This window comes from Leptodactylus fuscus, chromosome 2 (genome assembly GCF_031893055.1).
Source record: "Leptodactylus fuscus isolate aLepFus1 chromosome 2, aLepFus1.hap2, whole genome shotgun sequence".
Classification (NCBI taxonomy): domain Eukaryota; kingdom Metazoa; phylum Chordata; class Amphibia; order Anura; family Leptodactylidae; genus Leptodactylus; species Leptodactylus fuscus.
This window is the reverse complement of record NC_134266.1, coordinates 45,481,563-45,625,741: the sequence shown is the minus strand read 5'-3', so window position 1 is coordinate 45,625,741 and position 144,179 is coordinate 45,481,563. Positions and strand designations below refer to the sequence as shown.

General features: G+C 42.5%; 1 protein-coding gene across 1 annotated transcript; it reads right to left on the bottom strand.

The window, feature by feature from the left end:
* Positions 1-68,185: 68,185 nt before the first annotated feature.
* Positions 68,186-143,828, bottom strand: MOSPD2 (motile sperm domain containing 2). The gene is made up of 15 exons (XM_075263674.1): positions 143,662-143,828; positions 126,265-126,322; positions 122,000-122,155; positions 114,050-114,136; positions 110,945-111,099; positions 104,030-104,090; positions 100,803-100,841; positions 97,977-98,101; positions 93,442-93,618; positions 82,377-82,489; positions 81,907-82,003; positions 79,834-79,930; positions 79,301-79,430; positions 71,044-71,146; positions 68,186-69,995 (listed from the first exon to the last, which is right to left on the bottom strand). Exons 1-15 carry the CDS (start codon positions 143,668-143,670, stop codon positions 69,849-69,851), a joined length of 1,554 nt encoding a protein of 517 aa, XP_075119775.1. The 5' UTR covers positions 143,671-143,828; the 3' UTR covers positions 68,186-69,848.
* Positions 143,829-144,179: the final 351 nt, after the last annotated feature.

Here is a 144,179-nt window from a genome sequence, read left to right as displayed (position 1 = left end):
TATATATCTCTTATCTCTTTCTCTTATATACTGTATATAAAAATTCTGTCTGTCTGTTCTTTATGCGTGACCAAACGACTGGACCGATTTTTACCAAATTTGGCACACAGGTATATCAGGTGTCCGAGAAGGTTTTAGACCAGGTCTCTAGGATGTACTGTTCCTGAGATACAGTGTTCCCAAAAAATGACCTGCATTAGCCAATAGAAGCCTGCAAATCTTTCACTTGTATTCCAACTGCCATACACATGGTCATATGTCACTTACAACAGCTTTACTCCAGGTTTCCATAACAATGCAGCCATTTGTCTTCACTGCTGTAGGTCAGCTATAAATGGGCAGAGCACTGTGGATGACATTGTTACACAAGGTCACATACACGCTTTACTCTATTTCCATAACAACTGAAGGCAGTTTTTTATCCAAACTGAGATACAGATGATCACATAATGCTTATAGGCAAATGTAAATTCACAGGTTCTTCAGTCTTGACATACACACAGCTTTACACCAGGTTTTACCCATGCAAAGCTGGGTTTTTCTGCTAGTGTGTGTGTGTGTGTATATATATATATATATATATATATATATATATATATATATATGATCTTGGCAGGGAGGTTGTTCCCACCATCTTGGAGAACTAACTTGCCTAAAACTTTTGTACAGTACTAGGCCGATAAACTGCTTAATTTCTGTCAAATTTTCCTGAAAACTGCTCCTGCACCGGGTTCGTTTTATGGCACACAACTGCAAAAATCGCTGTGGGTCTCCCATTACTCACAGCCTTTGCATTTCAAGTTTACCCAAATCACTGACATGGGAAAAACAATTACTAACATCATTGGGTGATAATTGGGCTAATCCTCATCTGGATCTGTTGCACACCTGCAGCATATCCATAGCACAGCTGCTAAACCCTGCTACACCATGAGTCAGGCTGAAGCCCCACATTGCGAAAAATTGCATTTAATTGCATTTTACAGTGCCTTCAAAGAGAATGGGATTTTGGCTATTCCCATCAACACATTACAGAATAAAAATCTGCAGCAGTAAGGGGAAAATATCTAGAAAAACAGAATGCAGCCCTAGCAGGAGAGGATTTGCCTCTAAACCCCTTTTCAGCAACTTTGTATGGAAAATAAAATGCAGATTTTTATGAAAATGGAGCTGCAGTGCAATATAAGAGAGACTTCTTTGGAAAGTGTTGAAGCTGCCCTACAAGATACTGTCAGTTTGACACCCATTTTTCTACTGAGACTCCTTTTAAGTGATATTATGATTTCAACAGCTATAACAAGTACCTATACCTATAAGTAGCTATAACTATGGAGCATCGGGAACTGGTGAGCATAACAAGTGGCAGACAGCAGAGCCCCAGTCACGGGTCAGTATAACAAGTTTAGGAGCGCAACTATGAAAAATTTATGGAATATCATGTGGCTATGACATTGATGTCCTACATGGAAATACCCCATAAAAAGTTGAACTTGATGGAGCCAGAGCGAGACTTCCTTGAACTCAGGCAAAGGTTAGGCTTCCTACTCAAGCCCTATACTTAAGTAATCTTTCCAAGGCTAAATGGTTTATCAGAATTTAGCATACTGGACACACACCTCTGTTGCCCTAACCTGATGTAGATGTGTAACTAGAGTTGCTCTACAGCGTCTATATAATATACTCTATGGAATCTAATGTACTCGTTGGCTATATTGTCTACATTGTCTGTAGTTGATGTTGACTCGGTAACGTCTGAATTCTTCCTGATATCTAGTGGCCATTGTGAGATTTTTTTCCTATACATCTTGCTGCCTCGCATTGTGATATACTGTATCCTCTATGTCTAATCCATAGGTTGCAGTGCAATGTCTTTGTCTGGGGTAAGTTCCTTTGGTTATTACAGGAAATGCCAGTCCTTTGAAGGAGTTGGTGGCATTTACTGAATACCGAGGCTACATAATCAGGCTCTTCATGCCGCATACTGGAGGAGATTGACTGTGAAAGATGATATTTTTGTCTGCAGTATTGTTTCATGGTGCATAATGTTGTTTGGATTAAGTTAAATTGAAAGAAAGTCAAGAAATAGGTGGAAAAATTAATATATCTAGACAGAGAAACCAACACTGCACGCTCTACGAAGAGGCTGCTATGGCAACATTAAATCAACCATATTGTTTGCCGGCCTCACAACACGTATTCCTTTCCTAGGGGCCTGTGCAGAACATTATATATCATTAATGTTAAAGTCATGATGCATTTTTCACAAATAAACTCCATAAAATCCAACTATCTATAGTGAGATATTAATTTCATTGCCCGTTGTGTTGAACACTTTTCTTTAGTAATTGAGGCCAAAGCAGAGATGTTCGGGATTTCTGACCTGTTATGAACCCTTCTCTTACAAAATGTTTCTGCTGGTTTTATTAAGGCATATACAGATTGAGCTACAATTATGCCTCCCGGATAGCGGATAGCGTAATACTAATCTGAATCTGTCCAGTGGATCAGTCACTTTGGATATAGCATAAGATTTGTTCATCTGTATGCAATAGTATTGTACTCATGTGATCCCATTGGTTACTTATGACTTATGTTCCTCTAGGAAAGTTATGGAATTACCTTTAGTTTTCAGTTCACTGCCATTTGATATCTATTGTGCTCCAAATCAGGTCCTTTACTTTATATCTTGTTGGTCGCCCATGGCAATCCAGCAGTGGCCACAATTGGGTAGAACCTGATCAATGAATGTGGCCATGCTCCTGGGCCTCTTGTTTGGAAAGCATGCTCAATACTGTTTGGCCACCCCTCTACGAGCTTCCGAAGGGGAATATAATAACGTGGATAGATGAGTAAATTATTGCCCACTACCGGCGTAATATCACTATGTGGGGTCATATACTGAATCAAAGCAAAAGAGGGGGCTGTATACTATATGGAGTCCAAACAAAGGGGGCATATATTGTGTGGGGGCAATAAAGGGAGTCATATACTGTATTGCAGGGGAGCAATAAAGGAGGACATATACTGTGTGAGGTCTAAAAAGAAAGGGAGGCCATATACTGTGTTGGGGCAAAATAGAGGGGCCATGTACTGTGTGGGGGCTATATTATGTGATGGGGTCTAGAAAGCCATATTACGTGACATCACTTTGTTCTGTCTTTAGCCAGAAGGTCCTTGATGCTGTATAGCTGGGAAATTTTGCTTGACCTTCCAGCTTTATTCCACATTTCCATAATAACCGATTGCAGGTTTTTCACTGATATCTAAACTGAGATCACAGCATGATCACATCATGCTTATGGGCAAATGTAAACTCACAGGTTCTTCAGTCTTGACATACACACAGCTTTACACCAGGTTTTAATATACTCATGTAAAGCCAGGTCCTTCTGCAAGTGTATATGTATATATAGGATCTTGGCAGGAAAGTTGTTCCCACCATCTTGGAGAACTAACTTGCCTAAAACTTTTGTACAGTATTGGGGTGACAAGCTGCTTAATTTCTGTCAAATTTTCCTGAAAACTGCTCCTGCATCGGGTTCATTTTATGGCACACAACTGCAAAAAATCGCTGTGGGTCTCCCATTACTTACAGCCTTTGAATTGCATGTTTACCCAAATCCCTGACATGGAATAAACAATTACTAAGATCATTGAGTGATAATTGGGCTAATCCTCATATGGATCTGCTGCACACCTGCAACATATCCATAGCACAGCTGCTAAACCCTGCTACACCATGAGTCAGACCAGAGAGACTAACAGCACCAAATCGAAACGCAAAAGAGTAGTAACAAGGAAAGCCAAAGATCAGAAGTTTTATATAAGGCCAAGCATTTAGAGAAGGCGTTAATGACTGTGGAGCTTGTTAAAATAAGACTGAGTTTAAAGATGTCTTATCTCCCCCTCCCTTTCATCCCTGCTTAGCTGGGTAGGTCCAAGTGTTAGGGATGTTCCTTGTTAGTAGTTTTGGCATCTTGTAAGAATAAAGAATAGTTCCTACCTAATTACCCTCCTTAGTGGCAACTATGGTACATTCCTTAGAGTTATAAGGAGCTTACCTTCCTCTTACCAACTCTCTCCAGAGTGTTACCCACCCACCCTCCCTTATTGTCAAATCTTTTATTGATGTTGTATTTGTAATGTGATGATGTATGTTTTTGTATTATTTGATGTCACAGCTGGCAGTTTAGGAAGTAATGGCGGGATGATGGCGGATTTGTCCACAGGAAATCCTGCGGCCGACTTAGCGTGTCAACCCTGGCCTTGTGACGTTGCCACTAGAGATGAGTGAACACTGTTCGGAACAGCCGTTCCAAACAGCACGCTCCCATAGAAATGAATGGAAGCGGCTGGCACGCAGGGGGTTAAGATGCTTCCATTCATTTCTATGGGAGCGTGCTGTTCGGATCGGCTGATCCGAACAGTGTTCGCTCATCTCTAGTTGCCACGTAGCTTGTGGTCAGTTGACGTAGTGAGTCGGTTATGTAAAGGTTAAAGTATGATATTTTAAGGTTAAAGTAAATAAATAATAAAGCTGTGGCCGACCTCGTCCACTCGAGTTTTCAAATGTCCTGTCTTTATTCACAAAGGGGGGAGATCACAATGGTAAAGTTACGTTTTAGCCTACACAGTCAGTAAATTCAATACAATAGCAGGAGAAGCTCTTAGCAAGGACAGAGTCTCAATAGCCAGCAAACCTGTGTGAGCTGATGATCTGTTTATAGGAAATCCAGGACCTGTCCCAGACTTGATAGGAAGATAGGCTGTCAATCACACAGGTAAGGCTAAGACTAACTATTAAAGGGGCAGAGGGAAGAGATGGGTGTGGTGGAAAATCAATTACAGAGATGAGGGAATAGGGCAGTGTTCAGACAGAGCAACAAGAACCAAAAGCAAGGGATAATAACTGAACATGCCTCCGGTGTCGCAGGTCGTGATCAGAGGGTGGTGCAGAGACGTTACAGTGATATGCTATATGTGTCTTGATACATTCTGCCATTGTGAATCGGAGTCTGTACAGGACTTTGGTAGCATGTTGCAATATCGTATTGATCTGGTCAAGAAATTGGAGTACCTAAAAGCAATATATCGCAACAAAATGACTATATATATATATATATATATATATATATATATATATACAGTATATATATATGGGAAATATATGAAAATCTGTCTTCCAGGATGTAATTAGGAAAACAGTGCCACTGTTCACTGCCTATTAGGACAGCCCCCTTAACATCATGCATGACTTTTTAAAATAAGCCTAATATTGAAAAAAGTCATACATGATGTTAAGGGGGCTGACCAGTAGATCATAAATGGCTTGTAAGTCTCCATACTCCTGTAAAAGTAGGGAGTGTTATTATCCCCTGACCATATATATATATATATATATATATATATATATATATATATATATATATACTGTGTATATATATATATATATATATATATATATATATATATATATCTCAATATATCAGGGTCTGGGGTTGCTAGGTGGGGTGGGATAGACACAAAAGTCCAGATTCTTTAGTCCAAAAACAAAGGTAGAGTTTATTTTCACTCAAAAAGGTAGTGCAGCAACAAAAGGAAACAATACAAAAATAAATACCTGCCCGGCTAGGCTCTAACTAAACATACACAACAAACATGGTAATAAAGGGAATTAAAACATTATTACATAGTGTAATATTCCCTAGATAAGGTCCAAATAACTGAATGACACTAAAGGTCACACTATAGATACAACAAAAAAAACTAAGAAAATGACTAGGGCACAAAAAATAATAATCAAAATGCAAAAACTTTATTAGACAAATCATAGCAAACAATATTCACATATACAATATACACATATCTTACTGCTTTATATACTTGATATTCTTTCTAGCTGTGTATTATTGTTGTTATACCCAATTTTCCCTTTAGACTTACCTTTGTGTATACTTGTTGTACTTACCTGAGTTGGTCCTTCAGTCTGATGGTATGCTGTCCTCCCTTGAATATAGTTTGTCTAATATTTGTCTATTAACGATTTGTCTAATAAAGTTTTTGCATTATTATTATTTTTTGTGCCCTAGTCATTTTCTTTGTTTTTTTGTTGTTCTAACTAAACATAGAATAGGTTACCTCACCTAGAATAACAGCAATCCAAAAAGCCAGTAGAATCACTTAGGACACAGCTCCAAAAATATCACCTCTCTGTCAGCTCTCCAGCCAAGCTCTGCCAAAGTGTTGCTGAAAAGACCCCAGAGTATAATAATTGTTTATGGGTGTCCACAGTGGAACATAATACTGTGTACAGGGGCCACTGAGGGACATAATACTGTGTGCAGGGGCCACTAAGGGACATAATAGAGCGCTTAGGAATGTGGAGGAGGGGGTAGGTCGAGGTCTTCGGTGTCGGTTGGGGGGGGGGGGGCACCATGTCAAAAGTTCACCACGGGGACCCGCCATTCCTAGTTACGCCACTGTTTAGAAGTCAATAGGGTTTGCTCCAGGGCATTGTTTGCCTATAGGAAACATAAAAACATGATTTAAATAACAGGTTATTTCCTGCGACACACTCCCATTAACCAACCTTGCGTTAAAGGACGGGTGAACACATCTGTATGTTTATGTGTACACTGTGTGAAACCCCCTCCCCTGATATGCTAAACATACATGAAAAATCTATCAGTGGTATGCTCAATATTCATGTGTTTATTTTGATAGGATTTACATATTTATTACGGAAATTAGTAAACAATTCCGTTCTGCAGGTGAATAAATAGCGACATGGCCGCCTCTGTATGGGAATTCTGTGCAATGACAGGTGAACGGCAATTAATTTGCTAGAATACATTCCAAGACAGCGTGAAGTCACCAGCGGATGGGAAACATCACCGAGCAATGATTCTAAACTGCTAAAGTGAACCAAACTGCGAATTACACGGATTCAAGAAGTTCTGCTTAATACTAGAATACAGATTTATAGCAGGAGGAAAATACAGAAGCCGGATCGTACAGTATAATGGTCTATTGACTTATGAGGTTTGCGAAGTGTCTATGGAAATACTCTGAAGGAAATGTGTTTTCATTTTTATAGTTTCTTCATCTAATTTAATCTTTGTTACGTGTCTGAATCCTGTTACCATTGTATTAGGGATTGGCACACTTAAAATGTAAGGCCCGGTTTACATCTGTGTTCGGTATTCCATTTGGGAAGACTGCTTGAGGGCCCCTCTAACGGAAACCTATACACATTAAAAAATGGTTAGTAGGGTTGAGCCAATGCTGACTTTTCAGGATCAATTTTAAAATCCGATTTCCGATCATTTTTCATTCGAACCCGATCTCAATCCCAATTCCGATCCCAATGCAAGTCAATGGGATTTTTTTTATTAATCAGAGATCGGATTTTAAAAGCAATCCTATTCACTATACAGCATGGAATCTAACAATTGTTAGAATCCACGCTGTGTAGTCAATCACTAAGTAGCCAGAGGATTTTTTTTTTTAATCCTCTGGCTACTTAGTCCCCCCTGGTGTCCACTTACCTCCAGAGATGGCTGGTCCGCTGCTCTTCGCTTCGCTGCCGGTCCAGCTGCCGTCTTCTTCTACTTGCTGTCACCTCCCTGCCAGGTTAGGAGAGTGTGGGCGGGTTAGAAGAGTGTGGGTGGGTAAAGGGCGGGGAGACGTGACGTCTCCCTTCCCAGTACCTGCCCACACTCTCCTAACCTGGCAGGGAGGGGGCAGCAAGTAGAAGAAGACGGCAGCTGGACCGGCAGCGAAGCGAAGAGCAGCGGAGCAGCGGACCAGCCATCTCTGGAGGTAGCTTTAGTCTCCCATTACAATGAAAGGAGGCAGCCGGCGCGCAGGGGGTTAAGGCTGTGTGCTGGCTGCTTCCATTCATTCCTATGGAACCGCAGCAGAGCCTTCACACTGAGTATACACTATATACTCAGTGTGAAGGCATTGTGGGAAAAGATCACCGATCTCGATGTTACCTTGGGGTCCGCTGGGTTTCTTTCCCCAATTTCCACCTGAAAAATTTGGAAAAATGCATTTTTTAAGCATGGAAATGAGTTGTTTGCATGTCAAGTAATATGCAGATGAGGGCTGGTGACAATTGATTGTATGGTTTCTATAAATCTTATGTCTATGGCCGGCCTACAGGAGTTTTCTGAGCTGGAAAAAAAATCATAAAATTAAGTATATGTGTCTGAATTCTCACTAGATGATGTCATCATAGTGCCTAAGTAATTATTTTTCATTTTTCCTATTGTGCCCAACATTGTGAGGCACATTTGCTTTGATGTTGCTACATTTTACTGGGGGTGGTGATAGTAATGTGAAGGACCCATGTTTCTTATGCCTCTCTCAGATATGACCTCTATTTACACCTCTCTGCATTTTTATTTTACCATTTCTATAGTGGTGTTGTAGTTATGCTTTGTCTGCTCTGCTAATCTTTTGCTCACTGACTCTGTATTATCTGCTGACCAGCATGTGAAACTCAATCCAAGCAGGGACAAAGATAGAGAGGGGCAAAGTCATTGAGCAACAGAGATAAGAGGCTGTTATGCGATATGTGATACTACAGGGAGGGGGGATTTCCTTATGTTCAGAGTAAAGAACATCACACAAGAAGAAGATAACTCCAGGAGTATAGTCTTGGATTACAGAGACTGAGTTAGTAAGTGACTTATCTTACTGCAAGTAAAATATTTTCAGATCATATTTAAGGAAAAACCCTCGATGCCACATAAACAGATCGTGTTCGGAATTCCGATCGCGATCGTGAAATTTTCTTGATCGCCGATCGGAATCCGATTTTTTCCAAACACGATCGCTCAACCCTAATGGTTAGCTAAGAAACCTCACGGACCCCATAGACTATTATGGGGTCCGTTTGATTTCCGCATGAATTATGCAGAGAGAAAACTCCGGCAAGCAGCACTTGTCTCTCCACATGATTCATGCGGAAACCACACCGACTCCATTATAGTCATGTCCTAATTGTGTATGTTGTGATATCTCAGTGTATGGGGGGATCCGTGGTAACAGGTACCCTTCAGGTGAACGACTACAGTTATAAATGGTCGTTCTTCACAGGTGTTTTTCACCTTGATTGTCTGAAAGGACCCTTAGGCTGAGTTCACACTGAATTATTTTGGTCAGGATTTTGAGGCCGAATTCGCCTCAAAGTCCTGGCCAAAAAGACGGCTCCCATTGAAATCAATGGGAGCTGGTCAAGTCTTTTCTCCGGGAGCCGGAACAAACAAAAAGAACAGACATGCTCATTCTTAAGGCTGATTCGTCTTGCGAATCTGCCTGAATACATTCCCTCCTTCCGGCTAGGCCCATTCATTGGGCCTAATCCAGAGCGGAGTGTGCGACTGGATGCCGGTGCACTGCACCAGCATCCAGTCGCGGCTACCCGTTTTTTATTCCGGAAACTAAGGTGGCCTCTGCCTCAGTTTCCGGACCAAAAAACCCTGTGGGCACTCAGCCTTATGTGTCCTTCTACCTTCCCTTATAGGTTGTAAGCCTATGGGCAGGGTCTTCTTTCCTGCTTGTATTAATTTAAGTAACTCAACTCGGTTTCCTCTGATTGGTTGTTGTATGAAAGCACAAGCCCACCACAAACTGAAATGAAATTTGATAGAATCTGGAACATGCACACGTAGTTTATATATAGAGATGAGCGAACACTAAAATGTCCGAGGTTCGAAATCTGATTCGAACAGCCGCACACTGTTCGACTGTTCGAACGGATTTCGAACCCCATTATAGTCTATGGGGGGGAAATGCTTGTTTCAGGGGTAGGCAACATTCGATAAAATTATACTTACCAAGTCCACGAGTGACGGTCGGGCTGAATCCTCCGTGCAGTCTTCTTCCAGCTGGAATTCACTCTGCCTAGGCATTGGGGCCTAGGCAGAGCCGACTGCGCATGTGTGGTCAGCTCTGCCCAGCCCGACGCCTGAGCAGAGCCGACTGCACATGCGAGGGCATGCCCGCGCATGCGCAGTCGGCTCTGCCTAGGCCGGATGCCTAGGCAGAGTGAATTCCAGCCGGAAGACGCTGCGGGGACGCTGCACGGAGAAGACTTCTAAAGGTAAGAGAAGAACCAGCGTTGATTGGCAATGTATAGCATTCTGCCAATCAACGCTGGTTCTGCATCGAACCTTAAACTTTGAACAGCTAGTAGTGTTCGATCGAGTACGAGTATCTCGAATACCGTAGTATTCGATCAAACACCTACTCGATCGAAAACTACTCCCTCATCTCTATTTATATACTGTATTGTCTGGAGTTATATAGACCTGCATATTAAATGAGATGTTTGTGTATTACGTAACATTTATCCAAACTATACAGTCCTATGATTGTATCTGTCAAAAATCATGACAGTCATCAAACCGCAAAACACGATTTTTCATGTGTGTTTCAAGCAAGATTTCTTGTGAAACCATTTGTCAGAATCTTCTCGTGTTGACCTGCTCATTCTCGACACCCACAGCTGCGCTGTCACCAACAATTAATCTCACTGAATGACCTGACATATTAACCAATTGTTATCAGCGGGGACACAAAGGACTTCTATGGAAACAATAAGAACCACCGGAAGCATATAACGCATACCGCACCCCATAGCGCTGTATGAAGGCAACCTCATGGGTTAAGCCTCACATTTTTACCGATGGCTTTTAATGTTTCTTGTGACGACCACGATGACAAGAATTGTAATATCTATTTAGAAAGCGGTTCCGGGCTGTGAACATTAAAAGGTAATAGAGGTTGATGTTGATGAAAGGAAACCAGGAGCGTACAACAATTTAGCGGTTACTATGCAGAATAAGATAAATATAGCTTGTATCTCCAGGGCTACATATTGTGCAAGTCTCAGAGGAACCAACTTGCAGCATCCATTTAGAGGTCTGACTACAGAATGATCAGAGATTGCACTAATTTACTGGCCAGGGCTCCATAATGAAGTTGTGTGGTTGTGGAGGCTGCGTATACTGTATGTGTATATAAGGAGGATCCAAAATACATCGCTGAACACATACAATATTAGCTAGAATCTTCTATTCATACGTTCATATACATTGGGAATGATTCCTCCTTCCCCCTCTCTTATGTCATACCTTAAAAGGATTTTCCAATGAACAGAAACATATCTAAATTTGTAGATAATTAATGTAATTAATTAAAAATTTTGCAGAGATTTTTCTCTAACCATCTTAGTGGTGACCATGAATGTAGAAATTTTCTATGGTCTTGTGAGAAATCCTCGATGTCCTTATTATCGCCGGGTTATCTTCTCATACCAGTAGTGTCCCTGCTATAACCTGGCTTGGTTCCTGATTAGTCCCAGACCACAGAAAGAAAAAAGCTGCTAAGGTGGTTAACCATTTCCACACTGCCCATTTGGTTTTTACGTTCTGCAAGCAGGGTCGCACCTCTAATGAGGTAAGGTGAGGCAGCCGCCTCAGGTAGCACTTATGGAGGGGGCGGCAGCCAAGGGACTTTTTTTTTCTTTTTTTTTACCTAAACTAGTCCAGGACAGGGCCACTCTGAAAACAAACCAAGCAGCCCTACCCTGCACAGGTTCGGACCTCTGCGCCTGAGTGCAGGCGGTGTCATCATGCTGCCTGCGTTCATATGCAGACATCTTTTGCTGGGTGAAGAGGAGGTGACACAGGAGCAGCAGCGGCAAGGGATCGCAAGGCAGGTAAGTAAATACTTTATTTTATTTTATTTAATAGGCTACTACCTGCTGGAGTATCCCCAGCAGGTAGCGGCCTATTTATCTACCTCCCCGGGCCAAGGCCACTATCCACAACTACCACTATTATTATACTCTGGGGTCTATTCAGATCCTGGAGTATAATAATCATAAATCCAGGGGAGGTGAAGTAACTTAATAAACAGTGTTACTCACCTCACCAGAATCCAGTGTTAATCCTAGCAGGCTTCGAACCTGTATGGTAATGTCATAGACCATGTGACGTCTGGGACATTACCATACAGGCCTGAAGCCTGCTTGGAGTAACACCGGATCACAGCGAGGTGAGTAACACTGTTTTTTATGTTACTTCACCTCCCCTGAGTTTCTGATTATTATACTCTGGGGTCTGAAAAGATAATAGTTCAGGTGTAAATAAAATAATACAGCACTGCATTCACTGTAATGTTACTGCCAGCACCCCCCACCCTCCCCCCGCTACCTGATGCGAACTATCAAAAGAAAAACCATATTGCGAACACCCCCCCCCCCCCTTCCTTCCCGGTCTTCAGTTTGGGAAGGGGGGCGTCTTTTGATCATCCACCTCAGGCAGCAGAGGGGCTAGGTTCACCACTGGAAATAACATACAGTCCTATGAAAAAGTTTGGGCACCCCTATTAATCTTAATCATTTTTAGTTCTAAATATTTTGGTGTTTGCAACAGCCATTTCAGTTTGATATATCTAATAACTGATGGACACAGTAATATTTCAGGACTGAAATGAGGTTTATTGTACTAACAGAAAATGTGCAATATGCATTAAACCAAAATTTGACCGGTGCAAAAGTATGGGCACCTCAACAGAAAAGTGACATTAATATTTAGTAGATCCTCCTTTTGCAAAGATAACAGCCTCTAGTCGCTTCCTGTAGCTTTTAATCAGTTCCTGGATCCTGGATAAAGGTATTTTGGACAAACAATTCAAGTTCAGTTAAGTTAGATGGTCGCCGAGCATGGACAGCCCGCTTCAAATCATCCCACAGATGTTCAATGATATTCAGGTCTGGGGACTGGGATGGCCATTCCAGAACATTGTAATTGTTCCTCTGCATGAATGCCTGAGGATTTGGAGCGGTGTTTTGGATCATTGTCTTGCTGAAATATCCATCCCCGGCGTAACTTCAACTTCGTCACTGATTCTTGAACATTATTCTCAAGAATCTGCTGATACTGAGTGGAATCCATGCGACTCTCAACTTTAACAAGATTCCCGATGCCGGCATTGGCCACACAGCCCCAAAGCATGATGGAACCTCCACCAAATTTTACAGTGGGTAGCATGTGTTTTTCTTGGAATGCTGTTTCTTTTTGGACGCCATGCATAACGCCTTTTTTTTATAACCAAACAACTCAATTTTTGTTTCCAAAATGAAGCTGCCTTGTCCAAATGTGCTTTTTCATACCTCAGGCAACTCTATTTGTGGCGTACGTGCAGAAACGGCTTCTTTCTCATCACTCTCCCATACAGCTTCTCCTTGTGCAAAGTGCGCTGTATAGTTGACCGATGCACAGTGACACCATCTGCAGCAAGATGATGCTGCAGCTCTTTGGAGGTGGTCTGTGGATTGTCCTTGACTGTTCTCACCATTCTTCTTCTCTGCCTTTCTGATATTTTTCTTGGCCTGCCACTTCTGGGCTTAACAAGAACTGTCCCTGTGGTCTTCCATTTCCTTACTATGTTCCTCACAGTGGAAACTGACAGGTTAAATCTCTGAGACAACTTTTTGTATCCTTCCCCTGAACAACTATGTTGAACAATCTTTGTTTTCAGATCATTTGAGAGTTGTTTTGAGTAGCCCATGATGCCACTCTTCAGAGGAGATTCAAATAGGAGATCAACTTGCAATTGGCCACCTTAAATACCTTTTCTTATGATTGGATACATCTGGCTATAAAGTTCAAAGCTCACTGAGGTTACAAAACCAATTTTGTGCTTCAGTAAGTCAGTAAAAAGTAGTTAGGGGAATTCAAATCAATAAAATGATAAGGGTGCCCATACTTTTGCACCGGTCAAATTTTGGTTTAATGCATATTGCACATTTTCTGTTAGTACAATAAACCTCATTTCAATCCTGAAATATTACTGTGTCCATCAGTTATTAGATATATCAAACTGAAATGGCTGTTGCAAACACCAAAATATTTAGAACAAAAAATGATTAAGATTAATAGGGGTGCCCAAACTTTTTCATAGGACTGTATATATACTGATGGAACCTTCTGATTTTTTTGCATAGCATTCAGTGGGGGATTTGTGCCAGGATTCGTTTGTAAAAAGAATTGAATACAATCTACACCCTAATAATAAATCTGACCCACTGAGTGTACCCTGGGCTAAAATGATACTGGCCAAATATTAATCAGCCCCCCTAAATATAATGACTGTTCCTAATAACTTCAATTTGTATATTATATATATAACGCACTAGGAAGGAATAATGGTACAATGGGGATGATATAGTACAAAGTTACAGGTGTTAAGGATTTTCCAGCAACTCAAAACTAAAGCCAATAGAACTATACATGGGGGCATCTTCCCCGATCCTCACTGCTCCATTCTCAGCTGCAGAACATTTCCTGGTATCTATACCAGGAGGTGTGATGGATGTGGGTAGATTCGTAGTGGGATAGGGTCCCAATCCATACTCTATTGCATAAAGGATCCCACTCAGAGCAAATCGATTTTTTCTTTGTAATTGCGTTTATTTACAGAAAAGTGTATAATGCTTGGTGCAAAATAAACGTTTTCGGCCTAACCGGCCTTCATCAGACTCTACAAGATATATGAAAACAAAATAACAAAATGAAGTGAGTGAGTGTCCCACCACAGCATATATGTATATACATTCGTAACAAGTGAACACAAGTTTGACTATGTACAATATACAATAACATCATCACGTCTATATTTATCTCGGAAAGCAGATAAAGTTTCATAACGATACAGGGGTGGAATATTCCTGTGGCGTACATACTGTTCATTATAGGATACAGAAATACTGTTTCGGCGACTCATCGTGTAGGTCCTTGGTCTCTAGTAGTAGTTAGTTAAGAAGTAAAGGTATCTGATACACACAAGAAAAGCTCGGAGATTCTCTCTCAGCCAATCGATGGTTGTGTAGGGTCACAACTGTGGCCAAAGAAGAGAGCATCTGCAAGCCGATTCTGTGTATTGGGAGACACCAGGAAATGGAGCACAGTACACACCCACTCATTGTCTGGACAACCGCAGCAAGGGATTGGGGAGACGTGAGTAACCTTTTGTTATGTTACACTAGGTTCACACTAGCTTTCAGCTTCCCATTCTTCAGGTTTGCTTAGGAACCCAAAAAAACGGAAAGCTATCTAGCTTAAAAAGCAGTTACCCTGGGGTCCGCTGGGTTTCTTTCCCCAATTTCCACCTGAAAATTTGGAAAAATGCATTTTTTAAGCATGGAAATGAGTTGTTTGCATGTCAAGTAATATGCAGATGAGGGCTGGTAACAATTGATTGTATGGTTTCTATAAATCTTATGTCTATGGTCAGCCTACAGGAGTTTTCTGAGCTGGAAAAAAAATCATAAAATTAAGTATATGTGTCTGAATTCTCACTAGATGATGTCATCATAGTGCCTAAGTAATTATTTTTCATTTTTCCTATTGTGCCCAGCATTGTGAGGCACCTTTGCTTTGATGTTGCTATGGCTTGCTGGGGGTGGTGATAGTAATGTGAAGGACACATGTTTCTTATGCCTCTCTCAGATATGACCTCTATTTACACCTCTCTACATTTTACTTTTACCATTTGTATAGTGGTGTTGTAGTTATGCTTTGTCTGCTCTGCTAATCTTTTGCTCACTGACTCTGTATTATCTGCTGACCAGCATGTGAAACTCAATCCAAGCAGGGACAAAGATAGAGAGGGGCAAAGTCATTGAGCAACAGAGATAAGAGGCTGATATGTGATACCAGGAGTATAGTCTTGGATTACAGAGACTGAGTTAGTAAGTGACTTATCTTACTGCAAGTAAAATATTTTCAGATCATATTTAAGGAAAAACCCTTTAACTATCCAATTGCATTATAGGAGCTGAGCTAAGCTGTGAGGTTGTGCTAGCTCGGTCTTTCAACAAGCTTCTCGACTGTTTCTTATGACGACCAATGGTGTTATTGTCATTTGTCACCTTACAGAAAAAGCAGTCGAAAATTTCTTCAACAGATTTCTTTACCATGATATATAAATTATAATAAAAACTGTGTTATGTGAATCCTGACATCTAAAATCCACCATGTCATAAGCTGCCTCTTAACACCAAAGAAGATAACATTGTTCTGATAAGGAGGACAAGACTTGAACTTTTATGTAACCTTTTTACTTGAATAATATGACAGAGTGGAGATGATTGTTCCTGAAGAAGCTGACACGTAGCAGAAGGATGAACAGACCATTGCTCATATATACTCCCTTGTCACAAAAGAATTGTCATTCCCATTTCGTCTTTGACCACAAAGTCAAAATAGATTTATGATGTGAGTAACGTGCTACATCCGATTCCTTATATTATGTCATGGTTTATAAGGGCTCTAAATCCCACTTACCTTTTGCAAAGAAGGTAAAAAGTATTGCACTCAAAACCCACTTAACAGCTAAATTTAGGGACAAAACATTGTGGGGGAATTTATTAAGACCGCCATTCTGTACGGCATTCTTAATCCATTCCCCTGTTGGTGTAAACCACCTAAAGAGGCTTAATAGTTCAGAGGCGCAGGTATAATTCATACCAGTTTCCTGGCATGAGTTACACTGGGTTCACATCTGCATTTGGGTTTACGTTCTTCAGGTCTGCTTGGGGACCCGGAAAACGGAAACCTAATCGCCTTAAAAAACTGTTACCCGCAGACCCCATAGACTGGAGTCCACCGGGTTTCCACCCGAAATATGCGAACTTTTTTCTCCGCTTTTTTCAAGTGGAATGGGGGACGGAATCCCTAAGCGCTCACCAAGCACAGAAGTAGTAAATTTGCCAAGTTGTCACCACCCACCCTGTCTCCAGAGGGAATTCCAGAAGGAATGATGTGGTAGATCTTTGGCACAAGAAAGGGCCATCAGCAAAAGAACCACCACATTTACCCCATTTGCACATTCACACTGTCGCAGAAGGAAAAAGATCCAAGCTAGAAATGCTGTGTGTAAATTGCATAATCTGGGTCTTTAAAGCTCCTTTTTGCTGGTTTTTCTATGAATTCCTGTTACTTGGGGTCACAGTTACGTGGATTCTTTTTCCCTTGTCCAACAAGGGAGTGTGGCTTAGCAATAATTGGTCATAACCAGAGATGTATGAACCAGTTTGTTTACAAATTTTCCAAAAATCTTCAGTTCATCCGAATACTCTATGCCCTCTCCTGGGCGTGTCATGAGTCGATAACTGTGATGTCACAGATGAGGCCTGAAGAAGACCGAAGATTTGGGGGAATGTGCAGTGTATGCTGCGTAACCAAAGAGTGGTGAGGGATAGTAAGTATGTGAGTCTGCTTCTTATATTCCAGGGTCTGAAGAGACCCCAGGGTATAATAGAAGCAGTTTTAGTTTGGACAAACCAAGTTTGACCCAAAATGAAATTGACGGGCAAACCTCTCGAATGTTCACAAAAACAAGTCTTGCAAGGTCTCTTCCATGTCCATCTGCGATGTGTGACAAAACCTTTACACAAAAAGTAAGCTAAGTAGTATATAGTATAGACCTAGACTAGATAGTCCAGCATGAATGCAGATGGTGGTTTGGCCACACGAGGGTCTACGTTGGAATTTTTCAATGTATGATGGCGTCCAGTGCAGGATATTACAGCTTTGTGCCAATAGCGTGAAACAAACGAAGCCGTAATACCTTACACCGCACCGATCTGATGAAGGGTCGTCAATCTTATAATATAGGAAAATCCCTTTAACATTCAGAAACAGCCAGTAAAATGCAAAAATGATAGCAAAATAAAAAAATATCCACAAAGTCTTCACTCTGAAATTTAGACACAGAGAAATGTGTTAACTTTTCAACCACGTGTCAACTTCTCAAGGAAGAATCAGACACAATCCGTCTGAAGAGATCCCAGCAGACATTAAGTGCTGCGAGAGGAAGGTAATAGAATGTATTCTCTTCTCTCTGATGGAGCAAATGACACTCGATGTTACAGGGATGGTCCTTTCAATGAGACTTATTTACCAGGAAATGTCACCGTCTTCGCTTTTATCGGAGGGTTAACTGTACATTGTGCGGCATTATGTAAGCGAAAGTACGCCGAAAATACATCCTACAATCATTGTGGGTTATCAAAGGGACAAGATGGAAGAGAACTGAGTCAGATTCTTATTGTTAAGGATCAGACTGCTCCTTTTATTTTCTATGTGCCATTCTTTTTTGGTTCTCAGCCGCTCTCCGGGTTGTCTTAGAATAATTGTACATTCAGGCGATCCTGTAAGATTTTATACATAGAGACAAATGTAACAATCCCATTGTGATGACAGGATAAAAATCACCAAATGGATGAATGTAATCCAGATAGATAAACTTTGTAATATGGGGATGATGTGTTAAACTTCTTAGCATGTTACATAGAGATGTTATGTTATGCTTTTACACGACTATATGGTCTTATCTAGGTAGGCCCAGCTCTAGAAGATATATGTGATGTGAGGATTTATCACCAAAGGGTTCCTTAAACCTTTAAGAATGTTGGGTAGTTTGGGCATTAAGATTCGCTACTTCTTTAATATTTTCCATGTCTGACGTCCCATAATCCATTTTGGGGTGCACACACACAACTTTTCACTGGTATCATTGTCTGGCATGTGCAACATTTTGGTCATTTTTATTGCATACATAATATGTAGTAATATTACGTAATACCTAATATGCTTATTTTTTTTGTTTTCAATATTTAATGTTGAAATGGGGAAAGTTTTATTCAACTTTTTATTATTCATTTTATTTTTAGATTTTTTAAATATTATTCACACACAGATTGCTTGATCCCCTCTACCATATACTGCAATACTTCTGTAGTCAATGAATTGCAGTATACTGCCAGTTTGCGGTATTGATACAATCAATATTGACATACGGGGTGGTAACCTTAAAAAGCTCCTAGCTCAGTTAAAGTCCAAATGGATTTGGACGCTTGGCTCTTTAGCCCCTGCCGGTCTGAATAAGGCCTTCGGCTTCCGCTCATTTTTGTAGTTCCTGATTCTGCTTGTCTGTGAAACAATTTTTTATTATGCTTTTTGTATCGGGTTTATGTGTTAGGTTGTTTGTCTTGTTTTTTACTTACCTTGTTTGTCTGTATATGCAGGATAAAGTTCTTATGACCTATATACGTGGTTGATGCTGTGTTGGCTGCCAATATGTCTGTATCTGACGTCCACTGATAGACGGTGTCCATCTTTCAATAATCTAGAAGGATCAAAATAGACACAAAGAAATGAGGATCGGAATCATCAAAGAAGCATAGTTATATAAATTTTTAAAAATGTTTTTTTCTCCGCTTTTGCACTATTTGTGGTTTTATCTACCAATCTTTTACACACGTATTTATCACCCTTTGCGCTAATTATTAGCGCCTTATTTATCAATTGGTACACATTATGTTTTTTACATTGTTCATATTTTATGACTTTTAAGCAATTGCGACACAATATATTTTTATATGTTTATAATCAATGTACACTTTCATGGTTGTTTTACGTATCACACTCTTGTCGTTTTTATTTTCACATTCACGTTTCAAGATTTTGTGTTATCTCTAGTTATGACACTTATTTCAGTACATCACACTTTTATGCACATTTTTCTCACATTCACACATACTCATGGTATTCACTATGATCGGTCCTTTTTTCTGCGTGTTTGGGCAACGAGATATGGTTGTGTCCGGAGCGCATGCGCGCTGTTGAGTGCTGCTCACGTGGTAATCTCGATCTCATACTGAGGCTTTGTTTCTGGAACCTTCGGCTCCTCGCCTCCTGATCGCAAGCTCTTACATTGAATAATGTTTAGTACTTGGTCTTACATGCATTGGCTATGTGACAACAATAGATATATATGTTACTTTATTTATGTTTAGTCACGTATCCCATGTATGGTTATTTACTCTATCAATAAGAGATGTAACCACCCACTTTAGTGCTGCCCTCTTGTGGGAACATTCCTGTACTGCTATCTGTCAATCTTTTTACTTGTTTTGTATGTAATTTTATTCCAATAAAATATGTCTATCTATTTTTTTCAATTTGTAGATGTTGAGTGTTTTGTTCACCTCGCATTTTTTCGGTTCTTTATTGTGAGTATACTGCCAAGGCCTAATACAAATCCATTCAGAACAACTAGAAGGCCATTGATTCGCCTCCTGGCTGCCTTGGAAACTTCTCATAACCCCACACTCTTACCACGTCGGGGGCCTCAGAGTGTGACCCAGTCTCCTAACCACCCAAATGCTGTGATTACTATTGATCACAGCATCTGAGGGGTTCATCTGCTGGAATTGGAGCATTTTCTGATTCTAGCAGTTGGTTCCATTCCTGGCTGTATAATACAATCTGAACCCAGAAGCGATGTAGCGGCACAATAATGGCTCAAGATGGGTGAAAAACGTCTCACCTCACTGATCTCTGACACTCTTAGGCTCTATTCAGATAACAATGATGTCTATGTAAATGGATGCCCATCAGTTTGCGTCCTTTTTTTGCATCCTTTATTAATGGGAATGGGAGTGGTGGGGGATTGGTGTTTTTTTATATTTTAACCCATGTTGAACCTGTTGTCAAAAATTACCCTGCAAGGCGATCCCTTTAACATACAAGAGGAAGAAATGTAATGTAATAATGTAAATGTAGTGTCACCAGGGTTTTATTAATGTTTTCTTTTGATGCAGGTTTTTTTCCGTAATTGAGATAGATAACATAATGCAGCTCGACACACGCACAAAAAGAAACGTACAAGCAGGAGGAGTCGCGTAATAACAATGAGGATGGTAGCCGTAGATGACAAGCAGACTGTTCTACGGCTTCCTACATAATTGATTCCTTGATACACTGGCGCGCCTCATTCTCTCCACCCTATAGGTCCAGATGTGGAGCTAGCATAAACATTTATCTCTTTTTACTGTTGCTCCTTATGTGTTCAGACAGTCAATCTGGCTACTGATCAGCAACTTGAACCCGTTCCAATCTAATTTTCTAACATGCTTTAATTTATTCAATAGAAAAAATTCCATATTAAAAGCTTGGATCCCGACCAAATGATCTGTGATCGGATTTTCGGAATAGCAGATGCAACAGCTGTTACAACATAACAAGTAACACGAGGCCTTAGAAGCACAATAGTGTAAGCTATTAAAAAAGTTTTAGAAACGGGATTGTTATGTTGTTGCTTTGTGTATACAAGCCTCAACATAAAACTTGTAGCATTGGAATTATGGAAATCGGAGGATCAATAGACATGATAATGAATGCAAATGATACAAAAAGGAAACAAAATATTCAGAACACCTTGATTTATTCAGTATGAGCTTCATGCACAGAGATACGCACACTTAGACACCTTGGCATGCTATCAATGAGGTTATTAATGGTTGTCAGAGGAATGTTATGCCACCATGAATGCACTCGGGCATGCAAATCATCAAGATTGGTTCCTGGCAGCTTACTTTGGAATTGCCAACCAACAACTTCCCTAATATGCTCAATGGAGAGAAACCCAAAGACACTACAGGCCGTGTAACATGAGCGACATCCAGCCTGGCATTAACCTATTGAAAAATGGCTTCCGGGACACTTTGGAGAAATGGCCGTACCACCAAGATGTTAATATGCCTGAAATGAAGACTAGAGGTCTCTGGCTACCATACCTTATTCTATAATCCAGGGAACAGGACCAGTGTGACATCCACTAGTGAAGGTATTTTCATGGCTCGTGAGTTTTGCCCACCTCTAATGGTTTCCAACTTATTGGAGATCAACTTGACGTTTAGCCTCTTTTTCTCTATAAAACATTTTCTTTTACCCACCTACTACACATGATGTTTATTCCCCTGTATATATAATATATCTGCTGCTGGACTTTCAATACATATAGTTGTGTAGGAATGTTCCGAACATAGGAAGACAATCAGCACGACATGCAGTAATATAAATGCTCTCCCAAGGACGGGGTTTCTATCACTTGTAGGATCTCACATGTTAGCACTTGTTTTTATTGTCTTGAATTTTGTAGAAACAAGTGGTGACTCAATGGAACCAACTATCAGAGGTATTCTGTATTTTATAGGCACTTTTATGTAATAATAATTCATAGCAGTAATATTACTGATACTATTAATCTATAAGGAGTGGTTTTTATGGGGGGTTTTTATAAGAAAGGAAGAAAGAAGACTTTCCGTTCCCCATTCTTTTGATCCTTGATGGCACATGATTAATGTCATGGTCAGTGTTTTTCTTCTATACAGTCATGGCCAAAAGTTTTGAGAATTATACAAATATTAATTTTTACAAAGTCTACTGCTTCAGTTTTTCTAATGGCAATTTGCATATACTCCAGAATGTTATAAAGAGTGATCAGCTTAACAGCAATTACTTGCAAAGTCAATATTTGCCTAGAAAATGAACTTTATCCCCCAAAACACATTTCAACATCATTGTAGCCCTGCCTTAAAAGGACCAGCTAACATCGTTTCAGTGATTGCTCCATTAACACAGGTGTGGGTGTTGATGAGGACAGGGCTGGAGATCAATCTGTCATGATTAAGTAAGAATGACACCACTGGACACTTTAAAAGGAGGCTCGTGCTCGGCCTCATTGTTTCTCTTCTGTTAACCATGGTTATCTCTAAAGAAACACATGCAGTCATCATTGCACTGCACAAAAATGGCCTAACAGGGAAGAGTATCGCAGCTAGAAAGATTGCACCTCAGTCAACAATCTATCACATCATCAAGAACTTCAAGGAGAGAGGTTCCATTGTTGGCAAAAAGGCTCCAGGGCGCCCAAGAAAGACCAGCAAGCGCCAGGACCGTCTCTTAAAAGTGTTTCAGCTGCGGGATCGGGCTACCAGCAGTGCAGAGCTTGCTCAGGAATGGCAGCAGGCATTCATGCACTGCATCTGCATGCACTGTGAGGCGGAGACTCTTGGAGCAAGGCCTGGTCTCAAGGAGGGCAGCAAAGAAGCCACTTCTCTCCAGAAAAAACATCAGTGACAGACTGATATTCTGCAAAAGGTACAGGGAGTGGACTGCTGAGGACTGGGGTAAAGTCATTTTCTCTGATGAATCCCCTTTTCGATTGTTTGGAACATCTAGAAAACAGCTTATTCGGAGAAGACGAGGTGAGCGCTACCACCAGTCTTGTCTCATGCCAACTGTAAAGCATCCTGAAACCATTCATGTGTGGGGTTGCTTCTCAGCCAATAGAATTGGCTCTCTCACAGTCTTGCCTAAAAACAAAGCCATGAATAAAGAATGGTACCAGAATGTCCTCCAAGATCAACTTCTCCCAACCGTCCAAGAGCAGTTTGGCGATCAACAATGCCTTTTCCAGCATGATGGAGCACCTTGCCATAAAGCAAAGGTGATAACTAAATGGCTCAGGGAACAAAACAGAGAGATTTTGGGTCCATGGCCTGGAAACTCCCCAGATCTTAATCCCATTGAGAACTTGTGGTCAATCATCAAGAGACGGGTGGACAAACAAAAACCTACAAATTCTGACAAAATGCAAGCATTGATTGTGCAAGAATGGACTGCTATCAATCAGGATTTGGTCCAGAAGTTGATTGAGAGCATGCCAGGGAGAATTGCAGAGGTCCTGAAGAAGAAGGGTCAACACTGCAAATATTGACTTGCTGCATTAACTCATTCTAACTGTCAATATAAGCTTTTGTTACTCATAATATGATTGCAATTATATTTCTGTATGTGATAAAAACATCTGACAAACACACAGAAAAACCAGAGGGCAGCAGATCATGTGAAAATATAAGATTTGTGTCATTCTCAAAACTTTTGGCCATGACTGTACATTATAATTCATGTAATCCTTGTGTTATGTTACTTTCTTATATTATTTATAATAATATTTAGGATTATAGCGAGCACTTACAATAGCTGGTGTCAGTTGTTACGCTACAGCCCATGTGGTTGTTTGGTGTGCACCATCTCCATACAGGTACAGATTTTCTGTCATTATTTATGTAAATTATGTAAGCACATAAATGAGTATATAGGATTGGCTTGCTGTCACTTTTGCTTGCAGGATTTTTCTTTCCGCATTTTTCAAGTAGAATGGGGGACAGAATCCCTGAACAGTCATCGAATGCAATTGTAAACCCAGCCTTAATCCATTCCTTTGATGGCACTACCTGCTACTGAATTATTAGGGTCCAGTCACACAGAGGAAAATGGTGAGGAATTTGGTGTGGAATTTCAGCACTGAAGAAAAAGCCTCCAATTGAGTTCAATGGGTTCCTTTTTTCTGCTGGACTTTCCTCCGTGTGAATGGACCCTTAAGGGTCTATGGCATCTCAGTGTAAGCCCAGAAGAAGTGTGAAAATATAAAATCATTCCAACTAACCTTCTGTTACTTCTATTAGGTCTCGCGTGTCTATGTGACTACTGGTGGCCCAATCACAGGCTTCAGTGTTGTCCATGGCATGACGCCACCAAGAAGCCGTGAGGAGGCCCAAGAGAGGTAACGGAAGATGAGTATGAATGTTTTTTTATTTTTGTCTCCCCCTGAGCCTCCCCCTATTATCCACTGAGATCTGAAGAGAGCCCAGAGTATAATGTAGTGGCTAGAGATGAGCAAACACTATTTGAATAGCACACTCCCATAGAAATGAATGGAAGCGGCCGGCACGCGGACTTTGCCGGTGGCCGGCCGCTTAACCCCCCGCGTGCTGTCTATGTCCATTCATTTTTATGGGAGAGTGCTATTCGAAATGGCTGTTTCGAATAGTGTTCGCTCATCTCAAGTAGTAGCCATTTAAGTTTGACCTGAGATGAATCTTTGTTTATTCAGTTTTGTAAAAACGAACAATCTAAAATATTTGGGTCAAACCCTGCTCGGTACAAGTCAGCAAGTCAGTTCGCCCATCTCTACTTATTGCATGTTCTTCAGCGACCATTGCAAAATGTAAAAAATTAGGAAAATATTTATTTAAATACTATTTGATTTTCCAGATGATTCATTCTCTTTACCTAGAGTCTTTACAGATGTAGTAGATACAGATTGTTTCCAGCAGTGGGGCCAAGTAGTTTGTGGTTAGTATTGTTCCCTTGCAGCTCTGGGGTCCCGGTGGTAATAAGATTGGGGCTTTATCTGCATGATGTTTTGCCATTCTAGCTATGGTTGTAGAGCCATAGAGCAATAGGTCAAGTGGCCTCCTATGAGACTGCCCTACTGTGTATTTCTATAATAGGGAATGCAGAAAACAGGGAGCAATGTGATATGGATATGTGCTGCAGAATATCAGACATACGTGAAATATTAGAGGTTTAGGGGTTAGGTTGGATATCCCACATCAGATCATGTTCTTTGCCCTTTGCTGCATCAGCCCCGAGAGACAAGACTCTCCACTGCTATGGATGGATGAAAAAAATCTCAGTTGTAAGTATTTAGTCCATAAAAATAACCAAATAAGAACATGAAAAGCTTCATCTTCATCTTGTGATTTTTGCTTTCCTTTAGCGACATCACTGACATCTCTGGAATCTGAGTAAGATCAGGACCCGGTGTAGCTCAGACACGGATGTCATTAGACTTACAGAAATGAGTCAGAGATTTTTGTAGGGTTTCTCCATTATTTAAATGCTGGGGGCAGAGACAACAGCAAATACTCCAGCATTAGAAAGGAAACATAGAAAAGGTTAATTGCTTCATTAAGTCTATGAGACTGTGCGGTGTGGGCAGTATTAAAAATTACCCAAGGACAAAATAACATCAGAGAGGATGGGATCCTGTCAGAACCGCACACATCATTGCAAAGGTCAATACGAGCCACAATCTCATTTAACTTTTGCACATCAATTGAAATCATGAGTAAAGATTGTAGACCGCTCTGTACTGTGTTCTCATATTCATGGCAGACAGGAGCACAAGGGTGCAGTGTAAATATATATGGCCAAATGCTAATACACCTACATCAGCTTTTTTGTGCATCCCTAGTAGTCATTCCGTGTCTATGGACATAATAGAGATGAGCGAGTACTATTCCAAACTCCCGTTTCGAATAGCACGCACCCATAGGAATGAATGGAAGCGGCCGGCACGCAGGGGGTTAAGCGGCCAGCCTCCGGCAAAGTCTGCTTGCCGGCCGCTTCCATTCATTCCTATGGGTGCGTGTTATTCGAAACGGGAGTTTGGAATAGTACTCGCTCATCTCTAAATGTAACCCCTTAATGTATTTCATTTTTGTTTCATATTGATGACCTATCTCTATGACTGGTGGAGACCCAGGACCCCCACTGATCCCAAGGTTAAAGTGTCCTATGTATTGGGGGGAATTATGCTGCCTTTCACTGAATGCCAAGCACAGCGACACTGCGGTATATATCATAGGGGCTGTACTTGGTATTGCAGCACAGCCCCATTCACTTAATTGCACCAAGTGACTGATGAACATGACATCATCGGCACAGGGAAGAGGTCGATCGTAGCAAGCTCTTCAGACAGCTAATTGTCAGGGCTTCAAAAGGAAAGCTCCTCAATATGGGAATCATGGAAAACCAACTTTATTAGATAGAAGTAACAAATGCAAAACTATCATTTTTTTTAAACTTTCATTGTAAAAAAATTCCTTGGGTTGTCTTTATGGAGGCTCCCACTTCCAAACTGTATTTTCTACAGACAATTCAACACTGTGTGTGCTTTATGGCATGAGACGTAATAGTGAATACTAGTCAAGTGGGCTACATGACATACAGCACACAGAGACTTCCTCCCCAGAGAAAACACAGTGTTACCGCCCACTTGGCTATTATCTTAATTTGCATCAACATTTATAAGGGCTTATATATTTGGAATGGTTGAACAGATTTAGATGAGCAAAACCCCAAAATGCCCAGGTGACAGCACTGATGGGATGATGTGTGTCATTGGGCCGTTCAGACCTCACGACAAGTCCTCAAACCTGTTTTGTTAAATATCTTTAGACTGCCAATTCTTTGCTGAATCCAACAATATGATTAGTTTTCAAGTATTGCAGATCTATCAGTAAAGGGGGTGGTGGGCAGTGGGAAACGTCCCCTTGATGGAGTTCTTATATTGTCTTCTACAGCCAATGGGGTGTTCTCCATTGCCCAGCACCTGTCCATTTGATGTTACACTGATAATGGTAGGTGACCGAACATCACAGATATCTCTGCAATTGGAGCAGCAACACATCATTGGATTCAGAGGAGGTTTAAAGATTGTGAGGAAGGTAGCTCGGTAGAAGCAATGGTGAAGACCCAATCTGTCAGAGACCAGGACATAAATCTTTCAGCAAAGCTGTTAATTTAAGAAAAACAGCAAAATAGATAAACATTTACATCAGGCACAAAAATGAGCAAAATAAATTACAGCCTTAACTTCAGGCAAAATAATGTCAATCCAAAATCCTGCTCGTCTGAGTGCTAACTAAACAGAACATACTAACTGTGCATGTGGCTTACTACCAGCCACACAAATCAACCAAAAAATAACACTGTATCGTATCACAAGGGTCTCTGTGTCAGGACAGACCCAGCCATTTCCTCTCCTCCCAGTATCTGCCCTGCAGTGCAGGCTCTGCAGCCTTTTATGGCCCAGTAACAATCCTAAGGACCCGCACCTGGGCTGAAACCTATTGCAGACCCGCACTGGACCACACGTATGTAAAAAACCTGGGGCTGATACAGTAGAACTCCAGCACTCTGCCTGTCACCTTCTCACAAGGTATTTAACATTTAAGGGGTTTAAGAACATGATAACTATTTTATCAAATTACAGAACACAGAATGCCAAGTTGGTTCTGATGACACTATTGGCGAGCCAGAAATAAACTATTGACGTCTATGGCCTGACGTCTATGGTTGGTCCTTTGAGCCAAATGGATGCATAGTTGCATGTTAGGCCCCAAGGTGGTGGAGATCCAATTTGGCAACTTTATAATTCATTCCTATCCACAGTAGATTATTGCAATTCTGTGATCCACAGATGCTAGCAGCAGCAGCAGAGAGTGAGTGTTGGTCTCTGGCCAGATAGCTATGTTATTACACGCAAAGAGAAAGGTTTTCGGAGTGGAATATTGAATAATGAAAAGTAATGGATAGACACAGCCCGTTGGAATGGCACCAATTAGGAGAAAGCCTCAATAGGAGAAAATGTCTAGCGGTATAAATATAATGAATGGACTTACGTTGACTCCAATGTTTGTTCCATTTATGCGGTATTTTATTCATGAGCAGTGAAAGAAAAGCAGCATCGTCCTTCTCATTGTTTATGTCTTACTTATGGCGCCTTGCAGTTCCCCAGACTGTTTACTATTCAGACGTCTTCATTAAAAATGAGAAGGTGATAAAAATACCCAAGAAAATTACATAATGGCTTTCAAAATAAAAATCCACGTGGCAACAAAGAATTGACAGTGGATACTTGCCAGCAGTTCATAATTCATCATTATGGCGGTATGTGGGTTAATGCGCCTGCGGTAAGTCAATTAACACATGAAAGAAATACAACATAACTAAATAATGAGCATCTGAGGAGTTGTACAGAATATAAGGTTTCTTCAAGCAGCCCAAGGAAATTATCGTACACACACGCCGAAACATGACCAAATCCAAGGTCCCCCAAAGTCCAAATACTAGAAGTGAGTAATTGGTACAGTCAATGACCGCGGTTTAGAGTGTATCATAGGGGATGTATAATAATTGTGCTCAATGGCCATAACTATCATCATTGCAGAGGGGTCAGACCTATAACACATTGTTGGGGACTATGGGACTGTATATAATAATGAGAGCACAGTATATAATAAGGTGTACATTGTATATAATGATAAGACATGGCACTGCATATAATGATAAAGAGAACACCGTATATGGTCATGAGGGACAGTGCTGTATATAAGGGTGGGCTCCAGTTTATTCATTTGTGTTATGGGTTGGACTTGATGGACTGATGTCATCATCCAAACTCATCTACTGTGTAACATGTTCCATCAAAATACAGTCATCAAATGATACCACTATGAAAGGAACAAATATTATCACCAAACATGTTACCGTCAGACCTTGAACACATAATACTGTCGCATAGTACTCAATATTGCCATCGTACTTCATAAACCCCACAATACCAAGACCAACATTACAACCATACAATGACCATATAGTGGTAGATACTAGAGATGAGCGAACAGTAAAATGTTCGAGGTTCAATATTCGTTTCGAGTAGCCCCTCAATATTTGACTACTCGAATCGATTATCGAACCCTATTATAGTGTATGGCGGGAAAATGCTCGTTTCAGGGGTAGGAAAAGTTTGATCAAATTATACTTACCGAGTCCAGTCGGCTCTGCCCAGGCCCGATGTCTGGCAGAGTGAATGAAGAGCCGGAAGACGCCGCGGGGAAGCTGCACGGAGAAGACTTCTAAAGGTAGGAGAAGAACCAGCGTTGATTGGCCGACTATATAGCATTCGGCCAATCAATGCTGGTTCTGCATCGAACTTTTACATTCGAATAGCGAGTGGTACTCGATCGAGTACGAGTATTTCGAATACCGTAGTATTCGATCGAATACCTACTCGATCATCTCTAGTAGATACCAGTTTTACACAGACAATCTGCAGATTAAGGCTAGGTTTACATCTGCATAGGAGACTCTACCACTGAATTCCACCTAAAATCAGCGAACATCTGGCGGACCCCATTATAGTTTAAGGGGTCCGCGGGTACCACTTTTTTAACAGATGGTCTCCTTGTTTTTTGGGTCCTCATGCAGATCCGAGCGATGGAGAGCCAAATGTTATTGTGAACCTGGCATAAAAGAATATAGTTATATCTGGTAAGGTCTGATTATAGTCACTCAGTTTCCTCTTCATCCTGTCTGGGCCGGAGTCTCCTACAGAAACTCATGCGCTAATATGAACCTATGGTAAGGAGACAGAGGATGGTCCATCTTGTATTGAGAAGAATCCCAGCCACAGGACTTGTACAGATTTAGAAATACTTTCCTGCCAGGCTTACATGTCGCTGATGTGTTCTCCTGTAGACTATCGCCCCGCTGCGCTCTCTGCCTTGGGTACTATTGTATTTAGAAAGTAATACACACTTTATACTAAAAATAAATTGCTCCGCTCATTAAGTGAATTAAGCCTCATTGTATAAACATTGCAATTGTCTTAGCACAGGCATTCAAGCAGAATAACTTCCCCTGGGAAACCAGCAGAAATATATGAAAATAAGGATACACAAAGAAGGGCTGAAGGTCCAGGTTACATGTGTTATTGGTGGGAATCCATAGGTTGAGGTCCCCACTTATACATAGAAATGGCAAGAGCTTTTCCTCATAAATTTTTCTTGATTTAGAGATGTGTGATGGCAGATTATTATAGCAGTGATTTCAATTGGAGGAAGATGTGTTTTTCCTTACCTTTCTTCTTATCCTATATCGCAAGATGTGTAGGGTGGTGATGACCAGCTGTTCAAAAACATTATTTTGCAATACTCAGTCATTAGATTTCTATCCGGTATTTTTAAGTGTAACCACCTAGTGGTTGTGCTGTGGGTTGCAGTCAGTCCAAATTTCCATAGCGATATATACAGCATATTATTGCATAGTATCTGGTTCATCACAGGGTTCCAAGGGGTTACAGTATTTGGTATCCTGGCTTTCAATAGAGAATGTCACCAGAATCCAGTAAATCAACCAAGTTCAGCAGACAGATAGGTTAGGGTTACCCCCTTTTGAATAGGTGCCTTTTACAGTTTTTGTTACTACGGTATGGACGTTATCTCTTTGTAGTAATGGTAATATCCTTGTTGCTTTAAAGAACTCATTTGCATACAGACAGAAACGGTAATATCTAAGAAACGGAGGCAGCGATTCAATGGGGAAAACACCATTTGATTCGGGTGACCCTAACCTATTTATCTGCGGGGCTGAGTTGATATGTGCAGTTCTTATGATAGGCTCCCTTTAAAGGGGTTATCCTAAGATCCACATGATAGTGATTAGTTTTGACCGCTGTGAGTAGGACCTCTTGGACTTACAATAATCATAAGCATAGTGGTCTTGTGTCCCACATTTTAATAGAGTAGTGGTCATACATGTGCGGTGCCACTCTATTAATTGTATATGGTACCATAGAATATATATGAGCACTGTACTCAGTTATTTCTACATAGAGTGTCAGACACTAAGGGGAGTCAGTTGGTAGCTGATAAGTGTCAGTTTTGGGGCAACTCCTTTAATATCTTTAATCATCAATGTGGAGAAAATAACACTGCAGGTAGAAATGAAAAGAGATGAAAAATTTACAGTAGAAGATCTGGGATCAAATCTTTCTTGTATATTCTGTTCAGTGTGGGATAGCTGCTTCTTACCGCTGGTGACATTTTTTCAATTTTCATTTTTGACTCCCCGCCTTCTAATAATAATAATAATAATAATAATAATAATAATAAATGTTATTTCTATAGAGCCAACATATTCCGCAGCGCTGTACAATTTGTAGGGTTCAAATACAGACAGAAAGATACATTACAAAGAAAGTCATTTCACACAATGGGACTGAGGGTCCGGCTCACAAGAGCTTACAATCTATGAGGTAGAGGGGGTGACACAAGAGGTAGCAGGGGCGGCATTGCTTATACAATGGTCAGGCAATGTTGTAGAGGTGACTGTCATTACACACACATAAAACTTTATGAGCCATCACTAGTGGTGTCCTTTGACATGTGGATGGAGCTTGGACATATAAAGTTAGCATGAGATGACATCATATCATGTGGGGTAATGTGGGAGTGGGAACAGAGGAGGGTTAAATTTTGGGGATTCTAATTATAGTACGGAAGGTTTTACATTAGACATTGTGATAGGCCTGTTTGGAAAGATGTGTCTTTAGTTTGCGTTTGAAGCTGTAGAAATTGGGAGTTAATCTGATTGTCCGGGGTAGAGCATTCCAGAGAAGTGGTGCAGCTCGGGAGAAGTCTTGTATACGAGCGTGGGAGGTTCTGATAATAGAGGATGTAAGTGTTAGGTCATTGAGTGAGTGGAGAGCATGGGTTGGGCGGTAGACAGAGATGAGGGAGGAAATGTAGGGAGGTGCATCTCTTGTGAATCGCTGCCTCCATTGCGATTGTCAATATGCAAACAAGCTCTTTGAAGCAATGAGGGCATACTTACTTACTACTTCAGAGCAATGGCTGAGCTCTTGTTGCTCCAAAGAGTTAATTTGCATATTGACAAAAACAGCAACGTCTTGGGAACAGAGGAACCGACATTGATTCAGGTGAATCCAACCTAACTATCTGCAGGACTGTGCTCTACTGACAAACTCCCTTTAACATAGCTCAGCTCTGCATGTAGTATGTTACACTAACGGTAACCCAAAAACATTTGCCTACATACAGATCCTGCATTGCATACAATATGTAAATCAAATTCACTTCTATGCTCATACAGACAGCCAAGGGCCCAAGGGAAAGGTTCCTTAGCAATGAATTGCTGAGGATATATCCCTGTTACTGTATGCCTGGGAGGGAAGAGAATATTTGACATGATACAAAGATTTATCCGACAGTTTCTTTACATTTGCAGTGAGTTTATTCCTGTTTGAAGAGATTTCTATCGCCACATACTGCACGATAATCCCATAACCCTCCTGAAAACTCACAAAGAAGAGTTTTTGTTGCATTAATATAGAAAGAAACAAAAGTGAGCTGGATTTCCTATTCAGAGAGAATCAGATCTGTCTTCACATTGTATCGGGAGTAATAACCTTTCTGTTGTGGCACTTAACCGTAATATCTGCCGTCATAATATCTGGGTGATTGCCACCGCGCTCTTGTAGCTGTCAATTGAACATTTCAAAGGGAGTTCGAGACTGGAACGCGCGGGGAGCTTTCACAAAAGTGTTAAGTGTGGAGTTAATGGAAATTCAGTTTTTTCATTTAGGTTCACCATTTTATTATCTTCAGTTCAAGTTGAATGATAGACAAGAACAGAGAAACAAGACAGCTTTGTTCATGGCAGTGTAAGGTATAAACTTTACTGACAGCGAGCAGGATGACTGCAAGCCCATAGCCTCATAATATCATTGCCAAGCGCAAAGTGAAGTACGGCAACATTTTTTAGAAGTATATTCACACCTACTGACTGCACTGGCAGGGATAGAGGGGGGTGAAGAAAAACATACTCTGTTATTAGCGAATGGAGAAAGAATAGAGATGAGCGAGTAGTATTCGATCGAATACCTCCCCGCCGTAGGTACCCGTGTCAGCGGCCGAACACCAAGGGGTTAAGCGCATCGAATATTCAATGCATTTAACCCCTTGGTGTTCCACCGCTTACACGGATACCTATGGCGGGGAAGTATTCAATCGAATACTACTCGCTCATCTCTAATAAAGAACACTTTGAGAAAAAGTTTCAACGTAATACAAGTGTTAGGCTAAGGTATCACGTAACGGGATGCAGAAAAAAAAGTGATACGAGAAAAACCTCAGTGGCAACGCATCACGTTTTTTTTTCCAAAGTAGAAACAGGACTTTCTGTTTCCATTATACCTATAGGGAAACCGCCGGGGACATGCAGCGATTTCCAGAACTGTTACAGTTTTGAAAACTGAAGCGTTTCTCCGCATTTTTCAGGCAGAAACACGGCGGACCCCTTTATAGTCTATGGGGGTCTGTGGGATTCTGTGGGTAACTGCTTTTTAAGCGGATTGGCTTTCCATTTTTTGGGTCCTCAAGCGGACCCAAAAAATGGAGGCCCAAACGCAAGTGTGAACGCAGTGTAATAACTTGCTGGCATAGTGGGCATAGCTATGGCACACTGTTTCTCTTTGAAGAGATACTGCAGTGTACGGAGATTTATTGTTCGGACAATGCTCTATTACACAAGTACAACACAAATCTGGTGACACTGCTGCAACTCAGCTCGCCATACTGCATATCAGAGGATCCACATGTGTACGAAAAAGGCCGGAGGATAGGGCAAGTTGCTTACAACAAATGTCTACGTGACTTGGCTATGCGTTTTGTCTAAAAAACCTTAGACAGCCATATTAAAAAAAAGTAACCCTGTTCTGCACTGATGAAGGGCCATCATCCCAATACAGTGTTTTCTATAGATTTCCACCTGGTAGAGACAGCGTTCTTACAGAATTTTCCCCAAATTTTAGGCTGTCAGGAACGGTTTTGCTTTTACCACTAAAGTTGATTATACTCTGAGGTGTCTTCAAGCCACATAAAATAATAATCAGAGACCTGACAGCGCTTGTTGCAACATCCGATCTTCTTCCCTAGGCTTCTTCATGGTCTTCCAGCTATCTTGCTGACACCATAGGCTGGTGAGGCCTGTGATTGGGGTGCAGCAGTTATATGGGGGACACTGATGTCATGATACCTTGACCTACACTTTATTGCCAAAGTGGCATGATGTTGACTCTCAATACATGACTTTTGAAGGCCAATCACAGGTCTCACCAGTGACCTGAGACCAAAGACATTGAGGAGAGACCCTGAAGGAAAAGACTGGACTCTGAGGCGGAGCTCAGGATGGACAAGATACTCCAACCCCCGTGGATTAACCTCCTGGATGCCTTAATTATTAGCAAACACAGCATTCAGGGGGTCAGAGGGCAAGATCGTCCCCCCCACCCCCAAACCCTGTGATAAGATTCTATGCACAGTTCCCATAGGAACTAATGTGCGATTTTCTGCTATATTACAGTACGTATTGCAGTACATTGCATTGGGGATACGAGATGCCAGTTTCATGTGCCCTTATGGGACATGTAAAATAAAAAAAATTAAAAAAAAAAACAAACTTTAAAATGCATAATAATAAACAAACAAACAATAAGACGTTAAAAAAAACACCTTTATGTTTAAAAAATATATAATGTAAAGAAAAATAAATAAACAAGCATGTTAAGTATCCCCATGTATAAGCCCCCATTATCCAAAAATAACGTTATTTATCCTATATGGTGAACACCGTAAAAAAAAATATATATTAACGTATCTTGGTCACTTTGCTTTCCCCAAAAAAATAACAATAAAAAGTTAACAAAACAAGCAAACATTGGTACCAATAAAAAGTTACACCTTGCCCTCAAATAAAGAGTCCTGACATACAGTATCTCTGTGAACAAAACAATAAAAAAGTTAAAAGTGACGTTACATTTGTAAAATTGGTAAAACTTAATAAAAACCAATATAAACATGGTATCGACGTAATCATAATGACCTGCCGGACAAAGCTGCCATGTCATTTTAATGTAGGCTGAATGCTGTAAAAACAAAATGCAAAAAATTATGATAAAACAGTGTGTTATTTCACATGGACCCCCAAAAATGGAAATAAAGGTTGATCAAAACATTGTATGTACCCCAAAAAGGTGGCAAATGAAAGTACAACTCATCACGAAAAGAATAAACCCTCACATAGCCAGGTCAGCAGAAAAATAAAAGATTTGAATTTTGGAAGGTGGGAAGGAAAATATGAAATAAGTCGCCGAGTATTAACATACAAAGTACCCTGCATTGTTAAAGGGAACCTATCAATCAGATGGCATTTCTTGTGCCTAACACGTCAGAATAGCCTTAAGAAAGGCTATTTGTCTCCTACCTTTAGATGTCTTCTCTGCGCCGCCGTTTTGTTTCGTAGAAATACCGGTTTTCACCGGTATGCAAATGAGTTCTCTCACAGCACTAGGGGTGGGCCCTAGCGCTCAAACAGCACTGGGCGCGTCTCCAATAGAGTTGAGCGAACACGGTTTGGATCAGCCGATCTGAACAGCACGCTCCCATAGAAATGAATGGAAGCACCTTTGACGCTGACTTTGCCTGCGGCCGGCCGGCATCACAGGTGCTTCGATTCATTTCTATGGGAGTGTGCTGGTCGGATCGGCTGATCCAAACCGTGTTCGCTCATCTCTAGTCTCCAATGCTGCCAGAGAACTCTCCAGCGCCACCTCCATCTCCTTCAGGAACATCGTCTTCCTGTGTCTTCTTCTGGTGGAGGCAGTGAAACTTGTAGGCCTCGGGAAGAGCCTACTGCGCATGCTCGTGGCCACAAGAAAAATGGCTGCGGCCATGGCCATTTTCTTGTGGCCTGTGGGCATGCGCTACGCCGGAAGAAGACACAGGAAGACGACGTTCCTGAAGGAGATGGAGGCGGCACTGGAGAGTTCTCTGGCAGCATTGGAGACGCCCCCAGTGCAGTTTGAGCGCTGGGGCCGTCCCCAGTACTGCGAGAAAACTCATTTGCATACCGGCGAAAACCGGTATTTCTACGGAACGGCGGCGCGGAGAAGACATCTAAAGGTAGGAGACAAATAGCCTTTCTTAAGGATATTTTGAAGTATTAGACACAAAAAATGCCATCTGATTGATAGGATCCCTTTAAGGTTTAAGAACTGAGAGTCCAAGTCTCAGCTTTGTATCTACTTATACAAGCATTGAATATTGTCAAAGCAAAGTGGTGGTGGACAGATTATATGGTCATAAAACATGGTCATTGATTCCCTCATTACATCCTTAGACACACTGAACCAGCAAATATGGTATTGCTGACAAAAGCCCAAAACCCCCATAAATGAATATTGGGCACTTGGGAGATTCCGGACAATTACTGTAGTTTTAATAAGCCTAATGTTAGTGTGAGACAAAGTTCTGTAAGACTAATGGCTCTCCATACCTCAGCAGGATTCCTTGGCTGGAGATCACCTCTGGGACTAAGAGCTCCACTGAATACACAATTATACAGAGGTTAGATGGGATTCTGTAGCCGTATATCGCAAACTGGGTTATGGTCATTTTATTCTTCAGGCCTACAGACATTTTAGCCTTTATAATCAGGAAATTTCATGTTTTGGAATAAATGTTTATCCTTCAAAGAATATGATTTTGAAATGCTCGGCCTCAAAGCATCTACTATACGTATCTATGAGTGTTAGAGATGGGCGAACCTTCATGAGTCGGACTCAAATATTCCAAGTTGTTCATTTTTTTATGAAACCAAACAAATGGAGATTTGTCTTGGGCAAACTAAACGGCAGCCACATCTCTTCAGATCTCAGAGTATAATATGTGGAGTACCAGGAGGTGAACAAAAAAAATAAAAAAAACATTCATGCTCTTATCTTTTTTGGACCTTCATGCGACTTCTATTGTGCTCTCTCTCAGCCTCCTCGGTGATTTCATGATGTTTGACGTGCCCGTGTGACTGTTAGTAGCCCAATCACAGGCCTCAGCTTATGGTGCTTTCTTGGTGACTTGATGAACTCAGGATCACCACTGAGGCCTGTGATTGGGCTACCAGCGGTCACATGGGCATGCTGAGCATCATGGCATCACTGAGGAGGCTGAGAGAGAGCACGATAGATGCCGCATTATGGTCAAAAAGAGATAAGTAAAGGTGAGTATGATATATTTTTTTATTTTTTATACATCTGCTAGGCCACCACCTATTATACATTGGGTCACTTCACTTTGCCTGTGTTTGAGCTATAAATTGGATAGATAAGTTCCTAGGAGCTAGAGAAGGAGTGTTCTGGCATATGGTACTGCTAGGGAGAGAGTAGTCTGACACCTAGAAGAGATAGAGAGGGAATGCCATGAAACCTAGGAGAGCTAGAAAAGGAGTGGCCAAACACCCAGGAGAGCTAGAGAAGGAGTAGCCTGACACCTGGGCGAGCTAGAGAAGGAGTAGCCTGACACCTGGGCGAGCTAGAGAAGGAGTAGCCTGACACCTGGGCGAGCTAGAGAAGGAGTAGCCTGACACCTGGGCGAGCTAGAGAAGGAGTAGCCTGACACCTGGGAGAGCTAGAGAAAGAGTGGCCTGACACCTGGGAGAGCTAGACAAAGAGTGGCCTTACACCTGGGCGAGCTAGAGAAGGAGTAGCCTGACACCTGGGCGAGCTAGAGAAGGAGTAGCCTGACACCTGGGAGAGCTAGAGAAGGAGTGGCCTGACACCTAGGAGAGCTAGAGAAGGAGTAGCCTGACACCTGGGAGAGCTAGAGAAAGAGTGGCCTGACACCTGGGAGAGCTAGAGAAAGAGTGGCCTGACACCTAGGAGAGCTAGAGAAGGAGTAGCCTGACACCTGGGAGAGCTAGAGAAGGAGTAGCCTGACACCTGGGAGAGCTAGAGAAAGAGTGGCCTGACACCTGGGCAAGCTAGAGAAGGAGTAGCCTGACACCTGGGAGAGCTAGAGAAAGAGTGGCCTGACACCTGGGCAAGCTAGAGAAGGAGTAGCCTGACACCTGGGAGAGCTAGAGAAAGAGTGGCCTGACACCTGGGCAAGCTAGAGAAGGAGTGGCCTGACACCTGGGAGAGATAGATAAGGAGTGGCCTGACACCTGGGAGAGATAGATAAGGAGTGGCCTGACATCTAGGAGAACTAGAGGAGTGACCTGACACCTGGGAGAGATAGAGAAGGAGTGGCCTGACACCTAGGAGAGCTAGAGAAGGAGTGGCCTGACACCTGGGAGAGATAGAGAAGGAGTGGCCTGACACCTAGGAGAGCTAGAGAAGGAGTGGCCTGACACCTGGGAGAGATAGAGAAGGAGTGGCCTGACACCTAGGAGAGCTAGAGAAGGAGTGGCCAAACACCCAGGAGAGCTAAAGAGAAGGAGTGGCCTGACACCTGGGGGAGCTAGAGAAGGCATGGCCTGACACCTAGGAGAGCTAGATAAGGAGTGGCCTGACACCTAGGAGAACTAGAGGAGTGGCCTGACACCTGGGAGAGCTAGAGAAGGAGTGGCCTAACACCCAGGAGAGCTAAAGAGAGTGATTGGCTTGACACCCAGGAGAGCTAGAGAAGGCATGGCCTAACACCTGGGAGAGCTAGAGAAGACATGGCCTGACACCTGGGAGGGCTAGAGAAGGAATGGCCTGACAAACCAGAGAACTGGAGAGGAAGATTTTTGGTATTTGGTACTGCTAGGGAGTGAGAGATCAGTAGTAACTATTATATAACAGGAGGCCGGAGTGTTTTATTGTGTTACTTTCCCATAATAAGGACTATTATTTTCAGTGTTTTACTTGTAACATTTTGTTCTTAATTTTCTTTGGACATTAATCATCTAATATAGAAATTCTTGAGTGTTGTTGCTCCCGTACATCATCCATCTCTGGTTGCCATTGGCCAAAATCATTTCCAGCCATATCTTAATCTGCCATGTGTGAATGATCGCCTGATTACACTTTGTCTAATCTGCTTTTTATTGTCTACAGCGACTGCTTTCCAAATCCACAAAAAGATGATTAAACTACTGTAAGCAACTTTGTTCCAGAGCTTCAGTTTCCATAACAACTCCGTTCGTTCCCTGGTATTGTGTTACATTGGTATTACAGTTTTACTGAAGCTAAGACAGAGGATAACAGCCAATATTCCCAGACCTCGGCTCCGTTACTGGCTGGAAGTCAATAGAGGAGCTCACCATATGTAAAAACCGCACTGTCAGTCAGTCGTAAGTATAAAGTAAATGTTACCATGACACATAGCAATCGGCAATTTAAATATATATTTTTGTATACTGTAAATATCCATTTTTTATTAGTCTATATTGAATAAGGGGTGAGCGTCATCTCTCCTGCCAATAGGGCATTACAATTCCTCTTGACAGTAAGGCTTGTTTCTACATTGTCTGACACCATCCAATCACAAAAAAGGAAATAGTAACATCCAATATGTCGATTATCCATACATTTTCAAGAGGAATAGCAGAGAACCTGCATTGTATTAAACGGGATGTCCAAGATTTGGAAAAAACTCAGTGGCAGCCATGGTGGGTATAAAACAAACAAAAAAATACATACGCACTCCTTTGTCCAGTCCTGGTTCCCTTTCCCTCTCATGCTAGGGTTGGCCATGCAAGAAGCAGAGATGACTTTAGAGGTTACTGGTAATGAAATGGTGACATATATGAGTGATGTCATCAGTGCCATGAATTGGTCTCAGTGATCATGTGAGCCTGTCTGCTTCTGGTGTGGCAAGCCATGGCACTAGAGGGAGAGTGGAATTGTAAAAATGGAGCAACACGGATAAGTAAGGGTCTGTTCACACTGAGCTTTTTGGCAGCAGATTTAGACGTGGAATCCACCTCAAAATCTGTTGCCAAAAACTGCTCCCATTGACTTCAATAGGAGCCGCTCGCTTCTTTTTTCTGCTAGCTATTAGCAGTAATAAAAAAAAAAAATCAAGATGTCCCTTCTTGCCGCGGATTCCGTGGCTGACTCGGCCGCGGCCAGTCCGCAGCACAAGACAGGTCCATTCATTCGGGCCTACACAGGAGCGGGATGCCATGATGGAATGCCGCTGCTGGATCGGCATTCAGTCGCGGCAAGCCCCACAGAATATTCACCTGGCGGAAAAGGTTTCCGCGACCTTTTCCTCCATGTGAACACACCCTTAGGGTGCATTCACACTACGGATACGGTGACTGATTCTGAATGTGAAAACACGTTCAGAATCAGCGCATATAAAGCAGTTCCCATTCATTTCTATGGAAGCCGGCATACGAGCGCTCCCCATTGAAATGAATGGGCTGCTTTTTTCTCTACGAGCGCTCCCATTGAAGTGAATGGGAAGCGCTCGCGTGTACGACTCGGAATGAGCCGAGTGCTGGGCCCCTTCATACGGCGAGCCGTACACGCGAGTGCTTGCCATTCACTTCAATAGGAGCGCTCGTAGAGAAAAAAGCAGCCCATTCATTTCAATGGGGAGCGCTCGTATGCTGGCTCCCATTGAAATGAATGGGAACTGCTTTATACGCGCTGATTCTGAACGTGTTTTCACATTCAGAATCAGTCACCGTATCCGTAGTGTGAATGCACCCTTAGTATGTCTTTTGTTTGTTTTGTTTAACACTCATCTAGGCCACCCCTGAGTTTGCTCCAAATCCTGAACAACCCCTTTAAGTTGCTCCAATATTGTTATTTCATGGAGAATACAAGCATTTTCTAACACAGCTGACAATTCCTCCTTATCCTGTTTTTTTTTAAATGGACAATGGACTTACTAAGTTAAATGCGTCAGAATTCTGTCTTTATTTGCACCAAAAAAAAAAAACTGAGCTACATGCTGTTTTTGAAGCTGGGGCCCACGTTGCGAAAAAAAAAAAAAAAAAAAAAAAAAAACTACTGCATTTTACATTACCTGCAAAGTGGATGGCATTCTGGTTAATCTCATCCACACATTGCAGAAAAGAATCTGCAGCAGAAATGCATATTTTTGTAAATCGCAGCATGTCAATTATTCCTATGGAAACGCTGGCATATTCCATATAGGTATAATAGGGGCTGAAAGCCCACAGACGAAAACTCACTTTGCGCACTCTCTGTGAAAAATTATTTGGAAAAGAAGAGGATGTGTTCCCGCTGTAGTCATTTTGGCAGCGATTTGCTGGGTGGGGCCTTAGCCTTAGACGCTTTTTCTGTCTTACCTGACATGGTTAAAAGGTCTATCTGCAAAATACAAATTATGTCAAAAGGGGCAGGGCTTTGGATGTGCCAAATGTCCTCATGCATATGCAATTTTATATATCACTAGAAAGCCAACAATGCTTTCCTGATATTTGCCGAGGTGGTGGAGATATCAGTGCCATTAGTTTCGGCACTGATATCCCCCCACTGTCAGTAGAGGGTTTCTCATAGCTCAGCGTCATTGCTGAGCTGTGAGGAACACCTCCCCCCAGTCTATGGATGAGTACTGTCAGGAGCGGTGGTGTTCCTCATAGCCTAGTAATGTCGCTTAGCTATGAGGAACGTCCTTCTGACAGTGGGGAGATATTGGTGCCAAAACTAATGGCACCAATGTCTCCTCAATGAGGGAACATATCGGGAAAGCACTGCCGGCTCTATGGTGGCAGCACCAGGCTACTCATTTCTTAAACTTATGGACAACCCCTAATCCTGCTAAACATGTCTTTCCCTAAAAAATATTGCATAGCAATAGCACAAACAGCTGCATCCCAAAGGACTGGAGGACCATCTTAACTGCATCCGGATCAATTCAATGGAGAAAAAGGGTATGGTTAAAGGAAGTTGTAAGACACACCAAACATATTAAACATGTACCATTGTTTGGTCCAAAATATTGGTACAAATGTATTCCATCCATGTGGTAGTATAGTATGAAACATACACGGCAAACTACGCCAGGTTGGTAATCCCTTGTACTCTGATGCATCCTAATCCAAATGTGATAAACCTACTATCTGGTCTAGCTTTATAACTATGGTAAATTATATTTACATTCAGTCTGCTGTATACATTAGACCGTATATAGAGAGAAGTGAAATACAAGAAGCAAGGTCAGAATGCAGCCACCAAAGCCTCTATGATCTCTCTGCGGTGCCCATCTTTAGTCTCAGCTCTCAGTATACGATATTCAGCCTCGACTTAGGAACCTCAGGGTTTTCATCTACTCAGGGTGAGCTCACCATGGCCTTATAAATCTGTAACCATAGTAACAGTCCCTCGTTTCTGACTTGCTCGGCACGCTCTTGCATCACTATGGATAAAACAATGCTTTACATTGTACAACCATCATCTGACATACAATTGTACAGTATAAAAAAACTCTTTACGGCTTGTAATATACCGCTCTGTAGATAATCGCTCCGAACAATTGCAATGAATCTGAAAGGAATCTTGTGTGATGAGGTTTTCACCTACATATAGTGTATGCTGTTATAGGAATGGATTAATCTTAGCAATTTTATAATATAATTCAACTGTGCAAATAGTCTCCTACTGATATGGGTTTACAACTCAGGGCCCACTGGAGGAGGGAGGGCCCACTGGAGGAGGGAGGGCCCACTGGAGAAGGGAGGGCCCACTGGAGAAGGGAGGGCCCACTGGAGGAGGGAGGGCCCACTGGAGGAGGGAGGGCCCACTGTTACGCTCTGGTCGCTATGACAGGCAAAAACACTAACTGAGTCACAGGCTGCACTGTGGTCTATGAAATTATTTTCTATGGCTACAAAATGTATTCTTGTTCTATAGGTGTAATGTGCTGGTATATACAGATGTATAGAAGTAGTAGAAGTTATGCCATTTGAAACACAACATCTAAATATTCTATTATTTAGGTGGATCCTTTAATAAAATTACTTTTATCTTTGTTAAATGAACAAAAAAAAAAAAAACCACACCAGGTTGATTAAGTTTTATGGCCGAGTTCCAGGAGCAAATATCAGCAAATAGCAGGATCTGGCTGATCACAAAGAACAGTAGAACAAGCTAGTTATTGTGCTGCAAGATAGGCCCAAACCACGAAATGCCTTCACCAGCTGCGAGGCCAGATGGACTTTGCTGAATTTGGGGGTCCTAGTTATTGCCAGTAGAAACTGTACAGGAATAAAAGCTCCACTATCTGAACACAAAAGCAGAACCACCATTACTTACAGGGCAGATCTGAACAAAAAGAGAATAAATGTCCAGGCAAATGGTCAATACCAGGAGATATTTGTCAGATGAAGAATTCAAGACAAAACAAATATCTAATATGAAGCAAAGGTTCAATTCAGAGCAGTAACGTCAAAGACAGAAACAGCAAACAAATGAATAACCAAAAACAAGCCGAGGGTCAGAAACACAATGTAATACACACGATCTGGGTGCAGAGCCAAACTACAGTACTAAATTAGCAGGCAACCTGGGTCAGGAGGGAACTTCTGAAACCAGAGAAGCTTCTCAGGTTCACACAGTAACCTTAAAGGAATAACAGATGAATTGAGAATCCTGACATTAAGACATAAGGATAAATTTACATGCTGCAAATTTGTGATACAGACTTGGATCACTGGCTACACGGTGTATGTCTATGAAAGAATTTTCCCTGACATATAATTTAGTAGTATAGTATTTTTCTTCTTCACATGCATAATGTGCTATGTACAGATATAGCACTCATTAAATGACCCATCAATATGCTTTTCTATGGTAGCGTTGGCTCTCTGTGGTTCGGGTCTATCATGGGACCCAAACAATGGAGAGGTGGACTGGTAAAACAGCGGTTATACAAAGTACCCTGAGGACCCCATTAACTATAATGGGGTCCATTGGGCGTCTGTCGTTTTTAAACTAAAAACAGCTGAGAAAAAAGTCCACCATGCAGGACTTTTTCCTCTGCTGATTTTCAGTGGACTCTGCAATGAAGTCTCCAACAGAGACGTGAACGTAGCCTTAATGACAGTCTACTACCACGTATTTAGTAAATTATTAATAATACAATTTAATTACACAATGCATACAATAAATGAGCAGTCCCCAGCCAGTGTCCTCCTTTGTACAGATCCAAGGTGTTTGGGCAGAATAACTTACATTTAGGCATTTTTCCCTATCAGTATGTCTTTGTAGTATGGGAGGAAATCCACACAAACACGGGGAGAACATACAAACTCTTCGCAGATGTTGTCCTTGGCAGGATTCAAACCCATCACTCCAATGCTGTAAGGTTGCAGTGCTAACCACTGAGCCACCATGTTGCCCTTATGGTTTTTTTTTTTACACCTCCCTTGGGCCTCAACCTAATAAGCTCTACAGTCTGAAGAGACCTCAGAGCACAATAATTTAACTTTTGGTCCAATCTGAACTTGTTTCACCCAAAACGACCAACATATCTTGGGAGGTTCGCCCGTCTCTAATCTCCAGGTCTCAATCTAACTGAGCACTTGTGGAATGTGCAAATCCAATCCTGGGAGACCCCATCTTGAAACAGGAATTAATGTCTTGGTACTAGATACAACTGGACACCTTTAGAAGTCTCGTGGAGCCCATATTGTGACGAGTCAGAGCTGTCTCCATGTCAAGAGTGAGAGCTACACAATTACTATTAGGCAAGTATTGGCATATTGCTTTTAATGTTATGGCTGAACAGCATGTACACACACATATATACATATATACATACATATACTGGCAGGAGCAGAACACAGTAAGACTCACGTTAATGTTTTATTTTACTTTAGTTCTATTTAACAGTAGGCACATCTGATATTTCAGGTTTTGTACTTATTTAAGGGTAACCTTTCTAAGGCTATAATTTTGATCATCATTTGTGAATCACCTGGTTTGAAATTCTGTCTAAACTATGTAATTTATGTACATGCCGAAGTGCAGTCGTGAATATGCAGTCGTAGCATGCAGTAATATCTTAAGCAATTTTACAATCCCCAGTAGGTGCCGCCCACTGGTTCCCATCTAATTAAAGAAAGAATCAGCAGTAGCTGTAGACAAGTGCCAGTGCCGAGCCCTGTGCCAGCGCCTGGAAGCCAATAGTATAGAAATCTGCATTATCCACATCGCTCAGTTTTAGAAATTACAAAACTGTGTTTTATATTAACACTAAATACTGTAGACCCTTCATACCCAGTGGTTTTACACATCCATAACTTAAATGTATTCTTATGATTTTGTAGCTAAATATAAGACCTATAAATACACCTATTGCATCTATCTATCTATCTATCTATCTATCTATCTATCTATCTATCTATCTAATCAGCGCTATAAAATATACAGGAGAATACATTACATATACACAACAATTTAGTTCAGTGAGTTAAAAGTGATGTCTTCTTAGTTATTCTCTTTCTTTATATTCAGCCCAGACCGCCATGATGTTTTTAACAGACAACTCATCTCTATAGAAATTCCACATAAGGCTTTAGACTTTTTTATCCTCCTCTCTACCATCTCAAAACACATTTCCAATCCAGGTGCCCTACCATGGTCATCTGGCTGTTACCACTGATACTGTGCTGACCATTGCTGCAGAAAAAAGTATAGTCACCCCCAAAATAATATTGACATACAAATAGTGTCACAGAAATTGTAGTGTCAGACACATAGTGCCCTGTCCCCTGAAAAAGCTGTCAAAGTTTCTATATAGTGTAAATCAGCATCCCCTGCAACACTGCTGAATGTATCCAAAATAATCAGAGGTCCTCCATAGTGCCCCCAACAGTAACACTTTCTACATTAATAGCACCCCCAATGTTAAAGGGAACATGTCAATAGACTTTTGGTGATTAATCGCTTCCCTCTACTGGGTAGCCCCTTCACATCCGAATTTCGACAAATGCCTCCGGTCATTGTGGTGCTGGGGCTTCTCCTCTCCCCCTCACTAACCACTGCAATTATAGGCAGCGCAGCGGATAGTGAGTGAGGGGACGGGTGCGCGGACATTAACCCTTTACATTCTGTGGTCGCTAGTGACTAATTTCAAAGGTAGGGGGCTCCCTCTTCCAGGTACCTGTACATGGTAGCTGGGGGCCTGACAGCATACTACATTGCACTAAATAATTGGTGCAATGTATTGGTACATTGTTCTAGTTATGCTATAGACATGCTCTTTTAGTGGAAAGAAAAGTTATAAAACAGGCGTCCCATACTAATAGTCATGTAGGCGGTGCTACAGTGGTGAATAGTCACAGTTTCCTACTGTTCTGGCTGTGCTTGTGCCCATTCTGCTGTGCCTGGCATCCCACTTGAGGAGCTAATGCTGACCTCACATGCCCAGTGGGACATTACCAACACTCCAAGGGGCTATTTAAGGAGCCAAAAACTTTGCACGAAATCCTATAAAGCGTTGATATGCCTATGGTAGGTCTGTATTTTGTTATCTTGTGCAAAGAATTATTTATTCTCAGACACCTAACTGATTATCCCCTGGAGAGAAACAGAAGATTTCACTGATCCAAACATCGGAGAGTTAATCGGTTACAATAATTTACCTTTTTCTGAAAATTTTTACTTCTACAGAAATTATATTAGGATCCTGAGACATTTTGCATATTTTTTATATTGCATAAGGAGTTCCTTTCTTCTGAGTCTGGAAAGCCGGCGTGCAGACATTTGCAATGCTGTGTGTCTGGAAGGCCAAGTGACAAAAGAGTTTAAAGTGAACCGAAAATCAAAGGATATATTCTATATGTGCCTGGTAGGAGACGGCAAAGGAAAGGAATTCACGGAGGAGTGATGTGCCAAGATACTCCTTGGGAGAGTTCTTAAGAAGAATCTATGAATAACCTAGTGTCTCCTGATAAAACAGTCTGCCCGGGTGCCCGCACCTCAGATGCCCCCAGTTTTATGTAGTGAATAATTGATTAAAGTGAAGATTGGTGCCTGATGCCAGTTTCATCTATAGGGAAGTTACAAGGAGTAGTCAGCTGGCAAGAAATGAGGTCTAGAACCATTTATATACAAGTTTAGATAAAGGGGTGACTTACTATATATAACTATGTCCGTGATGTAAAATGATCTTCTATTTCATGTAAGGGGCAGCCTGTACATCTACATGACAGAAGGTTTATACTACAACATAGAGGGGGGATTCTTTACTGTAAAAGCAGAAAGACTATAGAACTTTCTGCTTAAGAAATCCCAAAAGACACTTGAATACCATTCCCACCGTTCCTTAGTGTAGTTCATATAGGGGCAGATTTACTAGACAATTGTAGTTACGACTAAGAGTAAAGATGGGCGAACCTCTCAGGCCCAGTACACATCTGCGTTCAGTATTCTGTTCAAGGAGTCTGCTTGGGGATCCCCCCCCCCGAACAGAAACCTATACACATTAAAAAGCGGTCAGCTAAGAAACTACATGAACCCCATAGACTATAATGGGGTCCGTGTGGTTTCCGTACGAAACATGTGGAGAAAAAAAGTGCTGCTCACAGTACTTTTCTCTCCACATGATTCATGCGGACACCAAGTGGAAACCACACGGACCCCATAGTCTATGGGATCCGTGTGGTTTCTTAGCTGACTGCTTTTTAATGCGTATAGGTTTCCGTTTGGGGGAGGGGGTCCAAAGCGGACTTCCCAAACAGAATACTGAACGCAGGTGTGAACCAGGCCTCAGGATGTTTTGTTTAGTGATCAAGAGACTGGTTCAAGATTAGTTTTGGGTTGAACTACATTTGAAGTTGGCTTAAAATACAGTGTAGAACAGTCTGAGACCTAGCTCCCTATCTATCCAAGTTTTATCTGTCTAAGGTAAACACAGACAAAATTTTGTCAAACTGAAGTGACATTATTATACTATGTCTAGGGTTTGTCTGGTGAAGGGTAAAAAGTAGAGGCCTTGTCGCTGTGTCTGGTGCTTTCACTCTCTCTCTTCGGTGATGTCATGTGCCTGGGGTCTCCGCTGAGGCCTGTGATTGGGCCTCAGTAGTGACATGGACACATTGAGCATCATGATGCTTGGTGTGCCCATGTGACTGCTGCTGGCCCAATCATAGGCCTCAGCGGTGACCCCGAGGCTCTTGACGTCACCAGTAGAATGTCAGATGACACAAGAAGGCCCAAAAGAGGTAAGGGAAGGAAAATATGAATATAGATTTTATATATATATATATATATATATATATATATATATATATATATATATATATAGTATATTATTATTATTTATTTTTTTTTAACTCCCCTGGGCCTCAACCTATTGCAGTCTGGCATCTGAAGAGAGCCCAATTCAATTCAATTTTTTGTTAAAAAAAAAAAAATTGAAATATTTGGATCAAATCCGGCTTGGTTTGAGTTGGTTCACCCATCTCTATAAACCATCATCTGATTGACATCAAATTTTTCCAACTTGATTGGCTGGATTGACAATCACATGATCACACAGTGCAATTTTGAGGTTTTTACTGTATGTCAAACAACCAAAGTTGCTGGGTAGCCCTAGTTTTATTCCGACTCTAGTACCACTAGCGGTATCTGAGTATGAGACAATTCACGTGGTATAGTTTTTGTTGGGGCCTGCATACTTTACCAGTACCGGTAACCAGTACCGGTCTTGTAGGTTTCTTCCTAGAACATAATACCTAGGTGACATATTTACCTTCAACCCCATTTTACAATGCATCTGCATAAACAATACATGATATACTATACATATTAAAACTGAACCGTCACAATAATATCCATAACCTATCCTTACCAATGACCATCAATATCCATGTAACACAGGCGATCAGCTGAATCATGGGGTTGGAGGTGGGCCATCCCCCCCCCCCACCCCTTTCCCAATACTATAGTGCTGGAAAACCTGCCAAAGCCATATTTCCTTAAATAATCTTATGTATTTCTGTACTGTAAAGGGTTAAAAGCCTTTTTTCGATTCAAAAAGCAAAGTCAATTAGATTTTTGTTTTAATGATTTATTAAACTATAGCCGAAAGTATCTCATTAAAGCGCCGGTATAAGACAAAAACCTCCGTATTAAGGATGATTATATAAAGGATCATTAATAAATGTCAAAACTAAATTACTTTTTGATCTTATGTTATTTGCATCCAGAAGCCATAAGAAGCTGCAGCTAAAAACATTCAGAAGGGTCTCGGGCAGAGTAAATGTTCCAGAAGAGCGGAAAAACAAATACAGAATATGGGCGAGATTTACTAAGCTAAGTGTGCCAGGATTCCCTCTCAGTTTGCACCACAAAGATGGTGTACATGCCATGAACCGTGCTTACTATACCACTGTTTAAAAAAATTGTCTCACAAGAGGGCAGGGCTTCGTAGGAAAGGGGCACAAGTGGAGTTGCTCTAGATCAGGGGTCCGGGCCAGGACAGGGCGGTGGGCTGGCCTCAGTCTTAGCTGGATATTTTGCACTAGGCTACATTGCTATGGTAATGTGTAAACTATCCTGTAGCTACTAAAGACGCCACGCTATTCGATAGCTTACACATTACCATAGCTACGTAGCCTAGTGCGAAGTATCTAGCCTTGGTGTCTAAGCGATTCGCCATGTCCGCTCAGATGCTTGTGTCACGCCTGCCTGCTCCGCGGAGCATCCCAGTGGAGAGCCTTCTACATGGTGGAGCCTGTAACCCCCCCCACCCCCATATGACCAAAGCCCCACCCCTGCCAGGCCGAAGAAGAATGGTCTTGGTTGAAGCCGCTCCTTGGTGCAAAAATGTTGGGGTCCACTGCTCTAGATGAACCAAAATTTGGAAGCAAAATTAATTTTAAATTATCTGACTCTCCTTACTCCTCCCCTGAAACTATTGTTAACAGGTTAGAAGGGACTTGTAGTGCAGCACAGAATGCAAAGCTTACATTAGAAGACATAGATAAGACACACTGCAGCCTGAGATATCCAGCCATTGTCATCTTTGTTTCCAATGCAAGATTTATCACCCCTTGTAAACCGTGTCTTATCATGGAAGCAGCTGCGCTGACTCTCCCCACACTTGTCATAGCTGTAGTACTACATATCCCAGCAGACTTATTTATACAATCCCAAGTAAATTCAGTTCTCTAAAACTTCTAAACACTCCAAAAATTCATTAAGGTAAGTAAATACTCAACATATATCAGCAGAGAAGGCGGAAGCCTTAAATTACAGAGCAGATATGTGAGTGACTTCTGATCTACTTACACAGCTATCTAACACCTTGTAGCAAACAATGACCCAGAAACACCACTTTAACTTTGTAGAACTGCAATTGATCTTTACCTGCGTGTACATATTAGGGGCGTTCTGTGCCCCTTGTGGCAAGATAGTTCACATGTATTGCCTACCCCTATGGGGCCTAATCCCATATCAGAAAGAACATCTGAATAACTTTTTCACACAATAAATCCCGATTGTTAACATTCATGGATTTATAGTATAAACCCATAACAAATATTTATGTTACAAGTGTAAAGCCCATGTGATACATTTGATACACATACGCACCAATACACACTGAGTACATAATACATGTACATGGTATATCAAGTACATCTCATTTACACCAGAACACACATATATATTCAACAATGGAAAGAACTTTTATGCCTCCCTTTCATATCTACTTATCACCACCCTCTGTGGTTATCAGTAGAGATGAGCGAACACTAAAATGTTCGAGGTTCGAAATTCGATTCGAACAGCCGCTCACTTTTCGAGTGTTCGAATGGGTTTCGAACCCCATTATAGTCTATGGGGAACATAAACTCGTTAAGGGGGAAACCCAAATTCGTGTCTGGAGGGTCACCAAGTCCACTATGACACCCCAGGAAATGATACCAACACCCTGGAATGACACTGGGACAGCAGGGGAAGCATGTCTGGGGGCATAAAAGTCACTTTATTTCATGGAAATCCCTGTCAGTTTGCGATTTTCGCAAGCTAACTTTTCCCCATAGAAATGCATTGGCCAGTGCTGATTGGCCAGAGTACGGAACTCGACCAATCAGCGCTGGCTCTGCTGGAGGAGGCGGAGTCTAAGATAGCTCCACACCAGTCTCCATTCAGGTCCGACCTTAGACTCCGCCTCCTCCGGCAGAGCCAGCGCTGATTGGCCGAAGGCTGGCCAATGCATTCCTATGCGAATGCAGACTTAGCAGTGCTGAGTCAGTTTTGCTCAACTACACATCTGATGCACACTCGGCACTGCTACATCAGATGTAGCAATCTGATGTAGCAGAGCCGAGGGTGCACTAGAACCCCTGTGCAAACTCAGTTCACGCTAATAGAATGCATTGGCCAGCGCTGATTGGCCAATGCATTCTATTAGCCCGATGAAGTAGAGCTGAATGTGTGTGCTAAGCACACACATTCAGCACTGCTTCATCAAGCCAATACAATGCATTAGCCAGTGCTGATTGGCCAGAGTACGGAATTCGGCCAATCAGCGCTGGCTCTGCTGGAGGAGGCGGAGTCTAAGATCGCTCCACACCAGTCTCCATTCAGGTCCGACCTTAGACTCCGCCTCCTCCGGCAGAGCCAGCGCTGATTGGCCGAAGGCTGGCCAATGCATTCCTATGCGAATGCAGACTTAGCAGTGCTGAGTCAGTTTTGCTCAACTACACATCTGATGCACACTCGGCACTGCTACATCAGATGTAGCAATCTGATGTAGCAGAGCCGAGGGTGCACTAGAACCCCTGTGCAAACTCAGTTCACGCTAATAGAATGCATTGGCCAGCGCTGATTGGCCAATGCATTCTATTAGCCCGATGAAGTAGAGCTGAATGTGTGTGCTAAGCACACACATTCAGCACTGCTTCATCAAGCCAATACAATGCATTAGCCAGTGCTGATTGGCCAGAGTACGGAATTCGGCCAATCAGCGCTGGCCAATGCATTCTATTAGCCCGATGAAGTAGAGCTGAATGTGTGTGCTAAGCACACACATTCAACACTGCTTCATCAAGCCAATACAATGCATTAGCCAGTGCTGATTGGCCAGAGTACGGAATTCGGCCAATCAGCGCTGGCTCTGCTGGAGGAGGCGGAGTCTAAGATCGCTCCACACCAGTCTCCATTCAGGTCCGACCTTAGACTCCGCCTCCTCCGGCAGAGCCAGCGCTGATTGGCCGAAGGCTGGCCAATGCATTCCTATGCGAATGCAGACTTAGCAGTGCTGAGTCAGTTTTGCTCAACTATACATCTGATGCACACTCGGCACTGCTACATCAGATGTAGCAATCTGATGTAGCAGAGCCGAGGGTGCACTAGAACCCCTGTGCAAACTCAGTTCACGCTAATAGAATGCATTGGCCAGCGCTGATTGGCCAATGCATTCTATTAGCCCGATGAAGTAAAGCTGAATGTGTGTGCTAAGCACACTCATTCAGCACTGCTTCATCACGCCAATACAATGCATTAGCCAGTGCTGATTGGCCAGAGTACGGAATTCGGCCAATCAGCGCTGGCCAATGCATTCTATTAGCCCGATGAAGTAGAGCTGAATGTGTGTGCTAAGCACACACATTCAGCACTGCTTCATCAAGCCAATACAATGCATTAGCCAGTGCTGATTGGGCAGAGTACGGAATTCGGCCAATCAGCGCTGGCTCTGCTGGAGGAGGCGGAGTCTAAGGTCGGACCTGAATGGAGACTGGTGTGGAGCGATCTTAGACTCCGCCTCCTCCAGCAGAGCCAGCGCTGATTGGCCGAATTCCGTACTCTGGCCAATCAGCACTGGCTAATGCATTGTATTGGCGTGATGAAGCAGTGCTGAATGTGTGTGCTTAGCACACACATTCAGCTCTACTTCATCGGGCTAATAGAATGCATTGGCCAATCAGCGCTGGCCAATGCATTCTATTAGCGTGAACTGAGTTTGCACAGGGGTTCTAGTGCACCCTCGGCTCTGCTACATCAGATTGCTACATCTGATGTAGCAGTGCCGAGTGTGCATCAGATGTGTAGTTGAGCAAAACTGACTCAGCACTGCTAAGTCTCTGCATTCGCATAGGAATGCATTGGCCAGCCTTCGGCCAATCAGCGCTGGCTCTGCCGGAGGAGGCGGAGTCTAAGGTCGGACCTGAATGGAGACTGGTGTGGAGCGATCTTAGACTCCGCCTCCTCCAGCAGAGCCAGCGCTGATTGGTCGAGTTCCGTACTCTGGCCAATCAGCGCTGGCCAATGCATTCTATTAGCCCGATGAAGTAGAGCTGAATGTGTGTGCTTAGCACACACATTCAGCTCTACTTCATCAGGCTAATAGAATACATTGGCCAATCAGCGCTGGCCAATGCATTCTATTAGCTTGATGAAGCAGAGTGTGCACAAGGGTTCAAGCGCACCCTCGGCTCTGATGTAGCAGAGCTGAGGGTGCACAAGGGTTCAAGTGCACCCTCGGCTCTCCTACATCAGAGCCGAGGGTGCGCTTGAACCCTTGTGCAGCCTCGGCTCTGCTACATCAGAGCCGAGGGTGCGCTTGAACCCTTGTGCACACTCTGCTTCATCAAGCTAATAGAATGCATTGGCCAGCACTGATTGGCCAGAGTACGGAATTCGGCCAATCAGCGCTGGCCAATGCATCCCTATGGGAAAAAGTTTATCTCACAAAAATCACAATTACACACCCGATAGAGCCCCAAAAAGTTATTTTTAATAACATTCCCCCCTAAATAAAGGTTATCCCTAGCTATCCCTGCCTGTACAGCTATCCCTGTCTCATAGTCACAAAGTTCACATTCTCATATGACCCGGATTTGAAATCCACTATTCGTCTAAAATGGAGGTCACCTGATTTCGGCAGCCAATGACTTTTTCCAATTTTTTTCAATGCCCCCAGTGTCGTAGTTCCTGTCCCACCTCCCCTGCGCTGTTATTGGTGCAAAAAAGGCGCCAGGGAAGGTGGGAGGGGAATCGAATTTTGGCGCACTTTACCACGTGGTGTTCGATTCGATTCGAACATGGCGAACACCCTGATATCCGATCGAACATGTGTTCGATAGAACACTGTTCGCTCATCTCTAGTTATCAGCATTCAATATCTGCTTGCTGTGGAGACTGAAAATGTAACAATACAGACATGGACAAACAGAACATGTACACATAGCAGACACATGTAACATGTACATATAACTGACACACATATATGGGCCCATTCACTTTTCTGAACTTTCCATACAAACATGCAACGTCACACTGGAGCTCCAGACAGAACAAAACAAATGTCAATTAAATCAAAAAGAACTTGTCTGAACTAAAATAAAAATTTTCATATATTTTGTACCGTGATATCACTTATTCTCTTGGGACGGCCAAATCTTATTCCTACAAATAGGCACAGAGTTAGTTATAATTCCCGCACAGCTAAATATTGAGGAGAAAACAAACCAAAACATGTAAATAGTTGCCTTCATCTTCTTACCAATTTGCATATTACTATAAAATAAACATAATAATGTTGATCTCATATTTATGCCATTTATCCAATTTTTAAAAACATTACCATGAGGGGAGCATTCTCAAAATGGGAAACCTTTCCTGAATAAAAGGACACTATAGACATTCTAGAAATAACTTAATGTCCACCCCCAAGCCTATATACACACATATGTGTATACACATACCTACACTTAACCTGCAGTATCCTCACTACAAAACATATCATGTTTCCACTTTCCACTAACCAACAAACTAACAACACAATGCTATGTGCCAAGCACATTAACCCTTTAGCTGGACTGTCAATGGATGCTCACTATACATTTCCTTACACTCAAAGCCTTTGTCCTTCGCTTAGGACACCAGCAATCTCTAGCCAAGTGTCCCTGGTTTCCACAATTAAAACACTTCCTGGTTACCCTCTATCCCTGTATCTGTCCTGCCTATTCTCCATTGGTAACTCCTGCTCTTTTTTTTTTTTTCTTGAGCGGCATCTTCTTCTCTCTCTCCCATTCCTATTAGTTCATATGGGGTGTACCCTACCTCAGAGGGTCCCTCCCCCATAATAGCTGATGGCCAGTCAGCCGTGAGCATCCCACTCCTCTAGGGCAATTAAGACAATAGAGGGTCACTTTTGACTCACCTAGTGGGACCTCCCAAACAGTCACTCTGTTTTCATTGAACTAATCTCTAATGTGCATGTTCTGGCGTAGTGCTCAGGGCAAAACCCTCATTTGGTTTCCACAGACTCCATTTTGTCTGTGTCCCTCTATCGAACACCCCTGAATCATTGCATGTACTTACTCAGATTCTACTCAGTCCTTAGTGTCCAAAACAAGGACTTTTCAATCACTCAGTACTTCTAGGGATTAAGGATGAAGAATAACTCTCTCTTCTGCACCGCTTTTTACACTCTATAACAGATGTAGCAACCAAATGACAGCATGGACAGTAGACAAAGAATGAGGTATAACATTTCCCACCCCACTACAGACAACATACTATTCAGGTTCTTGCACACTATATAATATGGCATCGATTGTTATAACATATGCAGCACTAATCTTCACTCACCGACACACAGGATCCGGGACACGTAGGAACTCAGATTAGTTATTTGGCAAGAAAAGGACTTACCGTTACAGCGCCGTTTTATTCATCTGAGGTCCTCCGGGCCCGTCTCCAAATCGGTTGGTGAGTGGATCAGTACACTATCGGCTGCACATTAAACGATTATCGATTCCCCACGATGGGCGTCAGGTTCTGTTAGGGACATTAAGGGGTCCCCATGATAGAGTATGTTGCTGAGTTCCAAATTAAATATCAGGCCTGAAGTAATTACGCCCATTATCAGGTCTGGAGAAGCCACACACACACACAACTGATGGTGTATCAAGTGAGTTCTAATTTAATGGTGCACAAAGGTGGTTTAAATACAATACAGACAAGAGCAGGTTGGACTATTCTAACATGGTTGGCATAAAATGATTGGTTATAAGATAAACCTGGCACATGACTATTGGCTGAGGCCTCATGTATTTTGCATATCATTACAGCTTAATGGACTTTGTACTTTGTCCTTAAACAAAGAAAGTTTCAAAAACACTTATGTGTGAACTAGCAGCTCACACTATGTCTATATGCATATATCATGGAAACAGAGATAAGATGTCATGTTGGTGCTAAATGAGTCTCAGTGACCTCCATATACCATGAAGATAAGATATACAAATAGCCAGCTGCGACTTACTTACACAGTTTATGTGTGAAAGGTTACAAGATGACTGACAAAATACAAAGATGGAGGATTTGACTCTAACAGGTGGCATAAGCTTAAACTAGACAGCCTAAAATACATCAAATTTAAAAACCTTGGGCATTTTTTTTTTCTTCATTTGCTTTTCTAGTCTATGCTTGCGCTGTCTAAATCTTAGAAAGAAATGGTAAATCTTCCCCATTATTTTTGGGTCAGGGGGTAATCGTACACATCAGGGAGAGTGTTTGCCTACATAGGCAGTACGGAGACTTACAAGTCATTCCAGCTCTGCTAGGGATTATGGGTAAAAAATATGCAAATCTATTCTCCAGGATGGAATTAGGAGAACAGTGCACTCTGTATGCCGCCCTCTAGAGGGCAGCATCCTTAACATCATGCATGACTCAGTTAATAAGCCTACTGACATGATGTGGATTTAATTAATAAATTAGTATTTCTATTCCAAAAGGAACAGATTCCCAGCTATGGACAGCGCTGTTTCGGCCTATTGGGCCTCCTCGGCATAGCACAGGGATACTGATTTTGCAGCATGAGAGACTAGTAATGGGCTTGAGAACAAGCACTCTCATTGACCAAAATGGTGCCTCTTGACCAGTGAGGACTGCAGATACCATACTTGGCACGCATAGCATGTTTTTACATGTACAAATGGGAATTCAAGGCTGGGGCCCCACATGGTGTAAACATGAAAAACCACAGCCTTTTATACCACTGTATAGGGCAGGGATCAGCAACTTTTGGCACTCCGAAACTATATCTTCCAACATTCTCCATTCACTTCCATGGAAGTTCCAAGAACAGCAGAGCAAGTATACATGCTGGGAGTTGTAGTTATACAACAGCTGGAGCGTCAAATGTTTCCTAGCCCTGGTGTAGGGGGATGAGAGTCTATGATGAGAATCCCAACCCCACAGTGCCCATCATCCAACATTAGATATGGTGATAAATCTAGCACATCTTTAGACTGTCCAACCATATTAGTAAATCTGCTCAAAATGTGCCATTTACCAGGTGGTTTTAGATCATTCTGTAACAAGTCACTATAATTAACCTAAACCAAAAATGTAAGTTGTTTGTATCATTTTTCTAAGCAGCAGATAGAAAATTATTAGAACCCGCCATCAGATGCTAAATTGTGGGTTATGAAATAGGGAAAAGATGGAAGGCCAGAAATGGTTCAGTCAACATGAAAGTTTATGGGCAGTTTTAGATGGGACATAAAATGGAGATTTCATAATGTATTGAGATAAAAGTCCTGAAATATCGCTTATGTAGTAATGTTACCAACAGAGCTATGCAAAATCACAGAACACAGTGTGATATAACTAAGAACAGTGTGATATAACCAAATAACTAGAATAGTGTGACATAACTATCAACAGTGTGTTACAAAATGTAAATATTGAGAGTCCTCATAACTGCTTTCCATCAATTGTGCATCACTCTATTCCTGTATAAATGTGCATGCCTTCCGATATTGTGTTATACCATGCCTGATGAAGGGACCTGAGTGGTCCCGAAAGCTTGCAATCTGTCATCATTTTTGTTAGCCATTACAGATGAGCGAACACTGTTCGGATCAGCCGATCCGAACAGCACGCTCCCATAGAAATGAATGGAAGCACCTGTGACGCTGACTTTGCCGGCCGGCGTCACAGGTGCTTCCATTCATTTCTATGGGAGCGTGCTGTTCGGATCGGCTGATCCGAACAGTGTTCGCTCATCTCTATTAGCCATTAAACAAAAGGTATCGACTACTGAGGACTGTCAATTATTACATTTCTTATCCACTGGCTAATATGGTACAAAGATCTATTTTTTCTTATACAGCGTGATATAACTAATAACAGTGTGATGATATAACTAGAACAGCAGGATTTGGCTTTTTTATTATTATAACACTTATTCTTTATTATGTAATAACCAGACCACAACGTCCTTAGTTTTAATATAATTTTATTACAGATTCTGAAATACATTATAATATAACACAATCATAATGTTAAAATACTCTAAAACAGGTTTTCTATTTTTATATAAATATGTTAAGGTATATACATAAGAAATCTTGCAATAACATTACTGGCATTAAAGAAATAACATTCATTTTTATTCTTCTAATGCTGAACTCCTACATACCTAGTGAAACCTCTCCTGCATTAGAAAGTGGCCCTGTAAAGAGGTGGAAGATACCAGGTATGCTTCATATATGGCAAAACTGAAAATATGGCCTAGGTAAGGGGGTGGTCTTTAGGAGAGGTGTAAATATATATTGTAGCAGCACCAGCGTCACAGGATCAGCCCAGAAGTTGCACGGAAGGAATGGGTTAAATTTTTTTTTTACATTGGGGTGAATGCCGAGATATCTTGATGGAGAGTCCTCTGCCTGCATCGGTTACACATACACGCAGGGTAGTGGTTACTACATCCCTGTACCTCCATGGCTTCTCTTCTATAGATTTGGGCTACACTACAAGCTTGGGACCACGGACACTACATTTAGATGGTTTTTTATCAGTTTGTTTCCCCATAGCAGGACTCAATGTTAGAATCAATAGTGCTGGAATTGGATGCACACGGCAATCGCTCATTACTGGCTATGAAATAGTCGCCGCACATCATTCATTTTAATTGTCTCCTTCTAGAAAGCAGCATGGGATTAATGAACATCTTTAATTGTAGAACAACCAGGATGTTCCAAAAAAAATAAAAATAAATAAAAACTGCAGTAATGAAAGTATCAAGTCAATTAAACATCCAGACTGCCAAATGAGAATTTCTATAGAATAAATTAAATGGATTTGAATGGTTACTTTTAGAGATGAGCGAACAGTGTTCTATCGAACACATGTTCGATCGGATATCAGGGTGTTCGCCATGTTCGAATCGAATCGAACACCACGTGGTAAAGTGCGCCAAAATTCGATTCCCCTCCCACCTTCCCTGGCGCCTTTTTTGCACCAATAACAGCGCAGGGGAGGTGGGACAGGAACTACGACACTGGGGGCATTGAAAAAAATTGGAAAAAGTCATTGGCTGCCGAAATCAGGTGACCTCCATTTTAGACGAATAGTGGATTTCAAATCCGGGTCATATGAGAATGTGAACTTTGTGACTATGAGACAGGGATAGCTGTACAGGCAGGGATAGCTAGGGATAACCTTTATTTAGGGGGGAATGTTATTAAAAATAACTTTTTGGGGCTCTATCGGGTGTGTAATTGTGATTTTTGTGAGATAAACTTTTTCCCATAGGGATGCATTGGCCAGCGCTGATTGGCCGAATTCCGTACTCTGGCCAATCAGTGCTGGCCAATGCATTCTATTAGCTTGATGAAGCAGAGTGTGCACAAGGGTTCAAGCGCACCCTCGGCTCTGATGTAGCAGAGCCGAGGCTGCACAAGGGTTCAAGCGCACCCTCGGCTCTGATGTAGGAGAGCCGAGGGTGCACTTGAACCCTTGTGCACCCTCAGCTCTGCTACATCAGAGCCGAGGGTGCGCTTGAACCCTTGTGCACACTCTGCTTCATCAAGCTAATAGAATGCATTGGCCAGCGCTGATTGGCCAATGTATTCTATTAGCCTGATGAAGTAGAGCTGAATGTGTGTGCTAAGCACACACATTCAGCTCTACTTCATCGGGCTAATAGAATGCATTGGCCAGCGCTGATTGGCCAGAGTACGGAACTCGACCAATCAGCGCTGGCTCTGCTGGAGGAGGCGGAGTCTAAGATCGCTCCACACCAGTCTCCATTCAGGTCCGACCTTAGACTCCGCCTCCTCCGGCAGAGCCAGCGCTGATTGGCCGAAGGCTGGCCAATGCATTCCTATGCGAATGCAGAGACTTAGCAGTGCTGAGTCAGTTTTGCTCAACTACACATCTGATGCACACTCGGCACTGCTACATCAGATGTAGCAATCTGATGTAGCAGAGCCGAGGGTGCACTAGAACCCCTGTGCAAACTCAGTTCACGCTAATAGAATGCATTGGCCAGCGCTGATTGGCCAATGCATTCTATTAGCCCGATGAAGTAGAGCTGAATGTGTGTGCTAAGCACACACATTCAGCACTGCTTCATCACGCCAATACAATGCATTAGCCAGTGCTGATTGGCCAGAGTACGGAATTCGGCCAATCAGCGCTGGCTCTGCTGGAGGAGGCGGAGTCTAAGGTCGGACCTGAATGGAGACTGGTGTGGAGCGATCTTAGACTCCGCCTCCTCCAGCAGAGCCAGCGCTGATTGGTCGAGTTCCGTACTCTGGCCAATCAGCGCTGGCCAATGCATTCTATTAGCCCGATGAAGTAGAGCTGAATGTGTGTGCTTAGCACACACATTCAGCTCTACTTCATCAGGCTAATAGAATACATTGGCCAATCAGCGCTGGCCAATGCATTCTATTAGCTTGATGAAGCAGAGTGTGCACAAGGGTTCAAGCGCACCCTCGGCTCTGATGTAGCAGAGCCGAGGCTGCACAAGGGTTCAAGTGCACCCTCGGCTCTCCTACATCAGAGCCGAGGGTGCGCTTGAACCCTTGTGCAGCCTCGGCTCTGCTACATCAGAGCCGAGGGTGCGCTTGAACCCTTGTGCACACTCTGCTTCATCAAGCTAATAGAATGCATTGGCCAGCACTGATTGGCCAGAGTACGGAATTCGGCCAATCAGCGCTGGCCAATGCATTCTATTAGCCCGATGAAGTAGAGCTGAATGTGTGTGCTAAGCACACACATTCAGCACTGCTTCATCACGCCAATACAATGCATTAGCCAGTGCTGATTGGCCAGAGTACGGAATTCGGCCAATCAGCGCTGGCTCTGCTGGAGGAGGCGGAGTCTAAGATCGCTCCACACCAGTCTCCATTCAGGTCCGACCTTAGACTCCGCCTCCTCCAGCAGAGCCAGCGCTGATTGGCCGAATTCCGTACTCTGGCCAATCAGCACTGGCTAATGCATTGTATTGGCTTGATGAAGCAGTGCTGAATGTGTGTGCTTAGCACACACATTCAGCTCTACTTCATCGGGCTAATAGAATGCATTGGCCAATCAGCGCTGGCCAATGCATTCTATTAGCGTGAACTGAGTTTGCACAGGGGTTCTAGTGCACCCTCGGCTCTGCTACATCAGATTGCTACATCTGATGTAGCAGTGCCGAGTGTGCATCAGATGTGTAGTTGAGCAAAACTGACTCAGCACTGCTAAGTCTGCATTCGCATAGGAATGCATTGGCCAGCCTTCGGCCAATCAGCGCTGGCTCTGCCGGAGGAGGCGGAGTCTAAGGTCGGACCTGAATGGAGACTGGTGTGGAGCTATCTTAGACTCCGCCTCCTCCAGCAGAGCCAGCGCTGATTGGTCGAGTTCCGTACTCTGGCCAATCAGCACTGGCCAATGCATTTCTATGGGGAAAAGTTAGCTTGCGAAAATCGCAAACTGACAGGGATTTCCATGAAATAAAGTGACTTTTATGCCCCCAGACATGCTTCCCCTGCTGTCCCAGTGTCATTCCAGGGTGTTGGTATCATTTCCTGGGGTGTCATAGTGGACTTGGTGACCCTCCAGACACGAATTTGGGTTTCCCCCTTAACGAGTTTATGTTCCCCATAGACTATAATGGGGTTCGAAACCCATTCGAACACTCGAACAGTGAGCGGCTGTTCGAATCGAATTTCGAACCTCGAACATTTTAGTGTTCGCTCATCTCTAGTTACTTTCATTGTACAACATAAGGGCCCGTTCACACAGAGCAAACGTGCGTGTATTTTGGCAAAATACACATGTAAAAATAAGACTCTCATTGACTTCAATGACTTTTTTTTTTTTTTTTTACACGTGTAAAGAAACACGTCAAAATACACGTGTAAAATGGGAGTCTTATTTTTACACGTGTATTTTGCCAAAATACATGCACGTTTACTCTGTGTGAACGGGCCCCAAGTATTAACCTAAACTTGAATTTGGTGACTTGCTAGCAGAAATTCTTGACAGGGTGAAACACAAAACACAACCACTTGGTGGCTTCTCAGAGAGGTATGTTCTTTCTAAAAGCTGCTCATCTCTTAACACATATAAGCTGGACATGTCCAGCCAAGCAGAAAGGAAGGTTAAGAAACATCTGTATTAAAGGAGATGGAGTTTAATGGAATGAACCTGATCTGCATCAAAAATACTAAAATAAACTAAATAAATAAATAAACTAAAAATAACACATACCTGTCCCTGGAGCACTGGTTTCTTCCAGTGCGTTCCTATCCTGCAGCTCCATTGTTTTCTCCCGGTGGAAGTCCCTGCCACATGTGACCGCTGGGGCCAATCAGCAAAGTCAGTGAAGGACACGGGAGTCACTCTACCTGTGATGTCCCCAATTACTTTCCTTAGACTGTAGACTAGATGTCACAGCCAGCGAGGACTTCCAGCAAGAGAAGAGAGCCGATCAACAGAACCGGACTGTACTAGGATGACAATGGAGCATTGGAGACAGGAGAGTATGTTTTTTTTTTCCAATTGCCCTGGCCACTTAAAAAAAAAAAAAAAAAAAAAAAAAAAATTGTTTAGATTGGATAACCTCTATAAGGCTGAGGTCCCTTGTGGCGGAAGAGCTGCTTTTTGTTGAAGATTTTTCTGCTGTTTTGAGCCAAAGCCTGGAGTGAATGTAGAATAGGAAATATAACTTCTTCCCATTCCTGTTAAACCACTTTTGTCTTTGGCACCAAAAACTGTAGCAAGAAAACATGTTTTTCACAACTTGGGGCCTTAGCCTAAACCTATTTGAGAAGATCACCACCTTATCAAGACCAGATTTGTAGTTCTACCATATATTATGCATACCATCTTCTTTTAAAAGACCACCCCCAGATTTTGGTTGATAAGTGATAGGTTGATAGGTCTCCATCGGAATAAGGACTTACCAAAAAAACTGAAAGCATAAAGTTATTTTTGTATTCCATGTAAAAAATTGTGGCTTGTTCCACTAGATGATGTACTGCGGAGATATTCACCTATAGAAGCTTAATACTGTGGGGAAAATACCTCTCTCATACAGAACCTGGAAAAGCATGGTGCACAAAGTACCTGAACCTGGATCCATAATAGATAGCACCCAGGGCTCCATATGATATACAGACTACTGTACAGGGCTCTGCAACAGGTCTAAAGCTTAGTTTGGTGGCAAATTTGCTGCAAAATCTGCACATTTTTTACACTGCACCTGGAGAAATCTGTGGCAAAAATACATGGCACAAATGAGCAAATCCAAGTTGTAAAGTTAGCCCAGATTTTTTCAGTGTGTGTGAATAAGGTTTTAACAATGCACATACCATAGCACTAAATTGTACTGTATATTATATTGGAGTTCTGTGCAGAAATGATCCATCACATCATAAAAACAGCCACGAGAACCAGATATTTTTTACACTTTCTCCTGATAGTTTTCCAATTGTTGTTTTCATTACATAAGAGACAGTTTCTATTTGAAACTATAAAATAGCAGGAAAACAACTAAAATGTATAGAAATACCCATGCCCTACTCAAGGGCGGAACTACCCCCATACGTCTGCTATGGCACCCACAACATTATTTTTAAAGTTGGCCATTTCCTACTGGGTTTCTCCGCAGTTAATGGCTGGTATTCCCGTTTGTGACCGCTTCCGCTTCAGCCTCTGGGGGCGCTGCACATTATGTCTCGACACTTAACATTGCCTCTATATCGTATCCAGATGTTGTTCAGTGCTGGGACATAGCAAGAGACTGAACCTGAACTGGAAGAGTCTGTGGGCAGGAGCAGGGATGGGTAAGTGAATACCAACCATTACCTGCTGGAGTGATCCAGCAGGTAATGGCCTAAAGCAACACCTAGTATAAGGGTGTGGGGGGGACAGTATATTTTATGGTGGGGGAGCAGGATATTGTTTGGGGCCCAGTAAGAGGCAAGAGGGGCGATATACTGTATGGGGCGTTATACCGTGTGTGTGTGGGGCAGTTAAAGGGGCCTTATGCTGTGTGGGGGATTAAGTAAAAGGATCCGAAACAATGTGGGGGTCAATAAAGGAGGCGTTATACCGTGTGTGTGTGGGCCAGTAAAGGTGTACCATGTGGGGAGTCCGTACAGGTGATTTATACCATTTGGAAATAGTAATGGGTGGGGGCTAAGAAAGAGGGCTTTACACCATGGGCATTAAGGGGCATTATACTGTGTGGTGTCAGGGACGGTCAAGGGATTGCAATGGGGCTCTGCAACCTCATAACCAATAATTATCTCATGTGTAAGGTTGTCCTAAATGTTTTAATGCCATCTGAGATCCCATGATAGTGTACTGTGACTGCAGAGCAGCGTAACACAATATGGAATCAAGCTTTGGTTGTGAACAGAGCAGAAAACACAAAGGGGAATCTACTATTTTCTCTAAGCCAGAAAACTGGCATAGATGAGGATAGCTGCGGCACTTCTTTGATGCACGGCCCTCTTTTTCTGCATTGTTCCTCGGACTTCGTGGGTCAAGGCAGCACGCGCCTGAATGGAAAGTGGCGGCAGACACCAGAGCGCCACGGACAGGCAAGTATGAGTTCTTTATTTATGTTACACCTTTCCCGACCTTCTCTGGGATTTGTCCAATCCCTATATCTGAGCTGCAATACCAGACACATCCAAGAACACATGTGGCAAAGTTTGTGAAAAAAAAAAAAAAAAAAGCAGCCTTGTTTTTTTGACTCTGGCACTAGGCATCAGGGTAATATAACCACTAAGCGCCATTGTCACACTGAACCCCTGTATAGCAGTTCCCTGCCCTCCCCCTTGAAGTCATAACATCAATGACATAACATGAGGCAATCCCTGGCACGTGATACATCACAGTAGCGTTAGATCGGCGGCACGTTGCTGACTCTCACAGTAGTAAAACACTGACTTTTGGATTTGTAGCTCTTTTAATAAATATTCATTTGCAATGTGTAACCAAGAACATTAGAAATAAAATGAACAAAAGCGTTTTTGGCATGATTTCTATTGCGTTGGACGGATTTTGAAGCAGACAAATTTGCTATTTCCCTATGGCAATAGAGCGATCCATTCACAATACTGCAAGGCTTACATAAGTTCACATTTAACGCTACTCTGTACATCCCAAATGTGCCAAAGTAACCCGGAAATTCAGCTTATACGTATAATACTTGCAGTGTCTGACATTGTGCGTAACTATTCACCGTACATCGACTCATCAACTTAAGTGTCTGCAAGAGGAACTCCACCTAAAATTCTCTACTGAGCTCCTCGAATGGTTTCTTTGGAGGACCAGATGAGGCCCAACCTCATAGACTCCACGAGTGTCGCCTCCTGACTTGTCCAAATAACATGTAAGAGGATTTGTTTTAACTAGATTTCCCATCTTTTCTACCATAACTGTACTAGTGCAAGCCAAGCAGTGACATCTATGGATGGTGACAAGTAGGGGATCCTTCAGTTCTTAGTGTATAGAAGGCCATCCACTTCACATGTCACCCAAATGATCACCTGTACATGCTCGGCTTCTTCTAAATGGGAAGAAAGAAGTAGGGTGCTTCTACATACCTGTTTTGCAGCTTATCTGCTCTAGGAATAAAAGGATTGGGCATGTTGGAAACAAACTGCCTAATCCTGGTTTTCACTGACACTGGCCAAGGGGGAAAGTTGGGAAGTGGGTTTGGTTAGTATAATCTAATAGGTTCGGAAAGCCTAACAGGGTTGTCCATGACTACCTTTTTTTGGCAAGAGGGAATTAAAACAAACAAACAAAAAAAAAAGCATGCTCACCTGTCCCCGATGCTCTGTTGCCTGCCACTGCGGTTCGGGCCTGCTGCATCGGTGTCTTGTTTTGGTGAAAGTCCCCGCCACACGTGACCACTGAGACCAATCAGCAGCTTAAGTAAAGCAACCAGGGCATCACTCGCATGTGTCACCTGTGACGTCCTATGTCCTTTCTGGTCTCAGCGGTCACGTGCAGTGGGGACTTCCGGAAAAACAAGGCCCTGTAGCAGCAGGCTGTAGTGGGAGACACTGGTGCAGCCGGACAGACAAGTTTTTTTTTTCTCCTCCTTCTCAGCCTCTTTGCCAAAGACAGCCCCTTTAAGTTGCCTATTTTTTATTACTTTTTCCAGACAAATTGGGGCAGATAAACTAATATGGTCTACCTTTCAGACAGTGCACGCTTAGACTAGACATTCTTAATCTGCGACAGATTCTCTAAAGTGTCTGAATGTTGAAAATCAGATGCATTTTAGACTGTCTTTTCTAAAGATAACTATTATTTGGCATAAAAAAAATAGTGCTAGAATTTTGGCATATATTTTGGCGCATAGTGTTGCATATTGAGCCAGATCCCTTTGGCAAGCCCGCCGTTAAAACTTTTAGAAAATAAGGAATTACACGTATCCAAATTACATCAGATTTCTGGCAACATTTTCTTTAGTTTATCTGCCCCATTTTTCTGCCCTGGTCCACATTTACTAAAAGAAAGTGTAGTCAGGCATCAGATTGGTCACATTGATTGATGCTAGATGATAAATCTGAACATTCATACCATCTATTTTACCACCATTTGGCTTGTATTTGGTGCATATAAACCCCCATTCCAGTGAGGCCACCAGTCTTCTCCTGCAAAGCAATGCCTCTTTTTTTCAACAAGTTGGAAAGATTGGGTCTGAAACTAGAGAACGAAAAAATGCACCAAACTTAGGCACATTTCACACTAAGATCATGTCGCACTCACAACACTATACCTGCTCCATTGGCCTTAAAGCCTAAATGTATGTGCACCTGTGAACGGTCTTATAGCTGACATATACAAGTACTCATTTTGTATGTACATTGCATTACTTATATATCTTATACCCATCTAGAGTTACAGCTCGTTTTATAGTACAGAGGTGCATTTGCTGACTTAAAGTGTACCTCTAGATATAAACAACTTTTCATAAGTGAATAATACAGGGGAAAATAAGAAAGTTTGGAATATATCTTATTAAAGAAACAAGTTTTCTTCTAAACTTCAGGCAGTTGCTTTCTCTATATTAGTCTATGACGAGGGTATAAAAAATAAACTCAATGCGATTACTTCGTTTGCTTAACACTGCTAAGTTGTAGATAAGAGGCTATTAGTGCACAGAGTGAGACAATAGATCAATTAGCCAGCTGGAGAATCCTACTCAACCCCTCCCTGCTTGAATACAGAGAACGTAAAGTGAACAAATAGTGAGACTGAAGTTAAGGAGCAGGAGAACAGCTTAAGTGGAGAAGAAAACAGATCTCCTTAATAAAATATATTAAGTTTCTTATATCCCCCTGTACTATTCATTTATGAAAAGTTGTTTGTTAAATTCCCCCAAAAAAGCGTACCTCCAGTTATAAAGGGGCTTTCTGGCCCTATATTGAGTTTTTGGTACTGATGACGTATCCATTGGATAGGTCATTGGTATGTGATGAAGCCTCCGGGTGCTAGAAGCTGTTAGTGGGTGGGGAGCGTGCGCAGTATGGCTCCTATTCAAGTAAAAGAAGCAGTGCAGTAGCCCTGTCCACTGCATAGAGGGGGTTTTGGAGAACTGCAGCACCGCTCCTATTACTTGATCTGTATCTCAGAAGAATTGCAAAGCAAGTAATACAAAGTATTCACTGTATAAAGTAATATATACACACTGTAACTAATCCAAAGGTGAATACTCTATGAAGTCCAAAAAATATATAAAAAATTTTTCAGCACAATGGGGTCTTAAAATAAAACTTAACTTTTAATTAATGAAAAAAAACCCCATCAACAGTAAAAATAAGCAGCAGATACAGAATCAAAAAAGAGCATGCCGTGAGTAAGGGACAGATGTCCCGAAACGTGTAGGCTTGTCTATCTCCGGTGCCACACGCACATGCATGTATGGGTTTATTGCAGTAAGTTTTTCTTACATGCTCTTTTTTGACTCTGTATCTGGTGTTTATTTTTACTGTTGATGTTTTTTTTTCATTAACTAAAAGTTAAGTTTAATTTTAAGACCTCATTGTGCTGAAAAATTGTTATATATTTTTTGGACTGTTTTGCCCTTACCGGGGGCGTTTTTTTTTTTTTTGTGCACACGAGGTTAGGCTGTTTCTCTTATATTTGTGAGCTGTGGACATTCTTACTTTTTATACTCTATGAAGGATGTAATCCAGTACAATCCTCAGTTACGGGGCATGCTCAGCAATGTCATCTGGAACAGGACAAAGGGATAGAAGCGGATGTCTATGAGCTAATGCGTGTGGATCACATGGGAGTCAGCTCACGTTATTTAAGCAAAGAAAGAGGTAGAGGAATCTAGGGGAATTATTAAGAGTTGCTCTATCCTGCCCAAGTGCTTATGTGATTGCTTAAATAACAATTCCCAAATAAACTGGAATGACTGAAAATACCTCAAATATATAGAAATAGGCTAAACAAAACTTGAACTGAGTCTTAGACACGTGTAAGGTGCTCCTAAGGTATTACCTAACAAGTTGGCTTGGTGCTGTACTGGCCATACACGGCTTTGCCCTAGGCCTAGAAGTTTGAAGCCTGGGCCGGAAGAAGACACGTGAAGAGGATGTTCCTGAAGAAGATGGAGGCAGTGCTGGAGCGTTCTCTCGCAGCATTGGGGAAGCCCCCAGTGCTGTGAGAGAACTTATTTGCATATCGACGAAAACTGGGATTTATACCGAACAGCAGCGAAGAGAAGACATCTAAAAGGTAGGAGAAGAATAGCCTTGCTTAAGGCTATTCCGATGTGTTAGGGAGAAAAAAAATTGAGTTTTAATGATAGGATCTCTTTAACTGATGACCAATCCAAAGGGTATTTAGTCTGAAAACACTTTAAGGTGAGCAATAAGTAGCTGCTGATACTTCTTTCTTCCACATCTGCCCTTGGGGGAGAGCTGGAACACCCTAGTGCTTATCACCATCTTTGGTTATCTACTGCCATTTGTAGTGGCCCATTGATGGACCAGAGAAGGTCAGATGTGAGAGCTGTGACACCCTTGAGTACAGAGATCACACAGCTCAAGAGCACCATGCTGTTGGGAATTGATATTTAAGCAATTCTATACCGTGACAAATAAACAAAATGGATGTGTTATAAAGTAGTGTGGGATAAAGAAAATGCAAAAAAAGAGAAAGCATCCATGCGAAAGGTGCCATATGTCAATTCTTGGCTTCAACCCACTCGTGTTTTATACAGCATTACTTTCTGATCAGCGGGATGTATACATAGGGAAGATGCCATGAAGAAGCACCAGTATAACCTGAGCTATCAAAATCTGCATACAGATAAGTGCCCTCCATCCCCATGTGTCAGTCATATCGTGGTTTAGTCCTGTTATATGCCAAACACTAAAGGCAACTTTGGTTGAGTCAGAAGATACCTCCTGCAGGATATGAAATATTCATCTGGTAGACAAATCGTCCAGGGCTGAGGTGGATTATCTACTGGTGTCCTTCAGCGAGTAGAGGATGGCTGTGACTATGGCCACTAAGATAGACAATAGAAATGCTATCAAGTGCTGGTACCAGACGCAGTGCCCAACCTGTTCCTCCAGTCTGCGGTTTGTTTCTAGAAGTTGATTTATCTGTAGGAAGAAAAAGAAGAGAAAACCCATAAAATTATTGCCCAATTAGAACATATCAACGATACAACAAATATTAAAGTCTTGTTACAACCAATGGCTGCTGGGGGCCTGAACAGGCGGACAAGTATGGTGGCTTCTAGTAACAATCTGCCAAGGAAATGACTAATAACTGTTGACTACATGCAGAGAATCAAGTATATGGCTGGGCTCTTGTAAATATATGGCTGGGCTATTGTAACACTGGATGTTACCAGTCGCACAATAGGTTGTGTCCCTACAGTCTGACTGTTCAGTACTAGACGGTATAGGGACACCCAATGGGAATGGTAACATCCAGTTGTCAACTTGTTCACACATTTACAAGAGGAATAACAGTAGAACACGGATTCTCCAGAACTAAAATGTACATGTCAAGAGAAGTGACAAGGCTTCTTTAAAGTGTGCTGAAACAATACTATGGGGGGAGGTATCAAGACCAACATATAGTAAGCTGGTCGTTGCAATCCCTAGACCGTAGGCCTACATTGAAGTCTACAAAATCTCACACCTGGTATCAGGCATCATTTAGGCCAGAAAACTAGTGCAGATTATGACAAATTTGACTATGCCCAATACTCCCATACCATACTCCCTTTCAAGTTTACACACATGCAGTTCACGTAGTCCAAGACCATGACGATGATATGCTGATACATATTTAGCAGGAACGTTTATGTGATTATTTTAGGAGATCAATGGCTGGTACAGTTTTATGGCTGATACTTTCCGATTACCACAGTGGTATTGACAAGTCATGTGCTAATATTACTGGGCTGACACTACTGTCTGGACCTACATCACTCCATGGGCACAGCCGTATACATTATATGCAGAGGTGTACCTTGAAGTGCCTGGGACCCAATGCAAAACATGAGCCAGGGGCTTCCACCAAGGGGGGTCACATCCAGTAACAGAGCCCCTTTGGAACCATTGTGCAGGCCCTATAATATTTATCACTCTGCAGAAATAAAAGCATTGATATTACATAATGCCATTCAGTAGACTTCACCTTAAAATGCAGATCTTCATTGCTCAATAGTGGCCTGTTCAGTGCATCTTCCTTTATTCCTAGTGTGGCTGGCTTGTTGGCTTCAATAACATGGCATCTTAATCTGAAAAACAGACAGGATGACGAAAAAGCAAAAGATGAAAACAAGTATTGCCTGGGACGTACTTGTGCGTTACTAGCACTAAGCTGGCACCTATATCAGAGCCTGAATGTTGGGTCGTTATTGTAATTCTAAGGACTAATTCACACGGCCGTATATTGGGTTCTTGTGTTGTCTGTGTTTACACTGGACTGATGCTGTATGCAATATTCCTGTCTGTACTGGAGAGGACACTGACCTGGACATACAAGTCCATGTCCTCCACAAACACACGGACATGACATACTATATGTATGCACATCAGATGATCTTTTCTATGCCCAAAGTCAATCAGGCTGGGAAGGGATTGATAAAATCAATGATACCCCAATAGGTTATATTACATCATTACATACGAACATGATACATCTCATTATATGTAAAACTGCAAGCATTAGGCCCATAAGCACAATGTGCACCACAACGACACCAATATTATTAATGTTACAACGTCACCGACCTATATAGTGCTTTCCCTATTAGATTACTGGGGTAACAAGATACATTAGATAGGAGCTCAGTCTATATGAGATTACATCTACTCCCTGTATTATATTCATATATTATACACAGGGAGTATATGCCGGAGGGCAGGGAATGAAGGAGGAAACTCTAGACATGGCAAGTGAAGACATCACAGATCACTTTGCAGCTGTCTCACAAACCATTTCTTGGACCAAACACAGGTGTCAGAACCGGCCTGAGGGTAAGTAGACACGTGGCAGATTTGTATATTGAAAACCTGACATGTATATACTGCAGGACAGAAGACCTCTAGTGCTGCAAGTATGCAGTCTGGAGAGTTGCAGATCGGCATGAGGATCAGCCCCAATCGATGGAGCTATTGTGCTCAATGCCGATCCTCTCCTGTTTTCTGACACTAATTCACTGCATTTTCCTGTATTCGTCAATGATTCATATAAGGCCTGAAGAGACCCCGATGCATAATAATACCACTGAAATGAAATGGAGGGTCAAACCTCTGGAAAATAATTTGAAGCGGTTCGCCTACAGTAGCTCGAAAATCTTGGGAGCAAAGTGTGCTGTGTTGAGGCACTGTGGTGCATTATACTGGGGGTGCCTTCTGAGGACCATATCATACTGTGTGAGACCACTGTGGAGCATTATACTGGTGGGGGGGGGAAATATGGGGGGCCTATTATACTGTGTGGGGCCACTGGGGTATTATGTTGGGGGTGGCGGGGTACTGGGAGCATATTATAAAGTGTGGGCCACTGTGGAGCATATCATACTGTGTGGGGGTCACTGTGGGGAGCCTATTATACTGTGTGGGGTCACTGTGGAGCATTATAATTGGAGGTTGCAATGTAGGGAGCGGGAGCTCTGGGAAGCATTATACCGGGGGTGCTCAGGGGAGCATTTTATACTGTGTGAGCTGCCATGGAGCATTATACTATGGATATACTGTGGGGAAGGTCTCAAAATTTCTGATGGCAGCCCTGCATCCTATACCTGCATCATAGCTCCCTCACTACAACCCTGTGCATGAGTGGGGTGCTCCATGGCCGTGTCATTCTCCATACAGTACTGTGCATAAAACGGCCATGGAGCTCTTGGGGCAAGTACATTACTATAGCGGGATCACGATAGTGGGAAAATATTCAGCATATATGCAAGATTTCATTAAATTCACCATGGTGAAGGCTATTAACGGGAATCTGTTGGGAGGGTCCACAGAACAAGTTCCTCTGGTGGGCCCTAAACCCTTCACACTGTGTATAAGTATATAGAGAGTTGTATAACAGATGAATTTCCATACAACCACCTAAAAACCCTGTGAGATGATAATGATCCAATTAAAATGAACAGTGCACCCGTGTGCATTTAAAGAACTAAATAGAGACACATTGTAAACTAAATACACCGCCTTCCAAATTATTATTCAAATCGCATTTAAGTATCATAAAGATGTAATTTTTTTAGTTTTCAATTAAACTCATGTCTGGTCTTGTGTCCCAGGGCTCATTGAAGCACTAAAATCAATCTCAAACACCGGTAATAATTAGTGTAACAGGTGAGCCCAATTAAAGGAAACTTACATTCCTCAATATTAACCCCTTCCCGCCGATGGCATTTTTTGATTTTCGTTTTTGACTCCCCTCCTTCTAAACCCCATAACTTTTTTATTTCTCCGCTCCCAGAGTCATATGAGGTCTTAATTTTTGTGGGACAATTTTTTCTTCATGATGCCACCATTAATTATTCTATATAATGTACTGGGAAGCAGGAAAAAAATTCAGAATGGGGTGGATTTGAAGAAAAAATGCATTTCTGCGACTTTCTTACGGGCTTTGGTTTTACGGCGTTTACTGTGCAGCCAAAATGACATGTCCCCTATATTCTGTGTTTTGGTACAGTTCCAGGGATACCGAATTTATATGGTTTTATTTACATTTTGACCCCTAAAAAAAATTCCAAAACGGTGTTAAAAATTTTTTTTTCTAAAAGTCGCCATATTCCGACGGCCGTAACTTTTTTATACATAGGTGTACGGGGATGCATAGGGCGTCTTTTTTTGCGGGGCCGGGTGTACTTTTTAGTTCTACCATTTTCGGGAAATGTTATTGCTTTGATCACTTTTTATTCTAATTTTTATCAGAATTAAAACAGTGAAAAAACGGCGGTTTGGCACTTTTGACTATTTTTCCTGCTACGGCGTTTACCGAACAGGAAAAATATTTTTATAGAATTGTAGTGCGGGCGATTTCGGACGCGGGGATACCTAGCATGTATATGTTTCACAGTTTTTAACTACTTTTATATTTGTTCTAGGGAAAGGGGGGTGATTTGAACTTTTAATACTTTTTATATTTTTTTATATTTTTTTTTACTTTTTTTTTTTGCATTTATTAGACCCCCTAGGGGTGTTGAACCCCAGGGGGTCTGATCACTAATGCAATGCATTACAATGCTAATGCATTGCAATGCATTGCAAAAAAGCAACATCTCTTTTGCAGGCTGTATACACCAGCCTGCAAAAGAGAGAATTTGCAGACCGGCTGGGAGCCTTTAACAAGGCTCCCGGCTGTCACTGCAACATGACGTCGGCCCTGGAGCATGCTCCAGGAGCCGGCGATCCTTGCCAAAATGGCGGCGCCCATGCGCCGCCGGGAAAATGGCGCCTCCGGCGCCTTTGACAGCAGCGCCGGAGGGGTTAATGCCTCCGATCGGTCTACTAGAGCTGGTTGTCTACTGCTTAAAGCAGTAGACACCCGGCGGCTATGACGGCCGCCCGGCTCCCGGGCGGTCGCCATAGTTACAGACCCGACACGCGCCGTACTATTACGGCGCATGTCGGGAAGGGGTTAAAGAGGACCTTTCACCTCCTGGGGCACACGTGGTATAATACACCGCTAGAAAGACGACAATGCGCTGAATTCAGCTTTTCCGTTCTGTGTCCCTGGTGAAGAGCTATTGGTGGCAGTATGGTAGCTCATCAGTGTCAGAAGGGCGTTTCTGATAGTCAGTCAGCAATGCCTCTCCTCACAGCAGCGTCTATAGCAGGGGTCCTCAAACTTTTTAAACAGAAGGCCGGAGGCAGAGCAGGTCGCACAGACATCAGGAGCGGTGCCCTCCAATAGGTAAAGTGAAGTGCGCTCCATGGCCTGGCCCGAGCTCCCCAGGAGCTTCATTATAAACGCACGCCTGCCGGCGTTGTCGGCGGGGCCAGACAGAAGTGCTTGGCAGGCCGCATGTGGCCCGTTGGCCGCAGTTTGAGGACCCCTGGTCTATAGCGTTGTACTGTGAGGGGGCATTGCTTACCGCCTAGCAATGATGCTGAGCAGTGAGGAACGCCCCCCCAGTACTCGTCTATGGACAAATACTATCAGGAGGGGAGGGAGGCGTTCCTCACGGCTCTCACAGTAAAGCGCTATAGACGCTACTGTGAGGAAGGGCGTCAGAAACGCCCTTCTGGCCATGAAGAGCTTTGGTAACAGCACTGGGGGCACAGAACAGGAAAGCTGAATTCAGTCGGCTTTTTAGCCGTGTATAAAACAGCCTGTGCCCCAGGAGGTGAAAGGTCCTCTTTAAGCAGGCCACAGGTCTCATGCAGTATGGGAAAGAACAGGACTGAGTTGCAAATATATCTGGCCTATGAAGTGAAAGCAGCAGTCGCTAGAGCGTTTTGGCCACTTCAAACCAGGGCTGAGGAGTTGGAGTCATGGTCAGAGTTGGGAAAAAGTTATATGCACTGCCAGGCTAACTAGTAGCGCCTCCCTACAGTATAGTGCAGTACTACGTTTTGTGCCTCCTTTACCTGTGCCAGGATGAGCCTCCCCTTTAGGTACCAGGTGACAGCGACTCCATAGGTTTTTTTTTTTGTTTTTTTTTTTTAGGTGCACTGTATATACTTTTCAGGTCTGACCATAGAACTCTGTAAGGATTTCCTCTATCCAAATTATTTACCTGATGATTTTTCATTATTCTGATTCTTCCATTTTATTGACATTTTGGCTTCTTTGGAACCAATTACAAGTTTTCCATGGAGTTATGGTCTCAACTAACCATAGTTGTCCTGGAACCAATTACCATTGTAACTTCAGGGACTTCCATATTGTATAATTTATTAGATTCACAGCATTTACATATCTACTTTCATAAGAAACAATTCTGTTTCCCTTTTTTTGTGATTTAGAGAAGCTTTCCTGCATCTGTCTGGGCATGGCTGTGTCCAGGAATATCCCTATCCTCTCTTCCCTATGTTTAGCTGTAAGACAACTGGCTGGAACAGAAGCCTCCCTGCTTTGTCCTGTCTGCAGTAGGCCACAAATATTGGCATTCACCTCCACCGATTGTGAGAACAGTGGGGTTTACTCGTGGTGACACCAGCCACACTAGAGGCAGATGAACCCCTTTGGTGGGCACAGACAAGCCCCACTCCCATTCATTTCAATGGAATTCACAGAAATAGCAAGTGCTGTACTTCCATGGGTTCGACTCCCTTCAGGTCAGGCGCAGTCACAATAAGGGTTATACATGTTGCCTTACATTTCTCACTGGTCATACCCCAATTGTTTATCAATTTACCCTCCATCATATGGATAGAGGATACATATTTTTCATGGCATAACCCCTTTATTATCCATACAACTGTCAGATTGGGGGTGAAATAAGGCACATATATGGAAAATACCCATCATCACTTCTTAAAGGGACAGTAGTCAGACGGTAACTGTTCTGTGTGCCATAATCTTCACCTTTAATGACATGCATATGAAATTCAAGGTGTAAAGATACTATTAACTCTCAAGTGCAGCTTCATTAATTTCTGAACAACACAACCCAGAATACTTCAAGTAGACTCTGAACTTCACCGCAAATATTAATTACCAGAAAACACCGGACGCCACGTAATAAACATCTACTCATGATGGCTCTCTATTCATTACAAGAAAATAGGAAGTCATTCTGAGCAAGAACTTAATTAGCGACTATTCGGCTGCAAAGTCGGTGGTTCATTAAACTTCTGAAGTCTCCGCGCTTACCGCCGATGAAGTCTTATGAACCTACAATACTCAGAAGGTATAAATGCCAAAGTAATCACAGGTTATAGCATTTGCTCTATTTTAGTCTGCCATTATATTTCCTGCTTTTTGCAGATTGCATTTCTGACAAGACAACAACCGTGTTGACAAAATAATAAGCTTTCAGGCCAGGACTACGGACAACTACTCCCTGTGTGTTGACCTGGTGATGAACTATGAATGGCGCTGTATACCACTAGTAAAGATTCACTCCACAGTTTCAGATTTTACTAAGACTCGCACTGTAATCTTCACTCATTTTCAGTCCCCTAATATGCAGTTTACACCTTGCTCCTGGTTTCAGACTTCTCCTCTGTGGACGTGTCTGTCCCAGTAATACATGCTGGATGTGAGCTGTGTGTGTCCAGGATGCTGCCGACTTCAATAACTTTCATGCATCTGCATAGCTACTTTCCTGGACAGATTCTCCTGCTGCAGCCCATAAATATCTCTTCTTCCCTGACTGGCAGACACTGATGCTGAGGAGTATGTGAATTACCTATTGCTGAGTTTGTTGTTGGTGCTCTACAGACTGTGTGATCTTTCTTCCCTGATAACTTTTCACCCTCTGATCTTCCCTCTACAATCTCCACCTGCTGATATCTCTAAATCTGAAACAAGGGAAGATAAGAGCAGCATGAGCCTATAGAGCACACTGTCCCTGGCTCTATGTCAGAATTAAAATGACAACCAGCTATGTGAAGGAGTTACACAGACTCTGCCGCAACAAAATGGTAAGACAGTTTTAATGAGGACTACTTCGGGGGTTGCTTAATTTTGCATTTAGGAAACAATGAAAAAAAAAAAAAAAAAAAAAAAAAAAAAAAAAACTTGATGAAAACTGGTGGAGAAGAAAAGTGGGGAGTTTGCCAAAAGCAACCAGACTGGTTCTTTATTTTTCAAAAAGATAGCTGAAAAAAACTTGACTGGTTTCCTTAGGAAATGTTCCACTTTTTTGTGCACTTCTGATAAATCTCTTTTGGTGTAGATGCTCCATCCATGTGTAACAGTCTTAATGGTGGCAGCCAGTCATGTAATTTAGGGCCGATATCTACAACTTACAAAGGCCAAGTATGAGCATAGTCTGAAGTGGATGCACCAGATCCATAAAAGTAGATACTAAAAAGTTTGTCTCTCATTTTGATAGTTTCCTAGTTTTTGCGCAGCCTAAGGGTGCATTCACACTACATAACGCCAGCGTGTATCACAGCCGTACACGCCGGCGTTACAGAAGGGCTGCCGAACACTTCCCATTCATCTCTATGGGAGCCGGCATGCGAGCGCTCCCCATAGAAATGAATGGGCTGCTTCTTTCACTGCGAGCAGTCCCATTGAAGTGAATGGGAAGTGCCGGCGTATACGGCAAGCTCTGTTCATGCCGAGCCGTACACGCCGGCACTTCCCATTCACTTCAATGGGACTGTTCGCAGTGAAAGAAGCAGCCCATTCATTTCTATGGGGAGCGCTTGTATGCCGGCTCCCATAGAAATGAATGGAGCTGCTTTATACGCCGCTTATTCTGAACGTGTTTTACGTTCAGAATAAGCTTCAGTATACGTAGTGTGAATGCACCCTAACAGAGATGAATCTAGAGTTCACACCCTGCGGAACTGGCTTGGTTTTCACCATTCCTCTAAATAATAAAATGGGCACATACTGTACACATGAGCCAAGCTTGAACTGGAGATGACAATTATTAAAGGGGTTTCCGGGCTAAAAATATTGATGATCTATCCGAAGTACAGGCCATTAATATCAGCTCTGACACCCAGCAACCCCATCGATTAGCTGCTCTTAGCAACTAACACAGAGAACAGAGCAGGAAGCAAACAGCGCTGCCTTCTGTGTAGTGGCCAGACCAGGTCACTGCAGGTAAGCTCTTTATACTGCCTGCTTCCAGCTCCATTATCTATGTGTCATTTGCCAATAACAGCTAATTGATGGGGGTTCAGGTTGTCAGACCCGCACAAATCTAATATTAATAAACTATCATTAGAATAGGTCATCAATAATTTTAGCCCGGAAAATATATTTAGAATTCAGAATTAATGTCCCTTAGAGATAAAACTGTCATGCTTACCTTTACACAGTAATTGATAAAATTCTGATAGCCTGCAGCCACCACTAGGGTACGCTCATTGTATTTGTATGTATATAGCTACTATTGAACTTAAAGGGATTTTCCCGTTACAAACATTTATGTGATATGCCATAAATGTTGGATAGATGGATGTTCAACCTCTGGGACCAGAACGAGTCTCAAGAATCTGGGTCTGGAGGTGCGGGAGATTCTTAAGATAGGGGCACTTCTCAGAGTTGTAAACCACATGTACTTGACATTTATGGCATATCCTGGGGATAGAGGAGACAGAAATACCCCTTTAATAGAAGCTGTAAAATATGCAATAATCTCTCCCTAGTGACAACTGTTATATTAACTGTACCAGTGCTGGGTCTATCTGCTGGACATATGTCACCCGTGTGTTAAAATCTGAAACTTACACCAAACACTCGGTCACAGACACCAATAAACCACCCCGTACAGGCCATTACAGACATCAAGGTGTCCTACCTGTGCTCCATAACTTTACTCCTGGGCACTTCCTTCCAGAACTGTGCCAGCTCTTGAGCTCCGGTCCCTGACGATTGCTCCATCTCAGCAGCCATTACTAAAAAGCGGTCCTGAAGTGAAGCTGTGGATGCTTTGTAACAGATAAGAAATAAATACCAAAAAAAAAGGAAGAAAAGCAATTGAGAAAGAAGTTAACATGAAAGATTAAGAGGTGAATACATTTTCTATTACACATTGTGGATGTGCAGCAGATTTTCTGGGTTATGTGTAAGTGTAGAGCAATCAATCACAGGCGCCGTCTGTCATGACAAGGTCCTGAGCTTTCCTTATATTATCACACTTATGAGACGGGAAATAGCTTTTACTGAAAATTCCTTAAATCCTTATGTAAAGTTGGGAGATGGAAATGTCCTGATGTATACTGCTCTTGTAACAAGTTTTTACTGAACATTTCGTCCAGAATAAAAGCCTCTAAATGCACCCCTAACCCCAATTTGTCTTCTAATAACAAGCTGCTTGTTACAATGTATTACCTGCATGAAGAGAGACAACAATGTCGACTGTGGAGCCGGGCTCACAACTGCTGTTGCTTGGTTTTACCCGAAACTTATCAGGAGCCGTAGTCCTCACCTAAAAGTAAAATATAGAAATAAAAGCACTGTTCCAGCTTAAAGGGTCTTTCAGTTTCAGTAAATAAATGCTATTATTGTATAATAAAAAGTTACAATTTTTGCATATGCTCTCTGTATCACATCCTTACGGTTTTCTAGATCTCTGCTTGCTGTCATTCATTCAGATTTACCAGTGGATAAAAATCAGTCCACGGTCATGTGATATACAGTCCATGGTCATGTGATATACAGTCCATGGTCGTATGATGGACACAGGTGCACAGTTCGTTACAGTCACAGCATAATAATCAGACATCTGCCTGGTAACGAGCTGTGCACCTGTGTATTCATCACATGACCATGGACTGTACATCACATGACCATGGACTGTACATCACATGAACATGGTGTGATTTTTATCAACTGGAAGTAAGAAGAACAATTGATAGAAGTGTACTTGATACAGAAAGTATATTGGAAAATTGTATTACTTTTCATTATACAAACAATAACATTTGTCTCTCAATACTGGTCTGAAACTGAATCACCCCTTTAAGGTCTCATGTATACGACCATGTGCACAGTCAGTGTGCTATCCATGTTTTTCATGGCACTGACCCACTAACATCTATGGCCCCATACAACACGACCATGTATTTTCATAGTCCCTTGTATGGGGCCATGAGCCAGGAGCAAAACTCAAGACAGATCCTATTCCTGTCTGTTTTGCGGCCCGTACTCACTGACCTCAATGAATGGGGCCACCAAGGCAGAGTCATTCATGTGTCATCCATGCCTTTCAATCACTGCCTGGCGACTCCCAACATGGTTGTGCGCATGTTGCTTAAAGGTTATGTGTGAAATTGTTACAATGATTTAATTGTAGGTATATCAAACAAACTAATTTCTGTAATTATATACATAGGTCTTATTTTTATTTTTGCATTTTTTTTTTTCTAAAATACTTTTCCTCTCTGTCACCTGTAACTTTTATGTAGGTGACTCACAGTTTTGTTTCAACAGGGCTGGTGGCGCGTGGTAATGGAATTATTTTTTTCTATTTCACTTTATTTTTTTTGGTCTGCTTTCCTATTTATGTATTTTTATACACATTATGACCCTCACAAGGTTACAACAGACCTTTGGAGGGCATTTTAGCTTTTTTTTTTTGCCGATTTCCCCTGTATCTGATACATTAGCCACAGTCTTAAGAGGAATACAACCTAACATGAAGCGGGTCCTCTATGATACTGCTGTTCCTACAGTTTCCTGCAGATCACATGACCGCAGAGGGGGAGGAAAGCTGCATCATGGGGGCTTCCATAGTGAGTGCCATGTACATGGCGATTGGTGTATTACCATCTCGGCCTTCTCTCTGGGATATCTAGTTGTTAAAGCACAGGGAATAAGTATCCGAATGCTAGGGGCCCAATTATTGGGTCCTCCAATGATCAGAGCGGGGGGCCGAAAATTCCCCTAAGGCCTACTTGTGAATGAAGCACCAGTGTACGTGTGTGACCGGCGCTCTATGAAATTACAGTTCCGGAAGTCCCATTGTTGAGAATGGGGCGCTGGTCATGCACGTGCACTAGCACTCCATTCCCAAGGAGGCTTTAGTCCCCATTTCAGTCCCCCATCCTCCTGATCGCTGGGGGACCTGGTGATCGAGCCCTCAAGTGATCAGACACTTTTCCCCTGTGCGGTGGATAGGGAATAAGTGTCCATAATGGGACAACCCCTTTAACAGCTGGCCCCTTACGCCTGCAGTTGCTTAATTCTGTAAGGACGTACATGTATGTCCTTGAAGAGATAGATGCTGACCACCCGAACATATGCAGACAATGGGCAGTCAGCATCTAGTTCATTAACATTTTTGCTTCATTAGATACTGGTCCCTTCAGCAGCCCTATTAAATAATAACAATAATTATAAAAAAAAATCACTTGGACAACCCCTTTAAATTACATAGCTATCTGGTATAATGTAAAAAATTACCTTAAATGCCACTGTATTCTTGGTGACGTTATTGAGGACGACGACACATTTCCTTTCTCCGCTTTCCTTAGATCCGAAATGTAATTCTTCTGCAGGACTAACAAGAAATAAGATATAAATACCACGCAAACAACAAAAAAGAAAAACTTTTTCTAATGAGAAAAGACAGATGTTGCATAATAGTTTATTACAGAACTTTCCGAAGATTCATTTGCAAGGACAGAAAATGAAACGGTCTCAGCCCTTTTGGGAGATTTCCTTTAGATGGAAACAGATGAAAACATCAACAGAGAATTGTGACTTTGGTGCGCAAATGAGAAAAATCAGCAAAATGTCAGCCGTCGCGAGAAAAACTTCTGAAGACGGAACATGCTTGATGTCAGCACTTTAAGAGACGCGTTTCACTATCTTCACAGCCACAAACATTATAAGAGTGAACGTTGGAAGCGAGCTGTGATCTTCTAACATACCTAATATGTAGTAAAGGTCCTTTAAAAACGGTTGACGTCCTCCTGTTGTTTCTTGGTTTGGCTTCAGTCTTTTCCCCGTCTTCGTGTCTGAAATGATCTTCTGTGCTGTGTAACTGAAATAGAAAAGAATGAAGGAATAAAATCTCGTGTCTTATGTCGCTCTGCCATTCTGAAGGCTCCATCCATTATAGACACATACAGAAATGGCTTGGGATAGAAAAGCTCAGCGATTTAGGGTTGGCAAAATCTCCGTCTGCTCTAGAAGATACAAGTCATGACATAAAACAAAGCCGAGCTGGCCTAGAGGCTTTGTCTAGCTGAAATTGCAGAAAATTGATGTATCCTGTAGCATTCTCATGAATATAGTACAGACTACAGGGTGTTATAAAACTGCTAACAGTGCTATGATTAGAAGAATGGGGAGATCTGTCCCCTGTAGTGAATGTTGCGTGGTGGTCAGAAATACAGACATTGCTCCATTCATTTCAAAGCGAGTGCCAGCGATAACAGCGGACTGCAATAAAATACATGGAGCACTGCACACCCTGCCACACTATCACGTCCCTGTTCCCTTGATCAGTGGGGGTCTGAGTGGTCGGACCCCCACCGATTGGCAAGTTCAGCCCTGCCCTATGGGTGACTATGTAATATTTTAATTCCTAAAATCCATAGACTGAATCCAGGTATCAATATTGATAAAACTACCAGCACTTTTATACCAATCAAATTCAATAGCGGAGATTTATAAAAAACTTCTGTAAAGAAAAGCTGAATACCAAGTTCAAAAGAGTCCATTAGAAGCAATTTTGTGACAGGCAAATTTAAAGGGGTATTCCAAGATCTCCATATTGATGCCCTATCACTAGGATATGTTCATCAATCTCAACACCCAGCACCCCAACATATCAGCTGCTGGGGGGGGGGGGGCTGTAGCGGCTTTGCTGTATACCTGGCACTGTGCTGTGCCTGGTATAGAAGCTGGATCACATTTACATCAGATGCTAAAACATGGTCCACAACTTGTCTAAGCACTGCAGCGTCTTCAAAAAGTTGACTGCTGGGGGTGCTGCCAATTCCCTTTCCGATATTAAGCCATCAATATAAAAACCCAAGAATACCCCTTAAAAACCCCACATGTGACTTCCTCATACAACTACAATTGGGTGTATACCTTTGCAGCTGTAGCTGGACTATACTGGTTTTAACTTCACCTTCCCCTGTTTGGCCACAATTCGTTCCATTAGTCTCAGTGCCCAATATTAGCGAACTGTCAAGTGGGCGGTTTTGTTCAGTATCAATATCTTAGATTGACATTAGTCCTGCAGTCGAGTCCACTACTATACTGAGGGCTCTGTATATTGCACGGTGGCCATGCAATATTACTGCAGGTCCCATTCACTTTGGGTGTCGGCCACCCTGATCACATATTGATAGCCTATCCTAATAAATAATAAGAGAGAGTCTATTAGGTCCAAAATGCTTTCCAAATCAATAATGATACAGTATAAGGGCCTTTAATAGGAGGAGGAACATATCTTCATGGCCACATATGAAAATCAGCAGCTAAGTGCACGAGGGGTGAAAAGTGATGCAGGTAGGGGCAGAAAATATCAATTGTGGCTGAAGAGGAGACATTGGCCACTGATTCCAGAGGAGAATGGAGAATTTGCAATATCCTATAGGCATATATGGCCCTGCTCTCAAAGCACTTGCAGGTCGATCCACATATCCATAAAAAGATGAGTCTCTGCATAGCTTCATGTGGTTTGTGGCCACAATAAATAAATTAAAAAAAAAAAAAAACACAAAAAAAAAAAAAAAAACCCACACAGAGGCAAGAGAAGGATTTAAAACATGTTTTATTTGATACATAAGCAGAATAAAGATACAATATGATTAATCTCAGTGTAACAGACAATGAAGTAGTAAGTAGTCCAAGACGACTTAAGAGGTAGAAAATCATCCCAAGGCCACTGGCATTTGTATATACAGTCATGGCCATAAGTGTTGGCCCCCCTAAAACTTTTCCAGAAAATGAAATATTTCTCCCAGAAAATTATTGCAATTTCATGTTTTGTTATACACGTTTATCTCGTTTGTGTGTATTGGAACAAACAAAAAAACAGAAATATAGGCAAATTGGACATAATTTGACGCAAAACTGCAAAAATGGGCTGGACAAAATTGTTGGCACCTTTTCAAAATTGCGGGTAAAGAACTTTGTTTCAAGCATGTGATGCTTGTTTAAACTTGCCTGTGGCAAGTAACAGGTGTGGGCAATATTAAATCACACATGAAACCAGATAAAAAGGAGAGAAGTTGACTCAATCTTTGCGTTATGGGGGCGTTCACACTACCGTCGGTGTCCGACAGGTAGTGTCTGCTTAAAATCTTGCACGGACATTAGGAGCGGACACTAGCTGTGTCCGTGACACCTGTCATTTATTTAAATGAGCATCAGGTGCGTTCTTTTGCACTCCGTGCCCGTCCTTCCCTGTCCGCAAGTAAAGATGTCTGACTTTTCAAGCGGACAGAAAAACCCTACATGTCGGTAGTGTGAACGCCCCCTATGAGTTTGTGTGTGCCACACTAAGCATGGTGAACAGAAAGAGGAGAAGAGAACTGTCCGAGAACCAAAATTGTAGAAAAATATCAACAATCTGAAGCTTACAAGTCCATCTCCAGAGATCTTGATATTCCATCCACAGTGCACAACATAAACAAGAAGTTTACAACCCATGGCATTGTAGCTATTCTCCCTGGACATGGATGGAAGAGAAAAATTGATGGTTGCAACGCAGGATAGTCCAGATGCTGGATAAGCAGTCTCAATCTACAAAGAAATTTAAGCTGTGCTGCAGGCTCAGGGGGCATCTGTGTCAGCACCAACTATGAGTCGACAGGAGACCCAGAAAGCCCCACTATCTCAAAGACATAAAAAGCTAGACTGCAGTTTGCCAAAATGTACATGAGTAAGCCAAAATCCTTCTGGAAAAACGTCTTGTGGACAGAGGAGACCAAGACAGAGCTTTTTGGTAAGACACATCATTCTATTGTTTACTAAAACTAAATGAGGGCTACAAAGGAAGAAACACAGAACCAAGAGTCACATATGGTGGAGGTTCAAAGATGTTTTGGTTGTTTTGCTGCCTCTGGCACTGGGTGCCTTGACTGTGTGCAAGCCATCATGAAATCTGAAGATTACCCAAGGATTCTGGGTCTCATAGGCCCAGTGTCAGAGAGCTGGCTTTGCGTCCCAAGTCTTGGGTCTTCCAGCAGCACATTGACCCCAAATATACTTAAAAAATCACCCAGAAGTGGATGAAAACAAAGTGCTGGAGAGTTCTGAAGTGGCCAACAATGCGTCTGGGTCTAAATCCTATTGAACACCCATGGAGAGATCTTAAAATTGCTGTTGGGAGAAGATAAGGCAGCCTCCAAATATGAGACATGGAGCAGTTTGCAAAAGAAGAGGGGTCCAAAATTCCAGTTGAGAGGTGTAAGAAGCTTGTTGATAGTTATAGGAAGCGATTGGTTTCAGTTGAGTGTGCAACCAAATATTAAGCTGAGGGTGCCAGTAATTTTGTCCGGCCCATTTTTGGAGTTTGGGTGAAATGATATTTTTGTCTTTTTTGTGTTGTCCCAAAATATAAACATATGTATAACAAAACGTATAATTGCAATAATTTTCTGAAAAAAAATACTTCATTTTCTGGAAAAATTTCAGTGGGGGCCAATATTTACGGCTGTGACTGTATATTGTATGACTCTGGCACTTGTACATATATATATTTTATGATTTGGGGACATATATATATTTTATATGATAATGTACTCTCACCAGTCTCTGTACCTGATAGCTCACTGGCTATGGAGGCCTTCAATACCTAGATGCTACATCTGCCATTGTAAGCAGCAACCCTGTCATAGGAGCCACTTATAAATGTAAGACAGTGTCAGTAGTGTTCCCAATCGGGAAAAGCCCTTAGATAAAGTTGTGCTTTATAGCATATGTGTCATTTTCATAGAAATCTGTACCTCTTTAACCTTGAGATTTTTGGGGAGGGGGGGGGGATGTCCTACTACTGAAGGTTGCCTGAAGGAGTCACAGCAGGTTAGGCAAGGGTTGTGCCCTATGAATATGTGCCCTTACACTTAAAGGGAGTGTGTCATCAGAACCTGGCCTGTAGATAGGTAGGTTAGTGTCACCTGAATCAAAGGGTGCTTTTCCCTTGTGAATCGCTGCCTCTGTTGTTAAGACGTTGCCGTTTTTGTGAGATCTTTGAAGCAACAAGGACATTGTCTTTAAAGCAATGACACATAGGTCACTGGTCTAAGAAAAGGAAGCGGAGCTCAATATCACAGTCTCGGACAATCCCTTTTATCTAATGGCCACGTTAAAGATTCAGTAATGTATTAAGTCCCCATTACAGCACCCATAGAAGTCTATGGAACCCTTCTGTACACTGATTGTTTTCAGTTTTACACCGGTCCCCCCAGATGCATTGCCATAGCACAAAAGTGTCTACTGCTTTGCACTGTACAAATCTGTCTAGTGTATGGGACTTTGATTCATGGGGGGGGGGGTTATGACATTGCCTAATGTGGCAGCCCTTTTACCAATGGCAGACTCGCGGCTCATAAACCATGAGCAATACTCTCTTCTGACATGGCGGACTCCTGTATCTATAGGGTATGAGTTTAAAGCCAGTTATGCTGCATAAATTGCTATGAGTTTTAGTAATGTTAAAAAAAAAAAAAAATCAAATATAACTTGGAGATAATGTATTTCCCAAAGCATTGGCAGAATCCCCTGCACCAATAATACTGTCACAATATTCTGATAAAACGGATTTAGCCATTTAGCCTGGATTTGTATGCCGCTCTTCATCCTCCCACCTGCAAAGAAAAAGAAGGAAATGTAAGAGATGCTAGACATAAAAGTGGTGAAGGTTACCGCTATTCACTTCCATTTATCATACAGCTTTATAACATGATAGGTATTTAGTACAACATGGCCTCGCGTAGAACAATTACGTAGAATACAGTGGGGGAGGGGGCACAATGATTATTAGATAAGAATGAAGAAATGCTGTCAATAAGCCATTACCTACAAGGACAAATGAATTGGTGTAATATGAAGATTGGCGATCTCCAAATGAGCCTAAATAAGACTAGAGAGCGCTCCCCGGTAATTCTGGAGCCTTCAATGTCACAATAGCAGAAAAAGATGCTGCAATTGTTATTGGGACTCTAAGGAAACTGCTCAAGTAGAAAAATGCAATTTAAGACATGAGTAAGCATGACACATTATATTTCCAAAAGCCACATCACAAGCCACACTCCAAAATTAGGGATCTAAATGCAATTAAACTTCTTGAAAGATCACTGGGCTGAAATATCACCATTAAACAAGATGGCCAAAACCTGACAAGTCGTCATATTACCTTAGATATTACTACGAAGACAATGTGTTCTTTATACTGGTGCTTGTTCTATAATGGGCTGATCACTAGGCTGAAATTCCGCCATTAAACAAGATGGCCAAATCCTGACAAGCCATCATGTTGGCCTAGATAGTACTGTGGAGATAAGACGCTCTGTATTCTGGTGACTGTTCTATAATGGGATGGTCACTGGGTTGAAATGCCGCCATCAAACAAGATGGCCAAAACTAGACAAGTCGTCAAATTACCTCAGATATTACTATGTAAACAAGTGGCTCTGTATACAGGTGGTTGTTCTATAATGGGGTGATCACTGGACTGAAATACCGCCATTAAACAAGATGGTCAAAACTAGACAAGTCGTCATATTACCTCAGATATTACTGTGTAGACAAGCCGTTCTGTATACTGGTGGCTGTTCTATAATGGGATGGTCACTGGGCTGAAATACTGCATTAAACAAGATGGCCAAAACTAGACAAGTCGTCATATTACTCTATATATTATGGTGGAGACAAGCCGCTCTGTGAGCCGGTTGTTGTTCTATAATGGCATAAATCCAGACGAGCCATCACATTACCGTAGCTATTAGGGCAGAGAAAAGCCGCTCTGTATACTGGTTGCTACAGTATACTGGGCTGATCACTTGGTGATATACTGCCTTTAAACACGATAACCAACACCAGAGGAGGCATCATGTTACCCCGATTTTAGGGCAGAGATAAGCTGCTCTGTATACTTGTTGTTATTCTATAATGGCCTGATCACTGGACTGGAATACTTTATGACACTGGGTTCACACCAGCGTTCGGTCTCCGTTCTGAGGTTTCCGAAAACCTGTCAGACTGTGTCCGGCCATGAGCGGCGGTGAGCGTTTTATGCTCTCCGTGGCGAAACCGTTTTTTTTAAAACCGGACACAAAGTCCTGCATGTCCAACTTTGTGTCCGGTTAAAAAAAAAGGTTTCGCCGCAGAGAGCACAAAATGCTCACGGCCGGACACTTTTCAAACCATTCATTTGAATGCAGGTTTCAGTCTCCTGCCCAGTTTCGGGCAGGAAATAGAAACCTGAAAGCGGAGCCCCCGGGGCGCAGATGTGAACGAGCTCTTATTCTATTTTACTTCCTTTTAATAGAAAACTGGCTCTAAAGTTCTCGCTAGCAACGCTCTAACTAAGCACTGCCAGGGAGAATCCATATACATTATAGTGGATTGCCAGTATGTACAGGAGTAGTAGTTGCCAAAGGGGGCATGGTTGCCAATTCAAACAGCTGTATACCACCAGGAGCAGTGGTTCTGGTGCCATATAAATGCTAAGATGCTCAGCTTTCATTTGGTACCAAGACCTCTATTAAAGCTAGAAACAAAAATATCACTAAAGACACAGTCAGGGGTGTAAATATGACATGCAGCAAATACATTATAAATTTTTTTACCCCCCCCCACTGTTTATTGAAATGAACAGGCACTCTGACCCTTCAATTCTGATCAGCTCTGCATGGTAAGTAGTATATTATCATATTCTTTTTAAGGATTTTTTTTTTTTTTTAGGGTATATAAGAAAAATTATTATCCTCAATGCTGATTGTTGGGGGTCTGAACACTGAGGCCTTTACTGACTCGAAGAGTACCCTCATTGTGAAGGTAGCGGTGGAAGCAGAATGCCCGTCCCCACTCCATTCCCTTAAACGGGAGGGCTGTACTTCCGCTATTTCCACAGAGGATAATGGATATATAATTTTTGTGACACGACCCTTGGGGTGACCGGACCGTGCTAGGAGACACCTGTGACCGGTGAGTGTGTTTTTTTTTTGTTTGTTTTTTTACCTCCCCTGGGCCTAATAGCCTAAAAAAATAGACTGGCCAACCCCTTTAAGATTAAATGTGAAATATCTTTAGAGATAGCCCTTTATATACACTACTACCATGACATAACGTCTTCCCCACATTTAGATGTGATGTGTCAAGCAAATCCATAAAACCTCCTCGCCGACGAACGCTGGTGAATATATTGTCAAGCTTAGTCATTACCATCTCAGTTTCTCTTCACACACCGGCCTTGTGACATGTCCCACTGTGCAAGTTCCTCTTCTCCCAGGCCGTCAGACGCACCATGGACGAGACTGACATCCTGTAAATGTGACACAGACATAAAAATACTTTGACATATGTACAAATCAGCAATTTATTTAAAGAAAAATTTTAAGAAAAAAAAATAAAAATAAGAGCATCTTATTGAAAACTTACAGTTTGTTGCAGAGGAGAGCTAGGTCCCACAGTCCAGGGCTGGTTAACGTATAGATATGGAGAGGCAGATACAGAGCAGAGACAGCAGGGCAGTAGAAGGCCAGGGTTAGAGGCAGCAGGTTACACCAAGAAGTAAAAGATGACATGAAGCGGCCGTGACCTTCTTTTTCATCCCTTTACCAGCAGTCTTCAGATACTGAAGGCCTCTTCAGGCCTCCAGTAGAAGCGTCACCTCACAGCGTAGCGCCACCCCTCCTCTTCGCGAGAATGGAAACAGGTTATCCGGAGTCAATTGAATCATTTGAACAATTTGTACACGTAGCGACACAGACGTACATGCAATATTAATAGTAATTACACAGTTAGTGCAACACATGCTGATCTGTATTACCGAGTTAGACATAAACGAAGACCCTGCCGGATGGCGTATGCGCCCGACGCGTTTCACCAACAATACTACGTTTGGCTGAGGAGGCCAAAGGCGCAATTGAACCTGATAAGATTTTAATAAGGGGACGCATTATGTATTAGTTCATCTATGTAATCCACAAAAGCGGAGCAGAAGGGTTAATTAAATACCTAAAAAGGAACATTATAATGGCTCCGACTCCACGTGGAGCGGGGGATGAAGTGAGGACACAATCCTGTGAGTTCTTGACGCTTATTCTGCCTCGCCGCACATAAAATATGGATTTTTTTTTTCTTTTTATACCTATACAATAGCTGTCAATGCTTCGAGAAAATGAAGTATTTAACTTTACATCTTTGTATGTATAGACTCCTGAAAAGCTGGTGTCTTATGCAACAATAAATGGATCCGCCACTTACTAAGAACAGAACAATCTCTTAAGTGTAGTGCAAACCAGTCTTTAGAAATGACAGCCGTTATCAGACGCCTGAACGGAAAAGAATTCATTCAGAATTGCTATCAGCAGGTAATACCAGGACACACTGGAAATAGCGCACCGCCGTGTCCCAGCATAGCACGCAGGAACGATTTTATAATATACTAAAATATCCGGTGGGTCCAAAGGATCCCTCTGAGGTCAGGAAAATAAGTCAGTAGCCACCGCCTTAATGAAAACTTCAATATGTGCTAAAAAAACATAATGGGGATCATTTATCGAAGGCGGTGGAAAGGTAAAATGAGGCGGTTGCTTATAGTAACCAATGTAGTGTCAGCTGTCCGAGGCCCAGGTGAAAATGAAAGTACTAATCTGATTGGTTGGTATAGACGACCTCTCCACTGGACCTTCCCATGCAGGGTTACGTAGTACAGTGCATGACATGGCAGATATAAAGGTAAAAAAAATGTCAAATTCTAAATACTGCGCCAATGGGTTTTTAAAATTATCTGCAGGTGTGTGTTTGGGGCATTTACGCCGCTTAGCCATTCTTTTGGACAGGGACAAAAGTTACTCTCGCTCCCTCCAAAAAATAAGGATACATAACGGACGGCAACGAATCCGATTTTTGTTTGTTTGTTTTTTCAAACATTGAGGTCTATAGAAGATGGACACAAACAGATCACCACCAAATAGTAATCCGTTTGTGTCCATTTTGCAATCCGCTGTACTCTGTGATTGCTCAGAACGAAGTATGAAAAACAAGGGGAAACACCCCCCTCAAAAAACTAATCCACAAAAAATGAATATAAATGGACAGTTTTGTTTTTTTTTTTAAACCAAAAAAGCGATGGATTATGGTATGTGCTGTGTAACTGTTTGTGTCTGTTACAAAGCATGTGACATGTTTTTTTTTTTTTTTTTTTTTTAACAAAATATTAGAATATAAGACCTCACAAATGGGGTCATTTCAGGCATACCATGTTTCCCCGAAAATAAGAGTGTCTTATATTAAATTTTGCTCTTAAAGATACGCTATGTCTTATTTTATTTTTGTGTGCTGCTGCCACCACTGCGTTATGCTGAGATGTGCGTGCTGTGCAAAGACATTATGAAGAAAAACATTGCAGCCGGCTGAACACTGTGTGCGGTGCTCTGTGTGGACAGGAAAACTGGCTGCCACTGCTGTGATACCGTACGTTGTATCCACTGTTCCTCCTGCTGTGGGATGAGCTGGGAGAGTGGACCCCCCGCCGTATACGATGCTTAGTGTATGCACAGCGGAATCTCCCAGCTCAACCTACAGCAGCAGGAACAGTGGATAAGAAGTATCGCAGCGGCGTCAGCAGCCGGCATACCTGTGCAATGTTTTTCTTCATACAATCTTTACGCAGAACTATTATTATTGGGGTATGTCTTACTTTCGGGGGGTGTCTTATTTTTGGGGAAACAGTATTTCATGCCCATTTATTTAAATATAAAAGTTTTAAAAAAATATAACCCCCCCCCCCCCAAAAAAAATAAAAACAACTATCTATCCATCCACACACACACACACACATATATATATATATTGTTTGTACACAATACTAGCACCACTTACCACAATCCCCATCTTGTCTTTAGTTTGCTTCTATCCCACATTATAATTCACTAGGTGCACTATAGGATGAAGCATGTAGCAGCAGAAACCTTCCCCATATATCTGCCTGCATTTGGGACCAGGCAAACTAAGCCACGCCCATCTAGCTAAACTCCACACCCACAAAGTGTCCAAAAAATATGTACGGTCTTAGGGATTCTTTCAGATTGCCAAAGTATAAATCCTCTGTGATGCCGCCATGAATTTTGGAGGATCTGTCGCAGGACCGAGTACCCTCAGTATGCAGTATGAGGAACACGCAGCTGCACATTAAATGTCATTTTTCAATCTGTGAAAACGGCTCTGTTGTATGCTGTATTAGATCGGTGGGGGTCCGACATTCGGATCCCCTGCAGATCAGCGGTATCCGAGGCAGCACGGTATTGTTTACATACCATGAGGCGCACTGCTCGCTCGCCATTAAAACTGTAGCGGCAACTGTGGGTACTGCAGACCTGTCCCACTGAAATCTATTAGCCACCTGCAGATCTAATGTCTATGACCATCAATCTTAGAAACCAGATAACCCCTTTAAGGACCATCAGCTACTGTTTTAGCATCAATGTTACTTTCTATTAAATTCTTAGCACTCTATTGATGTCTCTCACTCTATACTCTTTGCTTTATAGAAGCGCCGCAGGTATAGTGGGGAAGGGAGGACCCCGAGTTTATTTATATGCTCTATTGAGATACAGAGGCTTTGGGTTCCTAAGGGTATGAACCATGGCTCACAAGAACAGAGAAAAAAATAATATGAAATTTATGAAGCATATATGCCAAAGACGCAAGAACTAGAATACGTCAGTCACTGATTTTGATCTTGCAGAATTTATGTAGTAACGTGGAAAAAAACTAAATAAAAACTACCAAATCCTATGACTGTACCTTTTTTGGCTTCAGAGCACTCTCCTCACTTGTCAATGAATCCACCGTGTCTCTGGTGTCCACCTCACTCTCCTCTTTGCTTTCCAGTTCATCCTCACATGACACAGGTCCATTCTCACATATCGGAGTTTGGAAATCATCATCGGGTAATGGAGGATAACTATATTTAAAGGGATCCTAAAACATAAAAAATATAAAGGCTTAGTGGTCTTATGCCGAACTATATGAGATTTGGGGCATTTCACATCAAGAGGGCAAACCACAAAGACGAAAATAAAAAATTCTAAAGATTTGTGGATTATTGTGAAATGTATGCAGTGTTGCAAATTTGGGATCCATTCACATGATGATTTTTTTTTTTTTTACATTGATTTAGCAGATCAGTTAAGCAGGGTTCACACTAGCGTCGGTGTCCGATGCTAATGTCCGCGCAAGATTTTAGCATCGGACACTAGCTGTGTCTGTTACAATTTGCATTATTTTAAATGGGATATCATGTAGTGTCTTACTGTCCGCGGGTGTCCTTAAGTGTCTGTTTACAAAGATGTCCGATTTTTCAAGTGAACAGCAAAACCCTTCATGTGTCCGCTTAAAAAATTGGACATCTTTGTAAACAGTCACTTAACGACAGACACAGACACTAAAGGACACTACATGATGTCCCATTTAAAATAATGCAAATTGTAATGGACACAGCTAGTGTCCGATGCTAAAATCTTGTGTGGACATTAGCATCGGACACTAGCTGTTGGACACCGATGCTTGTGTGAACGTCCCCTTAAACAGATGCAGACATATAGCCATCCTCTGAAATAAATGTCAATGTAAAAAAAAATACTGATCCATTTCGGTCTATATTTGACGGACACATAGCTATGGTATTCATTTTTGTCTTCGTCAAAACAAACAAACAAAAAAAAGCTGCTGGAAAAAAAAATAAAAATTGGTCACTGCCTTCTATTAAAAACAATGGGGGCGAGGATTCCATACAGAATTTGGAGATGATTTTTTAGAAAGAATACTCTTTAATAACAGCTCTGAATTCCTCTGTGTGAATGGCATCTTCAGGCTCACACTTCTACTGCTAAAGGCATTCTTACTTTGCAGAATTTTTTCCACACCTGCCTAAAAGATTTGCACATTTCTTTATAGAATAAAATATATCAATATCTACATCTCTATCCATCTAAAATGGAACCCACCATAAGAGGTAAGGGCCTCAATCTCTCACCAACCAGTTATCTACGACACTATCAGATATCCAAGGATATCCTACTTTAAGTTAGGTTCAGAATCGCACAGAAAAAAACCCTCCGCATGGAGGTGAAGTCATTCTCACTGAGCCTCCTCCTGCCTTGATTGACCCCCACAGGCCCGATGCAGCATCACAAGCCACATCCATAGTTTAGGGGAGAGTACCAACATTGACTTTGAACGAGTCAGTGCTGTTGAAGATGGTTTTTCAGGGCGTAGCAGGCCTGTGGTATATGAGCAAAAAATGCTGGGAGATAACATAACTTTTGCAGACAGTAGAGCGGAGAATAGTGTTCTGCTTTTTTTTTTTTCTTTCTGCATGACGCCAAGCCTGCCAAAAGTAGGATAAAAGCTGGTGGTTTGTTGTTCCGATTATTCATGACAGATTCTCTCGTAAACCTGATGGGCAGAATCCTACTCAATCATGAACGGAGTTAAACATTTCCAGGAAGAATAACAGAGGAACAGTGCAAAGCACATAATATTCTTCACAATGGCTATTTTATAGGGAATGCAAGCAAAAATCGGGAGGTGAAAGAAGCGGATATGTCTTATATACTGTAAGCTGTTCCTACTTTTCATTTCGACGACCATTTAAAAGTGGACCACTCAACAAGAAGAAAATATTAAATACCATATATCGTTTGATTCTCGCCATTCCCCTGAACAATTTGGCGGTTTTCTTTTTAAAATCCGTCCACCCGTTCAAAAGATACGGCCCATGGAAGATTACAGATGAACTAGCTGTGATTCTTCATGTGGGTGGGAACCTTTCATTTTCTCAGCAAAAAAACCCCATAAGGTTACCGCCCACTTGGAGAATCATAGCCATGACATTCCAGGGGCCGTATCTTTTGAACGGGTGGACGGATTTTAAGAGAAAAAACAAAAAATTGATCAGGGGACCGGCGAGAATCCAATGATGTATGACATTTAGTATTTTGTACTTGGTGATAGACCCTCCTTAAGAAGATCTAGTAAATGGCTAAAAGAAATGATAAGACCCACACCAAACAACTCAGTGTTATCCCGGATGACAGGTGTAAGCCAGTATCTCGGGTTACTGTGGGGCATGTAGTGTCACTTTTAAAAGTCTCATAACGAAAAAAAAAAAATTATATATTAGAACTTTTTGTATTTTGTAAAACTTTTAGCACATATTAAAAAAATAAAAATCATCTTAACAACCCAGAAGACAAGCCGTGTGCGCTTAGTCTAGCAGAATCAGAAGGCCTATTATTTCTCCAGGTCTGTGATTACTAAGTCATGAAGGTTTATTTAGTGTGGATGACAAGAGCTATTTTTGGACACCTGTTATTCCTGACAGGTAAGTAAATACACGGCTTCAAAATCTCCACAAAAAGTTTTCAGATGTCTTCTGGGAGAGCAGTGGTTTGTAGAAGTTCACATTCTTCAAACCTTCTTACAGAAAATTTAAAGAGGACCTGTCACCAGGTCTAAGAAGCCCAATGACATCCCTGTCACCCTGAGAATTTTTCGTTTTGTTTACCAAAATCTGCCATTCCAAAGATATAAGCCCTTTTAGTGTGAATGCAATTTAAAGGGGTTGTCCTATCACAAGGATCCTATCTATACTGCTTGTTAATGTGGATGTAAGACTTTTCCTAAATACATTGCTTCAGCAAAACTGCTTTGTTTGTCCACTATCTTACGTTATTCAATTCATTGTTGACACAGCCCTGACTTATCTGGTCAAAAGTCAAGTGATGTATCTGCTGCTCTCAGGGGGGGAGGGAGGAGGGGCTAAGTGCACAGGAGCCAGCCTGTGTTTCTAGCTATTCCTGTGTCTACATCACGTGACCTAGCTTCCTGTTAGCAGATAGAGGAGAGGAGCTGCTTTCATTTCTTCTGTTCTCCCAGTTATCAGGCTAGCTAATTCAATTGTGTTCATTATGGCAGAGACAGGCAGTCTCTTTATGTAACACAGAATGGAGTTGCTGCTGCCTGTAGTTCATAGTCCAATATGGGTGGGCGGAGCTACACACTAATTTGGGGTGGAGCTAAATGGCAGTTTGCATGTGAAACCCCGCACACCAAATGATGCAAGAAACCAGGAAGAAAGAAGATTTTACAGCAGTGAAGACTGGTGAGTATGCAACGTGGGAATACCCCTTTAAGGTCTACTAGCCAACAGGGGTGTAATGATCGTGGTCAGGGGTACAATTGCAACTGGGCCCAGAGGGGTAGGGGGCCTACAGTCAGCTTCACCATGAACCGAAATTGCAATTACTATACTCAGAGACCTTCGTAGACCCCAGTGTGAAGTAAGTGGAGGCAAGTAAAAATAACAGTTATACTCGCCTCTCCTGAGCGTCAGGTGATCCCTGACATCCTCTTCAGGCCTTTGGCTGACATCATGCGCCAGAGGTCAATGCTGAGGCATGTGATGGGCTTCAGTCACATGGAGCATGTTGAAGTCATGATGTTGGGTCAATGCGTCATTACATTGTGCGCACCACCTGACCAATGAGGTTTAATCATGGGCCTCAGCTGTGACCCAGGGCCCGTGATGTCACCCAGAGGGGCCGAAGAGAATGCATGGAGAGATGAGGGAAGGGAAGTATAAGTGTTTGTTATTTTTACTCACCTCTCCTGGAACTTCACTTAGTATAGTGGGGACTGAGGAGAACCCAGGGTATAACAGGGTTTCACTGATGACAAACCCCAAAAGTTTTGGGATCGGGACAAACCTAAAACTTTTGGAAAATCGGGTTATCTAGAATAGATCATCAATAAAAAGACACTGGAATACAGGTTTAAATTATTTGCCTTTTAAATAGTGATGGCTTATCACTAGAAAAGGCCATCAATTTTAGATTGGTAGGAGCCTGACTTAGGACAGATCACCATTTCACTCAGCATGCAGGTCCCAGTTTTACTTACATGCTGGGTGCTGCTCGCTCACTGTATTCTTGATAACCGTGGTTATGTGTACTTTAGTTGTATCCCTTTAAAGTCTCTGAGATACCGCTGCTGACTTTAGCTACGTCACTGCTAGCCAAATGGGCAGTAAACCTACATGATGCAGAGCACACAGAATCCCCGACCCCAGAGAAACCACAACGTCACCACCCACTTGACTAATATACCCTAATTTGTGTCAACACTAAAAGGGCTTATATCTTTGGAATAACAGAACAGATTTGGATAAACAAAAACCAAAATGATCAGAGTGATGGCGCCGATTAAATGATGTGCGTCACTGGGCTTTTCAGACCTGGTGACGGGTCCTCTTAACAAGTGATTGCAGCACAACTTACAGTGCCCCCCATATGTGGTGGTAGGTACTCTGCACTGATGTAGTCTTGAATTTCATTCCGGTTCACAAATTTCAGCATGTTTATAGCTTCCGGACCGAGCCAGCCCTTCACAATTTTAAAGGCAGCTAAGAGGATAGAAAGGAAACAAAGTTATAGGGTTTTCATATAAATTATGTCTAAAAATATTCCTAAAATCAAACAATTTAAAAATGGAAAAACTATCAAAATAAAAATAAAGAATTAAAAAACATCAATGATATAAGTCAGCAGAAAAAATTCAGGTGGAAAGACTATTAAAAGCAGACTGGCTTCTGCCTTTGGCCTGGGCACACGCTGCACAAATGGCCATCAGCTAGCCCGCCGTGATCTAGAGTAGCAGCATTAATACTCCAGCGTGTCAAGTACAGCTGCAGGTTTCACCAATGACTTTCATCTTTGGCATGTTAGTCGTGGCAAAACTATTCGATTTTGGGTGTTTTTCTTGCCGCGACTACTTGCATAAGAGCCGATAATGGCAACAAAGACACGTGTGAACACAGCCAAAGTAATACAGAACCATTTTAAAAAAGCAAAAGAAGTAGATGAAGATTTGATGGTAAAAAAATAAAAAAAATAAAAAAATAAAAAGCATTTCCAGAACAGCACCACTCTTGTCTATAGGCCATGTCTGGTATTGCAGCTCACTTCCAATCACATGACAGCAGCTGATTTGCAATACCAGACACAGCAGATCCATCAGAAATCACTGGATGAAAAAGTGCTTAAATTCTGATTTTTTTGTCCCGCGATTTTTGTCAAACCGGACACCCGACGGACTCTCTCATTAACAAACATTATATTGTATTAGTCATTATTTCCGTCTCCCTTCTCCTATGATACATGTGAATGTAATGTAATATGGTTGTGAGCCCTTTATTAATATTATTCTAGTGATGGGCCTTGTTCTGTCACTCTGTATGGATCCAGGTGACATTAGCCTTCAGGAACAGGTTAATAACATGAGCACAGACTAGTCACAGCCGTGTATTCCTGCAGGGCAGACACAGTACACAATCATCACTTGTCACTGACCGAGTCTAATAGAGAATGAATGCTGTAACATTCGCACAGGCCGCAGTCTGATTTACATACACCAGTCAGCTCACATCACTATACATGCTATATAGAATAACAATATGGCAGGCCGCTGATAGTGATGAGCGAGAGACCGGCAAAGAACCTGGCAAGTGGAGGAACCAGCCACTTCCTTATTTTGGTTTTAGATACTCGCTCAGCCAGTTTATAATTGCCATTTTCTCTTTGGACAATCACTTTAAAAAGTCATGTATTTTTTAGAAGTACCAAAACCTTGTTAAGGCTATGTTCACATGGAGTTTTTTGGTTAAGGATTTTGAGGCTGTGTCCTGATAAAAAAAAGCCGTTGCTTCCAGCTCCTGGGAAAATAAACGAGATGCTCATTCTTCAAGCCGTTTCACCTTGCGATTCAGCCTGAAGACTCTCCCTCCTCCGGACTAGGCTCATTCTTTGGGCCTAATCTGGAGCGGAGTGCACTGGCTTTCAGATGCGGCTTCCCGGCTTTTGGACCGGAACCTGAGGCGGCCTCTTCAGGTTCCGGTCCAAAAAACCCCATCTGAACTTACCCTACTGCTTTTCCTGTGCACAGGCTCCCTTTAAAGTCAGTGAATTTTTATCAGACTAATGGCAGTGCCTTGTAGGGTGGCTTCAACACTTTCCAAATATGACTTTCTTATTCTGCACTGCAGCTCCATTTTTATGAATATTGTTTTTATTCTAAAGCAAATTATCTGAAAAGTGCTTTAGGAACGTATCCTCTCCTGCCAAGGCTTCACTCTCTGCTCTATATACCCGGCCCTAGCTGCCGCTCAGCTCTGCTTCTCCACCTATTGCTTAGAGACGACCTTTCAACTCCTGGGGTACATGCGGTGTAATTCAGCGCACTATCGGCTTTCACGTTCTGTGCCCCCGGTGAAGAGCTATCAGTGCCGGTACCATAGCTCTTCACTGTCAGAAGGATGTTTGTGACAGTCAGTCAGGAACGTCCTTCCTCACAGTAGCATCTATTGCGCAGTACTGTGAGAGGGGGCGTTGATTACCGCCCAACAATAACGCTGAGCGGTGAGGAACACACTCCCCCTCGTACTCGTCTCTGGACAAGTAGTATCAGGAGGTGAGGAAGGTGTTACTCACCTCTCTCACCGGACAGCGCTATAGACGCTACTGTGAGGAAGGGCATTCCTGAATGACTATCAGAAGCACCCTTCTGACAGTGAAGAGCTATGGTACCGGCAGTGATAGCTCTTCACCGGGGGCACAGAACATGAAACCCAATAGTTCGCTGAATTCAGCCCACTGTCAGCTTACTAGTAGTATATAAAACCGCATGTGCCCCAGGAGGTGAAAGGTCCTCTTTAAGTGAGATTCTCCACTTTGGGAGGACCACAGCCCCCTCTCCTTGCCCAGCACTGATGCTGCTTTAGAACAGGCGTGAGCAACCTTCGGCACTCCAGCTGTTGTGAAACTTACAACTAGCTCTGCTCTTCTTGGAGCTACCCGTAGAACTACCCGTAGACTGGCGCTAAGAGTTGTAGTTCCACAGCGCCTGGAGGGCCAAAGGTTGGTGATCTCAGTTTTAGAACATGCTCCGCTAGTTTTTTGCTTGTATTAGTTGAAGTGTACATGATGTTCAGCTGCTATCATAGATAGCATGCCATATTAGACGCCATATTAACCACTTGTGTGCTATCCTAGACCAAACCAGTAAATGTAAATAATTCTGTAACAATAAAATAAGAAATTTCCACTCACCGTTCATTATCCACGGCATTTCAAATATGACAATCTTTGCTGGAAAGACATAGAAAAGAGGTGAAAACGTCATATAATAATAAACATGTACATTTTATTTCTTGTTATTTAGTATAAGGGTTTAGGTAGGCAGAGATTACTGTGACATATGTTAAAGCTTTAACTCAAAGACTTCCCTTTAAAATGCCTATACTTAGGACTGGTTATCAATATCACATCAGCAGTGGTCTGACATCCGGCATTTTCAGCAGAGAGTACTAGTGATTGGTGTTGGACTCGGATACTGATGACCCATTGTAAGAATCAATATTCAAGCCTGTAAAGCTCCTTTAAACTTGATTCAATAATGTCTTGCTTTTTATCAATAAAGTACAATTCCTGCATTTAACCAGATCCCCATCATCCTACTAATATTATAAATGTGAAAGTATGTGTGATTGGATGTTTGTTCCTCAATCACGCAAAAACCGCTCAACCGATTTGGCTCAAATTTTCAACAAACATAGTTCCTAGGCAGGATTGAACGATAGGCTACTTTTCGTCACAATTGCAGACATATGTTTTTTGCCAGGACCCCCACAAAACCACAACTCAAACCACCAGCTCTGCAATCCCACACACTTTTTAGCATAGCAAGCCATAAACTCCCTATTGCCCTCTCGGGCCTAGCTCCTAACCCCAGGCAGGGGAAGAGGCCGAGGCCGGGGTTGCAGGGGTGGGTGCAAAGGGGTCGGGAGGGTAGAAGGTGGGTTGTAAAGGGGACGCAATGACACCTAGACGGGCGAACGGATTTGGCTGAAATTGCGCACATACATACCTTGGGTCCCGGATTGAACGATAGGCTACATGGAATTCCCGTACACCACCACAATTCACTCCCGTGACCGGTGCTTTTCACTTTTGAATTCGCTGCAGGACCTGGGACGCTGTAGGACCTGGGATGACGTCATCCCAGCCCCATCAGCAGCTCACTTGGATGGGTGCCGCTTCTCTATGTGGGCGGAGCTATCGGTCGGCGTCCACAAGAACATGGCGGCTCTCCAGAGCGTCCTGAACCAGCGCCCGTACTCTGGGGCAGCAAGATGTGCGTACGCTGCCCCACCTGTGTGGGCTTACCACAGGACCGCAGTGCTCTGCCGCAGCCGGACAGGGGGTCGCCTGCGCTGCGGTCTGAGAACGCCGGTTCGGCCTGCTGTCCCGTGGCGGCTGCGGCCTCTGGACTCTGCATGTCCGTCGGGGATGTCGCCGATGCCTGCTCAGGGCTATCTACAGTGTCATTCAGCCGCAGGAGAAGGGTTGTGACGACAGGCGAGTTAGGGGACTTTGCGAAGGGAGGTTACCGATCCAGTGGGGGACGCGGGAATGGGGGGGCCTGGGCAGGTAAACCTGGGAGCCCCTGGAAGGGGGATGGGGACAGGGCTGCCACAGCGCCCACAGATTGAATGGGGGCACATGGCTTGCCACGGGATGGGGGCCCTGATAGGCACCCCTGTAACATTGGTGCACGGGGAGCCAGGGGTTTGGTGAGGCAGTGGGCACAGGTTGGTGGGGGGAAAAGTGACACAGGGTCTGGGGGGGGGGGGGGGAGAGAGGAAGGGGTCACTGGGTAGGTAAGACAGGGAAGGGGGCACAGGGTAGGTAACACGGGGGAAGGGGACACAGTGTAGGAGAAAGAAGCGAGCACATGAGGGAGTGGTTAGGAAAAAAGGGGGTTGGCGGGTGCCAGGGGGAGATGAGGAAAAGGGAGCCGCTGTGGACACAAGGCAAAGGAAGAAGCCTGCACGGCGCTACAGGTGGGTCGTGCAGGAGGTCAGGGTTCCGTGGACGAAGTCGCGGGTACTGCTAGTTGAAAATATGTTTACGTGAACGTCCCTTTAAGGACAAGTTATTCAATGCTGAAGGATACTGGAATACAGGACAGATGGGGTCCAACCATTTATTGGCTTTTATGAAAGGAATTTTCCACCCACAAATCGAATTTTCATACTGATGATCCATCCACAGGATAGGTCTTCCGTATGTTATCTGCGGGTTGTGGTAGCTGTTCAGCAGCACAGACCCCCACAGATCACATGTAGATGACCTATCATGTAGATGTGTCATCATTCTGAAAACCAGATTTGGGTCCAGAAATCCCCTTAATTTCAGCACTGATCTATTCCCACAGTCAGAAGGGCGTTCCTGACAGTCTAGCAGCATCGCTGGGCTGTGAGTAACTTCCTTACCACCCAACGATGACACTGAGCTGAGAGGGAGCCCTTCCCAGTCTATGGACGAGTACGGTCAGAGGGAAGGAGAGTTCCTCACAGCTCAGCCATGACACTAGACTGTCAGGAACGCCCTTCTGACAGTGGGGAGAGATCGGTGCCGGTATTCGAAGCACAGATATCTCGAGTCCAGGGACAAATAAATGTCGGCTTTCTAGCAGCATATAAAACCGCATATGCATGATGACATGAAACGTCCTCTTCAAAGAGAACCTTTCACGTCCTCTTGCACTGGGGGTATTACATACTGCTAGAAAGCTGACAGTGCACGGAATTCCGGTACGCACCTGGGTGCTGGAGATATTGGTGCCGTTCGTTTCGACACAGATTCTCTTCCACTGTCAGAAGGGCGGGCATTACAGCTTAGCGTCATTGTGCTGTAAGGACACCCCCCACACTCGACAGCACTCTTCCATAGCTATGTACTGTAATGGGGACGTTCCTTACTGCCCAGCGATGACACTGAGCAGTAAGGCCAGGCCTTCTGATAGTGGAGGGATATCTGTGCTGAAACTATATCTGGCACCTGTAAAAGCATAACAACTTTGCTTTTACACGGAAGATTTAAAAAAAAATAAAAAATCACACTTGTAGAACTTAAGCTTCTGTTTTTTTTTTTTATAACATTACAATAAATGGAGACAGATGGTGACAGAGGACACTTCATCTGCATCGCATCTGTGGCTACATCAGTTTTCAGTCTGTTGTTCTGATCTTATGAATAACCACAGCAAATGAACTGAAATTAAGTTGATGTGAACTTAGCTTAAATCTTATACAAAGTAAAGGAAATTGGGGAGGCATAAGGATCGTCTGCTTCTCAGGTGCCTCTCTGTTTGCCCTGGCCCTTGCAAACCTGTCCCATCTGTATACTACAAGGTCAGCCATATATTTGTAATACAATAACCGTGACAATAAGTCAATAGGGTATATACATCTATGTATTAGATTACTACTTACACAGGTATCTGGGATAGTAGATCTTAAAACAGTTGATCACAAAGCGGACAAAATCCATATCCTAAAAGAGAAAAATGAGATTTTGATTACAAGGCTGTCACTGTAATATTACATTGTTTTGCGGACATTAAAAGATAGTACATGGTTTCTTCCATGATGTAAGACTGCAGCTCCGCTACTATGACTTATGCTTACAGTGGTCTGAAAGCCATTTCCATCTCAACAGAGGCTGCCGTCTTTACTGCGCTATGATTTACACTGCAGCTCTACTGGCTCAGATTATCTGTAGGGTATCGTGATCTCTCCAATAATTTGCTCCATAGTCATCTACAGATAAATGTCACTTTGTTCGTTGGGATTAGGAGGAGACTCGGTGGAGAGGCCCCCCCACAATCAGGTAGTTAAATACTTTTCATGCCATAACCCCTTTAAAACCAGATAGTGAAATCTATCACATTTTTGTAATCTGTTGTTATTTTTTGACTTTTTGATAGGTGGGTAGTCACAGACTGGAGAAGACAGACCAGGACAGCCCAACTTACAACAGGAAATCCAATTAGCATATTGGGTACTAAAGTGAACGGCACCACTTGGTCGGAAATGGTGGAGGTAGAAAAAATTCCAAGAGAAGCGGCATCTACTGACGGAGACAAAGACTTTGAGTTGGTGGAACTCACACAAAAAATGTTATTCTCTGGTCTGTGATAAAGGCTTAGGATGTCATTTGTGAGTTATCCACTCTTTTTTGGAAGGGAAGGTGACAAACAAAAAAAAAAAAAAAAAAAAATTATACTCCTTCTTCTACCTCTTCTGGGCCTCTTTGCGATGTCTGATGATCTGAGCCTTCCTCCTCTGGACAGATGAGGTCATAGAAGTTGGCACAACGGCCATGACACTCAGCGTGCCCATGTCACCTCTGAGGCTCAATCACAGGCCTCAGTGTTGATAAAAGATAAGAGGCGGCCCAAAGGAGGTGAAGGAGAGTGTACAAGTTTTTAGTTTTTTTTGTCACACCCCCTGGGCCCTCACCTATTATCCTCTGAGGTCTGAAGAGACACCAAAGTATAAAAATTTCCCTTCTGGTTCTACTTGAACAAGTTCAGACTGAACTGAACTAGAGGTTTGCTTTGTCCAAACAGAGGACAGCACAAATCTTCAGGGGTTCCCCCATCTTTAGTTAGAAGCCTCCAATGAAGATTCCATCACAAATCATGGATGGATGGATGACATGTATGGACACCCAACACACTACATTTTAGTTAAGGGGGCCCATCAGCATCCATTTAGTTCAATCGTACGATGGATCCTACAATGTAATGTAAAAACATAAAACCAGATTCAGACTCTGCTGAAAACTATAGTCTATGGGGTCCGTGGGTATACGCCATTTTAGCAGACGCGCTCTACGTCTACAGAGAGCCCTACACCTCACCGGATCAGTGAATGTAATAAATGTCCCTTTCATCACGACGCCCTTCCAGTTCTTCTTCCCTTCCGCCGTGTTACATAATGTTATGACAAGACGGTCTGATAATAATGCATCACCATCCACAAAGTGAAACCTTTCCCCAACTCGACAAGATGAACGTCCTTGAGGCGCCGTCCTTTATAAATATATTACTTCCACTTCAAAATGTAGAAGCAGGAGAAAAAAAACCACAACACTTTATCTCCGCAAACTAAAAACCCAGGAGGATTACATATGCAAATGTACATTATCTGAAGAACAACCTATTCTAATGAAGCCACTTGCAATGAGAACCAGGTTTTATCTTTTCATACAAGCGATATGGATTTGCTTATTACTATGCAGAAGATATCCCCGGCATGGAGAGAGCGCGCACCGCTGGAGATTACAAATACAATCACTGCTAAGGGTCGGCCGGAAGATAACACACAAAGGCCGGAGATTCTATAACATGGAATTACATTTTTACCCTAAAATCAGAAAAAAATTATCAACGGTAAATACAATTCCTTCTATTGGCCTATTGTGTGATGGATTTTTTATACATATATTGCCACTCAGAAGCCGACCTGCAACTTTACAGGTATGGGGCCGGTGGGGACGGGCTCCGAGGGGGAGGTATTTTACACTTTGGGGGAAGGGGGGGGGGGGGTTCCATTTCTATGTCTGCAATTAGAATGCATTCTGATTGCGGGCATTAGTTCGGGCCTCCGTGTATATCCGTGCAGCAGAGCGGCCGCCAATACAAACCCAGCATCCGCTGTAATAGAAAGGCGGATGCTGGGGAGGTTTAGACGCCGGCACAGCTGCCAGGGACTGCGACATCGCTACACTCCTGCCCTGCAGGAAGCCAGCAGCGGCAGGAGCTATGCTGCTATTCCACTCCTCGCAAATTTGGAGGGAAAAAGTGAGTCTTATAGTCCGAAAAATACGGTATATGGGCTAACAAAAATGGGTGTCACTTTTTCTTCCAGAAATAAAGTATACTTCAGATTATACAACCCCTTCTCATGAATAGTACTTGTGAATATAAGAAATGTTGTAATATATCTTATTAAAGGAAATCTGTTTTCTTCTAGGGCTCCTTATCTTCACTCAGACACAGAAGTCTATGGAGAGGGAAGGGGGAGGAAGGGGCTGCTAATGAATTTATTGCCTCATTATGTGCAGTAGTAGAGTTAATTATCTTCAGGTCACAGCAGTATTATGCTGAGTTCACAAAGAATTTTTTGGTCTGGATTTTGATGTGGAATCCGCCTCAGAATCCGGCTCCAAAAAACACCTCCCATTGGCTTCACTTCTTTTTTCCGCTAGCGATTATTATACTCTGAGATCTAAAAAAAGGCCACAATGGGGCATAATACTGTGTGCAGGGGCCACTATGGGGCATAATACTGTGTACAGGGGCCACTATGGGGCATAATACTGTGTACAGGGGCCACTATGGGGGATAATACTGTGTGCAGGGACCACTATGGGGCAACTAGAGTACACAGGAATACAAAGGGGAAGGGGTGGGGTGGGGGGGAGTTGGTCAGTCAAGGTCTTCAGTGTCGGTCGGGGAGGGGGGGGGAGCATGTCAAAGGTTCGTCATGGGGCCTTGCCATTCCTAGTTATGCCGCTGGATTATACCCTTAGGCTCCCTTACTCACAGAGTATAAGTGTGTCTTTTCCTGTAGCCACCTCCTCCCCCCTTCCCTCTCCATAGGCTTCTGTGTAAATAATTGATTGCCTCATTATGTGCAGTAGTCTAGTTTAATCTTAAAGCTACAGCAGTATCATATTGTAACAGCTGCAGCTATTAGTGTGCCTTTTCCATCATCTGCCTCCGCCCCTCCCTCCCCATAGATCAATATATACAAAGTAACTCATCTTGATAAATAGAGAAGAAAACCTAATTCTTGAATAAGATCTATTACTAAGTTTCTTATAGTCACCTGTACTATTCATTTATGAAAGTTGTTTTATAATTGGAGGTACGCTTTAAAAAATAATCTGCAATCTGTGGAGAGCCTAAATCTACGTCTACATTTGTTCTATCATCCGAAGCAATTATTGGCAAAGACTGAAACTTAACAGAAAAGGTCATTATCTCCATTCACTGGGAATAGCTTTACAAAAAGATAAAAATGACTCAAAAGCTTTTCATTCCCCGTCAGATATTTGATGTGTAAATGTGTACAGTCTGCTAAAGGTTTTAGATTGTTCCAAATCTTGATTTGTGCGACACTGGTGCAAAGTATCTTTAGAACTATATTACAGATACTGTAGGAACAAATCTCCACGGCCTTCAAAGTGGGCTTTGATGCCGATCTACTGAGAGGCTGGATTCGCTTCTAAAACATATTTAGCACAGTGTGCAACACTACATAAAGTGGCTCAGAAAACTCTACATTTTTGTTTGTTTTTGATCTAAATAGGTAAAAATTGCAAAAAGAACATTTCAAAGCAGACACAGGCTATGGCCCATGGGGGAAATTTACAAACCCATGTATGCCAGTGGGTGTAAAAGTGTTACATCTTTGGCGCATGGACCTTTCTTGGGACAAAAATGCGCCCAATGGTTTCTTCTGCACCATACTTATCACTTTTGACTAAAGTGGGCAGAAACCAAGTCAGGCCAGGCCGGGGACATTTAGCCCATTAAATTTATACCAGAAAGAGTGAGTACGGCCTTATGCACACGACCAAGTGTGCAGACTAAGGGTATGTTCACACTGAGTTTTTTTTGCAGCTGGATTTTGACACTGAATCCACCTGCAAAAATGGCTGCCATTGACATCAATGGGAGCTGCTCACTTTTTTTCCCTGCTAGCTAGTAGTGGAAAAAAGAATCGACATGACCTATTTGCCACAGATTCCGCAGCGGAGTCAGCCACTGCGACCACGGCTCCAGACACTTTCCTGTTTAGACCCATTAATTTGGGCTTAATCGGGAGTGGAATGCCGATGCTGCATAGACATCTCATCGCGGCTAGCCGCACGGAAAGTTCACAAGGCGGAAAAGATTTCCGCCACCTTTTCCTCGGTTTGAACATCCCCTTAGTCTCTCTCGATGGGGAAGTCTGATGCTCTGTTTCGAGGATTATACAGCAGGTCCTATCCTACTCTGTAGATAATGAACCGTCACTCAAGCTGGTGCCCGGAAAAGGCTTCTCATGGCCATCTTGTACAATAAATGAAATTTCCGGCACTCTACGAATATGCTTCCAAATTGTAACTTCATTCCGACAAATACACAAATATTTCGGTCCAAATTAAAGACCTTCTTCAGTGTGTCTGAAAAATTATACAACACATACAGAATACAATACTCAGTCCAAAATAAATGTAAAGTAAAAAGAAAAAGAAAATTAGAAGAGCCAAAAAATAAAACAATAATTTAATGCAATGTAAACATGTTACACCGAAAGTACAGAAGATGGCTATGGTGTATGAAATCACATTGGAGTAGTACAACATATAGGGGTATCTGAGAATACATAGCCAGAAGGCGCTTTAATTTGGACCGAAACATTTGTGCATTGGTCGGAATAAAGTTACATTTTGGAAGCATACTCATAGTGCCGGAAATTTCATTTATCCTATCCTGCTCTGTGTCATCAGAACGAAGCAGACAGGAACCCCCATTGAAGTCAATTGTGGACAGATGGCACTCAGATGACGCTGTAATGTCATCCAAGTGCTTTCCCCTATTAAATCAGTCGTGTGCACGTAGCTTCTTACCTGAAATATACATCAGTTTCTAACTTGCACAGATTTCAATTCTAGTACAAGGGAGTGTCTGCATTATTAAAAGGCATGCATCTTGCACCAGTCAGAGGATTGATTAAGTTCTGCTCTTTCCCTAAAAAAATTCACATGTTTTTGGCAAGGCACAGAAATGGTCGAAACTGTCCAAAATAGTGTAAAATGGTAAAAGGCACATACTGCAGTTTTTTTGGAGAATTTTCAATAGTAAATCATTCCCACCGGAGTTTATAGGATAATCCTCTGGCAGATTGCAACCACCAATAGGTGGGGCTTAAGAACTTGCTGCATACAGATTACATGATAAACTCTCTATTATTTCCTCTAGTAATTACTGTATGCAGACAACATTTAAAGGGATTCTACCATTAAAACCTCTTTTTTTTGTGGATAAGACGTTGGAATAGCCTTTAGAAAGTCTATTCATCTCTTACCTTTAGATGTGATCTCCGCCACGCCGTTCCTTAGAAATACCGGTTTGTTACCGGTATGTAAATTAGTTCTCTGGAAGCGATGGGGGTAGGCCCCAGCGCTGAAAATGTGATGGGGGCGTCCCCACTGCTGCTCGAGAACACGATCCTGCAACGCCTTTATCTTCGGCTGGATCCTCCCCTTCTCTGTTGTCTTCCTCTCGCGTCACCTCCGACGCCTGCGCAGTTGGTTCTGCCAGTGAGACACCAGCAGAGCTGACTGCGCATGTCTGACAGCGGCCATTTTTGCGAGGCCGCTCCTGCATTGAACTACAAGAGCAAGAGCAGCCTCCCAAAAACGGCCGGGATTGCACTTGGCTCTGCTGGTGTCTCACTGGCAGAGCCAACTGCGCAGGCGTCGGAGGTGATGCAGGAGGAAGACGACAGAGGAGGGGAGGATCCAGCCGAAGATAGAGGCGTCGCAGGATCGTGTTCTCAAGCTGCAGTGGGGACGCCCCCATCGCATTTTCAGTGCTGGGGCTCGCCCCCATTACTGTGAGAGAACTAATTTGCATACCGGTAAAAACCAGTATTTCTAAGGAACGGCACGGCGGAGATCCCATCTAAAAGGTAAGATACGAATAGCCTTTCTAAAGGCTATTCCGACGTCTTATCCACAAAAAAAAGAGGCTTTAATGGTAGAATCCCTTCAATGTAAATGGATATTCCCATCTTAAATACTTATTGTGTATTCACAGGATATGCCGTGAATGTCTGACAGAACTGGGGTCCACCTCTGGGACCTGCACCTCCGAGTGGTGGTTCCTCAAACCTTGATCCACCTTGTGTGGCAATTGCTACGGTAGTAAGCATGTTTCTGTGTATCCAATTGAGGTGGCCTTGCCTCCTCACTCTATGGAGACTTCATGCTAGAATCAGTGCCTATGCTGCAGTGATCACAGGACTAGAATTAGCTACAATGTTCATTTTACGGACAAACAACTTGTAATTCACAATGTGGGTAAGGTATTTAGATTATTTTAGTTATATCACTCCCTCTGTCAGGAAGGGTGTGTAACTGCTATCGTAATTCCAATCTACTCTGCCTCATATGTACAGCCTGTAAGTAAATTAAGCAAATAAATACCGGTAGCACTAATTTGTTAATTCTAGATTAGAAACTTCTAGATGTAGAACATTCCCATTTAGAAAATTACCATATAGTTGGAAATCATGGATAAGTATAAAACATACACACTTAACACACTATACATGTAGAATACTTACTACGTTACTAAGTCCACACTCGGCCATATCAAAGACAACAGTCAGTATTTTTCCCGGCTCCCTTTTGGCATAACGCTCCAACCAAAATGCAACACATTTCTTCTTGTCCTCATTTGTTTTGTTATCACGTACATGGAGCTTTACTCGGAGCCAAACTAGAGAAAAAAGATAAAATATAAGGTGCAAATTAGTTTTTAGTTAAGAATAATGGAGCTCCTGAAGGTCTTGTGTTTTACAATTTTTCTGGTTTCAAGATGCAACAACTAGAAGACAATCTGGTTTGTAGGATTCCTCATTGGGACAGACAAAGGCCAAGAAGTAGAGAAAATGGAGAGGATCATGTGGGAAAATTCTGAGAACTTCTGAATCTTTTACAAAGATATGTGACCTTGATAAGACCAGTGCTCGGGTTCTCCTAGAGCTGGCCATGCATTGTAGCACAACCTTACCTTCAGGCTTACAGAGAATGTGGATACAAACCTATTATTACTCCATACCTTTATCTAGGGATGATCTGAACAAGTCAGTACAGTCCACATCGTACGTAGCATGATATATTATCTAGAGCTATAGAAGTAAAGGATGACGCTTTAGGAGCATCAGATCACAGGGTTATGTCATGCTGATCAGACTGTAAGTATTCCTTGCTGTTTATCTATAGGATTTTTTTTAAAGTTTTTGATTAAATTGCCTTTTTTTTTTTTGCAAATAATTTTTTATTGGGTTTTCTGAACATACAAGTAGCAATGTAAACAGTACTGAAATGTATAAAACATACATAAAACATTAAAGCAAAGGAATATAAATAACCCTACAAAAAGAAATGTGTTAAAGGGGTTGTCCCATCACAAGGATCCTATCTATACTGCTTGTTAATGTGAATGTAAGACTCTTCCTAAATACACTGCTTCAGCAAAACTGCTTTGTTTGTCCACTATCTTACTTTATTCAATTCATTGTGGCCACAGCCCTGACTTATCTGCTCAAAAGTCAAGTGATGTATCTGCTGCTCTCAGGGGGGAGGGGCTAAGTGCAGGGAGCGAGCCTGTGTATCTAGCTATTCCTGTGTCTACACCACGTGACCTAGCTTCCTGCACTCAGATAGGGGAGAGGAGCTGCTTTCATTTCTTCTGTTCTCCCAGTTATCAGGCTAGCTAATTCAATTGTGTTCATTATGGCAGAGACAGGCAGTCTCTGTATGTAACACAGAATGGAGTTGCTGCTGCCTGTACTTCATAGTCCAATATGGGTGGGCGGAGCTAAATGGCAGGTTGCGTGTGAAACCCCGCCCACCAAATGATGCAAGAAACCAGGGAGAAAGAAGATTTTACAGCAGTGAAGACTGGTGGGTATCTATCTATCTATCTAAAGAGAAATCTAAGTCCCATCAGTATTTGGTGTGAGCGCCCTTTGCCTTCCATCACTTATAGATACACTTTGAAGGAACTTGGCAGGGAGGTTGTTCCCGCCATCTTGGAGAACTAAGCACAGATCTTTTATGGATGTAGGCTTGTCCAATCCTTCTTTCTCTGCGTGTAATCCCAGACAGACTGATTACAAATTGATGCTGAGATCAGGTTTCTATGGGGGCCATATCACTTCTGTGACTTCTCCTCCAAAGGGTAAAGGTCACACCAAACATTGACAAGATTAAAAAAAAATTTCGCTCATTCGCTTAATTTCGTTACTGGACAAATCTATGAGCCTGAAGCTTGGGGAAAAAAATTGGCTTCAGGAATTAAGAATTTTTTTTGCTGCAGTTTTTGGATGACCTTTTTTGCCCCTTCTACACACTGTTTTGGGAGTGGGCCTGGAAAATCCACTTCAAATAAACACAAAAACCAAGTTGAGGTCATTTTCCTCCTCTCATTCATTTGTATGGGGTTTGCAAGGCAGAATCCACCTGAAGATAGTTGACACTTGTTTTTTTTTTTTCCTGTAGGTGGAAGAAAAAAAAAAAAAAATCTCCTAACTCCCCTTGAAATTAATGAGAGATGTTTTTAAGGAGGATTTTGAGGCAGATTGTGCCTCAAAATCTCCCTGCAAAAAAACTGTGTGAATTTACAATTACATTGCAGCATGTGTATGTATAGCTCTGTCTATCGTTATCTATAAAAACTTTGTCCAACCAATTAAACGAATGTGCTATTTACAAATCAAACAATGTACCGTAGATATGATTTATTATTAGATCTAACAAACAGTAACACACTGACTAAAACACCCTCACCAAGTTTTCATATGACTAAACATTGGGAAACAAAGAAGTCAGTCATTGTAGAGAACAAGGTCTGACCTCAGGCTCGGTCACAAGACTATTGTGTATGCCAAGATAAAACAAGGCAGTAATGAAACAACACACAGATTTAGATTGGAACTAAGTGGAACATTAGCATGTAACATCTCTATCAGATTACAATTTTACTGACATGGCCGTATCCATGTAGGACCTTCAAGTCCTAAAGACCCTGGATGAAACTCAAAGCTTAACCTTATGTGCCAATACTTCACCCCTCATGCTTGATTATACTCATTAGACTAAGAAAATACACAAGTGAGTCCATTAGGGAATGAGAGGATGACCTCTGCTGCGGGATCTTTCATCTTATCAATAACCAGCGTGGCTCAGCCTTCACCCCATGGACAGGGCTTAATAATGGTGGGAGGCAGATCAGACACGAATCGTAATAGGTGACAATATATAACGGTTTATATATCAGAGGAGTTGCGTATTTGAGATCTCTCTTCTCTCTCTCTCTCTTCTCTTTCCATCTACAGTGATGGTTTTACTTCTGCATCAATCACTACACATGTGTTTATTGCCAACCACAGTATAATATATCTAAAAAAAATATTAAAATACAATAAAATAAATTAAATTAAGGTACAATAAATCCCAATCTCAATCCCCCCAATGTTCTAAGCTCCCTCATATCACTAAGAGGCTTAAAGGGGTCATCTGGTTTCTATCCTTAGGATAGGCCATGAATATTAGATCTGCTCCCCCGCCAAGAGTTCTCAGGGATGGCGATTATTAAGGAAAAGCTGAACCAAAAGCAAGATGTAAGCCAAGTCTACACATGCACTGATCTGTCTCATACTTACATAGTTTGTTGCCCTCTTTATCATAGCCATGTAGGTAGGTGGCTCCAATATCAAAACACCACCGGGGCAGAACAGATTCACTCAGATCTGGGGAAAAAACACAACAGAAATCAAGTTCAGAAAAAAATAAATAAATAAAAAGACAAAACTAAATCAGGACAACGGACACATGGACCACTAAAACAGTGGATACAAAGGTGAACCCCATTGACTATAATGGGATCTGTTTTAAACAAGTCCGACTTTTTCGACTGCCGATTTCAGTTTAAAACAACAGTTTTTGGTGGACACTGGAGACTCCGGCGCAAAAGGGAACCCAAGACGGAATTATCTTAAGTCGCAAGACACAAATCTTTTGATGACACGAACCAAAGCCTCATGTGTTAACTTCATGTAGCAGAGACCATAGCAGTTTTTCCAGGGTACAGATACATGACTGTCATGCATATCCTGGACACAACGTGCCTCGATCACCCCGCACCCCTTGTTATTTAAGGCTAAATCCTATAAACCCCGATTGTCACTCTGATTCATTCTCATGTTGATTATTGAGTTCCCCACCTATCAGTCTTCCTTTTAGTAAACTCTCTGATCTATCTTGAATGCAACCAGGCTCATCTCTGTGTCCAACCATTACACTGATGCCTATAGTCTATAAGATAAGATAAGATATTCCTTTAATAGTTCCACAATGGGGAAATTTCAGTGATACAGTTTCATAGATGGTACAGTAGTATATAACAAGAGAGAAACACATAGAAGCTCATGGCAGATAGAGAAATCCTAGGAATCATAGCAACTAAAAAAGAAAGAAACACAGACACACTGCAGGATCATTTAGTTCTCTGTGCAGATTGATGTTAATAATAATAATAATTATAATAATAATAATAATAATAATAATAATAATAATAATAATACAGCCGACTTGGTTGTAGGACACGAGGAGGGGGGTCACAGCATGTGGATATAACAGGCAGAAATTTTTGCAGAGGTGGGGGACATATGCAGCTATTATGATAACATGTGGCAGTTCCTTTGGTAGGTGGTGAGATCTCCTGCTCACAGCTGATAGTTCGGTATCTTGCATCAGCACTATTGTCCTTTTAACCACAAAAAAATGCCCCAAATGTCCTTCATCACAAGCCTTCCTCCTTTCTTCTTACCACAGTGTTCTACTGCCCCAAGGAAGTCAGAGACCATCCAGGTATACATGGTGCTGCTCTCTTGCCAAGCTTCCATAACTCCTGGGGTAGGTGGGTGATGGTGGGTTCCCAGGTTGTAGCAGAGTCCCACGTGTCCACAGTAATAGAAAGAAATACCAGTCAGCTGTAGGCATCTTCACACATCAGCAATTGACGCCAGAAATCATCTCCTTGAACGAAGAAGTCCGCATTTCCATGTAGGTTTCTCTTCCATGCCGCACGTTGAGCCATGCTGTCCTAGCTGGGGGATGGTAACAGGCACATGTGGAAACCAGCTGAACCAAGTCTTGAGTCCATGTTTTACAATGGAAACAAAAAGGAACAAAAAAAAACTCCACAGGGTCTTCCATTCGATTTATAGTTGCCAAATTCATAGTGCTAGATTGCTTGGTTACCGGATTCTTGAAGATACAGAGAAAAAGAGTGAAAAAGGAAAGAAAAGTTTGCTCCCAGCTTGGAGCGCTGCATCAAGGCAGCCAGCCTCTCAGGGGGCGGCGCCTAAAGAATGCCAGTCACTGCGCTGGTTGGCTGTCCACTATAGAGTACAATATAGTCAACCTCATCCACAAAGCTCTCCAAAGTGCTGCACCTCCCTGTATATCTACTCTCACTTTGATCTACTAATCTACCTCTTGGCCCTGTGCCACCAATAACCTAATACTTATATCATCCATAAATTGAAGACTTTTCTCGAGCTGCACCAGTCCTCTGGAATGCGCTACCCCATACAATCAGATTAATTCCCAATATCTATCATACCAAGTGTGCCCTAAAAACCACATCTTTTTAAACAGGTCCTAATCTAACTCTTTGTTGTGTACTAATACTATACGATCCCTCAGAATCAGATCCCTTTATCCACCAGTTATGCATAGACTCAATGCACTCAAACGCCTTTTATATCTGTATACATAGACTGGTTGGTGACTGGCTCTTGCAGATTTATATACACTGCTGTGCAAACTTTTGGTCAGGTCTTCAAAAATAGTTGTATAATAAGAATACTTTCGAAAAACAGAAAAGTTAATAGTTTATTTTTGACAGTGAATAAAATGAAGCGCATGAAGAAAAGACAAATCTAAATCCCATCACTATTTGGTGTGACCTTTTCCCTTTACAAGTGTACCGAGAAGAATTGATGGAAGACAGACAGATTTTGAAGGAACTCGGCAGGGAGGTTGTTCCCGCCATCTTGGAGCACTAAGCACAGATCTTGTGTGGATGTAGGCTTGTCCAATCCTTCTGTCTCTTCATGTAATCCCAGACAGACTGATGATGTTGAGATCAAGGCTCTGTGGGGGCTGGATCATCGTTTCCTTTACTCCTTCAAATATTGACTTTTCCATTCACTTCATTTTATTAATTCACAAAAATAAACCATTAACCCTTCTATTTCTGAAAGCATTCTTTCCTCGTGGCATAGCACTATAAAAAAGTCTGGACCATTGTTAAAAAAACAAAACGCACTTTTTATAGTTTATGGCCTCATATATTGTGATCTCTTATGCCAAGCATTCCAACTGGTATTGTTATTACTGGGTAGTGTTGGATTTTCCTGGTATATGTACCTTGTAAAGTGCTGTTGAATACATTGGCACCATATAAATATCATTATTACTATTATTATGCAGCTTCATTTGTAAGCTCATCTACGATTACTCGGATAACTTCTAAAAGACATAGGATTCCAACAAACACAAGCTACAAGAAGAAGCTGACGGCCTCAGCTCACAAGACATTAAGCCACGGTACAAAACCTGCCTTGTAAGACTTCAGCTGCTTAAGAACCCGATTCCCGATCCTGGCACGAATGCTAATCCACACATAACTTCAACATTCATTTCGCTTGGAGGAATTCCAGTAAAACAATTAAAAGCGCAGGCAAAAAAACATCCTGGAGAGTCTGGCACGTCACGCAGTTTATTAACAGAATATAATAACCCGGCTTCAGTGATATTACTACTGTCTGGAAGAGCTCAGTATAGAACACTTACAGAACAAACCCTGACAAAACCTGTACTGATAAGATCCAGGACAACACACACTCGGCTGGTTAACCCTTTTATATATCATCTAGCTAATTTAACAATGGCATAATCAGGGTCGGCGTCAGCACACAGCATAGTCGGGCAAGTGCTGCGGTCCGGCTTCTGCATTTGTAGGCGCGATGTGATGACGTCACATCAGGCCTACAACTATGTGAGTGGAGTGAGAACGGAGAGAGGAGCGGCGATGGAGCGTTGGAAGGCGAGTGTAAGTGTTTGTGTTAAACATTAAGGTGGAACATAATGAAGGGGGCCCATGAAACTGGGGGAATATGAAGGGGGGGAGAACGGGCATGACACTGGGGTAAATGAAGGAGAGGGGGGTGAGAACGGCATGACACTGGGGCAAATGTAGGAGGATTATACTGTGTGCGAGCACATGAAAAATGAATGAGAATGGATGGAGTCAACATAAAAGTGGGCTGAGCTACATTTGCGCCGCACATTTTGTCCCTCTTTCTACTCTTCAAAAGTTGGGCAGTATGGCATAGGTGACACCGCAGCGGCGCGCAGTGCCCCAACTCCCACCTCCCCCACAAGGGGTCCCACTGAGGCTCTGTCGCCCAAGGGCCCATAAAAACCTGGAGCCGGCCCTACGCATAATTTTTAAGTACTGTGCTCCCTACCAGAGCTGTAATGAGAAAAGTCAGGGCCCCATATGGTGAGAGGTCAGCGCTCCCCCCTCAAACGTCTTAATGTCCTGACCATATTAGTGCAAATTCCTCTGAAGGTCAGAGCAGTAAAAAAATAAATTAAAAAGTACAAAATAAGAGACGGAGATATACAGGGACAGAGACGGAGATATACAGTCCCATGCAAAAATTTTAGGCATGAAAGGTTTGGAACAAAGTAAGAATGCTTTAAAAAAAATATAAGCGTTAATAGTTTATTTTTGTGAATTAAAAGGATTCTATCTCGTGTTCCTCTTCTCTTCGCCCAAAATCACCGACTGCGCATGTTCGTCAGGAACAATGGTGTAGATCAGAATAATAATAAGAAATCTTAAGGCTATTCCTACATGTATTTAGTTTAAGAAGGAAATTCTAACGATTGAATCCCTTTAAGGAATGAACAAAAGAGATATCTAAATTCCATCAATATTTGGTGTGACCACTCTTTGGAGGAGTCCTGATGATATGTCCCCCCTGATCTCAGCATCATCCAGTCTGTCTGGGATTACAAGAAGAGACAGAAGGATTGGGACAAACCTACATCTACAGAAGATCTGTGCTGAGTTCTCCAAGACGGCAAAAAACAGCCTTCAAAAATTGTCTGCAAGTGTACCAAGAAGAAGAGATGGAACGGTTCTCCCTATAACAGTTGTTGAGAACAGCTGATCAGTGGGGGTTCTGGGTGTCGGATCGTGTCAATGTGATATTGATGACATTTACTAAAGATAGGTCATCAGTATAATTTAGAAGGATTTCCAGGCAAACTGGAAAACACTCGAAGAGGGTGAAGTGGGCCAAAACAAACAAAAAAAAGGGATACGCATCCAATCCGGGTCCTCCACGTTTTTTTCTGAGAGACTCTGGTGAACGCAGTGGCCAAATCGCTGTCCTCAGCAGTCACATGTTGGATACCGGTGACATCACTGCTATCACATCCGATAACCAACAAGGGCACAGAAGGGAGCATTTTTTTTTTATAATGTAGATTATGAGCCCCATATAGGGAGCACAATGTACTTTTTTTTCCCCTATCAGCATGTCTTTGTAGTATGGGAGGAAATCCACACAAACACGGGGAGAACATACAAACTCCTTGCAGATGTTGTTTCTGGCGGGATTCGAACCCTGGACTCTAGTGCTGCAAGGCTGCAGTGCTAACCACTGAGCCACCGTGTTGCCCCAGAAGGGAACATTTTTTTGTACTTTAACTCGCCCCTGACCCAATTTCCAATTTGCTTTAAAAGCCCCTTTTCATGTTAAGGCTGATCTGTGTATAGACAAATAGAACAGTCCATATATATAGATTATATAATAATTGCAGATCACAATCTACATAAGGGAAGAAATATTTTTATTTTCATTCATTTTATTTCTCGTTTTTACTCTTCAGCAAATATCGGAAACACCTTTTAGAATTTGCTGTAAGGGAACTTTTCTATGCAAGGATATCTAGAGGTTACGAAAATGACTAATATAACAAAGGGAAGGTAAAATCCCAGCCTGTGAAATGCAGCTTGTCTTTTCAATGAAAAATGTGTGTTTAATGATTAATGTCAACAGGGAATTCGGCTTTCTCCTGTGAATAGCGAAGCGCAGGAGGCACAAATCAGAAGCCTTTAATGTTATAACTCAGCCATTGTCTCTTTACTGTCTGCTAAAATATTGAATTTCTATTACGGGCCCGGCACACATTGGTTTGCTGGAGATGAAATCCGACTTCACATTACCCATAAATCAGGTGTGATAAAGTGCAACAACAGAAATGCTGCAGTCTATGGGCCTTGTGCTAGTGGTATGAAACACACAATTAAAAATCAATATTGTATATATAAATGCTATAAATCTTGTATATTCCGGAATTTACTGTACATTCCTATGTGATGTAGTGCGGCAAAAAGCGACATAGGAAGAAGGTTGCAACACAACATGGAAAATAAAATGCATATAAAATCCTCTAATGTTGAATATATAAACTTAGATCATGCTTTATATATTCATTTAAAGTATATATAAAATGCTTTACTAAGAGTTACACATTCATACACATCATTTTGGCATTGCGTAAAGCAAAGCCAGTCCAGTAAAAAAAAAAAAAAAAAAAATTCACTACCTCATTTGTTCTAAAATACTTCCCGTGTATAATGTAAGGTTACTGAATAACTTACTCACAGCTTCTTTGGGAAGTTAACGTGTATACTCGAGTATAAGCCGACCCGAACATAAGCCGAGGCCACTAATTTTACCACAAAAAACTGGGAAAACTTATTGACTCGAGTATAAGCCGAGGGGGGGAAATGCAGCAGCTACTGGAAAATTTCAAAAATTAAATTGGTCTGAGTTTTTGGGTGCAGTAGTTGCTGGGGAAGGGGAGGGGGTGTTTTGGTTGTCTGTTTGCCCCTTCTCTGAGCTTGAGGACTGAGTTCCCCCCCCCCCCCCTTGGAATTCAACCTGGCTGAATATAGGGGATCTGCCGTGCTCCTATTAACCCCTTCCCGACGGAACAGGAGCACTGCAAATCCCCTATATTCAGTAGTCCGGGCACTGTCAGACACAGGGATACCTAATGTGTATGTGTTTCACAGTCATTTTCTACTTTTATATGTATTCTAGGGAAAGGAGGGATTTACAACTTTTATTTACTTAATTTTTTTATTATATTTTTTTTTTTTAAAAGCTTCTTTTTTTCTCTCACTACTTTAAGGGAGATTCTCGGCTTGACTTGAGTATAAGCCGAGGGGGGCTTTTTCAGCACAAAAACTGTGCTGAAAAATTCGGCTTATACTTGAGTATATACGGTATGTGCTCCCCTCTGGAGCACTGATCTCATCAGTATAGATGAGCGACTACTATTCTAAACGGCCGTTTCGAATAGCATGCACCCATAGGAATGAATGGAAGCAGCCGGCACATGGACTTTGCCGGCGGCCGGCCGCTTAAAGAGGACCTTTCACCATTTTGCACACAGGCAGTTCTATATACTGCCGGAAAGCTGACAGTGCGCTGAGTTCAGCGCACTGTCGGCTTTCCCGATCTGTGCCCGGTGTGAAGAGCTTACGGTCCGGTACCGTAGCTCTTCTATGGTCAGAAGGGCGTTTCTGACAGTCAGTCAGAGACGTCCTTCTTCACAGCACAGCCAATCGCGCTGTGCTGTGTGAGCGGGGAGGAACTCCCCCCTCCCTCCCTGATAATGCTCGTCTATGGACGAGTACTGCGAGCAGAGGGAGGGGGCGTTCCTCCCGGCTCTCACAGCACAGCGCGATTGGCTGTGCTGTGAAGAAGGACGTCTCTGACTGACTGTCAGAAACGCCCTTCTGACCATAGAAGAGCTACGGTACCGGGCCGTAAGCTCTTCACACCGGGCACAGATCGGGAGAGCCGACAGTGCGCTGAATTCAGTGCACTGTCAGCTTTCCGGCAGTATATAGAACTGCCTATGGGCAAAATGGTGAAAGGTCCTCTTTAAACCCCTGCGTGCCGGCTACATCCATTCATTCCTATGGGTGCGTGCTATTAGAAACGGACATTTCGAATAGTACTTGCTCATCTCTATTCACAACCTTTATCAGAAATTTCATTGAAACCAAAAATGTCCAGATTGGAACTGTTTGTCTTCAGAATCCAGAGAATATTTAGCAGAGGCTTGTAGGAATTGAGCAAACATAAAAAACAGTGTTACTGGTCTTCATCCTCTTCATGCCTACGGAATGATGTCAGGGCCTGCTAAGGCTGGTGACTGGGCCTCAGCACTATGTGGTGTAAAGATGCAAGCCTGACAACGATGAGTGACCCAGGCGATCACAAAGCCTCAGTGGTCCCTGACGTCATTGAGGAAGCCTGAAGAGGACTAGGAGCAGTGCTGGATAACAGGAGAGGTGAGTAACACTATTTTTATGTTTTTGTCCACCCCTGGTCCTTTGCTAATTATTCTTTGCATTTCCAGTTCGGAAGTCTTCAGTCCAAGTGAAACCGCCATACCTTAATAGTTTATACCATTCAGAAGAATAGGGATTACTTTCTATGGAAGCTTACCATTAATGCAGATTTCTTTTCTCCATCTAAAGCTCTCATCGATCATCTTTAAGGCCTCCTCTATGACATTGTGCCTCCACAGAAGATAACTCTCCACCCAGGTATCGTCCTTCTGTAGTCTTTCCACATCACGGGAATCATATTTACTGGAATTATCTGCAAGGTAAAGAATGGTTTATACTTATACTGTGAGGAGGACTTCTCTCTCCACCGGTATCAGTATAAAAAAATGGGCGATACCCGACAGACCCCATTATAGTCTATGAGGCTGCCAGCGTCTGTGGGCAACCGGAGTGTTTTAGCGGTTGGGCTCAGATGTGAACTTCGGTTTAGATACGGATTGTTACCATAGCATAGCTGATAGTGCGCTGATTTCAGCTCCGCCAGTATCTGCCTCAGTTATCTCACTTCAGCATTGCGGTTTGTCTCACCTAATAAATTGCACTGTATTTTGGAGTAGATATGGGGATAGGACTATGTGTACTCTGTTTATACAGCAATGTGGCCTTCACTTTATTCTGCTTTATCTTGTTGCTGACAGTTCTCTCTTCTTTGGCATTGTGATTTATATAGGACATATAACACTTTCTACCCCTGCTAATGAGCGGTCACAGCAGGGTAGCGGGCATCTATACCCTGGCAATGTATAAATGCAACTTTTCATTTATTATACATCAAAAAATTCAGTGGGTGTATTGCAATCTGACAGCTATATGTGAAGGAGATTTTAGCAGACGCTTGTCATATCTGCTGAACGCTTTATGTGAAAGCCTGGTATGTCTTCATAAAACTTTACTGAAATATTCAATATCATATACGTCCATTATTGTTACATGTATACTGTACATGTCAATATATATAAAGCCATGGAAGTTTGTGAATCCTTTCCAAGGGTACATTAATTAAAGGGGTTTTCTGGGCTAAAAATATCGATGACTTGTCTTAAGGATAGGTCATCTATGCCAGATATGTTGGGGGTTCAACACTCGACTCCTCCATGATCAGCTGTTGTCAACGGCTGATACAAAGAGAATAGAGCAGAAAATAGATCATTCCCTCTATACTGGTTACTGCAGATCAGTTCTCATTCATTTGAATGGGAGCTAAGCTGCAGTGACTCAGTTCAGCCACTACACATAGAACAGCGCTGTCCGCTTCCTGCTCTATTCTCTGTGTATCACATGTTGAGAACAGTAACTTGAGTGGTGGGTCTCAGACCACAGAGATCTGATATTACTCACCTATCTTTAGGATAAGTCTCAGTATTTTTAGCCTGGAAAACCCCTTTGTACAATTCAGTACCTATTGGATAGGAGTACTGCTATGTATATTCTCTGATCTGGCTGCCCTTGTATTCCATTGGAGTAGAGCTGTGATCTGTGACTACGGCTTAGCTACAGCACCCGCACAGGGTCTGCAATAGTCAGAGACACACCCCCTGTCTTATGATTGGCTCAGACTGCTGCTATGTCCCTCCCCCTCCAGCTCTGCTACATCAGATTGGCTGCTGGGTCTGAACACAAGTCTATAGTAGGCTCACAATGAAGTTAGTGCATGAAGGGCAGATTTCTATTACATCATAAAGTATAAATTACTAAACCATCAGAAACTGCTGGTGGCAATAGGACTTGGTAAGGAGAAGGCTGGACGGTCACTGTTAGTTTTCCATAATAAAAGCATTCTACACCCTTCCATAGGAGATTCTCTAACATTGTACTATAGTCCATGTCAGTGTGCTCGAGACCTGTGGCTGAAAAAGTGAGTGTGTTTGTATTTATATAGCAATCCTTATGTATGCCGCCAGTGTATATGGTCTTCTGTGGACATCTATGTAAGCAATGTGATCCTACAGACGATTATATGACTATACTCGCCACCACTGCCTCATCATATTAGTCCACCCTTCTATAAAGCTATAGCATTCCTTCCTCTCGATGGTTTCTGTCTGTATGAAGTTCACTCGTCAGTACAATCCGTTCTATAAATGGTAGATATAGTGGTAACAGAAGCCTGGCAGTGTCACTTGTCACCCTGTAAATATAACGGATTGTGCCAAGTCTCACCCCATGTGACATCCTGGTCGTGATGCCAAGTACAACACTGAATATCAGATAACTTACACCAAGTGAATCCATAGTGAATGATATCTATTACATACGGTATGCTTGATTTCTCCGGTTCTGGATGTAACGCTGTCTTAGACTAAACTAGAAAGCTTATGGCCGCTGTGTGTTCATTTAAAGCCCCATGAACACAGAGAAATCCAGATAGGAAATCCAGTCCATCTGATTTCCCAGCCTAAACCTAGCCAGGAGATCGAGACCCGTGTCTCATAATCTATGATGTTAGGAGTCCCTGCCTGCCCGCAGCTTGACTGTTGTGACTATATACAGTACAGGATTGTGAAACCATAGGCTGGCAGTGCCAGCCAGTATCATAGATCACAAATGGTGATTCACTAGGATATAAGATGGCCCGGTCTCTCCTGACTAGGTTCGGCTGGTTTGCCCTGTGTGTATGGAGCCTAATAGAGCAATAAAAGACATCACAAGAAAGACAAACTAGAATTACAGAAACAAAAACCAGAGAGCAAAAGGAAAGGGACGAAAGGTAAGGCAAAAGTGTAAGGGGTTAAAAGTAATGAAAGGAGAACGAAAACAAAAGAGAAAAGAAAAAAGGAGAAGCAAAAGAAATGAGTAAGGAAGCAATGAAAAGATAAGGAGAGACCAAGGAAGAACATAGCAAAACAGAAGAGAAAGTGGAGTGGGAGAGGAAGCTAAAAGTGGCCCTGGAAAAAACAAAAAAAAAATCTATAAATGGCCCCATATTATAGACTGACTCAGCACAATTAGGCAGGGGCAAGTAAGATGGTATCTTACATAGGACTGCTGCCTCTAAAACGACTGTACACTGGACTGCTTTACATGGAGTGAGAGGCAGCAGTCCCACGTAAGTGCTATTATTATTGTACTCCGGAGTTTCCTCAGACCTGAGAGTATAATAAGTGGGGAACCAGGGGAGGTGAAAAAAATAACAAACAGCAATATTAACCTCTCCTGGGGGTCTGGCAGCCCCTGTCCTTTGGCTGGTGAGACGCGCCCTGCAGTCATGCCGATTTAATGACACAAGGTGAAAGCGTCAGTACGTGGATGAACCACATTTGACTGCTGAGGCCCAATTCACAGGCCTCAGCAGTCACTTGTGTTGACATAATGGCGAGCCCAGCGTCACCACGGCCTCAGACCTCACCCTGGGGTGACTCACATCAGCCAAACGCCAGAGGATGCCCAGGAGAGTTGAGTATAGCTTTTGTCATTTTCCTCACCTCCACTTGTTATAATCTGATGTCTGAGGAAACCACACAGCATTGTAGAGTTTTGTGACGAACCCCAGGGTAAGGGGTGTCGGGACATGTAGCTTGCATGCTGAGTGGCCCATATTCAGCATCCAGCCCCTTGACCCGCTGGGAAAATTCTGCTGTGGAGTGCACTTTGTTCGTTGCTATGATGATATATGCTATATCACTATAGCGGTATTCTCCTCTAGAAACAATGCAAGGAATCAGAGGAAAAAAAACTCTAGACTATATCTGATGCATATGGAGGTAGAGCATAACACTCTATGTACATGACAGCAGTGTGATAGCTGACCCATTCATCTCTATGGTTCTGTATACATGCCTGTGTAGTATCACAGGCTCATGTAGGTGGCAGTGAGCCTGGGGCAAAACTCACAACAAGTCCTATACCTATCTGGTTTGCGGCCTGGGCTCACTAGATGAAATGCATGGGTCAAAGGAGAAAAGGGAGTCGTCCGTGTGCCGGCTGTGCCATTTGACCATGGACCAGGCAATGCACATGGTTGTTGAATGTAGCCTAAGGCTTTCTGCTTTGTCACTATTTTAATGGCTAGCTCACTGACCCATTATTTGCTATGGCCCCACGAGCAAAACTCAGCATAATTCTATTTTTTGGCCCAAGCTCACTTAAAAAAAAACATGAATGGGCACATGGAAGGCACGGTCAGCACACCGTTATCATCCATGTGCCGCCCATACGGTTTTACCACTGTCCTGCACATGGATACGTTTGTGTGCATTTCGCCTAAACCCCGACAGGAAAAAGAAGCGACAAACTTGAGAAGGATGGTAGCAACATTCTGGAAGAGAAGCGGTGGCAGACATGATAATGAGAGTGAAATGTAAGAGATAAGCAGAAGAGAACACAGTGACATGTCATATATACGCTCATACGTTATCTACAGACCTTGCATATATTCTTGTGTAAATCTCTTCCGTGTCTCATGAATCAACTTCTCTTTCTCCTGCAAAAACAATTGCATAAAAGGTCACAAAACAATATGAATAAGCCGGAAATAAGTTATGCAAGTGAACGGTTTCCAAACGTAGTAAGTTCTATATTACGTTATATAATATTCATAGAAATTATTCTGTGCATCAAACAAAAACCAGCATCACTGCATGACACAAGCGGATATCCTACAGCCAAAGTCTGTAAGCTGTAGGTATACCAAGTATAAGCATAGTACCACCGCTCTCTACTTCCTGGCCCCCTCAGCCAATCACTGGCCCCAGCAATGACCACCATCAGCTATGGACTGGCGGAGCAGGAATTTCCTAGGGTTTCCGGTGTGTTCAGACAGGACCAGAAAGTAGGGAGCAGTAGGGACCCAATATGTGCTGGAGCGGGAGTGCTGGGAGAGAGCACAACTCCTTCTAGTGAGTATTGTGGTCAACAGAACAAGTAGAGGACTATATTTATTTATAGAGGCTGAGGCAAGTCATGAATGAGGCAAGGTTGAAGCAAGCTGCTGAATGGGAAAGTTTGGCCCAATTAAAGGGGCTGTCCCATCACAAGGATCCTATCTATACTGCTAGTTTATGTGGATTTAAGACTTTTCCTAAATGCATTGCTTTATCAAAACTGCTTTGTTTGGCCGCTATCTTAATTTATTCACTTCATGGTTTACACTCCGTTTCTATGGCCCTTGGGATTATCTGCTCATTTGTCAAGTGATGTAGCTGCCTGCTCTCAGGGGGGAGGGAGGGGCTGGGAGCAGCTCTGAGCTGTTTGTGTCTGATAAGTAGCGGAGCTTCTCAGATAGGGGAGGTGAGAGCTCCGGGATTTCTGAGCTCTTATCAGTCGGTTTAATTGAATTTGGCTGATAAGGGCTGAGATAGGGAGTCCATTACCTTTGTATGTAATGCAAACTGACTCAAATCCAGCTCTGCTACATCAGCTTCACTCTGTGGTAATTCATTTACAACCAATACCGTGCAAGTGAAACCCCGCCCACCTATGTGCCGAGAGAAGCAGGAAGTGAAGAGAGCACAACAGCCTGCAGGTTAGTGAATAAGCCTCATGGGAATACCCCTTTAACCTTTGAGCCAAAATCTTATCTGGAGTCTTGCAATCTAGGTTTTTTCCCTAACCTGTAGTCTGATGACCTCTAGGAAAAAACCTAGATTGCAAGACTCCAGATAAGATTTTGGCTCAAAGGTTAATTGGGCCAAACGTTCCCATTTAGCAGCTGCTTGTATCTCCTGACTGCTGATGTCTGTAAAAACATGCAAAAAAAAACACAAAAAACAAAAGAACCCAAAACCTATAACTCAGCATGTCTAAATTTCTGAGAACTGTGCCAAAGAGTACGACTTCTCCTTAGAAATTTAAGAAAGAGCAGCGCTTCATGGTAAGACACAGTGGGAGATTTATCATAAGGGGAATTTTTACAGTTTTCCTGTAATCGGTGTTGGTGTAATTTGTAACAAATTTATAAAGATTGCCAAATGTTTAATAAATTAGATGCAGCTACAAGTCTGAGACATTGGTCCCGAAACGGCATCCCACTTTCTAGGACACCCACTAAACGGATTGAGCTTGCAAAATTTTTTGCAACTTTTTAAAAAGTAGCATCTGATAAGTCAGGAGTACAGACAGCCAGACGGGCTAACCACGGGTGAAGTTGAAACCGTTTGTGTAAATGAGCTCAAAAACGCAAATTTCTGCTGTGCAACTTTTTTGTTGTTACACCATAATTCTGGAGTTGAGGACCGGATAAATTCTCTCTTTAATTCCTTATAATGAAGGAACCTGCTTAAATTTGATGCTGCCCTTGGTTCCTCTACCCATAGACAAGTCAAGTCTGGTTCACACCTGCGTTCGGGCCATTCCGTTCGCCTATATATATATATAGTCCTGAAAACAGCACTTTTCTCTGCATTTTTTATGTGGAAACCACGGACCCCATTATAGTGTATTTGTGTGGATAGGTTTCCGTCTGCGGGGTCCCCAAGTGGACTTCCCAAACGCTGATGTGAATCAGGCTTCAGAGAGGGTGTCATGACTCACAGATAAATTATGTAAAGGATCAAGAAGGATCAGACATGTTGAATTTCAATGTGCCCAATCCTTATTTCATACCACAAGTATCTGCAGTAACTTGCGTCTCTTTCCCCACTGAGAACATATACAGGCTTAGCCAAGTGCATGTATATAGGAAAGCTGGGTGGAATAGCTGTTGCTTCTTCAGCCTACAGTTTTTGAAGGTGTACGGACACTGTGGTAAGAAAGGGGCACCCAGCTCAAGACCATTTATTCTGAACGTCTACTACACAATAGAAGACTCCATGGTCTCCTTACCCCCACGTGTTCTGGCTTCAGGTACTGTACAGTAAGTTCATTATGTGGTTAATCTGAGTACCAAGTAACTTACAACATCAATGAAACTGGCAGAAGAATGTGGCCCAGCTTATTTCCTATAGTAACTAGATTAACTGTAAATCTGCAGGCACAGCCGTGTACCAGGGGTCATTTACATTCACATGAAGTGTTCCATGGCAAGTTATACACCAATCTGTTACCACTAGAGTCTATGCAAAAATGTAACTCAACTCGTTCTCGACACAAAGAGAGGCAGGATCACATATGATCAAATGAGATTTCTGGCGCCGCAAGGGAGAAACGCACCAGAATATGACATTTAAAAGGGTTAATATGGCAGTTATCTGTTAGATTGGGGAAAAAAGTGACGTTTTCAATTAGAATATATATATATATATATATATATATATATATATATATATATATATATATATACACATACACACTCACCGGCCACTTTATTAGGTACACCTGTCCAACTGCTCGTTAACACTTAATTTCTAATCAGTCAATCACATGGCAGCAACTCAGTGCATTTAGGCATGTAGACATGGTCAAGACAATCTCCTGCAGTTCAAACCGAGCATCAGTATGGGGAAGAAAGGTGATTTGAGTGCCTTTGAACGTGGCATGGTTGTTGGTGCCAGAAGGGCTGGTCTGAGTATTTCAGAAACTGCTGATCTACTGGGATTTTCACGCACAACCATCTCTAGGGTTTACAGAGAATGGTCCGAAAAAGAAAAAACATCCAGTGAGCGGCAGTTCTGTGGGCGGAAATGCGTTGTTGATGCCAGAGGTCAGAGGAGAATGGCCAGACTGGTTCGAGCTGATAGAAAGGCAACAGTGACTCAAATAGCCACCCGTTACAACCAAGGTAGCCAGAAGAGCATCTCTGAACGCACAGTACGTCGAACTTTGAGGCAGATGGGCTACAGCAGCAGAAGACCACACCGGGTGCCACTCCTTTCAGCTAAGAACAGGAAACTGAGGCTACAATTTGCACAAGCTCATCGAAATTGGACAATTGAAGATTGGAAAAACGTTGCCTGGTCTAATGAGTCTCGATTTCTGCTGCGACATTCGGATGGTAGGGTCAGAATTTGGCATCAACAACATGAAAGCATGGATCCATCCTGCCTTGTATCAACGGTTCAGGCTGGTGGTGGTGGTGTCATGGTGTGGGGAATATTTTCTTGGCACTCTTTGGGCCCCTTGGTACCAATTGAGCATCGTTGCAACGCCAAAGCCTACCTGAGTATTGTTGCTGACCATGTCCATCCCTTTATGACCACAATGTACCCAACATCTGATGGCTACTTTCAGCAGGATAATGCGCCATGTCATAAAGCTGGAGTCATCTCAGACTGGTTTCTTGAACATGACAATGAGTTCACTGTACTCCAATGGCCTCCACAGTCACCAGATCTCAATCCAATAGAGCATCTTTGGGATGTGGTGGAACGGGAGATTCGCATCATGGATGTGCAGCCGACAAATCTGCGGCAACTGTGTGATGCCATCATGTCAATATGGACCAAAATCTCTGAGGAATGCTTCCAGCACCTTGTTGAATCTATGCCACGAAGAATTGAGGCAGTTCTGAAGGCAAAAGGGGGTCCAACCACTACTAGCATGGTGTACCTAATAAAGTGGCCGGTGAGTGTATGTATATATATATATACACTCACCGGCCACTTTATTAGGTACACCATGCTAGTAACGGGTTGGACCCCCTTTTGCCTTCAGAAATTTGTGCAAATTGTAGCCTCAGTTTCCTGTTCTTAGCTGAAAGGAGTGGCACCCGGTGTGGTCTTCTGCTGCTGTAGCCCATCTGCCTCAAAGTTCGACGTACTGTGCGTTCAGAGATGCTCTTCTGGCTACCTTGGTTGTAACGGGTGGCTATTTGAGTCACTGTTGCCTTTCTATCAGCTCGAACCAGTCTGGCCATTCTCCTCTGACCTCTGGCATCAACAACGCATTTCCGCCCACAGAACTGCTCACTGGATGTTTTTTCTTTTTCGGACCATTCTCTGTAAACCCTAGAGATGGTTGTGCGTGAAAATCCCAGTAGATCAGCAGTTTCTGAAGTACTCAGACCAGCCCTTCTGGCACCAACAACCATGCCACGTTCAAAGGCACTCAAATCACCTTTCTTCCCCATACTGATGCTCGGTTTGAACTGCAGGAGATTGTCTTGACCATGTCTACATGCCTAAATGCACTGAGTTGCCGCCATGTGATTGGCTGATTAGAAATTAAGTGTTAACGAGCAGTTGGACAGGTGTACCTAATAAAGTGGCCAGTGAGTGTATAAAGGCAAATGGGGGAAATTAATTAAGACTGACGTATTGTACTTCCCCACTTCCTCTTCTCAGGCCAGTGACATCACGTTCTTGGTCACAAGGCCAAGCTGCAGTCTCATTCAAATGAATGGGACTACGGGACTATGGGACTACGACTATGGGACTATGAAGAGAGTCTGTCACCAGGATGAAGCAGATTAAACCAGCCACATAGTAGATAGGTCAAGGCTCACCTGTATGTAATGTCATTTTCCCAATGAAAATTTGGGTCTCCATTGCTGAGATATTCATTTATTTCACAATACGCTACTGAGCAACGTGGAGCACCGAGAACGGCTCCGTTACTCCAATCTGCTATGTACTATGCTGCTCCAATACGTCCTCCTTCCCATCTTTGAGTGACAGAATCAGGGAACTGAAATCTTGCCTGACATCGTGTTCTTGAATTTCATACCAGCGTATTAGAGTAGCGTGGGGCACAACAGTTTGGAGCAACATAGCCGCCCTCAGTGCTGAAGATTGCTAATTAGCATATTGTGAAATAAATGAATATCTCAATAACGGAGGCATACATGTTTATGGGGAAAAACGTCAGACTCACCTGAATGTAGTATCTATCCAGATGTGTTACCGATTTAATATCCTTCATCCTGATGACAGCCTTCCTTTAAAGGGGACCACCTCAAACAAGCCCAGTCACTGAATAGTCTCTGCTCCACTTATTCCAGCACAGTTGTAATTTTTTCTCCAGCCCCCACCCACTAATACTAACAACAGTTCCCCAGAACTATGGACCAAAAAATGTTTTACTTTTTTTCAGTCAATTCAACATTTTGCATTGTAAATGAGGGTAGAATTTGGCCAGATCTACACAGCTGCCATGTCCCCAATCCCAGCCATGTGTTAGGGCCAGTTCACACGGAGTTAACGTGCTCGCATTCTGGCACATATACACATGTCAGAATGTGAGCGCTCAAAACTGATCCCATTTGTTTCAACGGGTCGTTATGGGTGCACAATGCGTGTAATTTTGCGCGTTATATGCCCGTAACAACTAGAGATGAGCGAGTACTGTTTGGATCAGCCGATCCGAATAGCACGCTCCATAGAAATGAATGGATGCACCTGGTACTTCCACTTTGACGACGGCCGGCCGCTTAACCCCCCGCGTGCCGGCTACGTCCATTCATTTCTATGCGAGTGTGCTCTTCGGATTGGCTGATCCAAACAGTACTCGCTCATCTCTAGTAACGACCCATTGAAATGAATGGGATCTGTTTTAAGCGCTCACATTCTGACACGTGTACACGTGCCAGAATGAGAGCGCGTTAACTCCGTGTGAACTGGCCCTTACAGCGACTCTCAATGGTTGTACATGGTCCTGGCTACTCTTGCTTCTTCCCAAAGGAATAAATGACAACACATGTAGCAATCCAATAGGAAGCCATTGTTACATGATGATGGAGTCAAACTATGGGTCAAACCAAACGATTCCAAGAAGACACTTAGTACATTACAATATATTCTTATCACTTGGGAATATCAGTGGATCCTTGTACAGAGGTGACCAGAGGAACATTTCTAAGTGTTTACAACCAAAACTAGGAAAAGAAAAGGCCAAGTCATGAGACGGCTTATAAAGAACTGGAAGTCCGCCAAGGTAAGATGTGGGAAAAAGGATTAACTTTAAGGAATTTATTTTCTGTGATCATTTTTGGTAAAACAAACAAACAAAAAATAAAATTAATTATTAATAATAATAATATAGATTACACAGAAGTAATTCTAGCAGTTATCTGATCAGTCATGTAGTGGATGTTCTAGATTACTAAGGTTTGGTTACATTCGAGACTACAGAAGTTGCCGAAAACTGGCGCAAAGAAAAGTCCTGAACGAAGGACTTCTCTCCGCCGATTCAGTGGAGTTTCAGTAAACAGTGGACACTCGACGGACCCCATTATAGCCACCAGAGACTTGGACATCTGGCAACCAACCTGTACTGTACATTACATACTGGAGTTAGCAGCAGGCTAATACTCAGGGGCTTCAACAGATCTTTTTTATTTATTTTAAACATGAATTTTCTAACATAGGAGATTACCAAATTCCACCGTTATCTTATACTGCAATGAAATACTACTGTGTCCTGTATATGACAGTATAATTTATGTATACCGTATAAGCAATAACTACCTGTGTGTAGTATATGCAGATAATATTGGAGAGAACAGTATATGGCAGCAATATTTCTGTGTACAATGTATGGTAACATTATTTATGTGTACAGTATATGCTAACATTCTTTGTAATAACAGTATAGGCCACATTATGTGTACAGGATATGGCAACATTATTTGTGGACAGTAAAGATTATCTATGTCTACAGTATATTGCAACATTTTTGTACAGTATAGGCAAAATTATGTGTATATTAGTATGTATTTGTGTGAATAGTATTGGCAGTATTATTTGTGTGTACAGTAGTAAGATAAGATATTCCTTTAATAATCCTACAGTGGGGAAATGTCAACATTATCTATGTATACATTATGCGTATACTATATGGCAACATTGTTTATTCAGTCTAGTCAACATTTTGTGTGTGTACCGTATAGGTGACATTATTTGCACAGCATAGGCTACATTATTTGTATACAGTATATGGCAGTTTGTTTAAAGAATATTTTAAACATAATTACTTCATACATTACTTCATTGGAGTGAGGTGGTACAACAAGCTGTCTATATTTTAGCATTATTATGTACAGTATGCGATTCTTGAATGAGTCTATAATATATCTGTACGACAGTCATGTCAATCATCTACAAAACAACTATTAACAGGACAGCGGGGATCCCAGGATTGGGCTGAATTCACATGTCCATGTAGGTCAGAAAACAGGAACTGAAATGGTCTGGCCAAAAATGGCAGGTGTGAACTCCTCCAGCTAGCCTGGGGACTAGGTCACATGTGGCTTCTGTCGCTTAACACGCAGCAAATAATCTCACAACCGTAAGAGACTTTGCTCTTTGATAACCTCTTTATGAGTCTGCTGTGTTGGTACTTATTGCCATAACATCAGTCCCTGCAGGTCAATGCCATACAACATAAAACATCCTTCTGTGTCTGCAAATAGACTTATTAAAAACTGTCTACAAGAAAAACTGTCTGCCCATAGCAACCAACCACAGTGCCGAGAGACTCCTAAGGCTGTATCCACACATCATCCTCACATATCACTTACTATTATAGCATTGTATGGTGATTTACAGTGTGTATACAGCAATGTGACCGGTGCATACATTTTACTGTTTGTCTTTTATACAAGACCTTTCACAACAAGTCCAGCTCTTTACATCATTTAATAGCTGCTGCTTCACTGATTCTGGCACAGTTAGAATTGTCTCTCTAGCCCCCACCATTCCTGAGCAATTGGTGCAGATTTGGTGTCTGATATGCAATTTAGGCACTATCAGATGGGAGGTGTCAGGCAGGAGCAGGAAAGGGGGCGTAATTCAGAGCTCTAATCAGAGGTGGATAGTGTCATGGCCACGCCCCACCTGCCTGCGTCTGTCCACCTGACCCCGTATTGAGGCAGTGGTGATCTAACACTGATGGCCTAGCCTAAGAATAGTCCATCGATTGTAGAAAATGGATGACCTCTTTAATATCTAGTAAGCGCTGGCCAGGGATGTTTTTTCTTTTTGCTGGTGTTTTGTTTCATCTCCTGTATACCTCCAACCATATCAAGAAAACCTGACCCAGTGTCAGATTAGGGCGGATTCACATCTGCGCCCCGGTCTCCACTTTTAGGTTTCAGTCTTCTGCCGACAGGAGGTGGAAACCCGGCAGTCAGTGTCCGGCCGTGAGCACCTGTGAGCGTTTTGTGGTCTCCGCAGCTAAACCGTTTTTTTAAACCGGACACAAAGTCCTGCATGTCCGGAGAGCACAAAACGCTCACAGACGCTCACGGTCGCACACTCTGCAAACCCATTCAAATGAATGGATTTGAAAACTGACTGCAGGTTTCCGTCTGCTGTTGAGTTTCTCGGGCAGAAGACGGAAGCCTAAAAGCGGAGACCAGGGTGCAGGTGCAAACCCGCCCTTACACCTATCTGTGATGTCTACCCTGGTTTTGATGCAACAGACACGTGTCATTTGACCTCAGCAATGGTGATCTTAAATATAATCTCATCATGTATATATAATTAATACACACTCATATATATATATATATATATATATATATATATATATATATATATATATACAGTCCTATGAAAAAGTTTGGGCACCCCTATTAATCTTGATCATTTTAAGTTCTAAATATTTTGGTGTTTGCAGCAGCCATTTCAGTTTGATATATCTAATAACTGATGGACACAGTAATATTTCAGGATTGAAATGAGGTTTATTGTACTAACAGAAAATGCGCAATATGCATTAAACCAAAATTTGACCGGTGCAAAAATATGGGCACCTCAACAGAAAAGTGACATTAATATTTAGTAGATCCTCCTTTTGCAGAGATAACAGCCTCTAGTTGCTTCCTGTAGCTTTTAATCAGTTCCTGGATTCTGGATGAAGGTATTTTGGACCATTTCTTTCTACAAAACAATTCAAGTTCAGTTAAGTTTGATGGTCGCCGAGCATGGACAGCCCGCTCTCAAATGATCTGAAAACAAAGATTGTTCAACATAGTTGTTCAGGGGAAGGATACAAAACGTTGTCTCAGAGATTTAACCTGTCAGTTTCCACTGTGAGGAACATAGTAAGGAAATGGAAGACCACAGGGACAGTTCTTGTTAAGCCCAGAAGTGGCAGGCCAAGAAAAATATCAGAAAGGCAGAGAAGAAGAATGGTGAGAACAGTCAAGGACAATCCACAGACCACCTCCAAAGAGCTGCAGCATCATCTTGCTGCAGATGGTGTCACTGTGCATCGGTCAACTATACAGCGCACTTTGCACAAATAGAAGCTGTATGGGAGAGTGATGAGAAAGAAGCCGTTTCTGCACGTACGCCACAAATAGAGTTGCCTGAGGTATGAAAAAGCACATTTGGAGAAGCCAACTTCATTTTGGAAACAAAAATTGAGTTGTTTGGTTATAAAAAAAGGCGTTATGCATGGCGTCCAAAAAGAAACAGCATTCCAAGAAAAACACATGCTACCCACTGTAAAATTTGGTGGAGGTTCCATCATGCTTTGGGGCTGTGTGGCCAATGCCGGCATCGGGAATCTTGTTAAAGTTGAGGGTCGCATGGATTCCACTCAGTATCAGCAGATTCTTGAGAATAATGTTCAAGAATCAGTGACGAAGTTGAAGTTACGCCGGGGATGGATATTTCAGCAAGACAATGATCCAAAACACCGCTCCAAATCCTCAGGCATTCATGCAGAGGAACAATTACAATGTTCTGGAATGGCCATCCCAGTCCCCAGACCTGAATATCATTGAACATCTGTGGGATGATTTGAAGCGGGCTGTCCATGCTCGGCGACCATCTAACTTAACTGAACTTGAATTGTTTGTCCAAAATACCTTTATCCAGGATCCAGGAACTGATTAAAAGCTACAGGAAGCGACTAGAGGCTGTTATCTTTGCAAAAGGAGGATCTACTAAATATTAATGTCACTTTTCTGTTGAGGTGCCCATACTTTTGCACCGGTCAAATTTTGGTTTAATGCATATTGCACATTTTCTGTTAGTACAATAAACCTCATTTCAATCCTGAAATATTACTGTGTCCATCAGTTATTAGATATATCAAACTGAAATGGCTGTTGCAAATACCAAAATATTTAGAACTAAAAATGATTAAGATTAATAGGGGTTTCCAAACTTTTTCATAGGACTATATATATATATATATATATATATATATACACTCACCGGCCACTTTATTAGGTACACCATGCTAGTAACGGGTTGGACCCCCTTTTTCCTTCAGAACTGCCTCAATTCTTCGTGGCATAGATACAACAAGGTGCTGGAAGCATTCCTCAGAGATTTTGGTCCATATTGACATGATGGCATCACACAGTTGCCGCAGATTTGTCGGCTGCACATCCATGATGCGAATCTCCCGTTCCACCACATCCCAAAGATGCTCTATTGGATTGAGATCTGGTGACTGTGGAGGCCATTGGAGTACAGTGAACTCATTGTCATGTTCAAGAAACCAGTCTGAGATGATTCCAGCTTTATGACATGGCGCATTATCCTGCTGAAAGTAGCCATCAGATGTTGGGTACATTGTGGTCATAAAGGGATGGACATGGTCAGCAACAATACTCAGGTAGGCTTTGGCGTTGCAACGATGCTCAATTGGTACCAAGGGGCCCAAAAAGTGCCAAGAAAATATTCCCCACACCATGACACCACCACCACCAGCCTGAACCGTTGATACAAGGCAGGATGGATCCATGCTTTCATGTTGTTGACGCCAAATTCTGACCCTACCATCCGAATGTCGCAGCAGAAATCGAGACTCATCAGACCAGGCAACGTTTTTCCAATCTTCAATTGTCCAATTTCGATGAGCTTGTGAAAATTGTAGCCTCAGTTTCCTGTTCTTAGCTGAAAGGAGTGGCACCCGGTGTGGTCTTCTGCTGCTGTAGCCCATCTGCCTCAAAGTTCGACGTACTGTGCGTTCAGAGATGCTCTTCTGGCTACCTTGGTTGTAACGGGTGGCTATTTGAGTCACTGTTGCCTTTCTATCAGCTCGAACCAGTCTGGCCATTCTCCTCTGACCTCTGGCATCAACAACGCATTTCCGCCCACAGAACTGCCGCTCACTGGATGTTTTTTCTTTCTCGGACCATTCTCTGTAAACCCTAGAGATGGTTGTGCGTGAAAATCCCAGTAGATCAGCAGTTTCTGAAATACTCAGACCAGCCCTTCTGGCACCAACAACCATGCCACGTTCAAAGGCACTCAAATCACCTTTCTTCCCCATACTGATGCTCGGTTTGAACTGCAGGAGATTGTCTTGACCATGTCTACATGCCTAAATGCACTGAGTTGCCGCCATGTGATTGGCTGATTAGAAATGAAGTGTTAACGAGCTGTTGGACAGGTGTACCTAATAAAGTGGCCGGTGAGTGTATATACACATACATATTATAAAAATACACACGTATGTGTAATTAATATGCACACACACACAGATGTACAATTAATACACGCACACCTGTTTCTGAGCAATTAATTGAAAAATAATAGAAACCAAAAATCAGCTCAATTAATCGTCATGAACTTTCTCCCACCATTAATTTGCATCCATGCCATCTTGTCTCACACTGCCATTGGCTAAAGGATATGTCACTACCTGTACACTATCCAATCTGGATCGCTGATATGTGAATAACTGCCATCAAAATTCACTGGCAGAGCATATAAATAGGGTGTGTGGCACATAAAAAGGAGACTGTCCTAAAATAATAATGATTTTGACTTGATAAGTACATTTTTTGTTACATTGTCCCCTTTGATTTGTAAAGTGCTGTGAAATATGTTGGCGCTAATACAATTATTTATTATTGATTTTGATCATAATCACTCATCTCTTATATATACACTGTCTACCAATAAGTATTTGGACACCAATGCAAATGAAGATATCTGCGGTGTCATGCCTTCCACCATTAAATATCCTTTAGGTAAAAACATTGGCATTAGTCACATGCAAGATGCCACAAAGTGCAGAGTTGTCTGATTTCAAGAAAGGAGTAATTGTTGGGTACCACAGAAATGGTCGATCCTTAAGGGACATACAGTAGCAAGCAAACTGAATTACCCAAAATCGACAGTGGCCTATGAGATTACGAAGTGGAAGGTGAACGGTGATTATCAGAATGTGCCCCGAGTCGGCAGACCCCTGAAACTGGGAGACAGAGACCAATGAGCACTGGCCAGAGAAATTCGGAAGAACCGCACCCAACTGATGGCTCACATACACCAGGAGTTTCAACAGGCATCCGGGAGTATTGCGTCGATCAATATCATCCATAAGGAAACATATGCTAGGTCTACCAACTATTGAATATGAATAAATGTTGTTTTTCTATTCTACCACAGGCGTCCAAATACTTATTGGTAGACAGTGTATAAAAATTAGTTTCTGTCTGTCTGTTCTTTATGCGTGACCAAACGACTGGACCGATCTTCACCAAATTTGGCACCCAGGTACATCAGGTGTTCAGGAAGGTTTTAGACAGGGTCTCAGCTCTCTAGGATGCACCGTTCTTGAGATTCAGCATGCCCAAAAAATGACCTGCATTAGCCGATAGAAGCCTGTAAGTCTTTCACGCATATACCAACTGCCATACACACGGTCACATGTCACTTATCAGCCAATAGAAGCTTGCAGGCGCTTAGTCTCCACATGCACACAACTTTACTCCAGATTTTCATAACAATTTTTTTTTAAATTTCTGTTGAAGAGAAAAGCAACGTCTGACTTTCATTTGTTCATTTTCATAGAATTTTTATTTATTATTAGTTTTATCAGATTCAAATGATTTCTGTGACTATTGTGGGTTTTTCTTTCATTAATCGAGGGGACTAACAATTTTGCCCACATGTTTATATAAACACACACACACACACTCACTACCAATTTCTTTCTTTATTAAGTGTCCTGAGATACCTTGTTTGTGGGTTATGTGGAAAGGTTGAATATCTCTTCAAAAACTAAACAAACTTCCTACTAGTATCATACAAGACATGGTCATAAACTGAATAATAGGATTACAATATAAGTCAGCTCCAGTTACGCTGAGTTCACACCACGGCCCGATCTCCGTTTTCAGGTTTCCATCTTCTGCCAACAGAAGACAGAAACCTGGCAGACCGTGTCTGGCCGTGAAATGGGCTTGAAAAATGACTGTAGGTTTCCATCTCCTGTCCAGTTTCGGGCAAGAAACGGAAACCTGCAAAACGGACACTGGGGCACAGATGTGAACGAGCCCTTGCCCAAGTCATGAACAATATTAAGATTACCTAGAAATATCAAAATCTATGTCGTCCTTTGACGCTAGGTTTACACTATTGTTGTGCTCTTCACCGTTTAGCTCCCTTGAACTGTTTCAGCAGTTACATAAGGACAAGGTGGGGAGGGGTGACATTTCAAAACTGAAACCTTCAGACAGAAAAATCCTCTGTGCAAAACTATTTTCTCCGTTGGTTTCAGCGCTTTGTATGACCCGACACAGATGTGAACCCAACCTTAGTCACAGGAGCGTATTGCAACTCTGCACTAGGCTAAATGGACACGAACAATTGTTTTCCTGCAGTGAGCCCGGGCCGCAACTTAGACAGTAAATGGACCTGTCCGGGGATTTGCTCCTAAATTCACAGGTCTGTAAATGGACTGTGATAATAGGTGTGTGTAGGTGGACATAGAAAATTAATGGGACCAAGAGGTAAGTAGGACTTTTCTCTCTGCATGTTTCGTGCTGAAACCACATGGACCCCATTATACTCTCTGGTTTCCTTAGGTAATCACGTTTTTATGCGTATAGATTTCTGTTCGGAGGACCCCAAGCGGACTCCCCGAACACAGATGTGAACCGGGTATTACGCTCAAAGCTGAAGTGTAACTGGTTGCTAAAGACCATCTTAGACCCTGTTCAGGCATCAGAGAACGGAGATGAATTTGAGCGAGACTTCTGCCTTGGATTCCTCTTCATTCTCTGGCTCCTGACTAGACCCGGAATCCGTAGAAGAACATTTTATTTAGAGCAGACATTTATTTTCTCACTTCTAACAAGTCCAGAAAGTGATCATATGATGACCAGAGATGTTTACCACCCATTTAACTGGCACATAGACGCCATACTGTCCTATGCATAGTGCCACTGCATCACTACATTGTATATACCGCCCCACCATGGTGCATCACTACCAGATAGAATGTCACAATATACACAACCTGGCCATACACTAACTGACCCTATCTGATAAGGGCTTTCATATATTTTCATTATCGTCCTAAGAGGAAAGAAACCGAGGTCAAAAGTGGAAATTCCTCATTATATTGTATAAATAAGGAAGTCCTTCACATCCCCAAGTGCAAGGATGGACAAACACTGCAGACTTAGGCCTCAGCTACCTAAAAAAAAAATAAAGTTATTTTTTCTGGCCCTCTAGAACATTCACACTTGGAAAATAAATCAATAATTCGGAATGTTCTACTTGAACCACTTTGGGCAATGTCTGATTGATGAGGGGGAAATCAACCACTGATCACAAAAATGGGGGTCCCCTGTACCACAGTCAGAGTGAAGCAGAGGTCACACAAGTGCACTGTTGCTCCGTACATAACCATACTAAGTTCTCTTGCTCGCTGAGCCGCCCGATCAGACACTTATCTATTCTGTGCACAGGTGAGACCTTCTAATCTTGTTACATCCCCTTCACAGTGTTTTACTCATTATATTAGGAGGAAAAAACTCCCCTCCAATGTGGGAAATGTTTATTTTAGGACACTGAGCAGCTATTGGCCTACATGAGCACATACATACTGAGGCACCCGGAGCATGCCAGGGTGTACCTTCGCGGTTTCTTTTAAAAGGATTGTCCAGGATATCTTAAGCTTCTTAGGGGGCTGGGGAAGGTGAAACCTTTATAAAAAAAAAAAGAAAAAAGAAAAAAAAAAACTCTCCGGCATCACCCGCCACTTTCTTATCCAGCAGCATCCAAGGGCTTGTCCTGCCAGATGTCCTCGCTGCACATGACCACTGAGGCCACTCATTGATCTGGTTCAGCAACAGGGAACACTGGAACGCCAGAGATATATATATCTTCCCTGACTCCTGCCCAGTACTGATATATCCTGGACAATCCCTTTAAATTAATTAATAAGTGTTAGTCAACTTGTTACGGCCACATGCTTTTGTTACCAAACCAAGATCAATTAAAGGGGCTGTCAAAGACTTTATGATGATGATTGATGGCCTACTCATTAGATAGATGATCTATATCAGATAGTCGAGGGGTCTGAGACCCAGCAGTAATACAGCCAACACTAAATCCGCACAGGGTAGAGACCCAAAAGCAAGCAGCTCTGTATACTGTCTACCGGCCGTCACTTGAATCAGAGCTGACAGTGTCACTACACGGTATACAGAGCTACATGGTATACAGAGCCGTCCACTTTCATCTCCATACACTGTGCAGATCCAGCCGTCATGGTAGTCGCTGGGTGGGGGTCGGGTGCTGAACCCCCTCTCCCCTCCGAGATCTAATGCTGATGACATATCCAAAGCATAGGCCATAAATATCAAGTCTTGGACAACCATTTTAATGTAAGGCCTGGTTCACATCTGTGTTCGGTCTTCCGTTCCCCAAGTGGACTCCCCAAACGGAATACCAAACGCAGATGTGAACCAGGCCTAAGTGAATACACCAGCAGCCCGGCCTGGCGTCACTCTGAAGGAGTCTGTACGGGTCTAGTTCATAATCAGGGTTGTTAAGCTAAAGGCCCAGGTATGAAAAAAAAAACTGTAAAAAAAAAAAAAACTAAAAAAAAAAAAAAAAGCATTGCACTTTTTATTAAGTTTCTCTGCACTTTTTGTTCCCCTATTAAACATAAAGGGAAAACACAATTCTGCATGCCGCGTTTTTCGATAATACAGTTTTTCTGCAATGTGCGGATGAAATGAACCAGACTCTGGTATTAGTAAAGCACCTGCATCACTATGGCAGACATCGCTCAGTACAGTTGGCAGATGTAGCTTTGCCGCGTTGTGTGTTTTTCAGCAGAGTCTACAAAACACCCTGTGTGAACCCAGCCTAATACACCAGAACAATTTCTAACGCCACATGGCGGTGTTCTCCAGGAAATCCGTTAATACAGGGATCTGCAGCTGTAGAGAGACTACAACACCCAGCATGTCTGACAGTGTATATACTGAGGGTTATACTTCCACAGTAGTCCTATAGTAGTGGCCACAGCTAAAGCCTGACACACAGGAACATCACAGCCTGCGGACACCTCAAGAGTCTTACGCTATAGTCATAGGGAAAAGCAGCTGCTAAGACGTCTCAGCAGCTCCGACTGCACCTGAAGACACCTCATAATCCTCACCGTCCTCAGGGCACCCTATACTCTGTCCCTGTCACCAGATTCCCATATGATGACATCACAAGGTCCCCAGTGCACGCCTCATGATGACATCTCCATTGTACACCTGATAAGATCTTCACTGAGCACCTGACAATGACATCATAAGATCCCCACCTGATGATGACATCACTACTTTCCCTCTGCACATCAATTAATCACATCACAAGACTTCCACTGCTTGCCTGATGGTGACATCACCAGATCTCTACTCTGTACCTGATGATGACATCACAGCAAACCTGATGGTGAACCGACAAGATCCACATGGCACATCTTATGGAGAGATCAGAAGACCCTTACTTCATGCTTGTACAATAGGTTCAATACATCACATGGTTCCTATTCCATCACCGGATGATGACATGTCAGTCTCTACTCCACCACCTTATGACATCACATCGTCCCCAGTCCAGCTCCTATTGATGACATCACATGATCCCCCTCCACCACCTGATGATGACATCACTTGCCTATCACTGCAGCCTTTCTATGACATTGCTGGTCCACAACCTCCCTCCTCCTGCCCCGGGTCACATTACTCACATCTGCCATGATCCCTGTCTCGTCTCCGCTGCTCACAGCACTCTGCACTGCCCGGTGTCTCCCAAGCTCTTCCGGCCTCGCTACGTCACAGGCTACGTCACGCCTCGGCCTGCCCACTCCTGGGCGGCAGTCTCATCTGCTAACTCCTGCATGACGTCAGCGGGTGCACAGCTACGACTATGGCCGGGTGCCGGTGTTCCTGACCATAGGGGTTGTGTACGGTGAGATGAGCGGGGACCGGGGCTGCTCGTGTTCTGGCGGCGTCCTTACCCAGAGTGCCCTGCGGTACTTATGGCGGGACGTTTGGCTTCACTAATGTTATGAGACCGTAAAGTACAAGTGACGTAATGAAGTGTGGCAGGGCTCGCTCTGACGTCATGGAGATGAGATCTAGAAGGGTTGAGCGTATACAAATTGTTTTATGTAGTAACATGGTGCGGTTATCTCAAGTTGTTTGGGTACATTCAGACAGTGCCATTAATGCTGCTGCAAAAGTCACTGGGAAAAAAACTGCATGC

Coding starts and splice junctions, on each gene's coding strand:
- MOSPD2 (XM_075263674.1), bottom strand. Junction 122,156..126,264: donor TACACAAGAATATATGCAAG/GTCTGTAGATAA, acceptor TTTACCTTGCAG/ATAATTCCAGTAAATATGAT. Junction 82,490..93,441: donor GTGCTCTGAAGCCAAAAAAG/GTACAGTCATAG, acceptor TTTCTATTTCAG/TTACACAGCACAGAAGATCA.